Source organism: Sus scrofa, chromosome 7 (assembly GCF_000003025.6).
Source record: "Sus scrofa isolate TJ Tabasco breed Duroc chromosome 7, Sscrofa11.1, whole genome shotgun sequence".
Taxonomy (NCBI): domain Eukaryota; kingdom Metazoa; phylum Chordata; class Mammalia; order Artiodactyla; family Suidae; genus Sus; species Sus scrofa.
Window position 1 is genome coordinate 52,719,935 of NC_010449.5, and position 108,699 is coordinate 52,828,633.

General features: G+C 44.8%; 1 protein-coding gene and 1 long non-coding RNA gene across 4 annotated transcripts; one reads left to right on the forward strand and one right to left on the reverse strand.

The window, feature by feature from the left end:
- ZNF592 (zinc finger protein 592) lies at positions 11,756 to 74,016 on the reverse strand. Of its 3 annotated transcripts, XM_021098901.1 has the most exons (11): positions 73,910 to 74,016; positions 59,306 to 59,414; positions 52,509 to 52,592; positions 40,045 to 42,307; positions 26,733 to 26,911; positions 19,290 to 19,466; positions 18,883 to 19,042; positions 18,504 to 18,791; positions 18,172 to 18,284; positions 17,152 to 17,287; positions 11,756 to 15,781 (listed from the first exon to the last, which is right to left on the reverse strand). In XM_021098901.1, exons 4-11 carry the CDS (start codon positions 42,286 to 42,288, stop codon positions 15,284 to 15,286), a joined length of 3,795 nt encoding a protein of 1,264 aa, XP_020954560.1. In that variant the 5' UTR covers positions 42,289 to 42,307; positions 52,509 to 52,592; positions 59,306 to 59,414; positions 73,910 to 74,016; the 3' UTR covers positions 11,756 to 15,283. The 3 variants fall into 3 exon arrangements, with proteins under 3 accessions (XP_020954560.1, XP_020954561.1, XP_020954562.1); XM_021098902.1 differs by lacking the exon at positions 73,910 to 74,016 and having other exon boundaries at positions 59,306 to 59,416; XM_021098903.1 differs by lacking the exon at positions 52,509 to 52,592 and having other exon boundaries at positions 11,759 to 15,781; positions 73,910 to 74,011.
- LOC110261550 lies at positions 95,593 to 105,443 on the forward strand. Its single transcript, XR_002345782.1, has 3 exons — positions 95,593 to 96,095; positions 103,103 to 103,188; positions 104,973 to 105,443. It is a non-coding gene; the product is annotated as an uncharacterized LOC110261550 (long non-coding RNA).

The following is a 108,699-nucleotide window of genomic DNA, read 5'->3' on the forward strand; positions in this document are numbered from 1 at the left end:
TAAGGATCTGGCATTGCCATGAGCTGTGGTGTAGGTTGCAGACACACCTTGGATCCCATATTGCTGTGGCTGTGGTTAGGCTGGCAGCTGTAGCTCTGATTCAAGCCCTAGCCTGGGAACTTCCATATGCCGAAGGTGCGGCCCTAAAAAGCAAAAAAAAAAAGAAAAAGAAAAAAAAATTGGAGCAAAGGAGTACAACCCCTCTATTCTAGAAGCTGCTCTTACATCCCCACTCCTTTTGGAAATTGCTCTTCCCCTACTCCCACTGTGTGATTCCAAGGGCAGCTGCCATGTTCCTACCCTCTCCCCTCACCACTTCCTCCACCTTCTCATTTGACTCAAGCCACACTCTTCATGATACCCATCTCCCTGACCGCAGAAGTAAGCTTCAGACCCAAGCTGTGCCAAAGTTCTTCACCAAAATGGAGTTCCTGTTGTTGTGCAGCAGAAATGAATCTGACTAGTATCCATGAGGATGTGGGTTTGATCCCTGGCCTCACTCAGTCGGTTGGTTGGGGATCCAGCATTGCACTGAGCTGTGGTGTAGGTCACAAACTCGACTCAGATCCCAAGTGACTATGGCTGTGGCATAGGCCAACAGCTATAGCTCTGATTCAGTCCCTAGCTTGGGAAACTCCACATGCTGCAGGTGTGGCCCTAAAAAGCAAAAAAAAAAAAATGTTTTCAACTGGAATTTGGAAAAAACAAAACAAAACAAAAACAGTCCCAATAGAAAGCTGTGAGCTGCAAGGTCCGAGCTTTCAGCAGCCATGTTTCCTGCTATGTGGAAGTCTGCCAGTCTGCAGTAGGGAAGAAGAAGGCTGACACAGGGAGAAGCAAAGGCAAGGGGCAGAGTCCTGAAGATTTTTGGGAGCTTTGTTGCAAGTGTTCCTGAGATGCAGCTTTGTCCATGGCCTTCCTGCAGGTTGGCAATGCAACCATTTCTTGGAATCTGTACTCAAAAAAGCTCTCCCTTTGCTCAAGCTGCTTCAAATCAGGCTTCTACTAATTGAATCTGTACTAAAGCCAATACTAAAGAAAATACTAAAGCATTTTCTCCTAATGAGCCCAAATTTGTCCTCTGAGCACATACCCCAATTCATCCTTATTCTTGGCTCTCTGGAGGTGTGCATATTAAAATCTCTTCAAGAGTTCCCTGGTGGTGCAGTGGGTTAAGGATCCAGCATTGTCACTATTGTGCATGGTTTCAATCTGCATGCTGCCTGGGAGGCCAAAATCAAAAATAATATCTTCGGTTGTCTTCAGGACAGTCCTTCAAATATTTGAAATCATGCTTATATAGAGTTTTGGTTCATTTGTGGTGACTACACATGTACCAGGCTAGAGCACACAAGGGTCATAAGATCTGTACCTTCAACAAATGACCTTTCCACAGAAAAGAAAATCATGAACATGGAAACAGACTTGTGGTTGCCAAGGGGGAGGGAGTAGGATGAACTGGGAATTTGGGGTTAATAGATGCAAACTACTGCCTTTGGAATGGATTAGCAATGAGATCCTTCCGTATAGCACTGGGAACCATATCTTATGACGGAGCATGATAATGTGAGAAAAAAGAATGTGTACATGTAGATGTAACAGTTGAAAATTGAGAGGAGTTCCCATCCTGGAGCAGTGGAAAAGAATCCCACTAGGAAAGATGAGGTTGCAGTTTCCATCCCTGTCCTCGCTCAGTGGGTTAAGGATCCGGCGTTGCCGTGAGCTGTGGTGTAGGTTACAGACACCGCTCAGATCCTGCATTCCTGTGGCTGTGGTGTAGGCTGGCAGTTGTAGCTCTGATTTGACGCCTATCCTGGGAAACTCCATATGCTGCAGGTGCAGCCCTCAAAAGCAAAAAAAAAAAAAAAAGAAAGAAAGAAAAAGAAAATTGACAGAATACTATAAACCAACTATAATGGGAAAAAAATCATTATTTAAAAAATAAAAATACATAAATTCTCAATCAGAAAAAAAAAAGATCTGTGCCTTCAAGAATCTTATGGTCTAATAGAGCGAACAGGAGTACAAGCAAAATACAATGCAAGGTGAAATGTACAATTATAAAGCTATGTATAGGGGAGCATAAATAATAGAAGAAGGAGTGGTTAGTTCTGCCTGGGGATTTGGTTAGGACAGTTTACAAGAAAGAAAGTAAAACTTGAGAAGGATTTTGAAGGTTGCACAAGTGCTCACAAATAAGACGGTTGTGGGTGGAGGTAGGGTAGACAGAACATTCCAGATGGAGGGAATAGTATGCACAAAATAATGGAGGTATGAAACAGCCTGGTGTTCATGTCACTTGAGTGTAAAGGATTTGGGCAAAGAGAGGAGTGAATTTCAGCAGGGGTCAGATCCTGCAGGCCTTGCCTAGTACAATGAGGAACCTAGACTTCCCTTTCCGGCCATTTCTCATATGACAAGGGATATGATGCCACATCCCCACAAGGTCAAACTAGAGTAGCTCACAAGTGAAATTGCACCTCTCTGGGTCTGGACGCCACATAACTAGTAACAACAGTTTATTTGGCAGCCAAATTATTTCATCGATTCTGAGCCTGTAAGTTGTCAACAAGAACCACTATTGATCTAAGACTTTCCCACTCCTACTGGCAGAGTCTTTTTTTTTTTTTTTTTTTTTTTGGCTACCCCCTTGGCATGCCTGGGGCCATGCCACAGTGACCTGAGTCACAGTGACGATGCCGGATCCTTAACCCCCTCAGCTAACAGGGAACTCCTGTAAAGTGTTTTTAGCCTAACGCCAAATTTTATTTTTTAATTTTTTTTTTTTTGTCTTTTTGCCATTTTCTTGGGCCGCTCTTGCAGAATATGGAGGTTCCCAGGCTAGAAGTCAAATCGGAGCTGTAGCTGCCCGCCTATGCCACAGCCACAGCAACTCGGGATCCCAGCCACATCTGCTACCTACACCACAGCTCACAGCAACGCCGGACCCTTAACCCACTGAGCAAGGCCAGGGATCGAACCCACAACCTCATGGTTCCTAGTCGGATTCGCTAACCACTGAGCCACGACGGGAACTCATCTTTTTTAATTTTTTATTAATTTTTAAACTTTTTATGGTCACATTTGTGGCATATGGAAGTTCCTGGGCCAGGGACTGAATCCAGCCACACTGGCTCCTTTAACTCACTGCACCAGGCCAGAGATTCAACCTGAGCCTCCACAGCAACCACAGCAACTGCAGTTGGATTCTTTTTTTTTTTTTTTATGCTCACACCTGCAGCATATGGAAGTTCCTGGGCGAGGGGTCAAATTGAAGCTGCAGCTGCTGGCCTCCACCAGATCCCAGCCGTATCTGCAGTCTTTCAGCAATGCGTGATCCTTAATCCACTGCACCACAGCAGGAACTCCTCACCTTTTTAAAAAAATTAAATCTCATTTTCGATCTTTCTTTTTTTATGCTTTTTAGGGCCTCACCTGCAGCATATGGAGGTTCCTAGGCTAGGGGTCAAATCGGAGCTACAGCTGCTGGCCCCCACCACAGCCACAGCAACACCAGATCCCAGCTGCCTCTGCAACCTACACCACAGCTCATGGCAACACCCGATCCCAGACCCACTGAGTGAGGCCAGGGATGGAACCCACATCCTCATGAATACTAGTCAGATTCATTTCCACTGAGCCGTACACAATAGGAACTCCTATATCTCATTTTCTTAATATCACACCCCTTATCTGAATCTTTTTGAATTCTGCTCCTGTCATCCATTGTTTAATCTGTTCTTCCCAGCTTCTTGCTGTCTGTCAATTTAACAAGCAGATGTTCATGACAAATAAGGAGTGTCAAGGCCTTCAAGGATGGAGAGGTCCAAAAGGCATAATCTCTTTTCTTGATTTACAGTCTAGCCGCAGAGAAAAGATATATAAAGCAGAGTCTGGAGACTCAGGTTCTAATCCTGCCCTTTCAGTGAACTGCTGTGTGACCTTGGGCTAGTGGCTCACCATCCCTGAGCTTCAGCTTTCTTCTTTGTTAAAAAGAGTGAGCACCTGGAATTTTCTAGTGGCCTAGTGGTGAAGGATCTGGCATTGTCACTGCCCTAGTGCAGGCTCATCCCTAGCCCAAAAGCCATGGGTGTAGCCCTAAAAAGAGTGAGGTCATGATCCTTTACGACCCTGAAGGACATAGGTGTCGGATTCCGTATTTATTAAGTCCCTACTGACAGCTACATGCCAGGCATGATGCCAGGTACTGAGAGTAGAAATGAATGTTACCATCTCTATCCTTGAGAATCTCTCAAGCCTAAAAGAAAGATAGAAAGGAGTTCCCGTCATGGCGCAGTGGAAACGAATCTGACTAGGTACCATGAGTTTGCGGGTTCAATCCCTGTCCTCACTCAGGGGGTTAAGGGTCCGGCATTACTGTGAGCCGTGGTGTAGGTTGCAGATGTGGCTCAGATCTGGTGTTGCTGTGGCTGTGGTGTATGCCAGCAGCAATAGCTCCGATTAGACCCCTAGCCTAGGAAACTCCATACGCCTCTCACAGATGTGGCCCAAGAAAATGGCAAAGAGACCAAAAAAAAAAAGATAGAAAATTACAACAGAATCACCATCAATCCTCTAACAGAGGTTTGCACATGACTCTGAAAGAGCATAGAGGAGCACGTGCTGTGGTTCTGTATTTAGAAATAACCATAATATAAGTCAGTGTTTGCTATTAAATATGAGTCCTGATGAAGCATTGTAAGGACTTATTTCTGGTGCCAGGATCCCCTCTCCCAATTGTCTTGAACTTCCTGGGGCCCCAGAGTAAACTGAGTGCCTGTGGTAGGAAAATCTCAGGGGACTGTTAATTAACATCCTTAACTCAGCATAACAAGGGAAGCTACTCTCAGAGCACGACAGGGTCTCCCAGGACATTCCCACTCAGCTACATCAGCCCCATTCATCAAGGTCTGGATGAGTTTGAACATGACATTTATTTTACTTAGTTCCATCTCTCCCCTTCCTACTCGCTCGCTCTCTTCCAATACTAACAGAATTTCCAAAGGAACAATCCACCCTCCTTTGAAGCATTGGCCAAGGGCACACAGTACCTAATATGTCTTAGCTGTCAGGACACCATTCCTCATTTCTCGTTACCTTCCACCTGAACTAATTGAATTCAGGTACCTCACATGGAGTGCCCCTGTGCACCGGGCTCTGGTTTCAACTCGGCCTCTCTAATAACTCAGCCAACAACCTGGCAGCAGGTCCATTGATCTCATCCTCCTCAAGATCTTCATCCCCACTCCCTTTAGCCACCCAATCAAATGTCCACCCCTTGAACCTTGTCAAAGGAATCATTCCACCTCTAAAATGGCATCCTGTTATCTTTCCATCTACCAGGCCTGCCCTCAGCTTTAGGGCAACTCCAGACTCCAACTTTGCCTAACTTCCCCGCTGAGATCCTTTCTGGCTTATCACTCCCATCCCATCCCCATCTACATATAGACACAGGGTAGAGTGGACAATAACTTCAACTGCAACTATGCTTTCCTTAGGATCTCATTTCACTTACCCCTTAACCTTCTACTAAGTTTGCCTTCCTGGTTCCTATCCTGGAATCTGGCTGTGGGCTTCTTGCTCCGAGGCTAGCCAGCATTTCTGGTTTCCAACCTAAGTCCAACCACAGGCAGCTTGGCAATCCTTCTACATTTCCCCAAGTTGACCTTCTGTTCCAAACAAGAGTCCACCCTCGGAGTTCCATAATGGCTCAGCGGTAACAAACCCGACTAGGATCCATGAAAATGAGGGTTCGGTCCTTGGCCTTGCTCAGTAGGTTGGGGATCCGGCATTGCCATGTGCTGTGGTGTAGGTCACAGACGTGGCTCAGATCTGGTGTTGCTGTGGCTGTGGTGTAGGCCAGTGGCTACAGCTCCAATTCAAACTCTAGCCTGGAAACTTCCATATGCCATGGGTGTGGCCCTAAGAAGACCAAAAAAAAAAAAAAAAAAGAGTTCAACCTCCCCACATTGGAGGGTCAACTGCCATGGTCAACTGTTCCTTCAAAATATGAGGAAAAGTGAGACAACTGGGCAAGAACTTCTACTTTGAAGGAAGACAGGCTATCTGTATCATTCCTGAGCCTCACTAACCTCTGCTTCAAAATGTATACTCTTCCTTTGCCAAACTCTCAAACTTCTGCTCTATCAGCTCTCCCTGCCCTCCCCTGCCTGGCCTCCTTCCTCACAGCCTATGAGGATGATCAAATGTTTGCTTTTCCCTGAAATATTTACCTTATCTTTCACTTCCTTTCACTACCTTTACTTCTCAAAAGAGCTCAAAGGAAACTAGTCAAGTTATCCAGAATTGAGTGATAAAAGTGCAAACTTTGGCCTCCTGAACAAAGCAGAAGCATCCCAGTGACCAGAACTGAAGCCAGGCCCGCCCATCAAGAGTGGCCAGATGCCAGTGCCTGTGTGTTACCGTGGAGCTCCTGGAGGTAAAAAAGTGGTCCCTGGCTGGGGTCAGGAAGAAGTAGAAGCACATGTGGCCCCAGCTGTGTGGAGGGGAGGACACAGGGGGCAGGAAGGCAACTTGGCCTCCCCCTCTAGCTTTGTCCTGCCACTACAAAGCCTCAGTACTCTCTAGGATACTCCTGTTGAGAGTCCCCCCAGCCTGTGTATGGACATCTTTAGGGATTAGGAATATGCTACTCCTCCAGGTGGCCCATTTCATTTGTAGGAGGAGCTTCCTTTTATGGAGTCTGCTTTTGTTCTGACATCTGAGGCCACAAAGAGGAAATCTAGAAATTCATTTTGAAAGAATACCCCTGCCAAAAAGTGAAAAAAGTGATCAGGAAATACCTCTTCTTTTTTTTTTTTTTCGGTCATGCCTGCAGCGTGCAGAAGTTCCCAGGCCTGGGACTGAACCTGAACCACAGCAGTGACCCAAGCCACAGCAGTGACAACACTGGATCCTTAACCCACTAAGCCACTAGGGAACCCTGAAACATCAAGTTCCTTCAATAGCTCCTTGACTAAAATGGCACTGAAGCTTCTGCACCAAGCTGGATGGTCCCCTCGAGCATGTGCACTTTGCCAAGGTCCATGAATGTCACAGTTGACATGTGACCTCTTCAGGGAGAAGTACACTATCTTCAACCTCTCTCTGGTCAGTATACCTTCACTATCTTATTTTGCTTTTCCAGCACCTATATGGACTCAGGCTGGTAGCCTTGTACACAAGTTATGGCACAGGAATTGAGGTCAGAGGTCAGTGACACCTTCCTCATGAAGCATCTTCAGCTCCAGTGAAAAACACCAGTTTTCTTTTCTTTTCTTTTAGGAGTTGTTATAAAATTGCTTTAATTCAGTTCTCTCTGCATTACTAAAACACCCATTTTCAAAGCTTCCCAGACCTGTGGCCCACCTCAGTACAAGTCATTAGTAGCATGACAAGTTAATCCAACACACATCCATCCCTCCAGTGTCCTTCATTTTTTGCTTCTCTTGATTCCACTCATTTTCAAGATCTCAGTCCTGAGCTCAGCAAAGCCCCAGATGTCTGCTGACCCTGCCCTCCTGTGGGAAACTTCTGCCTTCTGTTGCAAGCTGCCTTTCCTGCCAGCCAATCTACAGTTCCTTGGACTGCTTGTCTGACCTCCCTCCAAGAGCTCCCACAGAGCCCAGCTCAAGCCAGCTGAGCCCCTAATCCTGGAGGGTGGAGACGGTAGGTCCTGCTGGCTACTCTGGCACTCCAGGGATTGGAGATGTGGCCACAGCTGTGCAGTAGTAAGTGGACACCAATTAAAGGATTACTGGCAGCACGAAACCACTCCTGATTCTGGTTTGATTGGAAGGGGAATTTGGGGCTTCAAGTGTAGAGCCACCCTAGCCAGGTGCCTCCTCAATCCCCCTATTCTGATTCAACATCCAATTAGGGGGCCAGGAGTTTCTGCCTCAAATATAGGTCCCTTCTAGGATAAAGTTATTATTACATGAGAGGGTGACTGCAGTCAGGGGCAACAATTGTTGGTCAGTCCCAGGACACAAACTCCACATCCTTAGAAAGGCCCCTAAGGCCTCTCCTTATCTTCTTGAAGACTGAACTGGTCCTTTTCCTCCCCTTCAAGTCTTTTTCTTTGTTTTTGAGGGTCACACCTGTGGCATATGGAGGTTCCCAGGCTAGGGGTCTAATCAGAGCTGTAGTTGCTGTCCTACACCACAGCCACTGCAATGTGAGATCTGAGCTGCACCTCCAACCTACACCACAACTCATGGCAATGCTGGATTCTTAACCCACTGATCGAGGCCAGGGATCGGACCCGCATTCTCGTGGATCCTAGTCAGGTTCGTTAACCACTGAGCCATGATGGGAACTCCTTAAGTCTTTTTCTAAGGAAACTTGTATCTCAGCCAGCCCTCCTTTTTCACAACAGCTACATCTTCTCATTCTTTAAAAAAATGTTAATACCTCTGGCAATAGCTGTTATGACTACTGTTCAATCCAAGGGATTCCATGGACAAATCAAGCCACTGCCTCCAGTTTTAAGCTTGCTAGCACCTGTTACTCTTCCTCCTAATCAGTCACACCTACTTTCTAATCCCACCACTACCATCACCAAGTCAACTGTTGTAGTTCCCATCGTGGCTCACTGGTTAACAAACCCAACTAGTATCCATGAGGGTGTGGGTTCTACCTGTGGCCTTCTTCAGTGGGTTAAGGATCCAGCATTGCTGTGAGCTGTGATGCAGGCCGTAGATGCGGCTGGGATCTGGCGTTGCTGTGGCTGTGGTGTAGGCCGGCAGCTACAGCTCCAACTCAACCCATGGCCTGGGAACCTCAGTATGCCATGGGTGCGGCCCTGAAAAGACACACACAAAAAAGCCAACTGTTGTTTTCAGGTTCTAAACTCGCTACCTGTCCGTACTTTCTAGCCTGTACCTCCACAACTTTCTGTGCCTTTCCTTATCATCACCTCTCCACTCCCCTCACTTCCTCTTCTCCTTTTTCCCATTTCAAAATCATATCCAAAGCCCTCCTCAGAACCAGTCTAGGATAGCAATGGGAAGTCTCCTTCTTAAGCAAAGAACTTCTTAGAAAGCAGAACTTACCTTCCTCCTCAGATACCAAAAATAGGTAACCCTGTCTATGCACGATGGGTCTTTGGGCAAAATTCCAAGCAACTTGGTCTAAGGATTGGAAAACCCCAAAGGAAAATAGGAATTGTATAGTGTACCCTGGGCTATAAATGAAAAGGGAGGTCTAGAAACAGTGGGACTTCCGATTTAAAAATGTCGAAAAGCAGCTTAATTACTTCAAACATCAAAGGCATGATCAACTTCTTCCATTTTCACAGCAAAAGCAGGCAAAGACAAGGTATTAAGTTTTAAAAGTAATATCTAGTAGATTTTAATCTATCTTCTATATCTGTCTAGCTATGAATAATACCATGCCCACACATGAAACGAGATGGTGCTACTGATCTACTGTCACTTGGGCGCTCACTATGGTGGGGGCTTTTCCGGGTAAAAATTGACTTAAATGACTTTATCATATCCTTTGCCACATTTCCCATACAGTCAATTACACGTTTGTTGATTTCTTAGTATTCATGCACTAAAAACTCAATTTCAATTTGCAGGAGTTCCTGCTGTGGCACCATGGGATCAGCAGCGTCCTGGGAGCGCCTGGACCCAGATTCAATCCCTGGGCTGGCATAGCAGGTTAAGGATCTGGCATTGTCGCAGCTGTGGCTCGGATCTCATCCTTGGCCGAGGAACTCCATAAGCTGCAGGATGGCCAATAAATAAATAAATAAATAAATAAATATTAAATGGTATAACAAAAGCACAAACCAGGAGTTCCCGTCATGGCTCAGTGGTTAACGAGCCTGACTAGTATCCATGAGGACGCAGGTTCGATCTCTGGCCTCGCTCAGTTGGTTAAAGATCCAGCATTGCCGTGAGTTGTGGTGTAGCTTGGCTTGGATCCCACATTGCTGTGGCTGTGGCGTAGACCAGCAGCTAGAGATCTGATTGGACCCCTAGCCTAGGAGCCTCCGTATGCCAAGGTGTGGCCCCAAAAAGACAAAAAAAAAAAAAAGCAAACCAAAAATAAATTTAATTTGTAAATGATAGTAAATATTATTTTTTTTTTAAAATGCATTTTAAAAGGCCAATACTTGACACAATGAACTATCTCAAGAATTCATCTGGACCTATGCCCCCCTAATGAATAGACAGAGTAACAGAAGGATTTGAAGACGCTTTGGAATTATCAAGTAAACAGCTAAAGCTTGGAAAGGCCTGACAAAAGCCAAAAGAAAATAGCTACTCATAAAAGAGCTAGAATTTTAACTGATAAAGCAGAAATGTGATGCAAATTGAAATATAAATAAATGCAATTAAAAGTGATATTGCCTTGGGGGAGAGGGGTTAGTCTAAGTCAAAAGTCAATAAATATAATGAACAAAAGAAAAAACTCAATTAGAGTACTTGCCTTTAGGAAAGTCTCCTCATTTTATATGAATTCACACAGGAACAAGAAGATAAAATCTTGCCAGGCTCAATTCAAGATCCCCAGAGATTTAAACCACCACCACCCACCCCACCATTTGACAGATAAAAGAACTGAGGCAGGAGTTTCCTTCGTGGCTCAGCAGTTAACGAAGCCAACTAGCACCCATGAGGACGCGGGTTGATCCCTGGCCTTGCTCAGTGGGTTAAGGATCCAGCGTTGCCATGAACTGTGGTGTAGGCCACAAATGCAGCTCAGATGCAGCTCAGACCCCGAGTTTCTGTGGCTGTGGTGCAGGCCAGCAGCTGTAGCTCCAATTCAACCCCTAGCCTGGGAACCTCCATATGCAGCAGGTGCAGCCCTAAAGAGACTAAAAAAAAAAAAAAAAGAACTGAGACAAAGAGAGATCAAATGACTTAGTTACAGAACACAGACTGGAACCTACAGCCCCTGACCTCTAGTCACTGGATTTCTTCATTCTATATCATTGTCAATGAATTTATTATCAAGGTACGTAGAAACATGGAAAATGTCCAAGTAGAATAAAAGTAGGGTACAAAATCAGAGGCAGTGTGGTGCTAGTCACGCCTGAGTGGATGAACCTCAACTCTGCCCCTTACCAGTTCCATAACTGTGGGATCGACCACTCTGAACCTCTAAAATAATAGCATTCTAAAGGAGAATGAATGTAAGAGTAATGTCTGTCATATAGAAATATTTGATGTTCACCACTGTTATTATCATAATTATACCATAAACTCATCTATGAACTGAACAAGGATTGGGAAATGATATGCAAAAATGAAAACAACTGCAAAGACAGGATTATAAATATGCATGTTTTTTATTTTCTCTAATAATGCTATATCATTTTCCAATAAGAAAAAGGCATATTAAATAGGGACCTCAAAAAAAAAAAAAAAAAAAAAAACCATACTGGGACTTGAGTCTTAAGTCTGTTGTTTCCTCCAGAAAGAGGCTCCCAGTTCCCAAGATTAAGGTGGCAATTGTTGGTGGAAAAGCTCAGGTCAGCCTAAATCCCTTGGAAAAGACCAAGAGAAATGTTCCAGAATCTAGAAGATCATCTCAGATCAGACCCTGAGAGAACTTGGTAACTACCAGCTGAATCAGATTCTTTCACTCATGCATGCATGCATTAATTCACTCATTCAAACACTCTTTGAACCACTATGTATACAAGGAACTATTAGGAGCTTTTAAAGAATTAGACTGATCCACTTGATGAATTTGGAACAATCTCCATTATATAAGTGAAAAAAGCAAGCTTCAGAACACTGTGTGTATAGAATGCTACCATTTGTATTAAAAATAGATATATAAATATACATTATTTATAAACTTGTAAATGCATAGCGTTGCTCAGAAAGGATACATAAGATATAGATAAGTGATTAATTTTGGAGAGGGGGCTTGGGGAACTGAAGGCTGATCTCCACTGGGAAGCTTACTTTTCATTGTTTTCTCTTTTGCATTGTTTGGATGTCTTACCAAAAATAAAAAAACAAGTGAAAGAGAGGGTGCCAAGCTGAATATACAGTGGTGACCAGGGCAGGCAGGGGTTTTCAGTCTCAGAGAAGGCAAAATGTGTTGAACTCACTGAGCCCCGGTTGTTAAGTTTTCAAAAATCAGACTGTTTACATCAGTTAAGGGAAGAATTCTTTCCACACCAATTAGCTTACAATGATTTGGCATATCATTTTACAGAGATAAAGCAGTTGGAAAATAAAAACTAGTCATTTGTCAAGCCTTAGAGTGTGTTAAGTTGTGGTTTCTACAGGGGTGGGGATCTTATCTGTATAACTTGATCAGTAGAGCGGTTCCCTCCAGCAGATAAATGCTTGTTACAGCAAGCATTTTCTGATGATAACAAATGATAGCACAACTATTCAACAACATCTTTTCAAAAAAAAAAAAAATCAAAAATACTGGACGCTGAGGGAACCATGTTCCCTGTGAGAGCTGGGCCACCTTTTCTGGAATAGCTAGCTCCCCTCCTTCACCCAACACCCCAACGATGGCCTTCAAATGGCAAGATAAATCTCAGTGAGAATGAAGGATCAGAGAGTCACTGCACATGCTCCAGAACATCAAAAGCAAATGTGATGCACAGGGCCCTCTGTGGGGTGACAAGGCACAGACTGACTCCAACGAATACCTGGCGCTCAGTGGGGCACCCCAACTGCAGGGGAGGTAGGAAAACAGATGTCTGGATGGCAGCTGGCAGCCAGCCAAAGCAGCCGGGTCACTAAGGCAACGCTGTGGTTGACATCAAGGACTTTAGAACCACACAGGCTTCATTTACAAGGCCGCCCAGCAAGTTTTCTAACCTCTCTGAGCCTTGGTTTTCTTCTCTATAAAATGCAGGGTAACTGTGAGATCACTGTGAGGACTAAATGAGAATCCCTGGAAAGTGTTTTTAGCAAGGTGCCGGGCCCATGAGCAGGGCTCCCAGTGCTGCTATTATCGCTATTCCCAACTGGTGGAGAGGTGCTGGGGAGCAATCATAACGGCCCACCAGCAGCCACATGTGAAGGACAGGCAAGGTGCCCTCCACCCTCCATGCCGAAAGTCAGGGATCCCTGACACTGATAGTGTTTTCTAACTAGAAAAAGCTCCCACACTCATCTCACGAGAGCCCGTGAAGCGACTTGGATGGGAATCCCTAGGTCTACCTTGAAGGGAAGTAAGTGGCCAGTGAAGCTAGGGATTTGTTAAGGACTGGTTGAGAGCAAACCCTGGCTGTGCTGAGTGGCTCGGCATTCTTTCCACTCCACGCCATTCCCAGGAAGGAGATAGATCTCAGGTCAGCACAGGGCAAACCTCTGATTCCACTACCTCCTCTCCCCCAGCTCCAGCTCCCAATGTCTGAGCAAGGAAGAGAATCAGCTATCCACTTCAAACCCTTCCAGCAGCCTCCTCTATAATCTTTCCTGTGAACGCCCCGGGTGCAGGGTGGGCACACTGAACTGGAATTAGGGAGGGACGGCAGCTGATCTGGGGCTGGCTCTGGCTCTGTACGCAGCTGGATATAGGCCCAGTGTGCCCTTGCCGCCTGCCTGGGAAGCAGGGACCTGGTGGCCTTGCCAGATATGGCCATCATTAAAAAGCACTGGCTCTCGGAAACTGAAACAAGCATTAACCTTTCCTAATGCCATTAGCATTTCCACTAGAAATTTGGCATTTGATAGAGGAAGAAAATGTGTTTTTTTCTCCAACTGTGAAAAGGTCAGGTATATTTATCTGACTTAATAATTTATAATTGATATTTAATGCCTTCCTTAAAAAATCACCTCTAAGAATGCAGTCGGCACCCATTTCCCTTTGCTGCACTACATCCTGCTGGGCCTAGTCCCACATCCCACCCATGCAGGGCTGTGGCAGCCACTTGGAACAGAGGTCAAGACACCTTCACACAGCCAGCTCCTTGTGCCTGGTCAGTCCTACCTCTGCCATCAGTGAAAAGACAGCCCAGCCTCCCATGGCTAAGCCCAGTTCTCTAAGAGAACTCTGCCAGAGTTCCCTGTGCCAGTGGCAATACCAAGGCCTCCTGAACAGCACAAGAAAACTGCAGAATTCCTCCCCTCTTTCCTTCCCCCTCTTCCCACCAGTAAAGGGTTCTCTTAGTTTGAAAAACCATTTGTAGGAAAGACAGAGGTTCCCAGAACATTCTCAATAGACCCTAAAAGCCAATGAATGCCGCTGGCTCAGAGGAGACCTTGGAGGTGACTCTTGACCAGCATTATGACCGTCCCCTCACCCCTTCAGAAGTACTGCGCTCCTGATTTCATAACCACAGCTCCAAAGTCTAGAGGGGACCTTCCTTGGCCTGCAGGAAACATTGTTCTCCCTCTGAGATGGGACAATGAGACCCTTAGGTGGAGCAAGGTAGGGCCAGGCTCATTTGAAGAGGAATACAAGAGCCTACCTGCGTGGTAAGAAGATTTTTTTATTTGAAATATAGTCTGAGCAACATGAGTGTAGCCGAGAGGAGGAGGGGCTGGCCTGCCCAGGGCAGCAGCAGCCTCTCTAATGGCACAGGAGCAAGAGTACAAATATTCCAATGTCTGTGTGCCCCCAACCCCACTTATCAGGAAAGGCAGAACAGCAGCAGAACAAGGACGCACAGCTCCTGCTGAAGGGGGTCTGCCTCTCGGTGCCTGCCTGCCTTGGCTGCATCTCCTGCTCTCCCGGGTTCCAAACGGAGGTGTGCTGCAAAAATTTCTCCCACCAACACAGAGAGGATGAGCCAGCGTGACAATGAGCTCTCCAGGGCTATTTTGCGGGGAAAGAATCAGAGAAGACAGGAAGGAGGGGCAAGGTGACCAAGGGCCCTCTGCAAGCCAGGCTGGGCGAGCTCTCTGAGAGGGACTGTGCCGACCCCCTCAGCCTGCTCTCAGGCTCTGATGGCAGCAAGAAGGAGAGCTGCTGCTTCAAGGCTAAGGCAGCGAGGGGGAATCTCCCAGAAGAGCACAGCCGCTGAGGGGTGTCAAGCCGAGTTGACAGCATTGGGGCTGGGCCACTTCAGCAGCCTGGGGTTGGAAGGACACAGACAAGAATTGGGGTACCAAGAAGCAGCACAAAGCCATAAATAACAGAAGCGAATTCAGAGCTGTGAGGGTGCTGGGCAACCCTGCATCTCCTGGGGCCCAGGGATGCCCAGCCCCCCTGCAGCTTAGGGCAGACAGTGCTCCAGGGCACAGGCAGCCACACTCACATCAGGGTGGAGCCTTTCTTTTCCCACTGTCCAGAGAGCAGGTGGAGGACACAGCGGCACCACCCTGACTGCACACTGCAAAGCCTCTGGTCACACCTGCGGGCACTGTGTGCGGCTGTCCTGGTCCTGAGAGGCCTGTTGACTCTGAGCATCTCGGGCACTGTCCTTGTCAGGGGCCAGGCCCAGTGACCTCCTTGCCTCTGAATCGCCCAACAGAGGCTCTCCAGCACATTCTTCCAGTCCATTCTCCCTGGTCTCCATGGGCACCTCCTCCCCGGAGCCCTCCTCTGCCTCTGCCGCCTCCGCCTCTTCTTCCTCCTGGTCTCTCACCTTGTGAACAATGAAGAGGTGGCGGCTGAGGGAGCTGGCAGAGGTGTAGCACAAGCCACAGAGGAGACACTGGGCTGTGGAACTGTCCTTCTGGTGCTGAGGTATGTGGCTCTGAAACTCGAGCCCCGAGTCTGTGGCAAAGCTACATTTCGCACACTGGAAAAGGGACTTGTGTCTTTTGGTGGAAGAGACAGTCGAGCCGTTGCTGGTGTCTGGAGCATCCCCCGCTCCGCTGACTGGTCTTTTCAGATGGTTCACCTGAAACAGGAAAGACCATGAGCAGAGTCCGGGCCAAGCCTGAGCCCTCAGGGTCATCCGTACAGCCCAAGGACTTGCAGAATCACCACCCAGGCCAGTTTAGTTTGTTTCTTTCTTTCTTTGCTTTTATTTATTTATTTATTTATTTATTAACTGTAACATATGCATATGGCACAATATTCCAAAGATATGGGAAAAGCATAGAAAAGACTAAGTCCCCCTAGCCAGCTCCCCAGCTCTGCTTTCCAGAGAACATCATGTCACCTGGGCTCTGTGGCTCCCCCCAAAAATATTAAATGCTTACACAAAAATAAAACTATTGTCTTTTACAAAATGTTATTACATGCGCACTTTTCTTCACCCTGATTTTTCCACTTAGCATACATCAGGGTTTGTCTCCATGAATATCCAGAGGCTTCCTTCTCCCAGCATCCACACCTTAATGCACCATAGTGGGGAGAAGAGTCCCCTGGCAGACACTGGGTCAGGCTCCATCTTTGTCACTGCACATGGTGCTACAGTGAACATTCTTAAACACATTTCTTTATGCCCAAAGCCAAAGTTATCCAACAAATAAATCTTAGAAATGGAATTGCTAGATCAATGGCTGTATGCATTTGGCAGAGAAGACAGGGTGTGCATTTTAATCACAGACAGATGTGGCCAAAATGTCAACTGGCACCCCACCTGCTATGTGTGAAAAGGCCTTTGCCGAATAGCACCTTCTCTAAATATGCAATAAAGAACCCCCTGCAAATCCAGGCAGCTCTGTTTCCCAGACGTCCCTACCCTCTGAGGAGCAGCCCCCACCATGGAGTGCAAAGAGCCTACAGTGAGGAGGGACACTAGCCTGCTCCAGAAGTTGACCAGAAATGGGAATAGGGCATGAAATAGGGATGAGGTCATAGGACAAGCGTCCAGGAGAGCAGAAGTCTAGGTCTGGCTCCTCCATAACTACAAGTGGGAGGGGTGGGAGGGGTGACTCATCCAAGCACGGCTCTCCTCACCCAACAGCCAGCCCTGCCTCCCCCACCTCCTAGGACTACAGCAGGGGCAGAAGCAGGTAGGGCACCAATTGTGTGAAATTCCAATGTGTGAAAGTACTCTAATGTCCAGGCCCCCGAGGAGAGGGGCTGCAGTGACAGGGGAGCCATTAGAAAAAGAGTTAACAGGCTGCCCTTGGGTCTTTGTCCCTGTCCTTTATCTGTATGAAGTGTGCAGGCTACAGTGGCCTACATTGAGGGAAGCTGTCACTGCTGGTTGCTCCATTGCCACAATGACAAAGAGGCCCCCTGGAGCCGTCCCAGTGCCCCTCCAGCTCCCGTTCTCACCGGGCAGGCTGATGCAGCAGGCGGGAGCCCCACACTCACCTGAGGGGAATGTCCACCCGGAGGCCTGACTCTGGGCGTCTGGCTCAAGTCGGGGTTTCGGATCCCATGCATAAGGCTGATGTGGCTCTCCAGGAGGGAGGGCCGAGGAAAGCTGGGGCTGTCCTCTGTGCAATACCTGCAAAAGTAGAGCCACAAGAGGTCGTGTGAGGGGACAGGCTGCAGGGCCCAGAGGGGCCAAGAGCAGTGGAACTGCTCTGCCTCCAGGGGAGAGAGTGTGGAGCAGGCAGGGTGACAGACAACAGCAAGTCAGAATATCTGGCTCTGATCTTACTCTCCACTCAGAATATCTGGCTCTGATCTTACTCTCCACTTTCTGATGTCACTGTCCAGAGACCCAAATGCTGGGCTAGTGGTCAGCCTGAAAGAATGGCCTGTCCTGTCCCAAAGCTCAGACAGGTGGTGTTGAAGCTCTCGGCCAGAGAGGGCACACCCACATCTCCATCACCCCTCTCAAACCTCTGGGCGCTCCACTGCTGACTGGCAGTGCGGCCTGGGGTTGGAGAGTTGGGCAGGAGGCAGGCTCCAGGGCTACCAGGCCATAGCTCATTTCTGGCATGCTCTGATTTCTGACCTAGCAACAGCATTATTCCATTAGAAACTTGCTTATGTCTAGGAGTTCCCGTCGTGGCTCAGCTGTTAATGAACCCGACTAGTATCCAAGAAGTTGCAGGTCTGATCCCTGGCCTCGTTCAGTGAGTTAAGGATCTAGTGTTGCCGTGAGTTGTGGTGTAGGTTGCAGACACTGCTTGGATGCCGCATTGCTGTGGCTGTGGCGTAGGCCAGCAGCTGCAGCTCCATTTTGACCCCTGGCCTGGGAACTTCCATATGCCATGGCTGTGGCCCTAAAAAGACAGAAAGACAAAAAGAAAGAAAAAAAACTTGCTTGTGCTTTGTGTTTTGCCTTTGAGCACTGACTGCACAGCAGAGAAAAGCCCCAGTGGTACCATAGACATTCTTGTTGAATTTCAGGCCTCCTGGCTCCCACCTCCAGGGACTCACCCACAAGTGTAGACTTTCTTTACTGTGTCATGGTTGTTGCGGATGTGTTTGCGCAGGCTGTTGGGGGTGTGGAAGGACTGTTCACACTGCCGACACGGGTACCGCTTCAATGTCTATGAGAGATGACGGAATGCAAAGCATCAGAACTATAAGGCAGTTCTGGGCATCTTTCTTCTCAGATGATGTAGGCAAGAAGGGTGCCCCAAGATCTCAAGATCTGTGGTAACCACTCTGCCCCGAGCACCAAGAACCCCAGGACACTGTTTACTCAAGGGGGCTCTGAGCCACAGGGCGGAAGTCCGGAGTCACTGTGCCCAGGTGACCCCGCTTACCCGACCATGGCTCTTTTTCATGTGGGACACATAGCTCTCCCGGTCAGGAACCCACTCCTGGCACTCCTGGCAGGTCCAGCCGGTGTTCCTCAGCCGGGGCCTAGTCTCACCCCTGCGATGGGCTTCAGGCCTGCCCCAGCGGCTAGAAGGCAGGGAGCTGCCCCGAGCAGCCCCACTGGGGGCTGGGGGCTCAGTGGGAACTCGAGAGCCAGGGCGGCTTGAGGACGTGTCTGCTGAAGACTGGAGACTTGACAGCTGGTCCACGTTCCGGGGAACACCGTGCGTGCTCTGGGGATGGGCGAGGGGAAAGGTGCACAGAGTCAGACCCCGGCCTGAGGCGTGTGCCCTTCTCCCCACCCCCTTCCCCAAGGCACCCCACCTTGACGTGCTGCATCAACTCCGGCTTCTGCAGGAACAAGAGCGGGCACTCAGGGCACTTAAAGACGCCCACCTGCACCTTGCTGGCATTCTGGTAAAAATGCTGCTGAATGTGCCTCTTCTTGTTGAAGACCATTTCACAGGAGCACTTATAAATGAGCCTGGTGAGACAAGCCCCACAATATGAGATAACCGAGGCTCTGCTGGAAGAGCCACATGGCCCCTCCACCCCCATCTCTGATCTCTCTGAGCCACTGTGGCTACTCCCCTGACTCGGGATGTTTTTGGTGGACCCCAGGAATTTCTGCTACCAGTCTGCGCTTGCCAGTCCATCCCAACACCTCCCATATAGCACCCAGGCTAATCGGCTCCATCCCACAGGCCTGTTGGCCCCAGAGCTGCACTCACTGGGAGGGTCTGTGGGGCTGAGTGGGATGCTGGGTGGCGCTGTGGTCCGCGGTGCTACTGGCAGTCTTGAAGGCCATGGGGCAGAATGCACATTTGTGGAAAACCTGGCAGTGTCGCTCCTGGATGTGGCTTTTCAGCAAAGCCAAGGTCAAGTGGACGACCCCACAGTGGATGCACCTGGATGACAGAGGTAGGGGTAGGAGGGTAAGAGAGGGGGGAGCAGGCATGTCAGACCTAGAAGTGATGGAAAAGGAGGGATGGAAGACAGGAACAGAGCCATCCCGGGGACTCTCCCTCTCCCCCTCCCTCAGTCTTCTGCCTTCCACATGTACAACCCAAGAGCCTCCTGCTTGCTGTGACCTGCCACAATGCAGTCACCCAAGGCCACCCAAGCCGAAGACCACACCTAGCAGAGAAAGGGGGAGAAAACCTCCCTCCTCCTCACTGGCCAGACAATATTATTCTGCAAACCAAAAAACGTGAGCCTGGCCAAGAGAAGTTAGTGATGGTGGAGAGGGAGGAGAAAGGTTCAAAAATGATATCAATGGAGTCCCCGTCGTGGCTCAGCGGTTAACGAATCTGACTAGCATCCATGAGGACGCAGGTTCAATCCCTGGCCTCACTCAGTAGGTTAAGGATCCCAGCGTTGCCGTGAGCTGTGGTGTAGGTCACAGACGTGGCTTGGATCCTGCGTTGCTGTGGCTGTGTTGTAGGACAGTAGCTACAGCTCCAATTTGACCCCTAGCCTGGAAACCTCCATTTGCTGTGAGTGCGGCGCCAAAAAGCAAAAAAAAAAAAAAAAAAAAAAGAAAAATGACATCAATAGTATCCCCTTAAGTGTGACACAACTGCAGGAGTCCAAGAGGAACTTCAGAAGGAGACTACAGAAGGCCTATGCCTGCCCACAAGCTGGTGCTGACCAGGCAGGGATGGCCATTAATAAAATGAACAGTCAGGAAATGCTATGCTCACTGTTAACAACTATATTAAAACAAACAATCCTAAAAGTCCAGGAAGAAATTCTCCAGAGCAGCACTGTTCAATGGATCCTGCTGTGATGATGGAAATGTTCTACACTGTACGTCCATGAGATTATTTAAATTTGAATTAACAAAATAAAATGGCCAGTTGCACTGGCTACATTCCAAGTGCTCAGAAGCCACATGTGCCTGATGCCATACTGGACAGTGTAGCTCATGAGTGAACTAGTGTCTCCTTGGTGATACTATGGGCAACTTTTTTCCCCCCTACCAATTTGTATTTTCTGAGTTTTATTTAGTGAACATTACCATTTTCATATTATATAAACTGTCTGAAACTATCTTTCTGAAATCAAGGTCTTGGTGGACTCTCCTTTCAACTTCAAAATATTTCTCTATAAATACTGCACTTTCTTTCTTCATTATCGGAGGACGATGTGAACTTCCTCCAAGCCGGTGAGCATCTGATAAGGTTCCTAGACACTCTCATGTGTTCAGTCTTTCTTTCTGCATATCAACACACATACGTCTCATGTATTTTCACACACATGACAAAACAGCTTCTGGAGTTCCCTTGTACCATAGCAGGTTAAGGATCCAGCATTGTCACTGTAGCAGCTCTGGTTGCTGCTGTGGCGCAGGATCAATCCCTGGCCCAGGAACTTCTACATGCTGTGGGGCACGGCCAAAAAAAAAAAGCCAAAACCAAAAAAAAACAAAACAGAAAACACCTTCTCTGCTCCCAGCTATTCCACTACATAATTTTTATCTTCTCTTGTTGCGATATTGCTTGCTCCTGTAACTTTGACACCAAGCAGGCACCAGCTGCTTTAATGAAAGGACTTCGCTTCACTGAACAATTTTTTGACTCCCAAATATTAGCCTTCATTTCAATACATTAACCCATGTACGCAATCCACATAAATCATCAGAGAATCCTTTTTGTTTTTCTTCCTTTCATGTGTGTTTGGTGAGTAGGGATGAGGTCGGTGGAGACAGAATCATTTTTTTTTTTTTTTGCAAACTTGGAAATGATGAGTGCACAGAACCAGAAAGCTGTTCATAACCAAAACGCCAGTGAGCATTCGTTACTAAACGTGTCTGTGTGCTGGAACTTCTATACAAATTACTTACACTTAAATCACATTTTCTTTTCTCTCCTGCTAAACAAAATAGTGACCAGTTCCTAGCACACAGCCATATTTCCATTCCACAAGTAATTATGAGAAGAAAAAAACCCCCGACATATTTCCAAATTCATCTGAAGTGGCCAAGTACACCCAACATGTGTAAAGAATCCCTCAAGTGGCTTTATTTGTGTGGTTTGACCAAACTCTTACAACAGCAATATACATGCGACTAAAAATCCATTCTATTTACTCAGCAGACATTCTTGGAAGAAACTTCAAGGAAAGTAGAACATAAATGGGTAAAAGAACATGTGCCAAGTAGCCTCAGTGAAGGACTGAATACAGCAGGGTTTACAGACTGATTAAAGAAGTGTGCAGAAGAGAAATTCAACTCTATGACACAACTCTTTACAAAACTGTTTAAGAGAAAAGGAGAAAATACACAACTATAGAACCATATACTGTTAAATATATAAAGTTGTAGAAAAGATAAAGAGCAGAAAAATTTTTAGCTTTGCCAATATACAAATAATAAGAAAATATTATTAAAAACAGTCTAAACTTGGTCCCTTATGACATCATCGGTCACTCTCCAAATTATCAACAAAGAGCATAATAGTTTCTTAAATTCTAAAAATATAATACTGTAAAACTCTATAGTACAGCTCAGTGAAATGTAACATAATTTACTAAAAAAACAGAAATACCTAGAGAATGGGAGAAAATATTTGGAAGTCATATATCTGACAAGGGACTCATATCTAGAATACGTAAAGAACTCCTACAAGTCAACAACAAAAAGACAAATAACAGTTTTGGGTTTTGTTTTGTTTTTTGGTTTTTAGTGTTTTTTTTTTTGCTTTTTAGGTTCACACCTGTGGCATATGGAAGTTCTCTGGCTAGAGGTCAAATTGGAGCTGGAGCTGCTGGCCCACGTCACAGCCACAGCAACATGGGATCTGAGCTGCATCTGCAAACTATACCACAGCCTGAAGCAATACTGGATCCTTAACCCCATGAGCAAGGCCAGTATCGAACCGGCATCCTCATTGGATACTAGCCGGGTTCATAACCTGCTGAGCCACAATGGGAACTCCCAAATAACACAATTTTTAAATGGGCAAAGAATCTGAATAAATACTTCTTCAAAGAAAATTTAGAAATGGCTCAAAAGCACAAGAAGATATGCTCAACATCATTATCCTTCCAGGAAATGCAAATCGAAACCATAATGAGATGACTACTTTATACCCACAATGATGACTATAATCCAAAGTCAGACAATAACAAATGTTGGCAAAGATATAAACAAATCGAAACTCTCAGAACTGAAAACATATATGTTACATAGTAACTTGTACATGAATGTTCATTAGCAGCATTATTCATAAGAGTCAAAATGTGGAATCAACCCAAACGTTGATTGGTTGATAACTGGATAAACAAGGTGGTAATCCATACAATGGCATATCATTCAGCCATAAAAAGGAATGAAATATTAACATTTGTAACGTGGATGAATCATGAAAACATTATGCTAAGACTACATATTAAATGATTCCATTTATATGAAATGTCCAAAGGAGGCAAATCTATGTATGAGACAGAAAGTAAATTGGTAGTTATTTAGGTCTGGGTGGATGAGAGGATTGCAAATACAGGGTTTCTTTTTGGGTGATGAAAATATTCTAAAATTGACTGTGGTGACTGTACAACTCTGTGAATACAGTAAAAACCACCAAATATGGAGTTCCCATCGTGGCTCGGTGGTTAGCGAATCTGACTAGAACCAAGAGGTTTCGGGTTCAATCCCTGGGCTTGCTCAGTGGGTTAAGGATCCGGTATTGCCATGAGCTGTGGTGTAGGTTGCAGACGCAGTTTGGATCCCACGTTGCTGTGGCTATGGTGTCTGCCGGCGGCTATGGCTCCGATTTGACCCCTAGCCTGGGAACCTCCATATGCCACGGGAAGCGGCCCTAGAAAAGGCAAAAAGACAAAAAAAAAAAAAAAAAAAAAAAACCACCGAATAGGACACTGAATAGGGTGAATAAGATGGTACGTGAATTACATCTGAATAAAGATGTTACCAAAAAAATGTGTATTAGTAAGAGTTCCTGTCATGGCTCAGCGGAAACGAATCTCACTAGTATCCATGAGGAGGCAGGTTCGATCCCTGGCCTCACTCAGTGGGTTAAGGATCCAGCAATGACGTGAGCTGTGATGTAGGTCGCAGATGTGGCTTGTATCCCACATTGCTGTGACTGTGGTGTAGGCCAGCAGCTGGAGCTCCAATTAGACCCTTACCCTGGGAACTTCCATATGCCGCAGGTGCAGCCCTAAAAAGACCAAAAAAATGAATATTAATAATTGAAGATCTTAACTATAATCAATATTATGTTGGTGTGTCTATCTTCTGAGTTCAACCATAGATTTTTGAAGATTTTATGTCGATGTCTTCAGTAATCCCTCTAGCTGAATCATAATACTTTTTGTCTGATATTTTGTATAAAAAGGCTTGATAAACTAAATTTCCTTTAAGATATTTGGTTTCTTTTTACCCTTACAGAAGAAAGTAAAAATACTTAATTAAAAGACAAAAAATGGGAGTTCCCACTGTGGCTCAGCAGTTAACAAAACTGACTAGCATCTGTGAGGATGTGGGTTCAATCCCTGGCCTTGCTCAATGGGTTAAGGACCCAGCGTTGCTGTGAGCTATGATGTAGGTCGCAGATGTGGCTCGGATAGTGTGTTGTTCTGGCTATGGCGTAGGCCAGCGGATACAGCTCCAATTCGACCCCTAGCCTGGGAACCTCCATGGGCCAAGGGTTTGGCCCTAAAGAGACAAAAAGACAAAAAAAAAAAAAAAAAAAAAAAAAAAATGCTGTTAATCTATCTGTGTTACTGAAAATTTCTTGGATTCAAGACTCAAATATAAAAATTAAAGTGTTGATTGTATTGTTATTAGATTCAATTTGATCTTGAAACAAGCAGCATACACTTAAATCAAAATTAGAAAGCTATTTTCAAATGTTGCAGGATACTGCCAAAAACACATGTTCAGGTAGTGTTTGTTTTAAAAATGTAGCCAGGGATGCTGCCAAGCAAGCAATGTTCTTCTGCAACATGGTGGCAAGCGCTTTGTATAACCCCGTCTCCAGATTGTTTAGCTTCCCACACACTTCAGCTTCTCCATTCTCCATAACATGCAATTTGGAAATGCTTCTACCAAGAGAGAAACATGGGGATGATCACTAAACCCTCCCCATCCCTCAACCAGTAAGGGTGCAAGCTTTCATCAAGCCCTAATACTCCTACTTCATAAATCTCCCCAGATTTACCCTCTCTTCATCTCCACAGCCATCCTTTAGCTGAATCCTTCAGAGTCTCAACTGGACTATCACACTTGCTTCTTAACCAGTCCCAAGTCTCTCCCTCTCTAATACATATGTCAGCTTCCAGAAAGATCTTTGTGAAACACAGATCTAACCGGATCACTCCTCTGCTACAAATCTTTCTGTAGCTCCTCATTGCCCACTGGATAAAGTCCAACTGTCTACCAAGGAATACAAAGTCTTACACGGCCTAGCCAACACCCTAGTCTCATTTTTCACCCTCCCTCCAGTTCATCCTGACCTACATCTATAGAATTGCTTGTCATTCTTAGAACTCCTTCTGTGTGTGCTGGTATCCTTGCCTATACCCTTGCCAGATATGCTATTCCTCTTTTTTTTCCTTTTTAGGGCCACACTTGGGGCATACGGAAGTTTCCAGGCTAGGGGTCAAATCAGAGCTGCAGCTGTAGGCCTACACCACAGCCACAGCAACACCAGACCAGAGCTGCATCTGTAACCTATGCCACACCTCGCGGCAATACCGGATCCCTAACCCACTGAGCGAGGCCAGGGACTGAACCTGCATCCTCGTGGATACTAGTCGGGTTCTTAACCCATTGAGCCACAACAGGAACTCCCTATCCTCCTTTCTGATATCTAAAAACCTCCTAATATCTCCTCTATGAAGCTTTCCTGATCATTCCTCAACTGTGGGCCTTAGTATTCTGAATCATAATTATTTGTATATACATGTTTGTAGCCTATCAGACCTGAGAGTAGAAGCTGAATCTTCTTTTTTATTTTTTGGTTTTGTCTTTTTTTTTTTTTTTTTTTTTTAGGGCTGCCCCCACAGCATATGGAGATTCCCAGGCTAGGGGTCTTATTGGAGCTACAGCTGCCGGCCTATGCCACAGCTCATGGCAATGCCAGATCCTTAACACACTGAGCAAGGCCAGGGATTGAACCCGCAACCTCATGGTTCCTAGTCGGATTCGTTAACCACTGCGCCACGACGGGAACTCCCAGAAGCTGAATCTTAACCATCTTTGTATCCTGAGTGTCTGGCTCAATGCTAAAAATACTAAGTACTCAGAAAATTTTATTAAATGAACTAAATCAATACAAAATTTTAACACTAAAGAGAAGAAAACCTTAGTAAACTTCGGCAAATTTAACTTTCTGAAGTATAAGTGATCAAGTAAAACATCAGATGTAGAAACTCCAAAGCAAGTCAACCAGTAAAGGAGACCTATGTCACTGTAACATTACATTACAGATCAATGAATTTTGGAGGGAGCATTCTCTCTCATTTTGATCTTTCTCTCTCTCTTTTTTCTTTCTTTGTCTTTTTAGGGCCGCACCCAAGGCATATGGAGGTTCCCAGGCTACAGGTCGATCAAATCAGAGCTGTAGCCGCTGGCCTATGCCACAGTCACAGCAAGGCCAGATCCAAGCCACGTCTATGACCTACACCACACCTCATGGCAACACTGGATCCTTAACCCACTGAGCAAGGCCAGGAATCAAACCTGTGTCCTCATGGATACTAGTCAGATTCGTTTCTGCTGAGCCACAATTGGAACTCCCTGAAAATGACTTCTTGCTTATATTTGTTTAACGCAATGGAAAAGATTCAGTTTAAAATAGAATTTTCTTGGTTTCACCATGAAGCTGATCATTTTTTCCATTTTCAAGTTTTGCTTGCTTCTCACAAACTGACAAAAACTAGTCAACATAAAGATACTAGATAGAGCCCTTGGAGTTGGCATCTTGCAACTCCACTTGTTAACAAAAATTGAGAACATTTGAAAGTACTGAAATTTGCAAATATATTTTGGAAGTAATACTTTAAACGTCTGTCCACATACCAATCAACATTCTTGTCTTATTAGGCTGGAACCCAGGCCTTTTAAGACCAAAACTCAGTCTTAAATGAGTTCTGGACCAGAAAAAGAATGAGACACTGGGCAAGCTCAGGACAGCGAGCCAGGTAGCACCCACCTGTAGCCCACCTTGCGGGCATAGTGCAGGCAATTCTCCTTTACGTGGGTCTGGAAGTAGGCAGAGCGACAGAGGGCTCCACACTCCGGACAACAGTAGGGGGACTTGTGGGCGTGGATCCGCTGGTGGGCACAGAAACTGCACTGGTTGGGTAGCAGCATCTGGCACACCTGGCAAGTCTAGGAAAGAACACCAAGAAAGCAGTTCACGCAGGAGCCCCAGGCCTGTAGCTCCCCAGTCAGAGCTGTCTGGTTTTCCTAGGACACAGGTCAGAATGACCTCCTCCCCCAGTCATTCTCTCTTCCAACTCTCCTGTGATTCTATGACATCCGAAAGCCTCATTAAGTGGTGATAATGACACCCAAACTAGCTTTCCCTCTCACCTTGTTTTCAGACCTGACCTTATTTTCCCAAAGATGAGTCCTACATCTAGGACTCTGGGTACTTCTTCTGGCTTAGCCGAGGATCAAGTCCGCCCCAAGGCACTTCTTAAATTCTAAGACCTCATGACCCTGCCAAATTCACCAGGGGCTCTGCCCTAGCTCAGCAGGTTCCCACTTAGCACCTTCAAGAAGACGGTTCAGGGACTTCCAAAGTAGACCTGAGCCTACCCTGGTTACTCTTCAGAAGCCCCAATGCAGACTGACCAAGTTTCCATCTCCTCGGCCCTCTCTGCCCACTCTGGGGGGGTGTCCTGAGCCACAACTGAACACATACACCCAGAGAAATGGGCAGAATAGGCAGCAGCTCCTTTGCTCTCAGCCCCAGAAGAGAACCAGAGGCTAACAAGACCTACAGGCAGACTCTCTGAAGCTCTCCAATGGGGAGGGCCCAGAAAGCCAGTGGGGGAAAGCCAGAGACTGAGCTGGTGTCTGCCATCGGAAGAAGTCCTCCTTAGTGAAAAGAGGACAACTGTACTACTCACTGAAAAGGCCACTGACCCAGGGTGAGAGGAGTGTTCAGAGGGATAAGTTGTTAGGGAGGACAGGAAAAGATCTCTGCTTTAATCAGCAATATCCAGAACATGATGCCTCTACAGGGCAAACAAACCAATTTTTTCAACAAATAAAATTTCGAGGGGGGGAAAAAAACAAGACAAAGAAGGAAGGGGAACTTAGAGATAAAAGGGACTTAAAAGAACTTTTCAACAATTGGAATGTACAGCCCTTATTTGGATCCTGATTCAAGCAAGCCACGTGTACAGACATTTTAACACTGACCTAATGATAATATTGAAACGTTTGACATTTGATATTAAGATTTTTTGGGGGGAGTGGTCAGAAGTTCCCAGGCCAGGGATCAAACTCATACCACGGCAGTGACCCAAGACAGAGCAGTGACAATGCTGGACCCATAATTGCTGAGCCACCTGGGAACTCCTGATATTAAGATTTGATAATAAGGAATTATTAATAATATTGAGATGTGATGATTACATCTATGTTTTTTTGAGGAAAAAACATTATCTTTTAGATACATATACTAAAACGTAACAGATACTATAATGCTGGGATATGTTTAAAAACAATATACGGGGGTGGGGTGAATAATAAAAATGAAATAAGATGGGCCACTGAGTTGGTAACTGTTAAAAGAAGGTTCCCACCAACAGTGCAGGAGGGTTCCCTTTTCTCCAAATCCCCTCCAGCATTTGTTATTTGTGGACTTATTAATGATGGCCATTCTGACTGTTATGAGGTGGTATCTCATGGTAGTTTTGATTTGCATTTCTCTAATAATCAGTGATGCTGAGCATTGTTTCAAGTTTTTGTTGACCATCTGTTAATGTGAGAAAAAAGAATGTATACATGTATGTGTAATTGGGTCACCATGCTGTACAGTAGAGAAAAAAAAAAAAAATATATATATATATATATATATATATATATAAATAAATGATAACAAAAAAAGAAAAAAAAGGAGTTCCCGTCGTGGCTCAGTGGTTAGAGAATCCGACTAGGAACCATGAGGCTTCGGGTTCTATCCCTGGCCTTGCTCAGTGGGTTAAGGATCCTGCGTTGCTGTGGCTGTGGTGTAGGCCGGCAGCCACAGCTCCGATTAGATCCCTAGCCTGGGAACTTACATATACCGCAGGTGCGGCCCTAGAAAAGACAAAAAAAAAAAAAAAAAAAAGAAGAAGAAGGTTCATTAGGGTTTGATCCCCAGTCCAGGACAGTGGGTTAAAAGATCTGGCATTGCTGCAGTTGCAGTGTAGGTTGCAGCTGAGGCTTGGATTCAATTCCTGGCCAGGGAACCTCCATGTGCCACAGGTGCTGCCCCTTAAAAAAGAAAGGAGGAGTTCCTGTTGTGACACAATGGAAACAAATCCAACTAGTATCCATGAGGATGCAGGTTTGATCCCTGGTCTCACTCTGTGGGTCTGGGATCTGTCATTGCTGTGAGCTGTGATGTAGGTCACAGATGCGGCTTGGATCCTGCATTGCTATGGCTGTGGTGTAGGCCAGCAGCTGTAGCTCCAATTTGACCCCTAGCCCGGGAATTTTCTTCATATGCCATGGATGCAGCCCTGTTAAAAAAAAAAAAAAAGCTAAATAAATAAATGAGTGAGGATGGTTTATTATACCATTCTTTCTACTTTTATATATGTTTGGGACACCCCATAATAAAAAAGTTTTGTTGCTGTTGTTTTGTATTGTTCTGGGTGTAGAAGAGTAAGTATGCTACAATTTACCTAAGAAAGGAGGAAACAATCTCTCTTTCTCATACACATACACACAAATGCACATGCATTTCCTTGTATTTGCAAAAAAGAAGCAATATAACAATAAACCAAAAGCAAATAAAAATGGTTATCTATGGGGAAGGAAGGAACAGGATAGAAGCAAAACTTTTATGAATTTATCTTCTGAATGTTACATAATTTTAACTTTGGAATCACATAAATGTTTACATAATTTAAAAAATATAACAGTTAAACTAAACAAACAAGAGCATTCCCCAAAATTTAAAAACAGAAACTACCTCACTATGTATAAGTTGGTGACATAACCATGTAGAGAAAAAAATTCTTCCCAGTGACTTTATTTTTGCTTTGTTTTGTTTTTGGCCACGCCTGGGGAATGCAGAAATTCCCAGGCCAGAGACTGAACCTGCGCCACAGCAGCGACCCACGTGGCTACAGTGACAATGCTAGAACCTTAACCTGTTGCACCAAAAGAGAACTTCTAAAACAAAGCATTTTGACTTACACATTCTTGATATGATATAGTCTAAAGATAAGAAGAAGTGCAAATACTTCAGCTTTATGCATTGTCTTTTGTTAGAAAGAATACTGGTTGTGATATTTTGAAATTTGTGTTTGTGTAGTAGGAAAATCTTAGGAACCAAGATTTTCAGTATAAAATCAATTACATAAAAACTAAAATCTTGGAGTTTCCATCACGGTGTAGCAGAAAAGACTCCAACTAGGAACCATGAGGCTGTGAGTTCAAACTCTGGCCTCACTCAGGGTTAAGGATCTGGCGTTGCCGTGAGCTGTGGTGTAGGCCAGCAGCTATAGCTCCAATTGGACCCCTAGCTTAGGAACGAACCTCCACATGCCACGGATGCAGTCCTAAAAAGCAAAAAATAAATAAATAAAATCTTACATCTGAACACCAGTACAAACTCACGACCTTTCTTGCCTCTTTTTAAAAACTTATATTTCTTAGTTGTGGCCACCGAAAACACCTAGAAATGATATATACACAGTAAAATAAGTATCTCTGGTGCCCAGAATGTGGCCTGTACATATCATTCCTCAGTAAAACTTAAAAACAAAAAAACCCCAAAAACTTGAATTCTTGGAAAAATGCCTGATTTTAGGTTTAAGCACAAGAAATAAACCCAGGACAGAGTTCCTGCCGTGGTGCCAAAGGATCAGCAGCATCTCTGCAGTGACAGGACACAGATATGATCCTCAGCCTGGCATAGTGGGTTAAAGAATCCGGTGCTGGGGCTCTCAGATCTGATCCCTGGTCTGTGAGCACCATATGCCACAGATGGGCCAAAAAAGAAAAAAATTTTTTTTAATTTTAAAAAAGAAGAAACAAACTCAGGACACCTTGTTGGGAATCAAAGTAAGGAGATACCAAAACCAAAGATATTACCAAAAAGGAAAATTACAGGCCAACATTTTTGACAAAAATAGATGCAAAAATTCTCAACAAAATATTAGTAAAGCAACAATACATTAAAATGATCGTACACCATGAACAAGTTGGATTCATCCCACGGTCACAAGGATGGTTCAACACATGCAGATCAAAGTGATACACCACACAAATAAAAGAAAAGACAACAGCCACATGATCATCTCAATAAATGCAAAAAAACCATTGGATAAAATTCAACATCCATTCATGATAAAAATTCTTACCAAAGTTCAGTATAGAGGGAACAAATCTCAAAATAATCAAAGATATTTGTGACAAACCCACAGCCAACATAACACTCAATGGTGAAAAGCTGTAAGTCTTCCCACTAAAATCTGGAACAAGACAAGGATGCCACTTCTATTCAACACAGCACTGGAAGTTCTAACCAGAGCAATCAGACAAGAAAAAAAAAAGGTATCCAAATTGGAAGAAGTAAAATTGTCTCATTATATGCAGATGACATGATACTCTACATCGAAAACCCTAAAGATTCACACACACAAAAACTACTAGAATCGATAAATGAATTTCAGCAAGGTAGCATGATACACGATTAACATACAGAAACTGGAGTTCCAGTCATGGCTCATCGGAAACGAATATGACTAGCATCCATGAGGATGAAGGTTTGATCCCTGGCCTTGCTCAGTGGGTTAAGGATCTGGCATTGCCATAAACTGTGGTGTAGGTCGCAGACACAGCTTGGATCTGGAGTTGCTGTGGCTGTGGTTCGTAAGCCAGCAGCTACAGCTCTGATTTGACCCCTAAACCTCCATATGCTGCAGGTGTCTAAAAAGACCAAAAAAAAAAAAAAAAAAAAAAAAAAAAAGGAAATTGGTGGCACTTCTTTTCACTAACAATGAAATATAAGAAAGGGAAAGTGGCTCATCGAACCCACATTTCATGAGGATGCAGGTTTGATATCCATGAGGATGCAGGTTCAATCCCTGGCCTTGTTCAGTGGGTTAAGGATCTGGCCTCATAGATGTGGCTGAACCTGGCATTGCTGTGCCTGTGACATAGGCTGGCAGCTGCAGCTCCAATTCAACCCCTAGCCTGTAAATTTCCATATGCGGTGGTGCAGCCCTAAAAAGACTGAAAAAAAAACCCAAAAAAAAACACCTCTTGCAGGAATTCCCTTGTGGAGTAGCAGGTTAAGGATCTGGCATCAATACAGTGGCCTGGGTTGCTGCTGGGATACAGGTTTGAACCCTGGTTCAGGAATTTCCACATGCTGCAGGTGCAGCCAAAAAACAAAAAACAAACAAAAAAAGAAACAAAGAAAGACATCTCTTTCAAAATCCCGTTAAAAAAATAAAATATTTAGGAATAAACCTGACCAAGGAGGTGAAAGACATATGTGCTAAGAACTATAAAATATTGATAAAGGAAATTAAAGATGATTCAAAGAAATGAAAAGATATCCCATGCTCTTGGATTGGAAGAATTAACATTGCTAAAATGGCCACACTACCCAAAGCAATCTACAGATTTAAGGTGATTTCTATCAAGTTATCCATGATATTTTTCATAGAAGTACAACAAATAATCTTAAAATTTATATAGAATCACAACATATCCAGAACAGCCAAAGCAATCCTGAGGAAAAAGAACAAAGCTGGAGGCATAACCTTCCCAGATTTCAGAGAATATTACAAAGATACAGAGATCAGGACAGTGTGTGGAGTTTCTGTCATGGCTGAGCGGTAATGAACCAGACTAGTATCCGTGAGGACACAGATTTGATCCCTGGCCTCACTCAGTTCGTTAAAGGATCCGTCCGGCATTGCCAGGAGCTGCAGTGTAGGTTGCAGACACAGCTCGAATCTAGTTGCTGTGGCTGTGGTGCAGTCTGGAAGCTATAGCTCCAATTTGACTCCTAGCCCAGGAACTTCCATATGCCCTAAAAGGTTTAAAAAAAAAAAAAAAAAAAAAAAAGGGAGAGAGAGAGGAGTTCCCATTGTGGCTCAGAGAGTTAAGAATCCTACTGGTATCCATAAGGACTCAGGTTAGATCCCTGGCCCCACTCAGTGGGTTAAGCATCCAGCATTGTGGTGAGCTATGGTGCAGGTCACAGATGGGGCTTGGATCCTGAGTTGTTGTGGCTGTGGTGCAGGCCTGCAGCTACAGCTCTGATTCGATCCCTAGCTGGGAACTTCCATATGCCACAGGTGCGGCCTAAAAAAAAAAAAAAAAGACAGACAGAAAAGAGAGCTCAGAAATAAACTTACACACCTATGGCCAATTAATCTTTGACAAAGAAGGCAAGAACATACAACTGAGAAAAGACTGTCTCTTCAGTGAGTGGTTTTAGGAAAGCTGGAGAGCTGCATGTAAATCAATGAAGTTAGAACACAACCTCATACCACACACAAAAATCAACTCAAAATGGCTTAAAGACTTAAATATTAGATAAGACACCATAAAATTCTTAGAAGAGAATATATTGAAAAAGATACATGCACCGCTATGTCATTGCAGCACTATTCACAACAGCCAAGACATGGAAACAATCTAAATGTCCATCCACAGATGAATGGATTAAGAAGATGTGGTGCATGAATTCCCGTCGTGGCACAGCGGAAACGAATCCAACTGGGAACCATGAGGTTGTGGGTTTGATCCCTGGCCTCCCTCAGTGGGTTAAGGATCTGGCATTGCTGTGAGATGTGGTGTAGGTCAGAGGCTATAGTTCCAATTCAACCCCTAGCCTGGGAACCTCCATATGCTGCAGGTGTAGCCATAAAAAGCAAGTAAACAAATAAAAGACTCAGAGAGGAGAGACTTGTGGTGGGCAAGGGGGGGCGGAGGAGGCAGCAGGGGGAGGAAGGATTGGGACTTTGGGATTAACAGATGCAAACAATTATGTATAGAATGGATAAACAGCAAGGTCTTACTATAATAGCACAGGAAACTATATTTAATATCCTATAATAAACCATAATGGAAAAGAAAACAAAAAGAATGACTGAATACATAAATATACTTTATAGAAACCAGTAAGTTCATTATAACACTAACACTAAAAATAATGAAGGAGGTGGAGTTCCCATTGTGGCTGAGTGTGTTATGAACCCAACTAGTATCCATGAGGATACAGGTTTGATCCCTGGCTTCACTCAGTGGGTTATGGATTCAGCGCTACCGTGAGCTATGGTGTCATGGCTCAGATCCGGCATTGCTGTGGCTGTGGTGTAGGCTCCTAGCGTGGGAACTTCCATGTACCGCAGGTGCGGCCCTAAAAAATGCAAAATAAATAAATAAATAAAATAATAGAAGAGGTCACCTCATAGGGATTCGGATGGCTACTATGAAAAAAATAGAAAACAACAAATGTTGGTGAAGATGTGGAGAAAGTGGAAACCTTGTGCATCGCTGGTAGGAATGAAAAATAGTACAGCCACTGTGGAAACAATGTGGGGTTTCCCCCACAATTAATAACAGAATTATTGTGTGATCCAGCAATTCCACTTCTGGATATATATCCAAAATAATTGATATTGTACAACAATGGGAATAGAGCCACTATTTACAATAACTATAAATGGAGTACAACCTTTAAAAATTGTAGGCCAGAATGGCCATCATCAAAAAGTCTACAAACAACAAACGCTGAGAGGGTGTGGAGAAAAGGGTACCCTATTACACTGTTGGTGGGAATGTAAACTGGTGCAACCCCTGTGGAAAACAGTACGGAGATTCCTCAGAAAACTAAAAATAGAATTACCATTTGATCCAGCAATCCCACTCCTGGGCATCTATCCAGAGAAATACATGACTCAAAAAGACGCATGTACTCCAACGTTCATTGCAGCACTATATACAATAGCCAAGACATGGAAACAACTTAAATGTCCATCGACAGAGGAGTGGATAAAGAAGATGTGGTACATATACACAATGGAATATTACCCAGCCTTTAAAAGGAACAAATACCTGCATTTGCAGCAACATGAATGGACCTAGAAATTGTCATGCTAAGTGAAGTTGGTCAGACAGTGAGACACCAACATCATATGCTATTACTTACGTGTGGAATCTAAAAAAGGGACACAATGAACTTCTTTGCAGAACAGATACTGACTCACAGACTTTGAAAAACTTATGGTTTCCAAATGAGACAGGTTGAGGGGTGGGGAGATGCACTGAGGGTTTGGAATGGAAACACTATAAAATTTGGTTGTGATGACTGTTGTGCAACTATAAATGTGATAAAATTCATTAAGAAAAAATAATAAACTATACATTCAAATAAAAAAATTAAAAATTAAAAATTTTCCAAAAAAAAAGTAGGGTTTTGAAAACATATTTGTACACCATGTTCCTAGCAGCATCATTCATAATACAACTGGAAGAAACTCAAATGTCCATTACTGAATGAATGGATAAACAAAATATGGTATATACAGCAACAGAATACCATTCAGCCTTAAAAAGAACACAAATTTTGTCAAATGCTAAATATAAAATATGTATGTACCTTGAGTATTACACTAAATGAAGAGTCAGTCAAAAAAAAAAAAGACACTGGGAACTATGTCTAGTCACTTATGATGGAGCATGATAATGTGCGAAAATAGAACGTGTACATGTATGTGTAACTGGGTCACCATGCTGTACAGTAGAAAAAAAAATGTGTTGGGGAAATAACTATTAAAAAATAATAACAACAACAACAAAAATAAATTTAAAAAAGTAAAAATTAAATGAAATTAAAAAAAGACAAATACTGCAGAAATTGCCACAACACTGTAAATCAACTCTACCTTTTTAAAAATGTTTAAAAAAAAAAGGAGTTCCCGTCGTGGCACAGTGGTTAACGAATCCGACTAGGAACCATGAAGTTGGGGGTTTGATCCTTGGCCTTGCTCAGTGGGTTAAGGATCCAGCGTTGTAGTGAGCTGTGGTGGAGGTCGCAGAAGCTGCTCGGATCATGCGTTGCTGTGGCTCCGGTGTAGGCCGGTGGCTACAGCTCCAATTGGACCCCTAGCCTGGGAATTTCCATATGCCGTGGGAGTGGCCCTAGAAATGACAAAAAGACGAGGAGAAAAAAAAAAAAAAGAACTGATGTTTAGGGCAGGGTGAAGAATATTTATTAATAAGGCAAATACAGTATGATTCCATTTAAAAAGTGAGATACCTAGAATAGTCAAATTCATAGAAACAGAAAGCAGAATGGTGGTTGGGGGGGGATTAGGGAGTTGTTATTTAATGGGATGAGCATTTCAGTTTCGCAAGATGAAATGAGCCCTGGAAATTGACTGCACAACAATGTGAATGTACTTAATGCTAATAAACTGTACATTTAAAAAACGGCTAAGATGGTAAACTTTGTGTTATACGTATTTCACCACAATTTAAAAAATAATAGAGGGACTCTCAAAATACTATTTAAGATTGTTGGGATATCAACTCACTACTGGGAAAATTGTCAACTAAAGGAAACAAATGTAATCCATTTTTCAACATAAACTATCTTTCAGGATAAACTAATAACCCTCAATGAAGAGGGAAAGATATTTTATACAGAATTCCAGCTAATAAATGAGAAAGATACAAAGTTTAAAGCACCTTCCTGCAATTCCTTTTTTTTTTCCTCTTGTTTTTTAGTGCCACACTCGCAACATACGGAGGTTCCTAGGCTAGGGGTCGAATCAGAGCTGTAGCCACTGGCCTACACCACAGCCACAGCAACATCAGATCCGAGACACATCTGCAACCTACACCACAGCTCACGTCAATGCCAGATCCCTAATCCACTGAGAGAGGCCAAGGATCAAACCTGCAACCTCATGGTTACTAGTCAGATTCGTTTCCACTGAGCCATGACAGGAACTCCCCCTTTCTGCAATTCCTAATAAAATTACCAATTCAAGCAGCAATTTTTGGGGGGGGTCTTTTTTTTTTTTTTTTTTTTTTTTGGTCTTTTTAGGTCCAGCCACACCCACAGCACACGGAGGTTCCCAGGCTAGGGGTCTAATCGGGGCTATAGCCGCCAGTCTATGCCACAGCCACAGCCACACCAGATCCAAGCCATGTCTGTAACCCACAGCTCACAGCAACACAAGATCCTTAACCCTCTGAGCGAGGCCAGGGATTGAACCCAAAACCTCATGGTTCCTAGTCAGATTCATTTCCACTGTGCCACGAAGGGAACTCCCTCAAGAAGGAATTATTAATGGGAATTAAAATTATTAGGTAAAAGATAGGAAATTCTAGGAGTTCCCTAGTGGTCTAGTGGTTGGAGTTTTGGTACTGTCACTGCTGTAGCTCCAGGTCACTGCTGTGGCACAAGTTTGATCCCTGGCTTGCCTCAGGTGAGGCCAAAAAAAAAAAAGGAAACTTTATAAGGAAAGGATCAAAACATCACTAACCTAAACTCACTGATCAAGTTTAGCATTATTAAAACTGAGACAATCAGGCACTCCGTGCCTCCCTGAAGTCATGAATTATGAAGAACATGGTATTCCCACTCAAGACTGAACCTGAATATAATCAAGTTTTATTGCTAACTTCAAGCCTACAGATAAAATATGGGATACAGAAGAATAAATTAAGTACATGAAAAATTCTCAAGCAATTAATCAAACCCAGAATTGTCTTGGAAAATTCTCAGGACACATGACCCAGTTTCTTCAACAAATAAGTGACATGAAAAAAGGTGGGGGGCAGTTTTCTGGTGGGTGGAGTAGGGAAGAGATACTGTTCTAGACTGAGAAATTTAAAACATATAACAAACAAATACAACACATGGTCACATTTGGATCCTGATTCAAAACATACGCAACTGTAAAAAGACAATTATGGGAGTTTCTGCTGTGGTGTAGTGGGTTAAGAATCCGATTGCAGAGGCTCAGGTAGCTGCAGAGTTGCAGGTTTGATCCTGGCCCAACCCAGTGGGTTAAAGGATCCGGCATTGCTCCAGGTGTGGTGTAGTTTGGAGCTTTGGCTTGGATTCAATCCCTGGCTCAGCAACTTCCATATGCCGAGGGTACGATCATTAAAAAAAAAAAAAGACAATTATGACATGAAGGGGAAAAGTTGAATATGGACTTGTATTAGGTAATATTAAAGAACAGTTATTAATTTTGTTAGATGTGATGTTGACATTATAGGTAAACAAAAGCTTAAGAACAAGAAAGAGTCTTTCCAAACAGACATCTGCCCAACAAGGTGGCTTGGAATGTAAGGGGAAGGACCTCGCCAGCTACTGCAGAGGGAGGCATATCCAGTTCAGATTCTCAGGAAGATGTCAAAGCCCCAGACGTGCTGTCTAACAGTCCCTCCCCTAGAGTGAGTGGAGCCCAACCCCACCCCACCGGTTCACTGCCTGCCTCTGATATGGCCTGAAGCCTGATACCATCTTAAGAAACCCAAAGCCAACAGCCAACAAGGCTAGATTGCAATCCCAGAACTCAAGCCTTACCATTTCCCTAAGACTCTGAGGCCACACCTAATGGCAGGTTTTGTGAGGGAATAGAGCTGGACTGAGAGAATCCCCATGGCCTTCCTGGATACTCTCTCCCTTTCCCTCTGGTCCAGTTCCCACTAGAGAATGACATGGAGACGACGCAGGATGAGAAGGATGCTGGTCTGGGATCCTACACACAGACAGCAGCCCGCTCAGGCATCAGGCCTCCACTGGCAATGGTTCTGATCACATGCCTCAGAAGAAGTGCTCCTGCCCAGTCCACCAGGCTGGCACAGCAAGACTACCCACCCCCCACCCCCCAAGTAAAGGGCCTGGGGGCCACACTGCACTTGACTTATCAAAAAGAAAATGCAAACTGCAACAGAGAAGGTGAAGATGAGAGGCAACAGCAACTTATGGCACCTTGCTGGCCCCTGCGCAGGGCTGCCTACCAAATTCTACCTCCTGTCTCTTCCCCAACACTCCCTAGGCTAGCCTCACTCCCACCAACCCCCTGCTCCTCACAGCACTGTGCCCTTTCCCATACCTTTATTCCCTATACCTCGAACACCCCTTGCCCCTCTATGTCTTTCAAACTCATCCTTGCAGGTTCAACTTACACATCACATCCACAAGGCACCTTCCCCACGCCCAGAACCACAATGAATGAATCCCCTGAGGAGCTCTGTGCAAATGTGTTTGTAAGTCTGTTTTAACCCCAGTCTTAGCCTGCCTCACACTGTAGCAGTTAGGGTGGGGAGCCCTGATGAGCCACTAGGAGCTCCTGGAGGAACAGTCTGACTTCCTCCTGCAGGCATCCCCGCCTCCGTGCACACCGTGGGCACTCGGAACACATGTGCAGAGGGCATCAAGACACCAACAGGTGCCCAGGCCACTGTGAACTCAAGTAAAAAGAGCTACTTTACTTTGTTTCTAGGCCTCTGTGGTTCTAGCTCAGGAAGGCCTGGTAAGGGGGTGGCTTGGCTAAGTCGTGAAGAGAGCCACCTGGAGAAGGAAGAAAAGCGCCATCTGGAGGCCTGCTCCTTCACAAGACTATGCTAATGCAACCACTGACACACAGGGGGCCAAAGACTGTTTTCAGCATGGAATGCCTTCAAACACATACATACACAGATCTCATCAAGTATAACCAGGGATCAGAACAAGAGATAATAGCAGTCGCTTTCTTAGTGGTGAGAACAGAGATGAAAGGAAGAAACCCCAAGCCTTTGCCTCAGGGTCCAAGTGTCAGTCTACTCTCTTTCCTTCCACAGCAACCCTGCCACTGGCCCTAATACCACAGGGATACTGCAAAACCATCTGTGTCTATGTGGGGCACCACAGCTTGGTAAAGACAATGTCCTCAGAAGTTCCGACTGAGATGCAAGCACCTACCTCTGCCCCCAAGTTCTCTGGGCATGCGCAAGGACTATGCTGACGGCTGTCAGGGACCAGGGGCCATTCAGCAGGGACCTAGCACAGGTTCAACACTGGGCCCTGGCAGCCCACTGGAGTGGGAGTTGAGTGCCCATAAACACACCTCTTAAATCTTCAGGGTCTCCCCTCAGTTGTGGGCAAGATGCTTTTCCCAATAAACACCAAGCATTACATATCCATCAAGCCAGATTCCTCTTCTAAGGCTCTTAAGATGCCATCACTGCCCCATCAATGAGCTGTTCTCTCCATGCCCAAACACGGGACCTGTGTGAACCAGGGGCTTATCACAGAGAGACGGTCTGCTTACCAGCCCCTCGGTTTCCTCCGTCATCCTCTGGAAATGTGCAGCCATAGCCATGTAGTCGCGCATCTGCTTGTGACATTCGAGACACTTGATACTGTGCCGGATGAGCCTCACAGGATCTGGGTAGAGCGGCAAAGCTGGAAGGGGAAGGCTGGCATTGCTCGAAGTGAGGCCGTGTTTGGGGGAGGAAGGAGGAGCTGGGGTTGCTGGTGCCGTAGAGTTCGAAGGGGCTGACACGAACATTTGGTCCGCAGAGATGGGCTTCACGAGCAGCTGAGAGCACTGCATGACGAGCCCCTTGCTCTTGTGGTCACGGGCGTGCCGGAGCAGGCTGCACTTGTTGAAGAAGAGCAGCGTCTGGGAGCACAGTGTGCACAGCACCTCGATGTGGACGCTCCGCCGGCCGTAGTGCTGGCTCAGGCTCTTCTCTAAGGCAAAAGCGTCCCCACACTCCAGGCAGCAGTACCCACTGGCCGGCACGTGGATCCTGCTGTCCGCGGGAGGGCTGAGATTTGGTGCATAGAGGGGCACAGGGTTGGAGCTATGGAGGACCTTGTTGAAGACCTCTACAACCAGTGGGGCAGCCTTTTTCACCTGGTGGACTAGGGGCACCGACATCTGGGTGAGCTGCGGCTGGCTCCGCCTCTGCACTGAGGACTTGGCTGTCACTGATGCGGCGACACTGTGGGGGACCAGATTCAGGTTGGCCAGGTGCACGGCTTTGGGCAGGAGGTTGGCAGGGGCCTGGGCAGATGTCTGCAGTGCTGTGCTCTGCTGCTGCTTCTTGCCCATCTGTGCCCCTGCAGCAGCCCCCTTTGAGCCTCGGGACCCAGAGCTGCAGCAGGAAGATGAAGATTCACTGGGTTTCATCACACTCTCATCCCCCTTTGTGTCACCCTGGGGGCTCCCTGAACTTGTGCCCACCTCAGCAAAGTGCTCTTCTCCAGGCATGGCAGTGGCCTCATCCTCTGCCACCTCACTCGGGGCTTCAGCAACAGTGCTTCCTAGGGGTGACCCAACAGGGGACTTACTGGGATCATCAGGGTCTGGCAGGATCCTTGTGACAGTCCGTTTGATTTCCCCTGATGATGTCTTAATGGTTTTGATTCTGACTTTGGGAATCGCTGGTGGAGAGCTGGCAGCCACAGAAGGGGAGCCTTTGCTGCTGCTGTCACTGCAGATGCTCCGAGGGCTATCCGATGGCTTGATGCTTTTTCTAGTGGCCTCCAGAGGGCTCCGGGGACTCTTTGGTGACTTGGGCATTTGGGGGCTGCCTTTGGAGCCCTCTTTTGTGGGCCCTGAGGGATCCTTTGTGTGGCTAGACTGATCTTCCTTGGTGACACTAGCAACTCGTTTGGCTTGCAGGGCCACCAACGCTGCAACACAAGAGGACAGCTTGGAATGAGCTGGCTTCAGACGCTGCCTAGGGGGCACTGATGAGCAGGTGCCGAGCTCTGGGCCAAGTCCCTTAGGTTCTCCAATGCTGTTGCCAGGGTGGCTATTGAACTCCAAAGCTTCCCCAAAGAATCGACTGGCATCCAGCTCCTTGTGAGGGTCCACTGTCTTCTGCCCACCTCGCTCCTGCTCCTGCTGACTCCCCAAGGGCAGGGGTTCAGGCTTGGGTTCCTTCTTACAAAAGTGATCAAACATATGCAGCTCTGGGACTGGAAACTTAGTCAGAGCCTCCAAGACTGGGCCCCCCACAGGTCCACACCCAGGAGGGGGTGGGAAATAACTGTCAGAGTGCTTGGGCTTTATTCCAAACCCATTATCTTTGATGGCATCCTCGGGTTCTGGGCTAGAGATTGGACTGAACTGGTTAAAAGTGGGTAACGGCTCTGACTTGGAAGGTTCCAGCTTGCCAGGGAAACTCCTGGTACTATCTCCATTCATGAAAGTGGAATCAAACTTCCCACAGTTGTGGCCTAGGTTGTGGGGATCTGGAGGAAGGTCTGAGCCCCGGAAACCATTGTGCAGGAGGCTTGGAGCAATATGGTCTTTCTCCGCTTCAAACGACTCCTGGCGGCTGGTGTTCTTGACAATAACACTTACCGCCGGCACATCTGAGGCTGATCCTGAGTGAGACAAGGACACATTCTCATCCATACACATGCCTGTAGGTTTGAGAGGACTCTCATTCTCCTCACTGGGGGTCTGGATGGCCTCCTTGGCATCAAGACTGGTGGGGTCTGGGATGTCAAAGGCAGCCAGAAGGTCATCAAAATCTGGAGTTTTCATGTCCCCCATGGCTGGATGCTGGCAAGGGCTATAACAAAAACAGAACAGAATCAGTGATCACCAGGATCCCAGCAGGCTCTGTCCAGCATCATCTTCATCACATACCCATCACACTAATACATGCAGCCAGCACATCCACACACAAATCCCCATACTATGGGAAGTCACACATCTGAGTTTTACCCCAACAGGTTCCCAAAATGCTGGGGATGTTGGGGGAAGAGGGAAAAGAAAAGTTAATATGTAGTGACAAGCTGGCCTGGCAGGCTCTAAACATCAATACCTGGAAATTCCTGGTTGGTTACATAGCCAAAAAGAGAGTACACTCATGCACACTCTCAATTTCTCCCGGAATACTATCGTTCTGTGACCATAAGCACTAGCAAGAAACCAATCACTCAGCCCATTACAAAAATTAAAAAATTAAAAAAGACACAGCTCAACACTTCCTTTCTTTAGAGAACTTCTAATTCATATGTGAGACTTGGCTATAACTTCTGCAAATTTACTTTTAGTGATTAATCATTAACTTTGTATAACTTGGGTTTTTGCTACAGGAATTCTATCAAATCCGAAATGATTTACTATTGCCGGGATTTAAGCTGTCTCATAAATAAACCCTAGCAAATTATACCACCCCCTAGGTATTTTTTTTCCTAGTCAGTGTCTACTTGATTCCTTGATTTTCACCCTAACTCCATTACTGGTTGATGAATGGACCACTAAGCCTGAGGGACAGGGTGACTCTCAGAGAAGCACATAGTTATCAAATTAGCCATAGAAAAGTTTTGGAGAAGCCCTAAATTTTACTTTAAATTAATACACAAAGAAATGAAAATCTACCTGTTTTCTTCATGAGCTGGAGCAGAGCTACAAAACTACCGCAACAGGGGAAACCCAAGGCCCGAGGAAAGAGGCCTTCCATTAGGAAATTACTAATACACTGAGATGAGATGTGAAGCTGGCTGGCTCCAGCCTGCTGGAATGAGGAAGAAAAACTCTACCATCTCCCATATACAGCCCATAAATCCAGCATCTGCTTCAGCATCCCAGAGCCTTACTTGCTTATGTTATTTCCGGCACCACAGTTGTACTAATAACCTTTGTGAATGCAGAATGACACAATTCTTTTAGAGAGCAGTCTGGTAGCTACACAGAACCAGGTAAGGGGCAAATCCTTGGGTCCAGAAACCCCACTGCCAGAAATTGATCCTAAGAATAAATAGCCCCAAAAGCTATATGCAAAAGCGTACAGTATTATTAAAACAACACACACAAAAAATCTAAATGTCCAAGGACAAGGAATGGTTAAATAACTGATAGACTATAATGTAGTAATTAAAAATCCCAATTATGTGAGATCTCTTGTGGCACAGTGGGTTAAGGATCCAGTGTTGTCACTGCAGTGGGTTAAGGCTTGGGTTGCTGCTGTGGCTCAGGTTCCATCTCTGGCCTAGGAACTTCTGTATGCTGTGGGTGAAGCTAAAAAAAATTTTTTTTTTTAAATCCCAATTATGAAATCTACATAGTAACATGGAAAACTACTTACAGCATTAAGTTTGAAAAAAATATACAGGAGTTCCCATTACAGCTCAGTGGGTTAACCTGACACTGTCTCTGTGAGGATGCGGGTTCAATCTCTGGCCTCGTTCAGTGGATTAGTTGCCATAAACCAGGGTGAAGGTCACAGATGTGGCTTGCATCCAGTGTTGCTGTGGCATAGGCTGGAAGCTGCAGCTCCAATTCGACCCCTGGACTGAGAATTTCCATATGCTGCAGGTGTAGCCATAAAGGAAAAACAAACAAAAACGTTGTCATTATAATAACTATAATGTTATTATAGTTTTACTATAATAACGTAAAACTAATTATGTATTTAAGCCAAGATTAAAAGTGAAAAGTCATTATGCAAGGTGGTGGGATTACTGTGGATTATTGTTTCACAACTTTTTTGTGTGCTAGTAGATTGCTTTTATAAATTTTAAAAAGGAAAATAAAGAAAAAAGCCACAGGGGAGCAGCTGGCATGGCAGAGGTATATCTATTACCACCCCGTGGGATCAATAGGCTTGCAAGGTTTGGTTTTTAGTCCCTTCACCCCCAAGCCCCAACAAAACACATCTGCCTTCTTAAGCGTTCTCACAGCAAATGAAATAGACCCCTCCACTGGGAAGATATCTAATTATGGGAGATAATAATAAAGTAAAATACCAATTATCTTAACTAAATAGAGGTTGGCAGAACATCTCACTGAAATGAGATGTAATGTTTCCAGACAACAAACGATTGTCTTATGGAAAAGGAAATGCTGGAGTTAATAAGCGAGGGGGAATATACTGGACATCAGTGGAGGCAATAAGCATCCCAATACACGGGAACTACCATGCTGATCCCAACTATAAGGAAACATTTGTGTGATATTTGCCTTATAAGCTTATCTTCACCTCCCACCCACCCCCCCTTTTCTGTCTAGGAAAAAAAGATTGAGGGGGAAGGGTAAAATAGATTGGTCTTTTAAAAGAGCTGAGAAAGCATGTGAGGGATGGAGGGGTTGTACTTGGTGCTGTGTGCAACCATTAGCAAGGAGACTACTGCTGTCTAACTTGAAGTCATAGGGACCTGAAGCAGAGAGATACTGCATCAGAAGAAAGTAATGTCCTCCACGCAAAGAGAAATCTCTGGGATTGGCTGAGAATGGTCAGCAGTCAGAGCAAAAGCTATCTTTTGCTAGGAAAATCAGAGCTAATAAATGGTGTAGCAGCTCAAGATAACATCAGCAGCAGGACAAACACTTATAACCTTTGAATTTTAAATACCAAAGCTGACACTTTTAAAAGCCAAAGATCAAATCCTGTTTTCTATTTAGCCCTAGTAAGGAAAACCAAAAACAGCAGCAATCAATAACTGTGAATGAAGGATCCAAAGTGTACCTAAGTGTTTGCATTTCTTTAAACTTTGTTCTAAAGTAAGTATCAAGTTGTTTATAAGTAGAAAATATATATTAATAAAAATGTACCCTGTTATAAGGGCAAAGGAGGGAGTTCCTGCTGTGGCTCAGCAGTAACAAACCCAACTAGAACCCATAACGATGCGCATTCAATCCCTGGCCCTGCTCAGTGGGTTGGGGATCTGGCATTGCCATGAGCTGTGGTGTAGGGATGGCTCTAAAAAACCAAAAAAAAAAAAAAAAGGCATTGTAGAGAAAAAGACTAACAATAAAAACTTCTATTCATCAAAAACCTGCTAGCACATAGTTAAAAGGCAAACAACAACAAGGAATATTTGCAACATACGATAGTTACTATCATTAATATCTTTATCAATATATAAAAGGCCCTTAAAAAGTAGTTAATAAAAGATAAGCAACATATTAGAAAAATGAGCAAAAGTGATGAGTAGGCAATTAAAAAAAGAACAACTACAAATGGATGATTAATACATAACAAAAGTTGCCAACTCAGAGCTCCTACTGTGGCACGGCAAGTTATGTATCCAACTAGTATCCATGAGGATGTGGGTTTGATCCCTGGCCTCGCTCAGTGGGTCAAGGATCTGGCGTTGCCAGTGTTGGTGAGCTATGGTTTGGTTGCAGACTCGGCTTAGATCTGGTGTTACTATGTCTGTGGTGTAGGCCGGCAGCTGTAGCTCCTATTCAACCCCTAGCCTGGGAACTTTGATGATATGCTATGGGTACAGCCCTAAAAAGACCAAAAAAAAAAAAAAAAAAAAAAAAAAAGTTTCAACCTCACAAGAAATTAGAGAAATACAGATTAAAATGATGAGAAACATTTTTGGCATATTAAGTTGACCAAGGTTTTCAAAAAATAATAATCCCCAGTGTTGGCAAAGATGTGGCAAAATAAGCAGTTTGAAAGTGATGCAACCTGTCACAAAGAGCAATTTAGCAATACATAATAAGGCCCAATAATCCCACTTCCAGATATTTATCCTAAGGAAATAGAGAGGCATGTGACAAAAATAATCATTACAGAATTACTTAAAATTATTTTATAACAAAAAATGAGACACAAATTTCCAAAAATAGGAAGTTGGTTCAATAAATTACCGTACATTTACACAATTAAATACTAGGGATCATTACAGATCAACATTTAAGGCTATGAGAAATGCTCCTAATATAAAATGAGGGGAAAAAAGATACTGGGAGTTCCCATTGTGGCTCAGCAGTAACGAGGCTGACTAGTATCCATGAGGATGAAGGTTCAATCCCTGGCTTTGCTCAGTGGATTAAGGATTCTGGCATTGCCATGAGCTGTGGTGTAGGTCGCAGATGCTGCTCAGATCTGGCGTTGCTGTGGCTGTGGTGTAGGCAGGCAGCAGAGCTTGGGAACTGTCATATGCCGAGGGTGAGGCACTATTTAAAAAAAAAAAAAATTTAATGTACATAGATTTTATGAAAAAGACTAGAGGAATACTCTAAAATGTCACAAGCATCTCAACAGATGATGAAATTATTTTCTTTTCCTGCATTTATGAATTATTTATTCAAACTCTTTATTTCAAGTTATGCTTATGTAATTTTTTTGGAGGGGACTACGTCCGCAGCATGTAGAAGTTCCTGGGCCAGGGATCAAACCCATATCACCGCAGCAACACCACCAAATCCTTAACCATGAAGCTCCCATGGTGGCTCAGTGGTAACGAACCCAATTAGTATCCATGAGGACTCCAGTTTGATCCCTGGCTTTGCTCAGTGGGTCAAGAATCGGGCGATACCAGTGTTGGTGAGCTAGGGTGTTGGCTACAGGTTTGGCTCACATCTCGCGTTGCTGTGGCCATGGTGTAGGCCGGCAGCTGCAGCTCCTATTCGACTCCTAGCCTGGGAACTTCCGTATGCCACAACAAAAAGAAAAAAACAAAAGAACACCTTAACCTCTAGGCCACCAGGGAGTTCCAGCTTATGTAATTTTATTAATTTTTTTGCCACGCCTACCACATGTGGAAGTTCCCCGGTCAGGGACTGAACCCGTGCCACAGCTGTAACCAGAGCCACAGTGGTGACAATACCAGATCCTTAACATACTGAGCCACAAGGGAACTCCCTATTAAATTATATTTTTTGTTTGGGGTTTTTTTGCTTTTTAGGGCTGCACCTGTGGCATATGGAAGTTCCCAGGCTAAGGGTTGAATGGGAGCTACAGCTGCAGGCCTACACCACAGCCACAGCAACATAGGATATGCAACCTACACCATAGCTCATGGCAACACCCGATCCCTGACCCACTGAGCGAGGCCAGGGATCGAACCCTCATCCTCATGGATGCTAGTTGGGTTCACTTCCACTGTGCCACAACGGGAACTCCTAAAATTTTTTTTTTTTTCGCTATTTTTGTTTTTTAGGGCCGCACCTATGGCATATGAAAGTTCCCAGGCTAGCGGTCTAATTGGAGCTACAGCTGCTGGCCTACACCGCAGCTCGTGGTAACACCGGATCCTTAACCCACTGAGCAAGGCCAGGGATTGAACTAGTAACCTCATGGTTACTAGTCAGATTTGTTTCCACTGCACCACAATGGGAACTCCAAATTATATTTTTAACATACAAAGGAAGAAGAAATTAGGCAGGGCAAAAAATCTGAGGAACTTCTTAAAAAGAGGACTCTAAAAATCATGACTACAAAATTCTTAAGGCATATCTGACATGACTCAGCAAGAGATTGTCAGTTAGAAAATCAGTGAGGTAACGATTGAAAGTAAGGGTGTAGTCAAAATAAAGTTTCAGCATACACCAGTGTCTGCAAACTTTTGCAAGCAGCCAAAGTTGGAAAGAGCAAACCACGGGTGGCTGCCTACCAGATCCTAATGCCCCATGTCCACAAATACCAGGCTAGGAACCACTGCCCACCCTGCAGAGCACTTATCGGGGCTCGCCCTGAAGCGAAGCGTCAGACCAAGCGAGATCCAGGTATGGTGAGCTCACCCAGTGATCCAGAGGAATGGCCTAGTCAAAGGTAAGACTGGCTAACTGGCTATCTGGGGCCTAGGCTAAGAGCAAATTTCATAAAAAAGTGATGTGGTGGAACCATGCACAACCCTCTTGGGGGTAAGAACAACTACAGGACTGGCAGATTGACACTATATCCTCTCAGGACAAGATCCTATTCAGGGAAGACCTAGAAACTTAAATAGATAGATAGATAAATAAATAAAAATTCCCACTTTTTTACTACAGGATCTACAAGTTGTCCAGGAAATTTTATCAAACTCTTAGGTAAACAAACCCATCAGCTGGGTGAGAGGGAGGGAACATCTTAATTTTGAAAGGATCTCATCAGGTCTAATTAACCTATTAGAATTCTTTAAAGGGATTAAAAACAATATGACTATGACAGAACTAGTAGGCAGAATTCCTACAAATTTCAACACCAAAATTCTACCAAAAAGCAACAAACTGAATGAATTCCATGTTGTTGTGTGCATGTACATCTTCAAGTGACTGTCATCTACGGGAATCTATGAACAATGGCAATTTTTAAACCCACTGACCAGCTCTGGACTAGAGCTTAATGGTTTCACAAACTGCCTAGAATAACAATTCTCAACCCATGGGGGAACCAACTTCATATCCACACAAATGTGTTCTCGATGACCAGCCACTGAAAACGCCACTAGTAAATGAGAGTCCATGAAAAAATTAATTTGAAAAGAAGATCTCATACTCAAAATGCTTTGGGAACCAATAATCTAGTAGAAAAACATTAGAATGTAAGATTCATGAGGGAAGAGGCTTATCTGTCTTGTGTATCACTGTATTCTCCATTAGGTACTCAATAAATATTTGTTGAAGCAATAAAATGAAACCTTCAAGATTGCAAATGGCCTTAAAGTTGTTCCAGTAATCAAAATGCAAAATTAAAAGACAAATTCTCAGGAGGCTGTATGAATAGGTGAAATTATGACAAAGAAGCATAAGTGAAGACAAATGTGAAGGAACACTTAGGGAAAAGCAATTCCAATTACACTTTTAGAATAATGTGTTCTAAGCTAAACTGCTCAATTGAGAAGTATCAGCTTAGACTGTTCCCTTAAGACACATGTTGCATGTTTCATCACAAAAGGCCCAGAAAATACTAGGCATTATCAGAAAGGACACTGGAAACAAAATAAAACTTGTGACCCTGCCTTTATGCAAAACCAGTGTCCAGAGTAAAATGTGTGTACTGCATGGTTTTGGTTGCCCACACTCTTTTTTTTTTTAGGTCTTTTTACGGCCGCACTCGCGGCACATAGAGGGTCCCAGGCTAGGGGTCCAATTGGAGCTGTAGCTGCCAGCCCATGCCAGAGCCACGCCAGATCTGAGCCAAGTTTTCGACCTACACCACAGCTCATGGCAATGACAGATCCTCAACCCACCGAGCAAGGCCAGGGATTGAACCCACATCCTTATGGATGATAGTTGGGTTCATTAACTACCAAGCCACGACGAGAACTCCTGGTTGCCCACACTTTAAGGAGAGTCCTAAGAAATGACATTGAGTAGATAAATGGAAGAGCTTTCTAATGAGAGCCTAAAAACTAAAACTCTTTTATTCTGAGAGATGAAGATTTAAGGGAAAGGAGGAGGATAACTGAAGTATAGGTTTGTTCATCAAACCTTAAACACTAGAGAGGAGAGAGCAGCATTTTTGAAGTTTGAAGTAAAAGGTATGGACCAAAACAAAGAAACAAACAAACCTTCATCCATTAGTCAGAAAATACACTAAAATTTTTACCGGTAAAATAAAAAGTATAGTAATATCTACACTTATTCAAATCCAGAATTTTTTTTTAAAGGCTCGGAGGAAAATAAATAAATGGCTTGGAGGAACTGAGAACAAGAAATTGTCGCTAAACCCATGAGCTTACTTTCTCTCAGCATTGAAGCCATTGAATTTCAAATAACATTAAACTTGGTCATCCATTTTTCTTAACAATATTAAGTTCAGTAACAACAGATTAATAAAAGTTCAGTAACAGGACATCAAGGGAGCAGAGGCACTCCAAATTTAAGAAAAATCTGATCTCTATTCAGTATATCCTGTCTAATGACACAAGGAAGCAAATAATATGTCACAGATTTTTTTTTTTTTTTTTTTTTTGTCTTTTTGCCTTTTCTAGGGCGACTCCTGAGGCATATGGAGGTTCCCAGGCTAGAGGTCTAATCGGAGCTGTAGCCACCAGCCTACGCCAGAGCCACAGCAATGCAGGATCCGAGCCACATCTGCGACCTACACCACAGCTCATGGCAACGCCAGATCCTTAACCCACTAAGCAAGGCCAGGAATTGAACCTGCAACCTCATGGTTCCTAGTCAGATTCAGTAACCACTACACCATGACAGGAACTCCATGCCACAGATTTATACAATGTAAGTGAAAGACCACATGATTTAGGGAACACAGGGTTGTAAGACAACAAAATTAAGTTTCTTTGAATTTGCCACTGCTTATTGCATGAGGACTAAAAGGAAGGATGTGTGTATGTTTTACAACCTATAAGTGACCACTTTACCCTGCTGTCCTACATGACTGAATATGGCTTAGATATTAATATAATCTGTGTTCAAGTATTGTTATAATAGTTATGAGTTTAAAAATGGATAAATGAAAGTTACCTTTAGCTTTCTATTTTAGAAAGGGCATCCCAGGGGATAATAAAGCAAAAAATAACTCAAGCTGTACTAAACACAGAGATAGAGACAGAGAGATTACTCAGCAAATACTGACAAAGTACTTGAGCTGGTTCCTAGGTGGGAGAGCTTCTGTACCAGGAATGGAAGCTGGGTAAGAGGAATGAGCAGGCAAGCACAGGAGTAAGCTGCTGCTCTCGTGACCTGCAGGAGCTTCAGGCTGGACTCTGCCAGGAACACTGATCGGAAAGAGACACTGCTTCTATGGGTGGAAGAGAAGGGAGCTCAATGAAACTTTAACTGGATCTAAGGAAACAGAAAAAAAGAATTCCTTGTTCATGGACCCAGAATGAGGCTTCAGCCTGGGAATAGTAGAGCTAAAAGAATAAGAATAAAAATCTGTGAGCCACAGATAAGTAGCTTTCACCCCTATGCTGTCACCAATTACTTGTGTAAGGATCTTGAGCAAGCCTTGGTTTAATGTGTAAAATTAAACTAACTTGAAAGATCTCTGAGTCCTTGAACAGGCTAGACTATAGCAACTGGGCAAGTTAATCTAGAACTATTGGATTTTGCAGAAAAAGTAATTCCCAAAGTAGACAAGCAGACTCTTTACCATATATATATACCACTGCCTTCCCGAATACACATCTGAGGCCTGCGGATAGGTCTAAGGGACCCCAGTCACAGACTTTCTGAGTCAGTGGCCAACACTTCATTTCATGAGGTACCTGATATTCTAATCATTAGCAAAAAAAAAAAAAAACCCAAAACCAAACAAGTGAAAACAGCCCAAAGAGATCCTCAACAGTATACAAGAAAACAAGAGACCCAGTGGACCCAGGCACAACAACAGAGCAATTGGCTTGACTTTTCCACTGTCTGGTCTCAGTTCCACCAAGGCACACTTTGCCAGAATGGCTGCTGTAAAACACTTATCTGATCAGAGACATCCCTACTCAAAATCCCTGCCACCTGCAGAACAGAGCTCAAACCCTTCTCCCAGGATGCAGAATGCAACCCCATCTGGTTTGTGCCCACTTCTCCAGCCACTTCCCAGTGCACCTTTTGGTCATGGGCAGTTCTCGCAAACTCTGTCACGCCTGGGTGTCAGAGCTCAAGCTATTCCCCTGACTCACTCCAAACATACATCTGCCTGAGAACTCCTCCTCAGCCCCAAGCTCCTGCTCCAGGGTCCCTCCTCCTGGATGCCCTCTCTGAGTCCTCTGCCCTTCTCCTCCTCCCTGCCTCTATGGCAACACTTCCCACAGCAGACTGGGATCCTACGTTTTCTTATCAGTCTGTGAGCCTCTACAACATTGGGGTTGCTTCCTTGACCTTTACATCCAGGAACTAACACACACCTGGCTCCCAATGGCACATAGGCTGTCACTGCTCTCACCCCTCCCAGAAACATTCCTTGAGGCCTCTCCAAACCCTGGCTGAGGCACCTGCCTGCCCTGCCTGCCCTGCCCTCATTGCCCAAGGTGTCCCTTACCCGGAGGCAGCTTCTCTTCTCCCCCTCCAGGCCTTCCACCCCAATCAAAAATCCCATTCCCAGGAAGAGAATTACATTTGCAAGCATTCTAACAAAGACTCACAGGATGTCAGAGCTGCAGGGGACCTCAGAAATGACCTGGTCCAGTGGCTTCCAAATGCCCGTCTGCAGACTGCTGCTGGACTGACTGCAAAAGAATAACATGGGGAGTGACTTTAAAACACAGAACCCCAGACTTCACTGTGGAAATTCTGATTCAATAGGTCTGAAATGGATCCCTTCCTTGCATTTTTTTTTTTCTTTTTGGCCACCCCAAAACATAGGGAATTCCTAGGCCAGGGATCAGATCCGAGCCATGGTTACAGCCTATGCCACAGCTGCAGCAATGCCAGATCCTTAACCCACTGTGCTGGGCCGGGGATCAAACTGGTGTCCTGGCACTGCAGAGAAGCTGCCGATCCTGTTGCACCACAATTGGAACTCTAATCCCTGCCTTTTTAAAAAAACTTCCAGTTGATTCCAGAGCATTAATCCAACCTCTTCACTTCTCTCTTTTTTCCTTTTCTTCTTTTTTTTTTTCCAACCTCTTCATTTTATACATGAAGAATTGAGGTTCAGAAAGGGAAAGTTAATCCATCAAACAATTACCAAATGCCAAGACCTATGCCTGGCACTGAGGGCACAAAGGGAAGGCCCTGACCCTGTTCTTGAAGCCCTCTCCACCATACCCCACTGAAAACATCCGGCAGCCACATACCTGTGGTGCCACCAAAGGCTCATCAAGGGGACACAGGCTTCCTATAGGCAAGGAAGAAGGTAGGACTTTCTCTGACTGCCCTTGTCAGCAGTCACCTCACCTCCACCCCTCATGCTCTCTTTTGTTTCAATTATTCCTCCTCATGGCATAATTTCATAACTTTACTATTGTTATTTCAGTAAAATGTTCTCTTTTCTGCTATTTCACAAGCCTCACCCTAGACACTCACTAAATTATATCCAACTCTAGACTTGCATAGGCATCTCAAATCTAGTATGGATTTCTACTTGCATAGGCATCTCAAATCTAGTATATCCAGGAGTTCCCTTGTGGCACAGCAGGTAAAGGATCTGGCATCACTGCAGCGGCTTGGGTCACTGCTGTGGTGTGGGAACATCCACACGTTGAGGGTGTGGCCAAAAAAAAAAAAAAAAAAAAAAGCCAAAAACTCATGTGTCCAAAATCTAACTCTTGATTTCCTCCTACAGCCTTTTACATTTCAGTAAATGACAACTCTATCCTTCTCGTTGCTTAGGCCAAACCCCGGCATCCTTGAGTCCTCTCCTTCCCTCATACCTTTCATCCAGTCCATACGCAGATCCTGTCAATGCTTCCTTCAAAATATATCCAAAGCCAACCACTTCTTACCACCTGCAAAGATCTTCTCTCTCCTGAGTTCCCACAAAAGCCCGCTGACAGGTCGTGCTTCTACCCTTGCCTCCACTACTCACTCTCAACACAGTGGTGCTTTTAAAACATCCACCAGATCAGGTTCCTCTTCTCCTTAAAACCATTCAACATCGTCCTATCTCAGGCAGAGTAAAATCCAGTCTTCACCCCAGACACATAGGTTGGACTGATCTAACTGCCCTCTGTCTCCTCCACCTCTCTCTCTGCTGCCTGGTCTGCTCCAGACTCCTTACTGTTCTTCAGCCAGAGAGGGCATGCTCCTGCTCAGGGCCTCTGCATTTACTATTCCCTCTGCTCCAAATGTTCTTCCTTTCAGGTCTCTGTGGGCTCACTCCTCACTTCCTTCAGGTCTTTATTCAAACATCACTTTGTCAGGAGCCTTCCACGACTACTGGATATAAGATACCAACCCCCCTCTCTCACCATCAATCTCTGTCCCTTTAGTCTGCTCTGTTTTTCCTTATAGTCCTTATACCATATGACACGTCATGTAATTGCTCATTTATTTACTGTCTGTTTATAAGCTCCAGTGTGCTTATAAAGGTAACCCACCATTAGAAAGGAAAAATGATGTGACAGGCTTATCTGTCCCAAACTAAGATTATTCAAGGATAGTCACAGGTTCCTAAGCATTTTTATTACCAAACAGCTGGCAAAATTGCAATGTTATTTGTGCTTAGCTTTCTTAAACTTTTTATAAATAGGAAGACCTTAAGTGGTGATGGAGCCTTGCCAGTGGGAAACGGTCTATCTGAAGTAGCACTTGTCTATGAATCCTGGGCTCTTGCAGGGCTGTTTAAGTTAAATATTTTATTGGAGTTCCTTTTGTGTGGCAGTGGAAATAAATCTGACTGGTAACCATGAGGTTGTAGGTTCAATCCCTGGCCTCACTCAGTGGGTTAAGGATCCAATGTTGTTGTGAGTTGTGGTGCAAGTCACAGATGCAGCTCGGACCCTGCGTTGCTGTGGCTGTGGCATAGGCTGGCACCTGTAGCTCCAATTCTTCCCCTAACCTAGGAACCTCCACATGTCACGGGTGTGGCCCTAAAAAGCAAAAAAAGAAAAAGAAAAAGAAAAAAGTTAAATATTTTATCAGTGGAAAGTGTCTACTGGCCAATGTCTCCACAATACAGTCATCTGTCTTGAGGATGGACCCAGAGGAGAGGGAGGGAACTCTCCATTCCCTCTGAGGACCACAGGTAAGAGGACATAGGGTGGTCTTGAGTCTTAAGGAAAGAGGATACAACTCTGTGAATATACCAAAAACTATTTAATATGCCCTTTAAATAAATGAATTGTATGTCACATGAATTACATCTCATCAAGCTGTTATTTTTTTTTTCAAGCTCTTATATTTTTAGAAAAGATAAAAAGAAATAGAAAGGAAAGGAATTAGGATAATAAAACACCATGCAGCTGATTGAGAGGATACAAGTGGAAACTATGTATGGGTGACAAAGTCTAGGCAGAGCTAAGAACTGAGATAAAAACAAATACTCTGTAACCAGCAGCCCCTTTACTTTTTATTACTTGCAAACAGATCTCAGCACTAATGGGCACTGTACTTTGTTAAAAAGGAACAAAACCCAGAGACTGAGGAAAAAAGGGAGACAGAACTTCTCTTGTTCACACGCCATCACACATCTCTCCCACTGAACTTTATAAAAGCATCATCTCTTGGTGGTAGGGACCTCTAAATTTAAGCAAGAAGCCAGTAGCTTCAGACCTGCTGGGAACCAAGCCTCTGCTCATGGACAAAAGGGCCCCAGACTCTGCAGAATCACTCTTTCCCCAGCTCTGGTACCCATGCGTTTGGTGGCTCTGGGTGTGCCACCAACCTCATCTACCACAGGCAAACTACAGTCCCAAAGATACTAAAATTTTAAGGTTGGGGTGGGGAACAAATGTGCTATTGGTGTTGGGCTATCTCTGCAGTTCCCTTAGATCACTAAGGAATGTAGGAGCTGGTGAGCCAAGAGCCTGGTAAAGGGTTCCTCTCCCTGCCAGGTACTCTGCTCTCACTCCCCTTTTCTTTCTCTGATACCTCCACACACACATATATATACTCTTCTCCTTTCCACTCCTCTCTGCCTAACACCTTCTTCCACGCCCTTCTCCATCCCTCAATCCCTTTCTCTCTCCCCGCCAACCCTCCTTCAAACATGTTCTTCTTTGTCCCCTTCTCTCTCTTCTCTCTTTCCCTTCTTTTTTTTTTTGTTTTTTTTTTTGTTTTTTTTGTTTTTTTTTTTTTTTTTGTGTGTGTGTGTGTGTGTGTGTTTTGCTCCCATGGCATGTGGAGGTTCCCAGGCTAGGGGTCGAATCGGAGCTGTTGCCACCAGCCTACGCCAGAGCCGCAGCAACGCAGGATCCAAGGCACATCTGCGACCTACACCACAGCTCACGGCAACGCCAGATCGTTAACCCACTGAGGAAGGCCAGGGATCAAACCCACAACCTCATGGTTCCTAGTTGGATTCGTTAACCACTGCACCACGACAGGAACTCCTCTCTCTCCCTTCTCAAAAGAGATCTGGGTGGGCTCTCCCACCATGGTTGCTCCAAGGGCAGCTAGCCTCCTGCAGGAAAGCAGGAGAATAGCCAAGGAAGCTTTTCACCAACAATCCAGCATAGCAATGAACCCAACATCCAGGTGTTCACATGTGTGCCCACTGTGTATGTACCTGGTGATCCATGGGAATGATAGAGAATATGTCTGTCTCTATCACAGGATACCCTACATACCTTTCCACCATCAAACACAGTGGAATATTTATTAAACATCCTTAACTTTTTATGGTACTATCTGTGAAATTCTTACAAGTAAAATGATGTGATCTCTGAGATTTGCCTCAAATTAACACAGGGCAGGAGGAAGAGAGCAGGGAGAGTATAATATAAATGAAACAAAACTGTCCATGAATTGATAACTGTTGGACCTGTGCGAGGCGTGCGTGTGGGTTTATCATATTATTTTCTCTACATATGCACACTTCAACACACTAGGGACCAGATTCTTAGACAGCAAACTCTAAGGGTCCAACTAGATAAGCACCAAGGTCATACCAATTAGGATGGCTATCATCAAAAAACCAGAAAATAGCAAGTGTTGGTGAGAAAGTGGAGAAATTGGAATTCCTGTGAATTGCTGGTGGGAATGTAGTGTGGATACTATGGAAAACAGTATGGCAGTTCCTAAGAAAAATTATACATAGTGGATCTAACACTTCCACTTCTTGATACAGACCCAAAAGAATTGAAAGGGGTCTCAAAGAGGTCTCTCTCCTTTTTTTTTTTTTTCTTTTGTCTTTTTTAGGGCCGCACCCTCGACATATGGAGGTTCCCAGGCTAGGGGTCTAATCGGAGCTACAGCTGCTAGCCTACACCAGGGCCACAGAAACTTAGGATCCGAGCCGCATCTGTGACCTACACCACAGCTCACAGTAACGCCAGATCCTTAACCCACTGAGCAAGGCCAGGGATTGAACCTGTAACCTCATGGTTCCTAGTCGGATTCATTAACCACTGAGCTACGACAGGAACTCCACAAAGAGGTCTCTTGTACATCTATGTTCATAGCGACATAATTTTCAATATTCAAAAGGTGCAAACAACCCAAGTATCCATCAATGGATGAGCGGATAAACAAAACATGATATAAATATACAATGGAATACTATTCAGCCATAAAAAAAAATTAATGTCAGAATTCCCGTTGTGGCTCAGCGGTTAATAAGCCTGACTAGTACCCATGAGGACTTGGGTTCAATCCCTGGCCTCATTCAGTGGATTAAGGATCCAGCACTGCCGTGAGCTGTGGTGTAGGTTGAAGACGCAGCTCAGATCCTGCAGTGCCATGGTGTAGGCTGGCAGCTACAGCTCCGATTCGACCCCTAGCCTGGGAACCTCCATATGCCTCAGGTGCAGCCCTAAAAAGACAAAAAATAGTAATAATAATGCCATTTGCAGCAACATAGATGCAACTATAGATTCTCATACTAAGTGAAGTTAGAAAGAAAAAGACAAATACTATATAATATCACTTATACGTGGAATCTAAAATATGGCACAAATAGGAGTTCCCGTCGTGGCGCAGTGGTTAACGAATCCGACTAGGAACCATGAGGTTGCGGGTTCAGTCCCTGGCCTTGCTCAGTGGGTTAACGATCCGGCGTTGCCGTGAGCTGTGGTGTAGGTTGCAGACACGGCTCGGATCCCGCATTGCTGTGGCTCTGGCGTAGGCTGGTGGCAACAGCTCCGATTCGACCCCTAGCCTGGGAACCTCCATATGCCGCAGGAGCGGCCCAAGAAATAGCAAAAAGACAAAAAAATAAAATAAAATAAAATAATAAATAAATAAATAAATAAATAAATAAATAAAATATGGCACAAATAAACCTATCTACAAAACAGAAACAGACTCACAAACACAGAGAATAGACTTGTACATGCCAAGAGGGAGAGGGGGAGGGAGTGGGATGGACTGGGAGTTTGTTATAGCAGATGGAAACTATTACATTTAGAATGGATAAGCAATGAGGTCCTACTGTATAGCACAGGGAATTCTATCCAGTCTCTTGGGATGGACCATGATGGAAAATAACATAAGAAAGGGAATGTACATATATGTATGATTGGGGCACTTTGCTGTACAGAAGAAATGGACACGACACTGTAAATCAACTATAATTTTTAAAAATGTATTAAATCAGGAGTTTCTGTTGTGGCTCAGTGGGTTACAAACCCTACTAGTATCCATGAGGTTGCGGGTTCAATCCCTGGCCTTGTTCAGTGGGTTAAGGATCTGGCATTGCCGTGAGCTGTGGTGTAGGCTGGCAGCTGCAGCTCTGATTCACCCCCTAGACTGGGAACTCCCATATGCCACACGTGCAGCCCTAAAAAGAAAAAAAAAAAAGATTTTTAAAAGGGATGAAATTCTGATACACGCTAAAACACAGATTAACCTTAAAGACAGTATTCTAAATGAAATAAACCAAATACAAAAGGACAAATGCTGTGTGATTCCACTTAACGAAGTACCTGGAGTAGCCAAATTCATAGAGTCCACATCAGAACAGTGGTTACCAGAGGATAAGGGGAGAAGGGACAAGGTGTTGTTATCTAATGGGTAAAGAGTTTCAGTCTGGGATGATGAAACGGTTCTAGGGATGGATAGTGGTGACGGTTATGTGAATGTACTTAATGCCACTGAACAGTACACTTAAAAGTGGTTAAAATGTGTCAATCAACTACATTTCCATAACAAATAATAATAATGACAAAAACACTCCAATAAAAAATTCCTGGATTCCTTTAGGAATGGTTAAAATGATCAATTTTGTTACATATGTTTCACCACATTATAAAAATAACTACCATGGAACATTAGAAAAAAACCCGTTGTGTCCAAACTCTCAGCTCATCAAGACCAGTTCAAGTCAGCCTAGAAATCATACCTCAGTGAGGTTCTCAAAACAAGGGTGTGGTGAGTGTTGCTGGGGGTGTAGAGCTGTGAAGAAAGGAATAACTTCTACCTAGGCACATGGTCTAGTTTCCAAACACCACCTAGGGAAAGAAGAAAAATAAAATGCTTTTTAATAGGCCTGAAGGTAAATGTTAAAATTAACAATAATAATAATAATAATTTCTAAACGTGTAGGTCATATCCTGAGAAAAATCTCCACACACACTTCAAAGCAGGCTTCAAATGTAGTCAAAGATAAAAGTTTCCCCAGTCCCAGATCTTCTCCCTTTTACCCATCACAGTGTGGTGGTTCAGAGCCCAGACTCTCTGTGGGTCGAATCCTAGATCTACCACATGTGAGCTTGAGCAGGATTCTTCATGCCTCTGTGTCTCATATGTAAAATGGCGCTTACAGTTTCCCCATATGTAAAATGCAGGTTATAGGGATTAAATGAGTTAATATTTGTAAACCTCTTACAACACTGCCTTAAACATAGCAAATGCATGTATTTGCTAAGTATTATGCCACCAGCCTCGGTGGCTAGCAAACTTTACTTCATAATTTTTCAGAGTGCTACCTGAAGACTACCAAATCGAAGGCTGACAAGAAGTATGCGTGGGGACAGAGACAGGGTAAGTGAAGACCAGTCACCCCTCCTCACAGCTCATCCTCCAGCACTCAGCTCAGGAGGGCTGATGAAGCAGAGTGAGCAGAGGGTCACAGAGTGGGCTAGGGGACCCAGAGGCAAAAAGGCTGGGGGAAAGTCACAGGAGAGGCAGGAAAGGGACAAGCACCAAGCAGGAGATGAGAATGAAAGAAGACATTCTACTAGAAAGCTGGCAGACCCTTTTTTTTTCTTTTCTTTCTTCCTTTTTTTTTTTTTTTTTTTTTTTAAGTAGTCCAAAACTGTAGCTGAACATCAGAATCACCTCAAGGACTTCAGAAACTATCCCAAGATTAAAGCTAGTGTGGAGAAAACTAGTTGACAGCCCATCAGGTGCAGTTACCCGCAAATGACAGAATAAAAAGTCTCATTTCTAATTCTGCTTGCTCTCATTCTAACTCTCCATTCCCTCACTTGACTTCATTTTTTGTTGTTTTTTTCTCTTTTCTAGAGCCGCAACCACAGCATATGGCGATTCCCAGGCTAGGGGTCTAATCGGAGGCTGTAGCCACTGGCCTACACCACAGCCACAGAAACACGGGATCCAAGCCGCGTCTGCGACCTACACCACGGCTCACAGCAAAGCCGGATCCTTAACCCACTGAGCAAGGCCAGGGATTGAACCCGCAACCTCATGGTTCCTAGTCGGATTCGCTAACCACTGAGCCACAAGAAGAACTCCCACTTGACTTCATTTTTGTCTTAACTTTGACAAACCAGCATTTAGACTGGATTCTAAATAGACATAGACAATATTAACAGAAACATTTAGAAGGGAATAGGGGGGAACGCATTATCCCAATTCTACAGAAGGGAAATAAAGAAAACTTTTTTTCCTACAGTTTTTCCTTTTCTTATTTGGATCTTCACATTTCAAAACATAAACTAACAAGCAGACACCATGCTGTCCAGATGAGGATAAAGTCAGAGACCAGGGGATACATAGAGGGTACCTTAGATCTCAGGTTCAAAAGTAGTTAGTTGAGGCTTTCCAACGAGTGTGCCTGATTGTTTATTCCAGGGTAACCTCAGTCCCTGCAGACAGTAGATTCTATCAGGTTATTCAGACCATCTCTGGGGCCCAAAAACAGTTTGGCTGCAGAGAGAGGCTGGCAAACCTGACTGTAAGGCTTCACTGAGCCAGGCTGGCCTGCTTCTCCCAGCTCACCCTATCACATACTTACACATGGATTTATAGGAGCTTTACAATTTATAAAACTATTCCCACTCCAAAGAGAACACCAGTTGAGTGGCAGAACCAAGACTAATGCTCAGGTTCCCTTTTGCCTCCAAGGACCAAGCCATCCTTCCATTCAGGAACTCTGAGTTCCAATCAGAATTGGGAGGTCTGATTTCACATTTCAGATTTCCCAACATACTCATCTTCCCAAGGAGCTACTGTATATGGCACCAATTTTTCTTCAACTGGTATTGAGACATTCACTATAGCCCTTGCCATAATTATGACACAGCTTAGGGTGTTGTAAGACCAAGATTAGAAAATAATGTATTAGAACACTATTCTAGATTAGAAGTTCTTCCAACACCAAAAAGATTAAGAACTGTCAAAGCCCAAGAGATTCTAGGAAACCATTAAATTTAAGCTGCCAACTCTACAAGCAAGGAAATGAAAGCCTAGGGTGGTGAGGTAATCAAATGAGATAAAACTGAAAAGAGTTTTTATTACTGTGAAAGATTCTTGTTATTCCTGGCAAGGTGACTGGTCCTGCCTTAGCCTTCCTAGAGGGCCTGAAGTCTACTCACAATTACCTATTCAAATCCCTCCAGCAAACACAGGGTATAAGGTTTATTTACCCTTAGACTAGTGATTCTAGTTCTGGAAGGATATTAGAAACACCAGGGAGCAACCGCTGATGCCTAATCCCACCTCAGACCAATTAAATCAGAATCTTTAGGGGGTGGGGACAGGCATTTAAAAAACAAACAAACAAACAAAACCCAGGGCACTGATGTTATCTAGGATTGAGCACCCATGGCATGAGGAAGTTTCCAGGCCAGCAACTGAACCTAAGCCACAGCGGTGACAATGCCAAGTTCCTAACTGCTAGGCCACCAGGGAACTCTGAGAACTACTGTCTTTAAACCAATGTGGTCCAGGAACCACTGGCCTCAAAAATCACCCCAAAACCTTGTTAATAATAAAGACTTCTGGGCCTACCTGGAAACTGACTCAATAAGACTGAAGTGGGTCCTAGGAATCGGAAGCATGACAGTCCCCCAGTGGTTTGAGAACCACAGATCTCTGCTCCAATGGCTTTTATCACTGTGGCTTCCTATTTAAAATTGAAAATCTGTCTCCCCACCAAACCTACCTCCATCCCTGCTTTGTTTTGCTCCATAATGCTTTTCATCATCTCTCATACTTTATTATGTTTTACTTGTTTATCATCGATAAGCCCCCTACACACTAGACTACAAGCTCCGTGAAGCTAAGATTTTTGTTTATTTTGTTCCCTGTTATAGTCCCAGTGCCTATAGTGCCTGGCACAGAGTAGGCACTCAAATATTTATTCCAGGAATAAATACATCAGAAACACCAATCTCAAAACATACCAAAAGATCATAAAGAAGCTGATTATACCAAACCACTTCCCTACTGATCTCATCGTGGCAGAAGTCTTTTAAAAAATGGGCTAGAACCCTAACAAAACAGAAACATTTAGAAATAAGTATTTCCAGCCAATTAATCCAATCCAAATGGGTTTGTTAGTCAAAGATAATTTTGTTCTAAGAGGTAGATAAAACTATGGCAATAGAAAATGAAGTTGAGAAGTTCCCATTGTGGCACAACAGAAATGAATCCAACTAGTATCCATGAGGATATAGGTTCTATCCCTGGCCTTGTTCAGTGGGTTAAGGATCCAGTGTTGCCATGAGCTGTGGTGTAGGTCGCAGACACGGCTCGGATCCCAAGTTGCTATGACTGTGGCATAGGCTGGCAGCTGTAGCTCCAATTCAACCCCTAGCCTGGGAACTTCCATGTACCATAAGTGCTGCCCTAAAAAGGGAAAAAAAAAAAAAAAAAAACCATGATGTTACGGGTTAGACTCCTGGCCTCGCTTAGTGGGTTAAGGATCCGGCGTTGCTGTGAGCTGTGGTGTAGGTCGCAGACACGGCTCGGATCTGGCATTCCTGTGGCTATGGTGCAGCAACAGCTCTAATTGGACCCCCCTGAGCCTGGGAACCTGCATGTGCTGCTGGTGCAGACCTTAAAAAAAAGGACAAAATACCAAAAAAAAAAAAAAAAAGAAGAAGAAGAAGAAGAAGAAGAAGAAAACCTGAGAACACTCACAGTTACTCTTGGACAGAGACATCTCCAGAAGACCAGACAGAACAGACGGGCTCCCACCCTGGGTTACAGTGGGTGAGATGCAGGCCCAGCGGCAGGATACGACCGCACACTTCTCACCAGTTCCATCGACCTAATGAACCTAATGAATCTGGGGAGGCCCCTTCCTCTGTCCCTTGCTTCTACTTATCCCCACTTGCTTCTAAAACCATGGACAATACTTTAAGCTCTTTCAGAGTTTCCACAGTGGTTCAGAGGAAACTAAGACTAGTATGCAGGTTTGATCCCTGGCCTCACTCAGTGGGTTAAGGACCTGGCATTGCTGTGAGCTGTGGTGTAGGTCGCAGACAAGGCTCAGATACCTCGTTGCTGTGGCTGTGGTGTAGGCCAGCAGCTACAGCTCCAATTCGATCCCTAGCCTGGGAACTTCCATATGCCACGCGTGCAGCCCTAAAAAAGCAAAAATAAATAAATACTTTAAGCTCTTCCAAGTTGGGAGCACCGGAAACGTCTGTCAAGGCCACATGGCAGTTGGAGAGAATTCTGCTGCCAAGTCTCACTGATGTCATCTGTTCTGCTCCATGTCTCCATCCTCGTCCTTACTGCCTCTTTCCTCATCACCTTTCGTCTCTCCCTGCAGCCATCCTGTATGTCTCTCTAAGACCAATCTTCCCCAAACGTCCCTTTCATCAGTCATTCACTCTGCTTAAAAACCTAAAATAGTTTTATAGCCTAGCACATTAACTCCAACCCTCAGGCCAGGCTTTTGAGAACCTCCATAATCCAGGCCTAGACCAAGTCTACTAATTTTATATTTCATCTTTACCTGCTTCAAAGCACCAAGTCACTGCCTTCCCCTTCCTTCAACAGTATCAGTAAGAGAGATTAGATGGTAGAGATGGGAGGAGACCAGACCATATCTCCAACCTCTATTCCTACTGAACTCTCCACACCATCCCATCCACTCCCCCTACCCCAGCTTTTAGCCACACTGTCCATTCCCACTCAAGTTCCACAACATACACACTATACACATGCATGTATGCTCATTCATTCAATTGATAATATTAGTTGAGCACCTACTATGTGCTGGGCCTTATTCTAGTCACTGTTGATAACCACAGTGAACAGAACAAAGTTCCTCCCCACTCTGTGCTAACACCCCACTACGAGCTGGACAGACACACGCAAATTCACAATATGTCAGGTAGTTGTAGAGCCTTTATCAAAAGGAGTTCAACTGAAATCAAAAATTGGAATGACTACATTTTCAATTCTGAAGGAAGTGAGAGAGCAGACCATGTGATTGTGGGGGAGAAGCGATTTTTAGGCAGAGGGAAAAACAAGTAGACAACAGCCCTGAAGGAGGAAAGTATGTGGTGCATTCAAGGAACCCAAAGCAGAGTAGAGGGAGTCATGGGGGGCTGGGGGTGGGAAACAGATAGCAGAGAGCCACTATGAGGACTGACTTGCACCCTTAGATGGAGGCTACAGGAGGACTTGGGGTAGAGGTGTGACATGCTCCGACTTACACCATAAAAGATCGCTCCCCTCTGCCTACACACTCCAGCCATTTATCATCAAGTAGTAAAATGACTTCAACTCAGCCCAAACGCCACCTCTGCCTCAAAGCTCCCCATGACAAGTGCTAGGCCATGCTATACCTTATGCCCTAGCCAACAGGACCACTAGGGTGGCCTCAGCATTAGCAGTACCTGCCTGCAACAACTAATGTTCATCAAAGCTTCTTTTGCTTCCCTCAGCTCTCTCCTGTCATGCAGGAACATGTCCCTTCGGATATGTGTGCCCCCAAGTGCCTGCTTGGGTCCCAGTCTTTCTCTCAGTTGACTTAATTAATTCCTGGTAATTAAAGATACTGTTTGGTGGTGAAATGTTAAGAGACTGACCTCTCCCAGAGGGTATTAATATTTCAAAAGGGGGAGTTCCCATCGTGGCACAGTGGTTAACGAATCCGACTAGGAACCATGAGGTTGCGGGTTCGATCCCTGCCCTTGCTCAGTGGGTTAAGGATCCAGTGTTGCCATGAGCTGCGGTGTAGGTCGCAGACGTGGCTCGGATCCCTCGTTGCTGTGGCTCTGGCGTAGGCCGGTGGCTACAGCTCCGATTGGACCCCTAGCCTGGGAACCTCCATATGCCGAGGGATCGGCCCAAGAAATGGCAAAAAGACCAAAAAAAAAAAAAAAAATTTTCAAAAGGGGATTCTAAGTGGAAGTGCAAAGCCTTAAGATTCAGAGAAATGGAGCTATAATGGTGGAATGAAAGGCACTGGGGTTCATAGTTTGTGGGTAGGTAGTTAGCTTCTTCTAAAGAATACAGGTGCTTAGAAAAGCAGTGTCAAAGGGAGACAAGTGAAGTAATGAAAGTTGCGATTATATCATCGCCACCACCTCCCTCCTCCCAAATGGCCATTCAATCCATTTTGGGTACCAAAGAATGTTCCCCAGGGGTAACCCCAGCCATCTCAAAGGGGTGACCCATGTGAAGGTAACCACCACCCTCAGAAAGAAAAGCCCCCTTAAGACACTTCTGGTCTGGAAGCAACTTGTTCTCTAATTGCTTTCAGTGGGGGAACTCCTTGAGGGCAAAGTTCATCTCTCATGATCCTTTTATGCTCCACAGAGCATCGGCTCTGGGTTGGGCCCTGGGTGGGCCTTTCCTAGGCAACTGTAGATAATTGATCAATGTTGGCCCAGTTGCAAAAAAGCTACAAAAGACTTTTTTCTTTTTTTTTCTTCTTCTTTTTCTTTTTTTTTTCTTTCTTTTTTTTTTTTTTTTTTGCTATTTTAGGGCCACATCTGAGGCACACGGAGGTTCCCAGGCTAGGGATCTAATCAGAGCTGTAGCCACCAGCCTATACCACATGCTGGATCCACACCATGTCTGCAACCTACACCACATTTCACAGCAATGCTGGATCCTTAACCCACTGAGCGAGGCCAGGGATCGAACCTGTGTCCTCATGGATGCTAGTCGGGTTCATTAACCACTGAGCCTCAAAGGGAACTCCCAAAAGACTTTAAATAAAAGTAAACATTATAAGAATAACAGTAGTATTAATCACACACCTCATGTTTTTAAGGGCCTGAAGATTTATGGCCTTACTGAAGTCTCTGACAAGGAAGCAGTTTTTACAGCCTCGGCCAGTTCAGTTCAGGTCTGGAGAGTCTAACAAGGCAAAGGCAGAGAGCAGCTCTTACCCACACAGACCCGAGCCTCAGCTGGGCCAAGCCCCAGAAGAATCTGAACAGCTGCTCGCTGCCCACCCCTGGATTCCCTACTCCTCTGAAAATGCCAAAGCTCTGCCTCAGATGTGGTTTTCAGGCCCTGCAACTGCCCTGAGAGGCTTGCAGTTACAATGGACACCTACCTTCAAGTCCACCCTCTCTGGTCTCCCTTTGCCCTTTGGCTTGCTAAGCTACGGCTTCAACTTCAGGAACTGATTGGCAGATCGGAGTAGAATGCTGTAAACTGCAGCAAACCAGGGGAATAAATGTGGAACCAGAGCCCATTCCACTGGCTCACACTCAGCTCCAGCTTGCCAAGGGCAGTGTGGGCAAAATGTTCCTATGCCCAAAGACTAGATGGATATGAGGAAGAAGTAGCTCTCTGCCTTGCTCCCAGGATGGGCTTAACCTCCAGAAGGAGGGAAATTCCAGGCATGTATGTGAGGCTTACACACTGGAACCCCTCTCTTCAGCATGTGTCAGTGTGTAGGAGTCTGGGCCCTATGGTCCATGTGCGGTATTTTTTTAGAGGCACTCCCCTCCTCCAAAAAAAAACAGAAGAAGCTAGAAGGCAATATACATTCTAGTCATCGGCTTCTCCCAGATGGGTGCAACCACGGCTCCCTGAATTCAGAAACTATCCCAGTCAGAGGTCCTAACTTAGATTCACCTATCTGGGAGAGCTGTTTCTACTGTGCATCTAACAAAGGCAGTGACCAAGGAGGGGTGGCTGGTTCCAATATCATACCTCTTCTACAGGGACATATTTCTGGGAAGTTTGAGTTTTTGCTTTAGAGTATTCAAAATTTGTGTCTAAAATTAAAAATAGGAGTTCCCACTGTGGCACAATGGAATCAGTAGCATCTCTGCAGCACCAGGATGCAGGTTCGATCCCCAGTAAGGCACAGTGGCTTAAAGGATCCAGCATCACCGCAGCTGTGGCATAGGTCACAATTGTGGCTAAGATCCAATCCCTGGTCAGGGAACTCCATTTGCCTCGGGACAACCAAAAAAAAGAAGAAGAAAAAAAAGATTTAGCGTTTGTTTTGGAAAAAGATAGAAAATTCAAAGGACAGGCAAAAATATAAAGAAAAAAGTAAAAATCACCACCTTGAATCCTACTGGTCAGAGGCAGGGAGAATGTACAGTCAACTCTATTCTTTTTTTTTTTTTTTTTTTTTTTGCCTTTTCTGGGGCTAGGGGTCAAATCGGAACTATAGCCGCCGGCCTACGCCATAGCCACAGCAATGCGGGATCCCAGCCGCATCTGCAACCTACACCACAGCTCACAGCAATGCTGGATCCTTAACCCACTGAGCAAGGCCAGGGATCGAACCCACAACCTCATGGTTCTTAGTCGGATTCATTAACCACTGCACCATGACGGGAACTCCCAGTAAACTCTGTTCTGCAGAGGAAGTAAACCTATTCTGAGTAAAACCCAGGGTGCTCCTACTTCTATGCATAAGCCAGATGGATTTGGTCTTGCAGAAAACTCTTAATGCCACCCCTGAACTACTCAAAAAATTTTCAGGTGCTCCAATAATTCTTGAGCTCACAAACGGACATAACAAAGTCATAGACTCCCTGCCCCACATACACACTGACTCAAGACCAGGAGTTCATCTGTTTAGCAGACATACTCCTTTTTTTCACTCAGCATTGCAGCAGTCTTTCTATAGATATCATCATCCTCTTCATCTCCTGGAGAGTGTAAATCATCTCCTGGAGAGAAAGGGGGACACTATTACCTCTCAATACAACACCTTTGGAATCTGAAATGGAGAAAGTAAAGGACTTAACCCAAGTCCACAGTGAAAAGAGGACAGCTTTTCTCTAAGAGCTGAAGGATTTGAGGAATGACTGAGGTGATAGCCCACTCAAAAGGGTTCAATAACTTTTCTTCCAGTCAAAGAAAGGATCAGATGTGTCATCTCAACATACACATAAGCACTTTCCACTGTCAAATGAATGCAAATGTTTAGCACTTTGATCCCTAAAAAACATTTCCCAATATTAATAAATTAGTTGTTCCCCCATGGTGCAGTGGGTTAAAAATCCGGGATTGCCACAGCTGTAACACAGGTCACAGCTGCGGCTTGGATTTGATCCCAAGCCTGGGAACTTCCACATGCTATGGGTACAGCCAAAAAAATAATAATAAAAAATTAATGAGTATCCCATCCTACAGTTGCAGAGCATGAAGGGAGGGCAAGAGGAGTTCCCGTCATGGCGCAGTGGTTAACGAATCCGACTAGGAACCATGAGGTTGAGGGTTCGGTCCCTGCCCTTGCTCAGTGGGTTAACGATCCGGCGTTGCCGTGAGCTGTGGTGTAGGTTGCAGATGCGGCTCGGATCCTGCGTTGCTGTGGCTCTGGCGTAGGCTGGTGGCTACAGCTCTGATTAGACCCCTAGCCTGGGAACCTCCATATGCCGCGGAAGTGGCCCAAAGAAAGAGCAAGAAGACAAAAAAAAAAAAAAAAAAAAAAAAAAAGGGAGGGCAAGAACACTGGACCAAGAGCCCACAAATGGAAACATACACAGACTGTGCACAGGCAACTGCTCTACCTCATAGACATCAACACTCAGACCTCTCTTCTATTCAGGATGTTCCTATTTTTGTAAGGAAAAAAAAAAAAAGGTAAAACAAACTTACATATAAAGATAGAGCTGGAGATAAAGGTCTAATAAAAACACTAAATACTAAAGTGTCAACAGTAGTAGCTCTAGGTTATAAGGTTTATCAGTTTTATTTCATCTGTATACCTATATATATATTCTACATTTTCTACATGCATGCTCTTTAGAGCTTTAAAGGAAAAATAATTAATCCACAATCTAGGTTGGTCTATTTGGATTTAATTTTTTGCTGTAGAAAAATACAGATTCAAAACTCTAGAGGGTTTACCACTGTTCCCAGTTTTGTGGAAGCAGAGGGAAATGTTAAGATGAAGCCCAGACCTCATGAAGATTCCAAGACAACAGAAAGCTCACCATGACAAAGCAGAGTAGAAAGCAAGAACTATTACCTTCCTTTATGACTCCAATGTGTAGAGAAGATGAAAATTCTAAACCAATCTCTCTTTCAAGTGCAACAAAAGCCACCACCCCCACCCCCAACCTCTCCAAGAGTTTACAGACCTCTGCTCTCAGAACATTTCCAGTGTATCTGTCCACAACCACCCCTTGGCCACAAAATTACTTACACTACTTGGGATCTGCGTACCTCCTCCAGTAACCCAATTCTAGGGAGCCCCCTTTTCTAATGTTTTATTTCTTTAAAAAAAAAAAAAAAGTTATTCCTCTTTTTCCTTAAGTTTCACGAACTTTCGCACTCAAATCAGACTCGTTCATTCCATCAATTAATAATCATTGTTAACTCACTGTAAGAGCTTGAGGAAAGATTATGTTAACAGAAAAGGTTAGTTTTCATGGGGCCTGAGAAAAACAAACAGGAATTGAGGAGCAAAAGTTTGTTAGTACATCCCAGCCCTGGCCAGAAATCCAAGGCTGGGGGTGGTGCACAGGACAAAAACATCTGTCATTCTGCAGTTTCATTTCTCATGGCTAGTTAATACCCTTAGTTTTTGTATCAGTCTCTTCCAAGTTTGGTTAGTCAGTCTCACTGGACCTAATCAGCTCTGAGTGCCCTACGAAACTGAATTTCAGGTTTGTGAAACTGAATACCAGGTCCTGAAGCACAGATATCCCACCAAAACAAAGTTATCCCCCAGAATGACACCTGTCTCCATTCCCTAGCAACACATATCATGTATTCTATGTACCTAATACTGATAGGTCCCTGTGACTTGCAGAATTAAACCCAAATTTGACCTGCCTTTCACAATCCCAACTCAGTTTCCCAGCCTCATCCTGAACAAACTAAGCCTCTCATGGCTCCATGCTTTCACACATAACTCTTTCCACATAGAATGCCTGTTGCCTAGTCTTACTTGCTTGTAAAACTCCTATTCTTCCTCTAAAGCCCATTTAGAAAGTCTCCTCTGCCCTGAAGCCTTCCCTACTTCCCCAGGCATTTAGTTTTTACTTCTCCCAACAGCTCTCTAACTACAGGGACTTTAGACAGCTTGGTAAATACATTGTAGCTCATTCTTCTAATTATCTGACCTCCCCTGGATACCTTGACCTTCTTGAGAGAAGGAATTCATATTGTATCCTTAAGTCCTAGCACAGCCTCAAGACTAAAGTGGGAAATCCATGTTGAAGGATCCATCACATGAAACATTGTCTATAGCTGTTTAGAGGAAAAGTGAGTCTTACAATATTCAAGAATTAAATTATGAATATATTTAATCTCATCCAAAATGACAACAGCACCGAAAGGCAGCATGGATATTTTAACTTTTTAAGTAATAACAGCAGCTAGCATTTGAGCTAATTTTTTTTTTTTTTTTTTTTTTTTTGGTCTTTTTAGGGTCGCACCGTGGCATACAGAAGTCCCCAGGCTAGGGGCTGAACCAGAGCCATAGTTGCCAGCCAAAGCCACAGCCACAGCAATACCAGATCTGAGCCTCGTCTTTGACCTACACCACAGCTTACACCACCACCAGATCCTTAACCTACTGAGGCTGGGGATGGAACTCGAGTCTTTATGGATACTAATCATGTTCATTACTGCTGAGCCACAAAAAGAACTCCTGAGCAATTAATTTTTCAAATTTTTTTTTACTATAGTTGATTTACAATGTTCCGTCAATTTCTGCTGTACAACAAAGTGACCCAACCATTGGGAGATATATATATATATATATTTTTTTTTTTTTTAATTTGATCAGCACAACAACTCTAGGAGGTACTTTTATTGCATTTAAGCTGGGAAAAGCTTGAGGCTTTTCCAAACAGGAAACTGAGGCACAACAGAGGCTAACTCAAAAGTCATTCAGTTAGCAATTGGCAGAAGCAAGATGCAAACTCAATAAATAGTCTGGCTCAAGAGCCACTGGGCTCTGGAATCAGAAAGATCTGGGTTTGAATCCAGATTATGTTACAAACATGGCTTTGGATAAGTCATCTAGCTCCTCTGAACTTGTATACATAAGTAAAGGGGGCAAGACAACTCTTTTCTAGTAGCAGAGAGGATTAGGTTAAATATGATAATGCCTGCAAAAGTCTTCTAAAATTGATTCTTTCACCTAATGGCAGTCCAGAAATGTTAATTCATTTTCCTTTCCCTTCCTAAAAGCTGGGCAAAATCGTCTGAGGAAAAGGATCCTCCCCAGACTGCTTGAGGCTTTTTCAGGCAGATCAAGTAGTTAGGCCATTCAACACAGAAAGCCTTACCATACCTGCTTATCTTGGTCCACACCAGAGTCCTCGAAAATGTAAATAACGTCATGTCACTCACTTAAACCCCTTCAAAGGTTCCTAATTACACTGGGAATACAATCCAAATTAAGGAGGGAAGGCATTCTGTCCCCAAGGCCCCAGTGATCTGACACACCTCTCCATAGACTTATCTCCTCTTTCTCCCTTTCCCCCCTACAGCCACACAGGCCTCTTTCACTTCCTCCAACTTGCCGAGCTCTGTGCTGCTCCACACATGGTTAACTCTTAACCCTCCTTCAAGTCTCAGCATAAATGTCACTTCCTCAAGGGAAGTCTTCCCTGAGCCCCCAACCCAAATAAAGGGCGACGTCTCTTACCACTCTTCACATTTCTTTCCTTGTACTCATCACAGTTTGAAATGATTAGTTCACTACTACCTTCAAAGTTTTATTCAAAAGACTTTCTTAGGAGGTCTTTCCAGGCCACTCGAATATAAATTCAGTCCTCACCCAACAACTCATAGCCTCCTTTCTTATTTTATTTTTCTCCTTAGCACTTATTAACAGACTATATTTTTATTACATATTTAATTTTATTGTCTCCCCCCACCCCAAGCCTCCAGGATGAAACTTCCACAAGGGCAGTTATTTTTGCTTGCTTTCTTCACAGTATCTAAAACAATGCCTGGCACATACTAGTTGACAAATATTTGTTGTTGAATGAAATTTCAAGATGATTTGCTTATTATTGGGCCTTCCCACAAGTCAATGAGCTCAATTAAGCTAAAACATGTCTTTTTGGTTTACCGCTGTACTCCCAAAACCTAGTCCAGTGCCTGGCACATAATAAGTGCTCAGTAAAATTTTGCTGAATGAATCAAAGCCACGACCAGTGGAAACATTGGAAAATGATCAAAATGTGTGTGCTAGCACCTTGCTTCCTGCTCTCTTTCACTGTGTAGTGTACCTATGAGTTTGAGGAAACAGATCCCTGAAATCCTACCAAGTACCCACCAGGCCAGGCATGTCCACATCCTGTATCCTTAGCCACACTCTACACACCAACAGATGCACCAGACAGCCCTTCCAGGAACACAGAGCTGAAGGCAAGTGGGCCAACCCTAAGCCAAATACCATCTTACCCCCAAGTCCCCTCCTCCAGTTCTATTCTAGACTAGTCCTGGGTGTTAGACATACTGCCCTGGGTGGGTCTGTGAATTTACTCCAATCCAGGCTTTTTAATGCCATCTCTGGCCTACGCAAAAGAAAAAATGGAGAAGAAAAAAAAAAAAAAAAGTTAAAAATCCCTGAGCAGTTCTGATAATCCTGGGGTTCTCAGAAGCAGGCACACCTCAGGTCGTACAGACCCCTCCCCCTCACACGCGCTGATCCAAGGCCAGGAGGCCATCTGTCCAGCAGACGCTCCCCGTCCTCCCTCGGGTCACATTGAGCCTCCCCCTCAGGTTGGCAGGAAAAGCCCCTGCAGAGACAACCTCCACCCTGATCAACAGGCCTGGTCACTCCCTGGGCCCCCAACTCCGGGGCAGGAATACCTGTCTGCTCCCGATGAAACCTCCCCCGGGGTCAGAACTTGGGCGGGGGGGGGCGAAGGGGAACGGAGGGGCGCCAAAAAAGGTCGATCCCCCAAGTGTCTACTCCGGGACGGCGACAGCTCTTCGGGCGGCCCAGACGGTCCGACTGACAGGACGCCCCAGCGGGGGAAAGTGGCACCGTTATCCGTGCCCGGGCAGGGGGCCGTGGGCCGACGCCGAGGGCGGCCGCCCGTCCCGCGCCAGGAGGACAGCAGCATGCCCGCCCAGCCGGGTAGCGGCGGGTCGGGGCGGCGGAAGGGGCAGGCGGCCCGTCGGCCGGGGGCGGGGTGGGGTGGCGGCCGGGGCCCGCCAGGCGGCGGTCGGGGGAAGTGGCTGCCGCCTCGGGCGGCGAGCAGGGTCCGCCTGGCTGCAGGGCCGGGCCTCGGCGCGGGCGCGGGCTCGGCCCCGGCTCCGCTCAGCCCCGGCTCAGGCTAGGGCGGCCTCGGCGGCGGCCCCGGCCCACAAGCCCCGCCCGGCCCGGCCCGCGGGGGGCGCTTACCTGGCGGCGGCGGCGGCTGCAGGCCCCGGGCTCGGCCGCGCGCGTCCCCAGCGCCGGCTGCGGGAGCCACAACATGGCGACGGCGGTGGCGGGCGGGGCTGCGGCTCCGGGGGCGGAGCGGGGGCGGGAGCCGGCCTGGCGGCGGGACCTGGCTGGGGCCGCGGGGGGGTGGGGGGAGGCGGAAGGCGACTCGGACCTGGGCGCCCGGCCCAGGGCGGTGTGGCTGAGCGGCTGCCCCAGCCCCAGTCTGGGCCCGGCCTCTCGCCTCTTGCCTTCGGCCTCCCGCCTCCCGTCCCGGGCGGGCTGCGCGGCACCGACCCGACGGCGGCGGGCGGGGCAGGGGAGGCACGGGGAAGAAATAGAACCCCAACCTCGCGGACCCGGGCCCGGCCCGCGGGCTCGCCTGCCTCTCCTGCCCAGCAGAGCACCCGGAGCGGTACCGGCCCAGCGGCCGCTCTCCGCGACTTGGGCCTCTCGTCCTCTGACGCGCCTCCCGGGCAGGGCCGAGGTCGGGGCCGAGGTCTCCCACTAGAGGGCCACGATCTGCCTACGCGGCTGTGTCGCCCTAGCGGAGGGCGAGCGCCTCAGGAGCTGAGACGGCGTCCTCTTCCCTCAGATCTGGCACTAGTGGAGCCTAGTAGGCAGCTATGTGAAAGGTAGCAGAGGGGGCATGGGCCTGGCGCTTACTAGGTGCGCCCTCAATGTTGGGTCATTGCTATATCTAGAGACCTGCACGAAGGCCCGGAGGAATGGAGCCTCTGGAGGAACCGTGAGACCCGCGGTGAACAGAGTTGAAGGCCTGGCAACGGGTGCCTCCCAGGGTATAGACGGCGAGACCTCCGAGTTACAGGGGAAGCTAGGACTGTGCAAGGTGAGAACGGAGAGGTGGGCAGATGGCCCAGAAGGTGACCAGCAGGACCTTCCAAGAGCCCAGCGTACCTGGAGACAGGCGGAATTAAGGCAACAGCCAGGTGATAGTGTGAGAACCCAGAGATGAGGCCCTGGTGTCTGGCAGTGAGCACCCACTGCCAACCGTGGAGAAGTGCGTCTGAAGAACGGGGAAGGACAGGCCAATCTTCAAGAGGGGTGGAACTTTCAGCCCGGTCCGACTGTGGGCCAGACTCTAAGCTGAGCTGAGCTCTTGAGTAGGGAGTAAGTGGTAGTGAAGCGCTGAAGGCAGTAAAAAGGGTGGTGGTTCTTTCCCGAAGTTTGGCAGGGAGAGGGGAAGAAAAGCAGGCCTTATGTATAGCTCCAGGGGTAGTTGGAGCAGAGGAGAAAGGTGATTTTTTTTTTCTTTTAAATTGAGGAGGTGCACTCAAAAGAGCTGATAGGGGAGAATAAAAAGATGAGAGAGAATAATTAATGGTGCATGATCTCATAAAAGGAAAACGAGATGGGGGGGTGCTAAGAAATCTGAGAAGAGGCACACTTCTTCCAACCAGGTTTAAAGGATACACAAAGATAGAAATAAATATTTTAGGGTGGGGAGGTATGCATACTCAGCCAGGCATGTTCCCATGGTTCAGTGACCTGGATGACCCCCAAAGTCAACCATAATCCTGCTGGGGTCACTGCCCTTTAAAACTTACATGTAGTTGGCTCTGGGAAACCCAAGATCTCTGCCAATATTTCCAAAGATTCATGGGGGAACTTGGAGTTCTCTAAATAATCACTGGCCCCAATTGCCCTTTTAGGAAATTTGTCACTATACCTTGGATACCACTCCATTTATTTTATTAAGATTTAATTTTATATTTTTAATGTTCTAGTGGTCTTAAGGTTGTCTTTTCTGGATTTTTTTTTTTTTGGTCTTTTTGACATTTCTTAGGCCACTCCGGTGGCATATGGAGATTCCCAGGATAGGGGTCGAATTGGAGCTGTAGCCACCGGCCTACACCAGAGCCACAGCAACCCAGGATCCAAGCCATGTCTGTAACCTACACCACAGCTCACAGCAACACCAGATCCTTAACCCACTGAGTGAGGCCAGGGATCAAACCTGCAACCTCCTGGTTCCTAGTCAGATTCGATAACCACTGAGCCACAACAGGAACTCCAGTTGTTAGGGGTTTTTTACCTTTTTTTTGGCTTTTCTAGGGCCGCACTAGTGGCACATGGAGGTTCCCAGGCTAGGGATCTAATTGGACCTGTAGTTGCTGGCCTACACCACAGCTACAGCAACGTGGGATGTGAGCTGTGTCTGTGACGTATACCACAGCTCACGGCATCACCGGATCCTTAACACTACCTAGCAAGGCCGGGGATCAAACCCGCAACCTCATGGTTCCTAGTCGGATTTGTTCACCACTGAGCAACAATGGGAATTCCCTGTCTTTTCTGGATTTTTAAACCACTCCATTTGTATTTCCCCAAAAGACAGCACCATGCTTGTGAAAACAAGCAAAATGCCCAGTGTTATGTGATTGTTAAATTATAGTTCATCTGTAATCTTTTTGGCTTTTTTTGTTTGTTTTGCTTTTTTTTTTTTTTTTTTTTTTTTTAAGGGCTGCACCCAAGGCATATGGAAGTTCCCAGGCTAGGGGTAGAATTGGAGCTACAGCTGCCGGCCTACACCACAGCCACAGCAACTCAGGAGCTGAGCCATGTTTGTGACCTACAACACAGCTCATGGCAATGCTGGATCCCAGACCCACTAAGGGAAGCCAGGGATTGAACTCACATCCTCATGAATACTAGTCGGATTTGTTTCTGCTGTACCACAATGGGAACTCCTCATCTATAATCTTTAAAAATCATGTTGAAGAAAAATACTAATGACATGGGAAATACTTGTAATTAAAAAACACATTGTAGGGAGTTCCCATCATGGCTTAGCGGAAATGAATCTGACTAGCATCCATGAGGACACAGGTTCGATCCCTGGCCTTGCTCAGTGGGTTAAGGATCCAGAGTTGCCATGAGCTGTGGTGTAGGTCATAGATGCACCTCGGATCTGGTGTTGCTGTGGCTGTGGTGTAGGCCAGAGGCCGCAGCTCTGATTTGACCCCAAGTCTGGGAACCTCCATATGCCAGAGGTGCAGCCCTAAAATGACAAAAAAGAAAAAATTAATTGATTGATTAAATTAAAAGCACATTGTAAAAGGATATGATACCAGCCTATAATATAGAAACATACATAAATGTGTATCACACAGATTTTAAAATAGGATTTTTGGAGTTCCCTAGCGGCCTAGTGGGTTAAGGAAGTGTTAACCCACTAAGCAGTGTTGTCACTGCTGTGGCCCAAGAACTTCCGCATGTCAGCAGAAGTGCAGGAAAAAAAAAAAAAAAAAAAAAAACTTGAAATCAGGAAAAGTGATATTTTAAAGTATATTTTAATGTATTTTTAAAAGATATTTCTGGATTTCAAAAGAAAGGTATTAGAAATCAGAAAGGGAAATTGGAAATGGATCTTTGAAGGATGGGTAGGACTTTGGCAAGCAGAGATGGGCTAGTTGAGAAGGCTGCACTATGTGGAAGGAATGATCAAGAATACAGAATGAGAAGTTCAGCAAACACCAAGAGGTCTGTTTGGCTGGATCATAGGTTCATGTGGGAGAATGAATATAGGTGAATGCCTGGAAAGGTAAGGCAGGGGAATGGTCCTGAATGCCAAGCTGAACCCTTTGTAATTTTTAGGCTGGGAGAACCCCAGAGCTTGAACTGTGCAGGTGAAAAATTTTAAAGTAAATGTTGCTGTATCCTCTTCCTGAAGTTCTAGATCTTAGCCCTTCTACTTGAATGATATTTGGATATTTGATTGACTGGGGGTGCGGGGCAAAAATTTTTGCATTCCAGCTGTTTACAGAGTGAGAATTGGCCCTTGCTTCTCTAGTTATTCACTACTACAATTTTTATTCACAAGGCAGAAGTTTCAGAGAGCTAATAAACTAGCAACGAGTGAAAATGAAAGGAAGAATAAATGTGCACTTTAAACCAATGCTTTGCAAAAACTTTTTTTTAAATGCTCCTCTGAGGTTGGCTTTTTAAGATTCCACATATAAGTGAAATCATACAGTATTTGTCTTTCTCTGTCTGCTTTCATGTAGCATAATGTCCTCAAGATCCATCCATATTGCCAAAAATGGAATGATTTCCTTTTTTTTTTTTTTTTTTTTTTTTTTGGTTTGGTTTGGTTTGTTTTTTAGGACCGCACCCGAGGCATATGGAAGTTCCTAGGCTAGGGATTGAATGGGAGCTGCCACTGCTGGCCTATACCACAGCCACAGCAAAGTGGAATCCAAGCCTCATCTGTGAACTATACCACAGCTCATGGCAACGCCAAATCCTTAACCCATTGAGTAAGGCCAGGGATTGAACCCGAATCCTCACGGAGCCTAGTCGGGTTCTTAACCACTGAGTCATGAAGGGAACTCTGATTTCCTTTTTTATGACTGAATAATATTCTTTGCACTCTTTTTGACTGTGACCCTCCATAAGAAATATATTCCATGTCTCAACCCAGAATATACACACATGTACACAGAGACACAACTCTGAAACAAAAATTTCATAAAGTATTATCACTATTTTATGCAATGCATGCTGATATTTTCAACTTTATTATTTTTATTTCTTTTTTTTTTTTTGGACTTTTTGTCTTTTTTTTATTAGGGCCGCACCCATGGAACATGGAGGTTCCCAGGCTAGGGGTCCAATAAGAGCTGTAGTTGCCAGCCTATGCCAGAGCCATAGCAATTCGGGATCTGAGTCATGTCTGTGACCTATACCACAGCTCACGGCAACTGGATCCATAGCCTACTGAGCAATGCCAGGGATCAAACCCATGTCCTCATGGAGGCTAGTTGGGTTTGTTAACCACTGAGCCATGATGGGAACTCCATATTATTTTTATTTCTTTTTAAATACTGGTCATTTATCTTATGAACCATCATAGGGCTACAAAATGCCTTAAAGGACGCAGAACAAAGGCTAGACTATATTCTCTGCTATGTTTGCAGTTCTCATTTAAATAGCCATACAGGCAGTGACCTTAAGTTTGCCATGTTTACATGTCCCAGAAACCAAAAGGACTGGCAAGACTCAGATGTGGTGGGGGAGGGAATAGAAGGATTAGCAGGAGCCATGTTTGGGTTTCTCTTCCCTTCTCGGTAAATATTTCCTAATATCAGTGTTTCTCAGGAGCCATAAATGTTTTCTCCTTTGTCTAGTTTGAGATACACACTGAACTTCAAACAAGTCTAGACTACCACCTGCAGACTACTGGAGACAACTTTTTATTTGAATGAACAGAATCGTGGACTAAAATGAAAGAGAAAATAATGTATCGGGATTGTGGCAATACATAGAAGCCATGGGACAGGAAGTATTATTATCCCTTTCTGTAAAGGTTTGGAACCAGGGAAAAGATGAAAACGTCAACTTTATCACCAATAAAGCAGAGCTGAAAAATGTCTTGGATGATGACCAATAGGCTTTTAACTATTCTTTGAATTAAAATATTCTCCCCCCAAAAATTCAACCTCCACTTGGCAGAGACCTAGTAACTTGAACCATGTCTGGTTAAAGAATATTGTACTCTCTCTAAGGACAGGCAGACCCAAGTCAATTAGGAAGTCACTCCTGGAAGAACCAGGACAAATTCTCCTCTACCTGCCCTCCTCGGGGGGGAAAAAAAAATAGGGAATAAGGATTTAGCTCTGCCCAAACAATTTGGATCTGGCCCAGTAGTTGGTCAGTTAACTAGTAAAGTATATTAAAGCAGTGAATTATTAAAAGTGGCAAATAAAAACCTTAACATTTCAGAAGTTCCCTTCATGGCTCAGCGGTTAATGAACCCGACTAGTATCCAGGAGGATGCGGGTTTGATCCCTGGCCCTGCTCAGTGGATTGGGATCCAGCGTTGTCGTGAGCTGTGGTGTAGGTCACAGACGGGGCGGCTCAGATCCCATGTTGCTGTGGCCACTGTGTAGGCCAGCAGTTATAGCTCCGATTCAACTCCTAGCCTGGGAACATCCATATGCTGTGGGTGTGGCCCTAAAAAGGAAAAAAACCTTAATATTTCATTTTTCACTTCAAGTCTATAATGCCCACTTGCCAAGCTTTTTTTTTTTTTTTTTTTTTTTTGGCTACAGCTACAGCCTATGGAATTCCCTGGCCAGGGATTGACCCCAGGTCACAGCAGCAGCCTGAGCCACAGCAGCAACAACACCAGATCCTTAACCCACTGTGCCATCAGGGAACTCCACTGCCAATCTTTTGATATGATAACAAATTTGAGCAAGAGTGGTGGTTAGAGCTCTTGATCTATCTTACATAATATATTTTCTATGCTTTCCAAGTTATTTCTTGAAAGTTGACTGAGGCCTTAAGACCTCTTGCAAAGCAACATAACTAGAGGCTCCTTCTCTTTTGGAGGGCCATGCGCACAATATGCAGAAATTCCCTGGGCCAAGGATTAAACCCAAACCACAGCAGTGACAACACTGAATCCTTAACCACTAGGCCACCAGGGAACTCCTAGAGGCTCCTTCTCTATCTTATTTTTATTTTTTGCTTTTCGGGGCCGAACCCTCGGCATATGGAGGTTTCCGGACTAGGGGGCCAATCAAAGCCTACTCCAGAGCCACAGCAACATCAGATCCGAGCCTCGTCTGTGAACTACATCACAGCTCAAGGCAACACCAGATCCTTAACCCACTGAGTGAGGCCAGTGATCAAACCCGCAATGTCATGGTTCCTAGTCGGATTCATTTCTGCTGCACCACAACGGGTGGCTCCCTCTTTAAAAAAAAAAAAGTTATTTGTAATTGTCTCACCCACATCTGGTTTGACAGTAATTTTCAACTGTCTTTAGCTCATATTTCCAAAGCATTCAACTGACATTTCATAGACACAACTCTTTCATGCTTATGTCTCATCAGTTTATGCAATTTTAATTAAATTAATTATACTCTGGCAAATAGCTATCATAAGCAGTTTTGGGACCAAACACAACAGACTCTTGTTAGATATCTAACTCAACTGGTAGGAAAAGGTGTGTGGATGTTGCAGAGATGGACTCACCAGTTCAAAGCATTCTGCAGGCACTGGCAGTAATCAATACATTTATTTGGAGGTAATGTAAAGTGTTGATTCCAGAGAGTCCATTAAAACAAGATGAGTTAGGAGTTTCCTAGTGGCCTAGTAGACTAAGGATCCAGATTGTCACTGCTTGGGTCACTGCTGTGGCACAGGTTCAGTTCCTGCCTGGGAACTTCTCCATGCCATGGGTATAGCCCCCCCCACACACACACACAAATGGGTTAATGCACGTACACTAGCATAACCAACTCTGGGTGCATATATCTTAACATTCCTCTTCTATCATGTATCCATTTTATAAATGTTTATTGATATTCAGGACAGTGCCAGGCACTATAACAAGCCCTGAAGAAGCACAGCTCACTGAAGAGGAAGAAATTGATATGGAAACAGGGTGAAGCAGCAGGATGGAAAAGGAGGAATTTTCAGGAGCAAATCCCTTTACCTTCTCTCTATTCGTTCCCCGCAAAATTGCTGTCTCTCCATTCCCATTAGCTAAAAAAAATGGCTTTAAATATCTTATGGCTATCACAGAGGTCTGATGGTAATCCCGCTTACTACATTAGCAACATACATATATGCCTCATGTACTTTCTGAGGCTAATGAGATGATGCAGTTGGTCCATTCAGAGAAAGCTGCAGCAATGGGAATTGGTATAATCCTCTTAAAAAGCAATTTGACAGTATTTCTGAAGAGCCTTAATAGAGATGTGACTCCCTTTTGACTCATCAATGCCACTCCTAGAAAATTTTCCTTAAGAAATAATCCTCCCCAAAAGAGAATGGCCACATGCACAATATTTACTATAACTTTACTTGTGATGAAAGTTTGAAACATATGAATGATTAACTTATTATATGCAACATTGTATAACTTTGAGTGCACATGGCATAAAAGAAGACATTTGATTATATATTAAATTTTAAAAGATATAATTTGCTCATCTTACTAAGAACAACTGAACTATTTGTTTTTTGTTTTTGTATGGCCGCACCTGAGGCACATAGAAATTCCCAGGCTAGGGGTCCAATAGGAGCTACAGCTGCTGGCCTACACCACAGCCACAATAATGCCAGATCTGAGCCAGAGCCACATCTGTGATCTACAATGTAGCTCATGGCAACGCTGGATCCTTAACTCACTGAGTGATGCTAGGGATTGAACCAGCATCCCCATGGATACTAGTTGGGTTCTTAACCCCTTGAGATATGACAAGAACTCTTATTATTATTATATTTCATCTTTTTTTGCTGCAAGGGCAGCATGCAGAAGTTCCTGGGCCAGGGATAGAACCCACACCACAGCAGCGACCTGAGCCACAACAGTGGCAACACTGGATTCTTAACCCACTGTGCCATATGGGATCCTCCTAAATTATATACTTCAAAAGGGTGAAATTTGTGAATCATATTCAATTTTTTTTTTGGAAAAGATACAGTTCTGTATTTTCACTTTTGTATCATCTAAGATCAGCAGAGAACAGATGGTCTTCTCAATATGTGTAACTGAAGAAAGTTAATGAAGGGACAGTATGCAAAGATATGCGCAGGGGTGAGGGAAACCAACAAGGGATAATGAAGCACCCCAGGGCTATTATCTGCTGAGAAGCTATTATCAACCATAGGCCTGAAGGGCAAAGAGATGGAAATAGTTGGTGTTCAGTGAGAGCTCTGGTTGGGAAAGTGGCTCCTCTCCCTCTCCTCTCTCTCCCTCTCCTGTGGTCCTGTGCTACCTCCCACTGGTTAAACCCAAGAGGAAGCCTAAGGGCAAATGAGCCCAGATGACACTGTCTTTCAAGGTCAGCCTCTGCAGAAGAATGGAGAGTAGATCTGAAGGCAGAATATCTAGCATATAACACATAACATATGTTGATGATCATATAACAATGTGAGAAGTATCCAAACATATGGTCAAGGGCCTTAAGAGAACCTGGAAAATCAGGGTTTCTAGAGATAAAAAGTGGAGAGTTAGACAACGGGTAGGATGGGTAAAGGGGTAGGAAAGATTAACTGAGGCTGAGGATGAGAGCCAGACACAGGAACAATTTACTGTTTGGTCAAATACTGAGCTGGGATCTGAGCCCTGGAAGTGATTAATAAGAGATACAGAGCTAATCAGACAGGAGCATTAGAAATTCTTCCTCTATTGGCTATTACCTGATATTTCTCCTTCCCAGCTAAACTTTATGTCTTCAACAAATAATTGTTTAGTACCTATTATGAGCCAGGAACTGTTAGGCCCTGGGGATTGAGAAGGGAATAAAATTAACTTAATATCCTTGCCCTTCTAGCATTTACATCCTGGTTAAGAGAAAGAGATGACAGAAAAGTAAATATGGCAAGGGCGATAAGTGCTATAAAGAAAGCACAGGGAGGGAGTTTCCATCTCGGTGCAGTGGTTAACGAATCCGACTAGGAACCATGAGGTTGTGGGTTCGATCCCTGGCCTCGCTCAGTGGGTAAAAGGATCAGGCATTGCTGGGAGCTGTGGTATAGGTTGCAGCCATGGCTCAGATCCCATGTTGTTGTGGCTCTGGCATAGACCAGTGACTACAGCTCTGATTAGACCCCTAGCCTGGGAATCTCCATATGCCATGGGTGTGACCCTAAAAAGCTAAATAAATAAATAAAAACAATTGAAATGTGTCCAGATGCCTAAGCAGACAGTCTGAGAGGAGTTACAAAGGGAAACTTGCCATATCAGATTTTGGAATATCTCATAGAACTAGAAAAAAAAAAAAAAAAAAAAGTTCCTGTTTGGGCTCAGCAGTAATGAACCTGACTAGTATCCATGAGGATGATGCAGGTTCCACCCCTGGCTGTGCTCAGTGCATTAAGTATCTGGCATTGCCAGGACCCCTAGCCTGGGAACCTCCATATGCCGTGAGTGCGGCCCTAAAAGGCAAAAAAAAAAAAAAAAAAAGCAAAAAAGAAAAGCACAGGGAGTTCCTGTTGTGTCTCAGTGGAAACAAATCTGACTAGCATCCATGAGATGCAGATTCGTTCCCTGGCCTCCCTCAGTGGATTAAGCCATGACCTGTAGTGTAGATCACAGAGGCGGCTTGGATCCCATGTGGCTGTGGCTGTGGCCGGCAGCTGCAGTTCTGATTCGACCCCTAGCCGGGGAACTTCCATACGCCACAGGTGCAGCCCTGAAAAGACAAAAAAAAGAAAAGAAAAGCACAGGAAAGCAGGGAAAGAAAATACTGCCCATTCCACCACTTTAAAAAGATCACATGTGGGAGTTCCCGTCGTGGCGCAGTGGTTAACGAATCCGACTAGGAACCATGAGGTTGCGGGTTTGGTCCCTGCCCTTGCTCAGTGGGTTAACGATCCGGCGTTGCCGTGACCTGTGGTGTAGGTCGCAGACGCGGCTCGGATCTGGCGTTGTTGTGGCCCTGGCGTAGGCTGGCAGCTGCAGCTCCGATTCGACCCCTAGCCTGGGAACCTCCATATGCCGCGGGAGCGGCCCAAGAAATGGCAAAAAGACAAAAAGACCAAAAAATAAAATAAAATAAAACTAAAAAGATCACATGTGAGTGCACATCAGAGCTCCTGAGCAAATCAGGACTTTGATATCTCTCACCTGGCCTAAGATCAATCAATCCTAATCGATCTTCCTGCCACGAGCACACTCCAAGCAGGTCTCTACTCTGCTGAACTGAGAATCTTTCTGAAACGAATCTTGTCAGTGCCCTGCTTTAAAAAGTACCCTCTGTGGCTCAGTGATAACAAACCCGACTAGTATCCATGAGGCTGCGGGTTCGATCCCTGGCCTCACTCAGTGGGTTAAGGATCCAGTACTGTGGTGAGCTGTGGTGTAGTTCGAAGACGTGGCTTATATCTGGCATTGCTGTGGCTGTGGCATAGGCTGGCAGTTTCAGCTCCAATTCAACTCCTAGCCTGGGAACTTCCACATGCAGCAAGTGCGGCCCTTAAAAAACAAAAACAAAAACAAAACAAAACAAAAGTATTCTCCTTGCTTATCTTATTTGCTTATCATGTGGAATAATGCCTAAACTCCTTATCATGGACCTTCTGGACCCATCGTTTGCCCATACCTCTCTCATTCTCCTTTTCTACCAGCCCTACTTGTCTGTAGTCTGTGGCCATGCTGCACTGTCCCTCATTTCTGTACCTTTGTCCATGCTGCTTTTTCCATTTGGAATATTCTCCCCACCTCTCCCAAGTTTGGCAATCTTCTCCTTATTCTTGTTGTGGCTCAGCAGGTTAAGAACCTGACTAGCATCCATGAGGATTCAGGTTCAATCTCCGGCCCTGCTCAATGGGTTAAAGGATCCAGCATTGTTGCAAGCTGTGTTGTAGGTCACAGATGTGGCTCAGATCTGGCATTGCTGCGGCTATGGTATAGGCTGCAGCTCCGATTCAACCCCTATCCTGAAAACTTCTACGTGCTATAGGTGTGGCCCTAAAAAGAAAAAAAAAGAAACTCATTAACTGTCACTTCTTCGGTCAAGCCTCCCTGCCCTTCCCTGGTGTGAGGGAGCATCTTCCAGTTCCCACCTTTGTGTTATTATACATGTTATACTTCACATGTATTTATCATACCATATAGTCCTAGTCCTAGAGCTCACTCAGGTGTACAGGATTGAGTTAAATATGCTCCAGGGGTAAGGGACCCTATATTCATTTGTACATGTGTGACCCTCTTTCTGTTACATATCCACTCTAAAAACCAGAAGTGACAACTTATATCCCACTGAAACTGCACAGTTTCAGCTTGGGGCTTAAACCCACAGTCAAAATTAAAACCACACACCTGGAGTTCCCGTCGTGGTGCAGCGGAAGCGAATCCAACTAGGAACTATGAGATGGCAGGTTCAAGCCCTGGCATCGCTCAGTAGGTTAAGGATCCAGCGTTGTGGTGAGCTATGGTGTAGGTCACAGACATGGCTTGGATCTGGCGTTGCTGTGGCTGTGGCGTAGGCTGGCGGCTACAGCTCCAATTCGACCCCTAGCCTGGGAACCTCCATATGCCACAAGTGTGGCCCTAAAAATACAAAAAAAAAAAAAAATCCACATACCTGGTCTCATGATTCACTGAAGTTCAGGTTCTTTTAAGTCTCAGTGCAGAAGGAATTCAGCAAGAGGCAAAGTGATAGGTAAGGGGACTTACCGAGAGAGCTAGGCAGGGCGTGGGCCGTCTCGGAAGGCCAGAGTGGCCTGAAAGGAACACATCCATGGACAGAATGCGGTCCATCTCAAAAGATCAGAGAGCGGCCCTGAAATGTAGGATGGCTCATTTTTATGGGCTGGGTAATACCATAGGCTAATAAGTGGGTGGATTACTCCAACCATTTGGGGAGGGAGGGTCAGGGGTTTCTAGGAAATAGGCCACCGCCCACTTTTTGCCATTTTATTGTCCACCTTGGGACTGGCATGGCACCTGTGGGTGGTCATGTAGCTAATACATTACAATGAGTGTATAATGAGGCTCAAGGTCTAATGCAAGTTGAATCTTCCATCATTTTGGGTCTAATCAGTTCTAACCAGTTTTTGTTGTGTCTTCACTGACTGTTGTGTTTGTTTTTTAAGGTTGTGCCCTGCCTCCTTCCCTCCTGTTTCACCCCCATCCAGTGCTTAGTCTTTTTTTTTTCTTTCAGTTTCACTGAGATGTAATTGATACACAGCACTGTGTAAGTTTAAGATGTACAGCATAATGATTTGAATACCCTCCATTATGAAATGATTTCCACAAGAGTTTAGTGAACATTCCTCATCTCATATAGACACAAAATAAAAGAAAAAAATTGTTCTTGTGGTGAGAACCCGTAGGATTAACTCTCTTAACAACTTGCAGATATAACAGACAGCAGTGTTCATGATATTACTCATGTTGTACATAACATCCCTAGTACTTTTTTTTTTTTTTTTGTCTTTTTCTTTTTAGGGGCGCATCCATGGTATATGGAGGTTCCCAGGCTAGGGGTCGAATCAGAGCTGTAGCCGCCGGCCTACACCACAGCCACAGCCACGTGGATCCTTAACCCACTGAGTGAGGCCAGGGGTCGAACCCTCGACCTCATCATTCCTGGTCAGATTCGTTTCTGCTGCGCCAAGACAGGAACGCGGACATCCCTCGTACTTCTAAATGGAAGTTTGTACCTTTTCACTACCTTCATCTGATTTCTTCTCTCACCCCCAACCCCAACCCCAACCCTGCCTCTGGCAACCATTATGATCTTTTAGAGTTTGTTTGCTTGTTTCTTTGGGTCTTAATTTTGTTTTGTTTGTTTTTAAGTAAAAGTGACCTATACTATGTTAGTTCCTGGTGTACAACATAGTAATGTGTATTTCTATACATAACAAAATGATCACTATCCCATTGCTTAAACTTTTATCATTTTCTGGCTTGTAAAAATATTTCTATCTAAAAAATAAATATTTCATTGAAAATTTAAAATTATTTTTGGGAGTTCCCATTGTGGCTCAGCAGGTTAAGGACCTGATGTCTCTATGAGGATGCAGGTTGGATCCCTGGCCTTGCTCAGTGGGTTAAGGATCCATCATTGCCGCAAGCTGTGGCACAGGCCCCACCTGTGACACAGATTCAACCCCAACAGCCTGGGAACTTCGATATGCCTTATGTACATCCACTAAAAAAAAAAATTTATTTTGGGAGTTCCCTCTGTGGCACATTCACAGAGTTGGGTTAAGAATCCAGCTGCAGTGGCTTGAGTAGCTGCAAAGGCCCAGTTCAATCCCCAGCCCAGCACAGTGGGTTAAAGGATCCAACTGTGGCGTAGGTTGCAGCTGTGGCTCAGATTCAGTCCCTGGCCTGGGAACTTCCATATGCCATGGGTGCAGCCATTTTTATTTTACTTTTTTTTTTTTTTTTTTTTTGCATAACAAAAAAAATAGACAAAGTTTATTTGCTGGTTACTGCTTGAATCTTGAAATTTACCTCTAGACTGAGGATAAAGATACAAGATAATCGTTACTAATTAATCCATGCTAGCCCACCCCAAAGGGTGCAACCATTAAAAACAAACAAAAACAAAAACAAAACTAGGAAGTTCCCATTCTGGCTCAGCAGGTTAAGAACTCCATGTAGTCTCCATAAGGATGTAGTTCCATCTCTGGCCTTGCTCAGTGGGTTAAAGATCTGGCATTGCTGCAAGCTGCAGTGTAGGTCATAGATGCAGCTGCAATCTGGTGTTGCTGTGGCTGTGGTGTAGGCCTGAAGCTAAAGCTCCAATTCGACCCCTAGCTTGGGAACTTCCACATGCCTCAGGTGTGGCAATAAAAAACAAATAAAATTATTTTGGAGCTCCCGTCTTGGTGCAGCAGAAACGAATTCGACTAGGAACCATGAGGTTGCAGGTTTGATACCTGGCCTTGCTCAGTTGGTTAAGGATCTGGCATTGCTGTGAGCTGTGGTGTAGGTCGTAGACATGACTTGGATCTGGCCTTGCTGTGGCTGAGGCGTAGGCCTCGGGCAACAGCTCTGATTCGACCCCTAACCTAGGAACCCCCATGTGCCATGGGTGCAGCCCTAAAAAGACAAAAAAAAAAAAGTCCTATTTTTATAAAAGTTTAAAGTTGAAAAGTCTTGATTTTTTTTAAAGTTGAAGTTGAATGTGCTTACATATCTATTAGCTAGATGTATTTTCTCTTTTGTGAAATATCTTTTCATATATTTTTGCCTGTTTGTCTACTGGTTATTTCTCCTTATCTCATTAATTTTCAGGATTTCTTGATATGTTCTTTTTTTTTTTTTTTTCTTTTTATGGCCATACCTGCAGCAGATTAAAGTTCTCAGGTCAGGGGTCAAATTGGAGCTGCAGCTGGGGCCTGTGCCACAGCCATGGCAACATGGGATCCGAAACACATCTGGGAACTCTGCCACAGCAATGCCAGATCCCAGCCACATCTGCGACCTACACCACAGCTCATGGCAATGCTGGATCCTTAACCCAGTGGGCAAGGCCAAGGAGCAAACCCACATCCTCACAGAAACAACACTGGATTGTTAAACCTCTAAGCCACAAGGGGAACTCCTCTTTATATATTCTTTTAGTACTCCTTTGCAGTTTTTCTTTTCTTAGAATTCAAGTACACAGAAAAAAATTTTTTTAATTTTCAAAAATTTGTATATGTCCATGTATTTAAATACAACCATACCTACACAAGTATATATTTGTTTGTGTGCGAATGTGCATACAAATTCTCAAAATATTTATCATTAATTTTCATTGTTTTCTTTATTAAAATAGTATCATTCCCAAAGTTCCCGTTGTGGCTCAGAGGTTAATGAAGCCAACTAGCATCCATGAGGACTCGGGTTCAATCCCTGGCCTTGCTCAGTGGGTTAAGGATCCCGCTGTTGCCATGACCTGTGGTGTAGGTCAAAGATGCAGCTCAGATCCTGTGTTGCTATGGCTGTGGTGTAGCTCCAATTGGACCCCTAGCCTGAGAATCTCCATATGTCACGGGTGCAGCCCTAAAAAGTCAAAAAAAAAAAAAAAAAAAAAAAGTATCATTCCCTACATAATATCCTGGGACTTTTTTTCTTTCTTTTAACGTTTGCACCTGCCAGAGTTTCAGGTGTACAGCCTCAGATTCTTTTCCATTACAGGTTATTACAAGATATTGAACATAATTCCCCATGCTACACAGATCCTGCATTTATCTATTTTATACATAGGGGTATGTCCTGGGACTTTTTCACTTTTCATGTTATATTGCTAAGATTCATCTCAGGCTTGTTGAGTGTAGTTGAATTTTTTTTTATGGCTGCTGCAGACTATTTCAATGTGTGAGATGTGCTAATATTACTTTGTTGCTGGCAGCAGAGGGTCTTGGTGCCCTGCGTTCCTCCCTAAGGCTCACACCTGATTTTAGCCAAATACGTGGTGGCCAGTCTCATGGGACCTCACATTTACTGACAATGCCCACTGCAAGTGTTAGGCCTAGGCCTGAGGCCTCTCTGGTTTCTGCTTCAGGGGCTTCTTGAAATCATAAGAGCCATGGAGTTCCCACTGTGGCTCAGTGGTTAACGAATCCAACTAGGAATCATGAGGTTGCGGATTCGATCCCTGGCCTTGCTCAGTGGGTTAAGGATCCGGCGTTGCTGTGAGCTGTGGTGTGGGTCGCAGAAGAGGCTCGGATCTGGCATTGCTGTGGCTCTGGCGTAGGCTGGCACCTACAGCTCTGATTGGACCCCTAGCCTGGGAATGGGAACCTCCTATGCAGCAGGTGCGGCCCTAGAAAAGACAAAAAAAAAAAAAAATCATAAGAGCCTTCTCAGCCATCTCCCAGGCACAGACTGAAAGTAAAGAGAGTTAACTCTCAACCAATGGAGGATGTATGCCAAGGAATAAACGCCCCAGGCTCCCTTTCTTCACATGGACAATTCTGGGAAGTGTTCTGTATATTTCTCAGAGGTCTCCATGGAATCACCCTCCTTACATTGGCTTTTTCTTCTTCTACTTTGCCTCCCCCGCCCTCTCTTTCACTCCTGCTGCCTGAGATCACTTCCCAAATAAACCCCCTGAGCCCAAGTTCCCATCCCAGTTTCTGCTTTGGGGGACCTCAAACTAATACTACCAAATCCTCTTCAACACTTGGTCTTGTCAAATTTCTTAATGTTCACCTCTCAGATAGATATCAGATAGAATCTCACTGGAGTCTCAATTTGCACTTCTTGATGATTAATGAGGTTGAACATGTATTCATATATTTATTGACCATAAGCATTTCATCTTTTGGCAAATGCCTCTTCAAAGCTTTTGCTCACCTTTCCATTGGTTGACTGTCCTTTCCTCATTAACGTGACTAATTCTTTGATAGTTATGTTTATTCTCCTGTGGAACTCAGGTGCTCAAAATGGAATTAACAATAATCTTCACTGAACATGACTTTTTTCCTGGTTATAAAATTAATGCATGCTTGTTGTAAAAGAAGCATGTAAAGAGTACAGATATGTTTAACTTAGTTTTCCTTACCATCAGCTTCATACAACCGCCAAGCAGGAATAATTCCCTTGAATAGTTTGCCATCTCCTATTTTGGGAGTTTTGTTGTCACATCTTTCTCCCAGATTAGACTGATAATTTCTCAAGGGCAAGGACTGTGTTGTAGTCATTTTTGTATTCTCAGGATCAGACATAGTGCCCAGATTAGACCAGGAATGTAATACATTATTTTTTATTTATCTACTTATTTTTTTTCGTTTCAGGGCCGTGCCTGCAACATAAGGACGTTCCCAAGGTAGGGGTCAAATCGGAGCTGAAGCTGCCAGCCTAGACCACAGCTGTAGCAACACCAGATCTTGAGTCACATCTACAACCTACACTACAGCTCATGGCAATGCCAGACCCTTAACCCACTGAGCAAGGCCAGGGATAGAACCTGCATTCTCATGGATACTAGTTGAGGTCTTAACCTGCTGAGTCATGGTGGAACTCCAGGAATGTAATACATTATTTTTGTGGGGTGGTTTTTTTTTTTTGTTTGTTTGTTTTTTTTTTTTTTTTTTTGGTCTTTTTTTTAGAGCTACACCCACGGCAAATGGAAGTTCTTAGGCTAGGGGTTGAATTGGAGCTGCAGCTGCCAGCCTACACCACAGCTCATGGCAAAACCAGATCCTTTAACCCACTGAGTGAGACTACGGATCGAACCCACATTCTCATGGATACCAGTCAGATTCTTAACCCGAAGAGTTCTGACAGGAACTCTGTAATGCATTATTTTTGAATGAATTGCTAAAAGCTGGTTTAGTACAGAACTTCTGACGTTACAGAAAGACTTCAGGTTGGAACAGAGGATTCAAGTAAAAGAAAAGTGAGAGATAGCACTTGTAAAATGTGCTGGAGCTTGATTACCGAAAGTCTTGGCCGTTGGGCCAAAGTGTTTGATTTTTATCTTGGAGGCAGTCAGCCGGGGAGGCATTTAAGACTTTTCAGGTGAAGGGAGGTTATTTGTTCTTTCATTTTTACTGAGACAGAATTAGAACAAAACATTGACAATCCTGTCATCTAATGACAATATACAGGATGTAACGGGGAGGAGGCTGGGCAAAATGAAATGGAAGACAGAAAAATGAATGAATCAAGGAGTTATTAGCTTTTGGGGGAACATAGACTCTTGAGGAAAAAATGAAAACTATGTTTCTTTCAGAATGTAAACCCAAGCCCATGTACTTTTTAAGAACCCTTTGATTCATGGGTTGGTCATTCCAAGTATGAGAGAATAAGAACCTGAACCATGGGGTTAGGATGTGTTCATTCATTCAGACGTATTTATCCATCTCCTGCTACATGCAGGGCATGTGCTGGGTGCCGAGAAGAGACACCATCCAGGCTGAGTATGGTGGCCAAGAGCACAGACTCTGAGCCCAGTGGTCCGACTGCAAACCCCTGGCAGGTGTTTAGAACCTTGGCTAATTTCCTGAAGCCATCTACACTCCCCAGGTGGTTTACAGAGACAGCACTATCGCCACCCTTGTGATTAAGGGACTCCTACATCTCTATAAAGCATTCAGAATTCCTGGCACGCAGGGAGCCCTGAGCAGAGCCGAAAGGCAGAAAGCAGAGTGGAGAGCAAGAGGAGGAAGCAGAGAGCACAGGCTTGATTTCCAGAACTTTGGTTAAAATAGAGGAGGAGAGGAGTTCCCCGTCGTGGCCCAGTGGTTAACGAATCCGACTAGGAACCATGAGGTTGCGGGTTCGGTCCCTGGCCTTGCTCAGTGGGTTAACACCCGGCGTTGCCATGATATGTGGTGTAGGTCACAGACGGCTCGGATCCGGCGTTGCTGTGGCCCTGGTGTAGGCTGGCGGCTACAGCTCCGATTAGACCCCTAGCCTGGGAACCTCCATATGCTGCCGGAGCGGCCCAAGAAAATACAAAAAAAAAAAAAAAAAAATAGAGGAGGAGGGGGAAGACTAGAGGGGAAGTGAGGGCAAGGGAGAAAAAAAATTTTTTTTGGTCTTTTTACCATTTATTGGGCCACTCCCGCGGCATATGGAGGTTCCCAGGCTAGGAGTCTAATTGGAGCTGTAGCCACCGGCCTACACCAGAGCCACAGCAACGTGGGATCCGAGCCACGTCTGCAACCTACACCACAGCTCACGGTAACGCCGGACCCTTAACCCACTGAGCAAGGGCAGGGAGCAAACCTGCAACCTCATGGTTCCTACTCGGATTCATTAACCACTGCGCTACGACGGGAACTCCGAGAAAATATTTTTTAAGATGAAAGAAATCCTAAATGTTGACAGGGAGGAAGTAGTAGAATGGGAAAGGCTGAAGACATTTCACTGATGATTTGTTCTTTCCCCCTAAGGGTACCTAGATGGCAAGAGGGGAGGGCCCTCCTGGCAAAGGTGGAGGGCTCCGCTTTAGTGAGGAAGCCACTTCCCCTTGTGAGCTGGAGCAGTGGCGCTGGATGTGGTGTGTCTGCAGGTGCAGGCTCTGGAGTAAGCACCAGCAAGCGAGAAGGAATGTCATTGATGGGAGAGGGGCGAGGAGCGCAGCTGGTGGAAGGTCTGAGGAGAGAGGAAAAATTGTGACATACCTTTGAAAAATGGGATAGTCGGCAACGAGAGGAAGGAGACAAGACCACTAGGAACTGGTACACTTATGAGGATGCTCATCTGTCTGAGTGGCTAACTTCAGGTGGTCTTGGGAGCTATAGGAGGAGGAAAGCATCTGAAGAAGGGGTGGTGAGGAGTTCCCGCCATGGCATAGCGGAAACCAATCTGACTCGCATCCATGAGGATGCAGGTTCGACCCCTGGCCTTGCTCAGTGGGTTAAGGATCCGGCGTTGCCGCGAGCTGTGGTGTAGGTCGCAGACCTGGCTCAGATCCCACGTTGCTGTGGCCATGGCGTAGGCTGGCAGCTGCAGCTCCAATTCAACCCCTAGCTTGGGAACCTCCATATGCCGTGGGTGTGGCCCTAAAAAGACAGAAAAGACAAAATAAATAAATAAATAAACCTAGGAGCTCCCATCGTGGTGCAGCAGAAACAAATCCGACTAGGAACCATGAGGTTGTGGGTTTGATCCCTGGCCTCACTCAGTGGGTTAAGGATCTGGCATTGCTGTGGCTGTAGTGTAGGCCTGCAGCTACAGCTCCGATTCAGCCCCTAGCCTGGGAATCTCCATATGCCGTAGGTGTGGGCCTAAAAAGTCAGAAAACAAAAAGAAGAAGGGATGGCGAATGCCAAACGTCATGGTGCTGAAGTTGGGGAAAATGGGGACAGATAGAGGACCAGTGGATTTACCCACAGCTGGTCATTACCGAGGTGGTGTCTTGAGGGTCGCTGCAGTGCCAGAGCAGATGACACAAGGCAGAGAAGAAAGTCAAGAAGGCCAAGGCAGAAAACCACAGGCCCTCCAAGAAAGGGCAAAGTAAGATATTAACCAAAGAGAGTAACTGAGTCAGTGAGATGTATTTTTCTTTCTAAAGCTCGGGAAAGCTATACATATAAGTTTTTTTTTCTTTTTGGCCGTGCCCATGGCATGTGGAAGTTCCAGAGCCAGGTATCAAACACACACCACAGCAGCAACACGAGCCACAGCTGTGACAATGCCAGAGCCTTAACCTGCTAGGCTACCAGGGAACCTCTGTAATTATCTTTTTTTTTTTTTTTCTTTTTCTTTTTAGGGCTGCACCCATGGCATATGAAGGTTCCCAGGTTAGGGGTTGAACTAGAGCTACATGGTCAGCCTACACCATAGCCACAGCAACGCAGGATCTGAGCCATGTCTGTGACCTACACCACAGCTCACCTGTTATGGTGAGGCCACCGAATCCTTAACCTACTGAGCGAAGCCAGGGATCAACCCCCCAACCTCATGGTTATTAGTTGGATCCATTTCTGCTGTGCCACAATGGGAACTCTCCGTAATTATCTTTTTAATAAAGCAAAGGCAGCAATTGTACATACTGGCAGGAATAGAGCCTCTCAAAGTCCGCAGGGGTGTGTGATACAAACATATACAGTAATAAACAGTTCCTCTGAGCCAGCTGTTTTCCTTAAGACTATGTTATCCCAAATGTATAGAGGAGGAAACAGGCTCAGAGATGTGAAGTCACTTGCCCCAAATCACACTGCTAGCATGGGGCAGAGTTGGGATGGGAGCCCAGGTCACATGTCCCAAAGCACCAGTGCTTGCCTACCCCTACACCACAGACAAGCAGAGAGTTGGTGCCACTGAAGAGGAGGGACTGAGGAAAGGAAGAAAGAGTTGGGAGAGACGTGTGCTTCTGATTTGTGATTGTTTAGAACTACTCTCCTTCCCACTCATATACGTAAAGGTATGGACTTTCAAAGTTGGCAATGAATGAGAAGGCCTCACTTTATGTAAAAGAAAACTCAGGGCAGAGGACAGAGCTGACTTTTCTGCAGTGAGAGAATTCATTGGCCAAAAAATTACAGCTGAAGACTCAGGACAATCTCTCTCCCTCTCTCCCTCTCTTTTTTTTTAGGACTGAATCTGCAGCATATGGAAGTTTCCAGGCTAGGGGTCAAATCAGCTACAGCTGCAGGCCTATGCCTCAGCCACAGCAACACAGGATCCAAGCTGCATTTTTTACCTACTTGGCAACGCCGAATCCTTAACCTACTAGGTGAGTCCAGGGATCGGATCTGCATCCCCTTGGATACTAGTCAGGCTCTTAACCCATTGAGCCACAATGGGAACTCTCAATCTTCTCTTAGCTCAAGGGAATGGAGGGGAAAATAGTTTGCATATATTGACAAGTTGCTTATTATAATTATCAACTTGAAGCATTTGGTGGTGTGTTTTCTCATCTGTCACTGTCAGTATATTCTGATAGGTGACTTCAAAATATCTTCCTAAAGAGCTGATCTCATTTCTTTTTGCCAAACTCCCACATGCAATGAACACAGAGTAAATCAAAAACAAACTCTAGCCCCAAGGGAACTGTGTAGTGTTATAGTTAGGTCACAGGCTCCAGCCAGGGATAGAAACTGAGAGTTTTGGTGAGCAAACTGAGCAAATAAGACCCAAGGTCAGGACACAGGGGGCAGACACTGTTGCCACACAAAATCCTAGCACCCGAGGTCACAGCAGAGTCAATGGAGAAAATGCCCGGGTACATGGGCATTTAGCAGACCAGGAAAGGACTGAAAAGCAGATCTGAACAGCAGAAAGGTAAGCCGGAAATTCTCCTGTGGCGCAGTGGGTTAAGGATCTGGTGTTGTCACTGCAGCCAACTGGGTCACTGCTATGTCACAGGTTCGATTCCTACCTTGGGAAATTCTACATGCTGCGGGCATAGCGAAAAGAAAAGAAAAGAAGATGAAGGAAGGAAGGAAAGAGGTAGCCATCTGACTCAGCTTGCAAATTAACTTCTACATGCGCACAAATGTAATCTGTAAATTATTTAGTAGCCATATTAAAAAGAGTGAAAAGGAACAGGTGAAATTAAATTTAATGTATTTTATTTAACTCAATATATCAAAAGTATTATAATTTTAACTTGTAATCAATATTGCCAATAGTTTACATTTCTCTTTCATCCTAAGTCTTCCAAATATAGGATGTATTTTATACTTTCAGCACATGTTAATTCAGACCGGCCCCATTTCAAGTGCTCAGTGGCCCATGCAGCCAGTGGCTTTTGTATCAGACAGCCCTAGGTTTAGAGACACTTTGACATTAAAGTATTTTGCCTCTATATTTTTCTTTCCTTTCCTTTTTTCTTGCTTCTTTTCAAAGCATGTTGAATTGGGTACCACTGAATTATGGAGGAAGTGGGTGAAAACTCTCATAATCTGAGAGTCTCAAGTTTGAAATTTTATTTGTTTTGGTTTTGGTTTTGGCCTTGCTGGAGGCATGTGGAAGTTCCCAGGACAGGGATGGAACCCGAGCCATAGCAGTGACCTGAGCTGCTGCAGTGGCAACATAGGATCCTTAACCTGCTGAGCAATGGGGGAGCTTTGTTTGTTTTTCAGCCCCGTGGTGCACAGAATCCCTTGCAAAGCTAAAAAGACAGGGAATCTGATGCAAGTGCCTGCTACCAGACATTCATTCCTTCTGTTCACTTGTTTCCTTACTTTTTTTCTCTTAACAATAGTTACTGGGAGTTCCCATCTTGGCGCAGCGGAAATGAATCCGACTAGGAACCATGAGGTTTGGGGTTCAATCCCCAGCCTCGCTGTGTGTTAAGGATCTGGCGTTGCTGAGAGCGTGGTGTAGGTTGCAGATGAGGCTCAGATCTGGAGTTGCTGTGGCTCTGGTGTAGGCCAGCAGCAACAGCTCCGATTAGACCCCTAGCCTGGGAACTTCCATATACCGCGGGTACAGCCCTAAAAAAAAAGACAAAAGACAAAAAAAAAAAAAAGAAAGAAAGAAAGTTACTACACATCAACCACGGGTCAGTTGTACCTAGAGCTAATTTTATAGGCCTATTCCCTAGCTTGTGAAACCTACAGTTTAGCAGAAAAACCAAGCAGATATTAAAATAAAATGTAGGAGTTCCCGCCGTGGCGCAGTGGTTAATGAATCCGACTAGGAACCATGAGGTTGCGGGTTTGGTCCCTGCCCTTGCTCAGCGGGTTAACGATCCGGCGTTGCCGTGAGCTGTGGTGTAGGTCGCAGACGCAGCTCGGATACCGTGTTGCTGTGGCTCTGGCGTAGGCTGGCAGCTACAGCTCCGATTCGACCCCTAGCCTGGGAACCTCCATATGCCGCGGGATCAGCCCAAGAAATAGCAACAACAACAACAACAAAAGACAAAAGACCAAAAAATAAATAAATAAATAAATAAAATAAAATAAAATAAAATAAAATAAAATGTAGTAAGTGTTGCAACTGGGGAAATCTGTCTGAGGGGCTGAGGGGCTGAGTGGCCACCTAGGAGAATCATTTAACTATCATGGGGAGACAAAAGAAGGCCTTATGGGGGTGGAGGAGGGAATGATGATGCCCTACAGAATGGCTAAGAAAAGGAGAAGGGAGGACTGCAAATTGCTGGAGTCAGAAAGAGCAGAGGGAGCAAAGGCCTGGAAGCCTTTTGTGGAACTGAAAGAAATGCTGTGTGTTTGGGGGCCCCCAGGGTGAGAGGTGAGGCTGGGATGGTGCGTTTTTCTCTGGGCAGCCTAGTTAACAGCAGGACTTGGAAGGCAGGATGTTGACAAACCTGGAATAGGCAGGCCCAGCACAGGAAGTACTCCACCCCAAAAATATTCCTTCACCAGTTCAGTTCCAGTTTACTAGCTACTGATTCAAATGGGTTAAGGAGCTCTTCTTTCTAAAAGGAGGATTTGCTCCTAGAGTGATTATTCTGTTTTCAGCTGATGTCAGGCCTTGAAACTTTATTTTTCATCGTTTTGTCTTTTTAGGGCTGCACTCTCGGCGTGCAGAGGCTCCCAGGCTAGGAGTCAAATTGGAGCTGTAGCCGATGGCCTACACCACAGCCACGGCAATGCCAGATCAGAGCTGCGTCTGTGACCTACACCACAGCTCATGGCAACCCACTGAGCGAGGCCAGGGATGGAACCCAAGTCCTCATGGATCCTAATCAGATTTGTTTCCACTGAGCCACGATGGGAACTCCAAAACCTTATTTTTGATGCAAGAAAACTGAATATGATTGAAGTTCCTTGTACCAAAGAATATATAAAATTACGTATAAAATAAAGAAGTAGAACTAAAGAAGTGTTAACTAAGCCCAGGGGAGGTCTGGGTGGGCTTCACATAGCAGAGGATTCTTAAACAGAGCCTAGAAAAAGAAGTAGGAGTTTTTCAGGCCTTCACATGGAAGGGCATTTTTTTTTTTTTTTTGATCTTTTTGCCATTTCTAGGGCCGCTCCCGAGGCATATGGAGGGTCCCAGGCTAGGGGTCGAATCGGAGCTTTAGCCACTGGCCTACACCAGAGCCACAGCAACGCGGGATCCAAGCCAAGTCTGCGACCTATACCACAGCTCAGGGCAACGCTGGATCCTTAACCCACTGAGCGAGTCCAGGGATCAAACCCGCAACCTCACGGTTCCTAGTCAGATACGTTAACCACTGAGCCACAATGGGAACTCCATGGAAGGGCATTCTGATGATAATAATAATGATATAATAATAATAGCCATTATTTATTGTCAGGCACTGTTCTAGTAGTTTACATTCTTAGCTCACTTTATCTTCATAAAAACCCCTAGTTATCACATTCCTGTTTACAGATAAAGAAATTGAGGTACAAATACAGAGAGATAAAGTAACTTGTCTAGAGTCACAAAATCTGCAAAGGGTAAAACAGTTTGGCCCAAAGCTCGCTTCATTAACCCTCTGTCACATCCTAGGGCTGCAAGCATTTGCATGTGCCTGGACTGTAGGGTGAGGGCTTGGCAAGAAATCAGAGATCAAACTGATGAGGGAGGCAGTGGCCAAATCATGCAGGGTTTCAGCATGAGCATCTTGAAGGCAGGCACATAGAAGCCTTTAGGTTAATGTTTTTTTATTACTTGCGTACATATATAAATGATTGCTACTGATCCTATCTTTGAATGTGGTTACACTAAGAGAACATTATATTCAAATCCAGATTTACATAAACCACATTTCCGGTGGTGATTCATTGCCTCAACAGATTCCCATGGAATCCCTCAAGAGGAGCCAATCCCTTGTCATTAGCTCTAGGATGCAGAAACTCAGAAGGCAATGCATCAGTGACAGAGGAGGAGGGGAGAGACTACGGTTGCCCCACTCTTGGCCCTTCACCCACAGAACCTCCACATTCACAACAGGGCTCTCTCCTCTTTAAGAACTAAAAAACAAACGGCATGACCCCTTTCTTGTTTCAGCCACAGCAGAATGACCAAACAGGAAATTGGTGCCCCCACCCCCACCCCATGTACACAAATACCAACTCAGAAGGCCCGCACTTCCTTCTCCCGCTGCCCCTGCAGCTGTCCAGGACTTTCTAAAGAGAGCTCTCTGAAAGTCTTCCAGGGAGACTTGATTGACTCCAGTAATCTCTGCACAGAAGGCACCTTTGATTTGGGGTAATGAGATCTCTTCCTGATGCTACTGTTTTGTTTTGTTTTGTTTCCACTTTTTAGGGCTACCTGTGGAGGTTCCCAGGCTAGGAGTCGAATTGGAGCTGCAGCTGCCGGCCTACACCACAGCCACAGCAACATCAGATCCAAGCCACATCTGAATCTACACCAAAGCTCATGGCAATGCCGGATCCTTAACCGGCTAAGCAAGGCCAGGGATCAGAGAGCCCACGTCTTCATGGATCCTGGTCAGGTTCATTAACCACTGAGCCATGAAGTGGCTGATCAGGTTCGTTATCCCCTGATGCCCCATGTTATACAGAACTACAATTTCAAACCTTGGTCTCTGATGTCCATAGCCAGTGGGTGGGTGGGCAGAAAGTCCCATCTCTTTAGCCTCAGACCTGATCAGGCTGGTGGATGGGTCCTCCCAGCAAACCCAGGTATAAACTTTTGGGAGGTGGCACCAGGGAAGAGCTAGGCTTCGTGTGGCCTGTGCACTGGCCTGCCCTGATATGCTTGGGCCACTTCCTTTCCTGTCAGGGTCATAGGAAGACCTTCTCCTTCTACCCACTACCTCCTTCACTGGGAAAGTCAAGGAGAAACTGATGAACCACAGGGGTTTTTTTTAGGGTGGGTGCAGCCCTGTGGAGGTTCCCAGGCTATGAGGTCTAATCGGAGCTACAGCTACCGGCCTACATCACAGCAACGAGGGATCCAAGCCATGTCTGCGACCTACACCACAGCTCACGGCAATGCCAGATCCTTAACCCACTGAATGAGGCCAGGGATCAAACCACAACCTCATGGTTCCTAGTCGGATTTGTTTCTGCTGTGCCACAAAGGGAACTCCACTGAATCATAGGTTTTCAAAAACGGAGACAACTTTGCTTCTGTCCTTGACTTGTACCAAAGTAATTAGCTGGGGCTCAGTTATAGAATGACAGGCTTCCTCAGGTTTGAGTATTTGGATATCAGTTTGAACGCACTTCTTGTTTTTAATAATTAGCATTCATTGTCCACTTACCATTTGTCATCCATTGTGCCAACAGCTTTATTAACATGTATTAGCTTATTTAATCTTCAGATGATGAAAATGATTTTTATTCTCATTTTACATACCAGAAAACTGAGGATACAAAGAGTTAACCAACTGGCCCAGGATCACATAATTAAGGAGTGGTTGATCAGTGACTCAAAGTCAAGTGGGTCAGGGAGTTCCCGTCGTGGCTCAGCAGTAACAAAGCCAACTAGGATCCATAAGGATGCAGGTTCCATCCCTGGCCTTGCTTAGTGGGTTAAGGATCCAGCATTGCTGTGAGCTATTGTATAGGTCACAGACGTGGCTCAAAGTCAAGCCACAGCTCACAGCAACGCCGGATCCTTAACCCACTGAGTGAGGGCAGGGATCAAATCCGCAACTTCATGGTTCCTAATTGGATTCGTTAACCACTGAGCCATGAAGGGAACTCCATTTTTTTTTTTTTTTTTTTTTTTTAGGTCCACACTGGCAGTATATGGAAGTCCCCAGGCTAGGGGTTGAATCAGAGCTACAGCTGCCATCCTACACCACAGCCACAGCAATGCCAGATCTGAGCTGGGTCTGCAACCTACATCACAGCTCATGGCAATGCCAGATCCCCAACCCACTGAGCATGGGCCAGGGATCGAACCCACATCTTCATGGATACTAGTCGGATTCATTTCTGCTGCTCCAGAACAGAACTCCCTGAATTATTTTCATCAGAGATACCATTTCCACCCAAGCACTGTAGGGAAATCTCATTAAGCCTTTCCAGATCCACCCAGTTTATATTAATCTCTCCAGGTCCTATTCCTTCCTAATAGATCCCCCTTATCTCAATTATTTCTTGCTCAGCCTATCTTTTATTTAAAACCATAAGCTCCCAGGAACAAAGCCTGGGTATTAGCCCTCTTGTCACACCCAACCCTATTTCTAATCTGTATCTGACATTATGTTTCCTCTAATACAATGCAAAGCTGGCCCAGCTGTGACCCAGCTTCTCTCAGAAGTCTCCTTTGACTAAGGCCATGCCTCAAAGATTCTTTTCTTCTCTGAGATTCTACAGCAAGTAGAGGCTAGCAGTTATACCTTAACTTGTTTCCTTTCATAAAGCTGTTTTTTCGGGTTTTTTTTTTTTTTTTTTTTTTTTTGCTGCTGCTGCGAATGAGCTTCAACGACAAGGGCCATATCTTCTACTTTGATAAATCCACTTTCAGCCTTGAGCACACAAAGTGGGCCACCATCTCCATGGATCTCTGAGGATAATTCATCATTCTTTTGTTTTTTGGTCTTTTTAGGGCCACACCCACAGCATAAGGAGGTTCCCAGGCTAGGGTTCAAATCAGAGCTACAGCTGCCAGCCTACACCACAGCCACAGCAATGCCAGATCTGAGCCACGTCTGCAACCTACACCACAGCTCATGGCAATGCCAAGTCCTTAACCCACTGAGCAAGGCCAGGGATTGAACCCACGTCCTCATGGACTAGTCAGATTCATTACCACCACACCACAAGAGAACTCCAACCCTTAGAATCATTCTTTTTTTTTTTTTTTTGGTCTTTTTTGCCATTTCTAGGGCCAATCCCAAGGCTTATGGAGGGTTCCAGGCTAGGGGTTGAATCGGAGCTATAGCTGCCAGCCTACACCAGAGTCACAGGAACCAGATCCAAACTGTATCTGTGACCTACACAACAGCTCATGGCAACAATGGATCCTTAACCCACTGAGGGAGGCTGGAGGTTGAACCTGTGTCCTCACGGAACTAGTCGGATTCATTGCCACTGAGCCACAATGGGAACACCATACTGAAAGTTTTGGGTTTTGGGGTTTTTTTTTGCCTTTTAGGGCTGCACCGGTGGCATATGGATATTCCCAGGTTAGGGGTGGAATTGGAGCTACAGCTGCCGGCCTACACCACAGCCACAGCAACACAGGATCCAAGCTTTGTCTTCGACCTACAGCACAGCTCACCACAATGCCAGATCCTTAACCCGCTAAGCGAGGCCAAGGATCGAACCTGCCTCTTCATTGATACTAGCCGGATTCCTTACCGCTGAGCTACAATGGGAACTCCCTGAAAGATTTTAATGTAAGGAAATAACACCATCAAATTAATGACCTGGATACATCTCTGGCTGTAGTGTGGAGAAGAGATTGGAGTGAGGCAATACATGGGAGCAAGACTGCAGGCTGGACGATGGATCAGGAATTCATTGCAATAATCAGGGTAAGTAACAGTAGCATGAACTAAGGTAGTAGGAAAGGAGAGAGTGGATGAATAGGAGAGATATTAAGAAAGTAGAATAAGGAGTTTCTGTCATGGTGCGGTGGGAACTTCCTCTTGTGATCGGGTGGTGCCTCTGTGGAGATTTAGAACATAAAATGAAGAACAGGTCTTTTATGGGGAGTAGTGAGGATGGGGAGATGTGACATTTGGACATAGTGAGTTTGAGATGTCTATTGAACATCCAAGTAGAGGTGTCTGGAGGCAGTTGATATAAAGGTCTAATAATGTCCAGGAAGAGATACTGGAGAGTTGAATGCATAGAGAAGATAGTTGAAGTCATGAGAACAGATTATGATCACCCAGAGGCAGTGTAGGGTGAGAAGATGGAAGAGGATTCCAACATTTAAGGAATGAGCTAGAGTCCATGATGGAGGAGTTCCTCTTGTGGCTCAGTGGGTTAAGAACCCAACTGGTATCCATGAGGATGCAGGTTTGACCCTTGCCTCGCTCAGTGAGTTAAAGGATCTGGTGTTGCCGCAAGCTGGGCATAGGTTGCAGATGTGGCTCGAATCTGACAAGGCTGTGGCTGTGGTGTGGGCCAGCAGCTATGGCTCCAATTTGGCCCCTAGCCTAGGAGTCTCCATGTGCTGTGGGTGCGGCCCTAAAACGGAAAAAAAAAAAAAAGAGTCCATGATGGAGACTGAGAATGACAAGCTGGAAAGAGGCAAGTTGGAAAATGGGACCTTGAGGTTTCAGTCAGTTATTTTATGACTTTCAGCCATAGGAAAGTCATTGAATTGACTTTCATTGAATTGAAGAAAGATGTAGATGATGGTTAAATGGACATGTATATTTGTTAAAATTCATCAAGCTGTATACATATCATTTGCGCATTTTATTGAATGTAAATTAGACCTCAATAAAACACTCAGAATAAAAATTTTATAAGAAATAGCTGAACATGACCATATGCTGGGAAAAGAGAAAGTTGAGGGAAAGAAATTAAGAAAAAGAAGGGGGAGTTCCCGTCGTGGCGCAGTGGTTAACGAATTCGACTAGGAACCATGAGGTTGCGGGTTCAGTCCCTGGCCTTGCTCAGTGGGTTAACGATCTGGCATTGCCGTGAGCTGTGGTGTAGGCTGCAGACGCGGCTCAGATCCCCCGTTGCTGTGGCTCTGGCGTAGGCCACTGGCTGCAGCTCCTATTCGACCCCTAGCCTGGGAACCTCCATATGCCGCGGGAGCGGCCCAAAGAAATAGCAAAAAGACAAAAAAAGAAAAAGAAAAAGAAGGGGTTTTTTTGTTTTTGTTTTTGTCTTTTTGCCTTTTCTAGGGCTGCTCCTGCGGCACATGGAGGTTCCCAGGCTAGGGGTTGAATCCGAGCTGTAGCCACTGGACCTACCGGCCTATGCCACAGCCACAGCAACTAGGGATCCGAGCCACATCTGCAACCTACACCACAGCTCACAGCAACACCAGATCCCTGACTTACGGAGCGAGGCCACAGATCAAACCTGCGTCCTCATGGATACTAGTCGGATTGTTTCCACTGCACCACAATGTGCCTTGAGAAGGGATGATTAAGGGTAAAAGTTCTGAGGAGGTGTAAGAGAGACACTTTGGGCGGGTGGCAGAGTTAGCTTTAAAGAGGAGGAGGTATTCCTCTTTTAACTGATAAGAAATGAGGAAGAAGGGATGTTTGTGGAAGCAGATAAGTTGGGTAGGGATTAAGGTAGTAAGTTGAGTTTTTCTTCAATAGTTTCTTTTTCCCATGCAATTGGACAGCCCAGGGATAACCAGGACCTACTGACAGCTACTACATGAGTGAGCTCGGAAGTCGGTCCTAACTCAGCTGTAGCCTTCTGGAGACTGCAGTCCCTCTGGACAGCTTAACTGCAACTTCATGAGAGACCTTGAACCTAAACTACCAGGGACCCAAATTTCTGACCCACAGAAACTATGAGACAAAGTTTTTTGCTATAAGTTGGTAAATTTGTTATTTACCAATTTTTGGGGGTAATTTGTTATACATACATGGATAACTAATTCATCAGATTAATGAAAGTGAAGGGAAGGTGGTGATCGGTTTCCAGGACCCAGCACAGTTGGATAACTTTCTCCAGCAGCCCTAGACAACTCCAGACAATATGCTTGTCGACTTTATATGCCATTGATATTATGCGATGTCCAATAATATCTTTTTTTAATAGTATTTTTTATTTTTTTCTTTCTAATTTTGCTGTTTTAAGGCTGTGGTTCCCAGGTTAGGGGTTGAATCAGAGCTGTAGCTGCCAGCCTAAGCCATAGCCACAGAAACACAGGATCCAAGCCGCGTCTGCGACCTATACCACAGCTCACGGCAACGCCGGATCCTTAACCCACTGAGTAAGGCCAGGGACTGAACCCACATCCTCATGGACCCTAGTAGGGTTCGTTAACCACTGAGCCACGAAGGGAACTCCTTCGATAGTATCTTTTGATAAAATAATTTTGCCAAAATCTTATTTAACTTTCTTAATGAGCTATTAACCATTAACACTATGTCTGACTTTAAAAGCTTTTTGACAAGAATGTGTCCTGTCACTGTTTTGACTTTAAAAAGCATAGCTTGAAGTTCCCATCATGGCACGCAGAAATGAATCTGACTAGGAACCATAAGGTTGTGAGTTTGATCCCTGGCCTATGCTCAGTGGGTTAAGGATCCAGCGTTACCGTGAGCAATGGTGTAGTTCGCAGAGGCGGCTCAGATCTGGCGTTGCTATGGCTGTGCTGTAGGCTGGCAGTTGTAGCTCCGATTAGACCCCTAGTCTGGGAACCTCCATGTGCCACTAGTGTGGCCCTAAAAAGCAAAAAAAAAAAAAAAAAAAAAAAAAAAAAAAAAAAATTTAAATAAGTAAAAAGCATAACTTTATTTTTTTATTTTTATTTTATTTTTTAAGGGCTGCACATGTGGCATATGGAAGTTCTCAGGCTAGGGGTCAAATAGGAGCTGCTGCTGCAGGCCTATGCCACAGCCACAGCCACACCAGATCCAAGCCTTACCTGTGGCCTAAACCACAGCTCATGGCAATGCTGGATCCTTAACCCACAGAGCGAGGCCTGGGCTCGAACCCGAAACATCATGGTTACTAGTTGGATTGGTTTCCACTTGTTCCCATTGGTTCTGGGAACTCCAGATAGCTTTATAGTTTTGATCACTTCTCTTACTTTTAGGAAGAAATTTTATCAAAGTTATATCAGTAAACATTATTTTGTGGGATCTTCTTCCTCCAGAAAAAATATTTTTTGTGGTTACTAGATTGGCCACCGAACTTTTTTCAAAAATGGCACTAAAATTTCATTTGTTTGACTAAGTTTCATAATCTATGTAATGAAATAGATGTAATGTACTGGGGGCCAGGGGCAAATGGACTACCAGTTTAATAAAAACATACATCTTAGAGCCTCATTGTATGTCTCATTAGCACTTTTCTTTTTCAACTGCTCATCATAATTCATTACACTTGTGACTTACCCAGACTCAGCACAGTCAGATTCACCCTTCACATCTATGTTTGCACTGGATTCCTGAGCAATGCTTTACTTACACCTTTTTTACTGAGTTTGAAAATATTCAGCATCCTGACTTAGATAATTTTCAACTAACTGATCTGATTAATGATCCATTTTTATGAATTGAAATAAACTACAACACAATGAAATTTCAAATTCAGCACATAAATAACACATATTACAAAATAATACATTACTTTAGATTAACTACATCCTACCAACTGAACATTAGCTGAGATAAACTATAGAGCCAATACAAAATAAACTTTTAAGAGCGAAATGACTATTGAGATATAACATGGTTTCTGAGAAAATCCTAATTAATCTGACATTTAAAATTTATGAAATAGATGGGAACAAAGTTTCTCTTCCTGCTGAAATAGCCTGTAGATAACTTGATATATCACTGGTCCAGGGATCTCATGTTGGAAAAATGCTGATAGATTAGGAGATATTTGCCCAGTCATGTGACTAGAGAACTCACTGAAGTGGAAGAGAGCAAAAACTGAAAGGAAATGTATAGTGTGATCCCAATTATGTGAAAAAATGAGTGTAAACTTTAAGTACATGGGGAAAAAGCACTATAAGGGAAAATTGTTGGAATTACCTGGAGGCACAGTGGGTTAGGGATCCTGTGTTGTCACTGCTGCTCTTTGCTACAGCCTAGGCTCTGGCCCTGGAACTTCAGAATACTGAGGGTGTGGCCAAAAAAACAAAAGCAAAAACTTTTTTTTTTTTTTTGTCTTTTTGCCTTTTCTAGGGCCGCTCCCTCGGCATATGGAGGTTCCCAGGCTAGGGGTCTAATCAGAGCTGTAGCCACCGGCCTACGCCAGGGCCACAGCAATGCAGGATCTGAGCCGCGTCTGCAACCTACACCACAGCTCACAGCAACGCCAGATCCTTAACCCACTAGGCAAGGCCAGGGTTTGAACCGGCCACCTCATGGTTCCTAGTCAGATTTGTTAACCACTGTGCCACGACGGCAACTCCAGCAAAAACCTTTATTTATTTATTTATTTATTTATTTATTTATTTTTGCTTTCCAGGGCCACATCTGAGGCATATGGAGGTTCCTGGTCTAGGGGTAGAATCAGAACTGCAGCTACGCCACAGCAACACAAGATCTGAGCTGTGTCTTCAACCTACACCACAGTTCACAGCAATGATGGATCCTTAACCCATTGAGCAAGGCCAGGGATTGAAACTGAGTCCTCATGGATACTAGTCAGGTTAGTTACTGCTGAGCCACAAGGGGAACTCTCCAAAACTTTTAATAGTGATGATGGGTTTAGAGAGGGGAGAGACTCTCTAAGACTCTCTAAAAGACTCTCTAAGAGCAAAAAGAACCATCACATTCTACTCGCTTTTTAATTTCAAATTGTGGTCAAATCCACATAACAAACAATGTACCATCTTACCTATTTTTAAGAGTAGAGTTCAGTGGTGTCAAGTACATTCACATTGCTGTGCAAGCAATCTCCAGAACTTTTCCATCCTGAAAAATTAAAATTCTGTATCCATTAAGCAACTCCCCATTTCCTCCTCCCCCTAACCCTTGAACCACTGTTCTACTTTCTGTCTCTGAATCTGACTACTTCTAGGTACCTCATATAAGGGACTCAGACAGTATTTGTCCTTTTGTATTCGGCTTATTTCACTTAGAATAATGTTCTCAAGGTTCACCCATGTGGTAGCATATAGGACTTCATTCCTTTTTAAGCCATAATAATATTCCATAGTATGTTTATACTTCCTTTGTTATTCATTCCTTCATTAAGGGACATTTGAGTTGCTTCCACTTTTTAAATATTGTGAATAATGCTGCTATGAACATGGGTATACAAACAGCTCTTCAAGACCCTGCTTTGAATTCTTTCAGGTATATAGCCAGCAGTGGAGTGGCTAGATTGCCTGTCATGTTTTAATCTTTTACAATGAGAATGTACGCATGTATTGTTTG

What these genes read in the sequence shown, in the direction of transcription:
- ZNF592 (XM_021098901.1), bottom strand. Translation starts at nt 42,288, where the DNA reads ATGGGGGACATGAAAACTCCAGATTTTGATGACCTTCTGGCTGCCTTT. An exon ending in AGTTGATGCAGCACGTCAAG is followed by an intron (nt 18,792 to 18,882) that starts GTGGGGTGCCTT and finishes GCCCATCCCCAG; the next exon opens with AGCACGCACGGTGTTCCCCG. An exon ending in TGAAAAAGAGCCATGGTCGG is followed by an intron (nt 18,285 to 18,503) that starts GTAAGCGGGGTC and finishes CATCTCTCATAG; the next exon opens with ACATTGAAGCGGTACCCGTG.